At 49.6% G+C, this 141,929-nt stretch overlaps 4 protein-coding genes and 1 non-coding gene across 10 annotated transcripts; 3 read left to right on the top strand and 2 right to left on the bottom strand.

Annotated features, from left to right (window-relative positions):
- Positions 1 to 46,720: 46,720 nt before the first annotated feature.
- On the top strand, positions 46,721 to 46,792 carry TRNAS-GGA. Its single transcript has one exon. It is a non-coding gene; the product is annotated as a tRNA-Ser (tRNA).
- Positions 46,793 to 53,751: 6,959 nt separating this feature from the next.
- Positions 53,752 to 58,946, top strand: FICD (FIC domain protein adenylyltransferase). 2 transcript variants are annotated; one of them, XM_040250957.1, is made up of 3 exons: positions 53,752 to 53,839; positions 55,193 to 55,551; positions 56,364 to 58,946. In XM_040250957.1, the coding sequence occupies exons 2-3, from the start codon at positions 55,251 to 55,253 to the stop codon at positions 57,434 to 57,436; spliced, it is 1,374 nt and encodes a 457-aa protein (XP_040106891.1). In that variant the 5' UTR covers positions 53,752 to 53,839; positions 55,193 to 55,250; the 3' UTR covers positions 57,437 to 58,946. The 2 variants fall into 2 exon arrangements, with proteins under 2 accessions (XP_040106891.1, XP_040106890.1); XM_040250956.1 differs by having other exon boundaries at positions 56,361 to 58,946.
- Positions 58,947 to 60,146: 1,200 nt separating this feature from the next.
- On the bottom strand, positions 60,147 to 101,342 carry SART3 (spliceosome associated factor 3, U4/U6 recycling protein). Of its 3 annotated transcripts, none has more exons than XM_040250953.1 (19): positions 100,789 to 101,342; positions 90,269 to 90,395; positions 89,056 to 89,160; positions 86,777 to 86,961; positions 85,440 to 85,545; positions 84,077 to 84,201; positions 77,143 to 77,298; positions 76,313 to 76,451; positions 75,732 to 75,839; positions 74,962 to 75,039; positions 74,556 to 74,614; positions 73,541 to 73,650; positions 67,354 to 67,466; positions 66,366 to 66,442; positions 65,578 to 65,746; positions 63,342 to 63,796; positions 62,687 to 62,839; positions 61,828 to 62,018; positions 60,147 to 61,200 (listed from the first exon to the last, which is right to left on the bottom strand). In XM_040250953.1, exons 1-19 carry the CDS (start codon positions 101,098 to 101,100, stop codon positions 61,023 to 61,025), a joined length of 2,946 nt encoding a protein of 981 aa, XP_040106887.1. In that variant the 5' UTR covers positions 101,101 to 101,342; the 3' UTR covers positions 60,147 to 61,022. The 3 variants fall into 3 exon arrangements, with proteins under 3 accessions (XP_040106887.1, XP_040106888.1, XP_040106889.1); XM_040250954.1 differs by having other exon boundaries at positions 85,440 to 85,491; XM_040250955.1 differs by lacking the exon at positions 100,789 to 101,342 and adding an exon at positions 91,715 to 92,357.
- A 1,043-nt stretch (positions 101,343 to 102,385) lies between these two features.
- ISCU (iron-sulfur cluster assembly enzyme) lies at positions 102,386 to 108,614 on the top strand. The gene is made up of 5 exons (XM_040250958.1): positions 102,386 to 102,608; positions 104,086 to 104,199; positions 104,998 to 105,108; positions 106,568 to 106,646; positions 108,084 to 108,614. Exons 1-5 carry the CDS (start codon positions 102,495 to 102,497, stop codon positions 108,167 to 108,169), a joined length of 504 nt encoding a protein of 167 aa, XP_040106892.1. The 5' UTR covers positions 102,386 to 102,494; the 3' UTR covers positions 108,170 to 108,614.
- Positions 108,615 to 129,608: 20,994 nt separating this feature from the next.
- TMEM119 (transmembrane protein 119) lies at positions 129,609 to 140,697 on the bottom strand. 3 transcript variants are annotated; one of them, XM_040250951.1, is made up of 2 exons: positions 140,625 to 140,697; positions 129,609 to 131,753 (listed from the first exon to the last, which is right to left on the bottom strand). In XM_040250951.1, exon 2 carries the CDS (start codon positions 131,739 to 131,741, stop codon positions 130,875 to 130,877), a length of 867 nt encoding a protein of 288 aa, XP_040106885.1. In that variant the 5' UTR covers positions 131,742 to 131,753; positions 140,625 to 140,697; the 3' UTR covers positions 129,609 to 130,874. The 3 variants fall into 3 exon arrangements, with proteins under 3 accessions (XP_040106885.1, XP_040106886.1, XP_040106884.1); XM_040250952.1 differs by lacking the exon at positions 140,625 to 140,697 and adding an exon at positions 140,450 to 140,572; XM_040250950.1 differs by lacking the exon at positions 140,625 to 140,697 and adding an exon at positions 135,942 to 136,040.
- Positions 140,698 to 141,929: the final 1,232 nt, after the last annotated feature.

Raw genomic sequence — 141,929 nt, 5'->3', positions numbered from 1 at the left:
GCTCAGAAGTTGTGGCGCATGGGCTTAGCTGCCCCAAGGTATGTGGGATCTTCCCAGACTAGGGATCGAACCAGTGTCCCCTGCGTTGCAGGGTGGATTCTTAACCTCTGGACCACAAGGGAAGCCCAAACCCATGGACTTTTAATTAGAATCACTCACCGGGTGTCTGGACTTGAGACTCGGGTTCTTTATGTCTCAGCACAGAAGGAATTCAGCAGGAAGCAAAGTGATAAACGAGAAATGTATTAATATAGGACACTTGTGAGAGATGCAGGCAGGCGAGGGGTCTCTGCCCCAAGGATTAAGTGGGCTACAATTTTATAATCAAAGGAAAGTGGGGGATGGAGGGAAGACCACCTTCTTCCCTCAAGTAGACGTCAGGCTTACATCACCAACTCCTCCTTCATATAGGGCAGGAGAGTGTCTGACCCTATGAGGTAAAACCAGGATTATCTTAGTGCTTATTCAAATCAGTAGAGGGGTGGTGACGTTTTTCTTTCACCTGATGGCCTGGATCATATCTCATGCTTTTGTTTATGGCTTTATAGTTAAGCAAACCTGCTTCAATGAACGATGTTCCAGTAGCTTTCTTGAGCAATCATTAACCTACATGGTCTCTAAAAGTTTCCAAGGTTTCCCTTTCTATCCATAACCCCCTACTGCAACAACTACAACTTCTACAACAACCTGTATGACTATCCCATTTTATCCCTGTCAGAGAGAGGGGAGCAACTACTTGTACTTTGCATCCTATACAAACAAAGTGGGGGGGCGGACCTAAGCAGAAAAAAAATACAGAAATAAGGAAGGAAAATGGTTTATTATCAGTTAAAAAATTTCCCCTTACAATGCAATCTCCCATAATAATAAGGTAGATTTGGGGCCTAGTTTTAAATATTTGGAAGGCTTTCAGACGTACGCCTTGCTTTGTCTTCTCTGCCCAGTCCTAAAGCCTGTATCTCCCTGGCCTGCGATCCATTACAGTTTCCCTTTGGGGCTGTGCTTTTCACCACAAGGAGCCCTAAACACAGAGAAGGTCTAGGCAGGATTTACAGTTACAGTGTGGCACTATTTCCCCCTTGTGTCTTGTAAATCTTTCTTTGTTTTGTTTCCCTTTAAGGGCACATTCTCTCCATTTCCAGACATGTTTTGCATTAGCTACTGTACCCTTTAAGACTTTCTCAGTTGCAGGTGAAGGAAGCTAAGCAAAAGGTGGAATTTATTTTAAACCTTCAGTAAATGTTGCTTGTTGCTGCTGCCCCTGCTGTTGTTATTAAAGGCAAGACTTGATTTGGTTTCAGGAATGGCTAGATCCAGGAACTGGTAGCTGGATAAATGTCTTTATCTCTGTCCTTTGCTCATTTCTCCTTCTGTTTCAGTGGGGTCTCTTTCACTTGTAAGTAAAACCCAAGTCACCAACTTTAGCCAAAAAAAAGTGGTGTGTGTAGCGGGGGGAGCTACTTATTGTCTCATATAACTGTGCCTTCAGATACTCCTTCAGTTCAGTTCAGTCACTCAGTCGTGTCCGACTCTTTGCAACCCCATGAATCGCAGCACGCCAGGCCTCCCTGTCCATCACCAACTCCCGGAGTTCACTCAGACTCACGTCCATCGAGTCGGTGATGCCATCCAGCCATCTCATCCTCTGTCATCCTCTTCTCCTGCCCCCAATCCCTCCCAGCATCAGAGTCTTTTCCAATGAGTCAACTCTTCACATGAGGTGGCCAAAGTACTGGAGTTTCAGCTTTAGCATCATTCCTTCCAAAGAAATCCCAGGGCTGATCTCCTTCAGAATGGACTGGTTGGATCTCCTTGCAGTCCAAGGGATTCTCAAGAGTCTTCTCCAACACCACAGTTCAAAAGCATCAATTCTTCAACACTCAGCCTTCTTCACAGTCCAACTCTCACATCCATACATGACCTCAGGAAAAACCATAGCCTTGACTAGACGGACCTTAGTCGGCAAAGTAATGTCTCTGCTTTTGAATATGCTGTCTAGGTTGGTCATAACTTTCCTTCCAAGGAGTAAGCATCTCTTAATTTCATGACTGCAGTCACCATCTGCAGTGATTTTGGAGCCCCCAAAAATAAAGTCTGACACTGTTTCCACTGTTTCCCCATCTATTCCCCATGAAGTGATGGGACCAGATGCCATGATCTTTGTTTTCTGAATGTTGAGTTTTAAGCCAACTTTTTCACTCTCCTCTTCCACTTTCATCAAGTTCCTCTTCACTTTCTGCCATAAGGGTGGTGTCATCTGCATATCTGAGGTTATCGATATTTTCTCCCGGCAGTCTTGATTCCAGCTTGTGTTTCTTCCAGTCCAGCATTTCTCATGATGTACTCTGCATAGAAGTTAAATAAGAAGGGTGACAATATACAGCCTTGACGGACTCCTTCATGTAGGCACAAAAACTATGTAAGTTACACACTCACCCTGGAAGCAGAGTGTAGAATCAGTTCTACCCAACCCACATGAATGAAGAGTGGGGAACAGGTGGTTCTTGCCAAAGCAAACCAGGGTGTTGTCACTGAAAGAGGCAGAGGGATGCTAGGTAAGAAGAAATAGCACTCTATTGACCACAGAGCGTCTCTGTCCTCAGTCTCCTTTTCTCACTCTTTTGCTCTGAAAATTGGCTTCTTCAAGCACACTGACCTTTATGGTGGTACATATGGCTGCCAACAGATTGCAAATCCACTTGGCCTGACTCTCAAGCCCAAGCCTAAAAGTCTCAGGGAAGGGTCTTGTATCAGCTATCTACTGCTACGTAAAAAATTACCCCAAAACCGAGTGGCTTAATACAACAAAGACATTTATTACTTTGCATAGTTTCTGTGGGTTATGGATCCAGGGGCAGCTTAACTGAGTGATGGTTGCTCAGGGTTTCTAATATGCTGGAAATCATTTGTAGGTTCGACTGGGGCTAGAGAATCCATTTCCAAAATAGTTCACTCTAATGGTTGACAAGTCTGCGCTGGTTTTGTTGCAGTTCCTCACCATGCAGGCCTCTCTATGGGCTGCTTGGGCGTTGGGTTCCCCTGAAGAAGGTGATCCAAGACAGGGAACACCAGGCAGAAACTACTCTTTTTATGACCAACTTCCAAAGTCACATACCATCATGCTACTAACTAAGGCACTAAGTCCAGCCCACATTCAAGAGAAGGGGAATTCTTTAACTCTTGGAAGAATATCAGAGGACTTGTGGATATACATGTAAACAACCACAGAACTGATGAGTCCTTCTTGGGTCCATTTTTCCATCCAGTTTCATCAACTGTAATCAGAGACAGTCATGTCATAAAATGGCTGCTCCCTCCATAATCTCGTGGAAATGCTGGGAAAGAAGTTTCTAGAAAGGAGAGCTGCAGAACTGGAGAAGAAAGGGCTGTTTTCCTCCAATTCTAGAGAGAAAAATTCCCAGGGAAGGATTCTGATTGCCTCAGCTTGCATTACATGCCCCTCTCAAGAGCCATCAATCACAGTTGTCAAGGGGTAGGGGCAGGTGTCAAGAAGGGGTCCCAGATGATCATGCATGATGGTGTCTATACTGCATGACTCTGAACAAGCCACTTCATCTATTTATGTTGTAGTTTCAACATCTGCTAAATAGGGTTTGAACACCTTCTGCATTGAGTTGTTGAACACCTTCTGCATTGAGTTGTTATGACTATTAAATTAGGCAATATCTGTAAAGCACGTTTAGCTACATGAAAACCTTTTAAGATCCTTACTGCTACAAATACATAAAACTCACCTCAAACTGGCATTTTAAAAAGAGTAATATATAATTGGAAAGTCTCAAGGCCCACTCTTCATTTCTAATTCTCTTGGTCCTTGGATAATGTCATCCACAAAAAGGCTTTCCTCGTAATAGCAAAATAGTTGCAGCTGTTCCAGCTCTCATGTTCAAAACTCACACAGTCCACAGAGAAAGAATGTCTTCCTCCCAACTTTACAAGCAAAAGTCTTGGCATTCACTTTGATTGGATTGTTGTCACATGCCTGAACCAACCAGTGTTCAGGAAAATGAAATGAGCTAATGAGCTTCAGCCAGTCAAAATCCACCTTCAGTGTCTGGGGCTGGAGTCAGTCTCCCAGGAACACAAGAGAGGTAGAATGAAAATCAGGTCCTGTAGAAAAGAGGAAAGTACTGCTATAGGCCAAGGTCAACTGATCTGCCAGATCCAGTCCCCTGCCTGCTTTTGTAAACAAAGATTTATGAAGCAGACTGACAATCATTGACCTACATGTTGTCTGACTGCTTTTGTGTTACAGCAGCAAGATTAAGCAACTGCCACAGAGCCTAAAGTATTTGCAATCACCTGCAAAGCCTAAAATACTTAACTATCAGACCCCTTATAGAAAAAAATTTGCAGACCCCTGCATACAAGCAAACAAACAATTACCATTGCAATAATACTTAAAAAATATATTCCTTTAACTTCCCCCACAACCCCCCACCCCACCTCTTCTGTTTTGAGCAACATCATGGCAAGCCAGCAGAGTAGGCATCTGTAGGCAGGAGAATCCTCCCAGGGTCCATCAACTCACACCCCATTGCCAGTGACTAAATGCAGAAGCCTGTGAATTCAAATCAGGTGGAGGACTGGGTTGAGAAGAGCCTTCAGAGCTGTTGGAGCGTGAGGGCTCTGACTCCATTTATTACCCATCTCGGAACTTCACCATTCGAAGATCAACAGTGTGCAGCCTGGATGGTGCTGGCAGCCCAGGAGCTGCGGGTTCTGATTTTTCCCCTGTGATAAATGGGGAGCAATCTCCAGGAGCTCTAGCCCAGAAGATAGCCCTAGTTAAATTACTTTATCGCCCAGCTGAGAGATGGCCAGCCTGCAGGAGATGTACTCGGGCAGCATGCTAACTAGAGTCAGTATCAGCACCCAGGCGCTTCCTCGGAGCAGCAGAACTCTCCCTCCTCCTGCCCTGCAAAGAGCAGAAGAACACCCTGGGATGGGCCTGGAGGAGCTACACTTCCAAGCCGCTTGGATGGCAAAGAAGATGGGGGTCTGCATAGTCAGTGCTCGCCTTACATGGACACGTCCTGCAAGATCACTGCCTTCAAGCTTGTCAAGTGGCAAAGAACTTGAACTTCATGGCACCCTTGCAGACACCCAAAGTGCAGGCCCATAGAGCTTAGAAGAAAGCTCTAGTGCTGTGGCTAAGTGCACAGGCAGCAGAGAGAAGCAGGACAGGGTTTCAAAACCCAGCTCCTCCATTTGCTACCTATCGTGGGCAAGTGTCTTTGGCTGGGATCCCACAGAAACTTATTCCGAGAAAAGGGGGTCAAGTGCAAGTAGCTGATTTGGAAGGTGACCTCTCGAAGCACCAGCCAGGGGCTAGGGAAGAGAAGGAACCAATGCAGGGCGAGTATCAAGGAAGCCATCAAGGGATCTTGTCCAGGGAGCAAATGGTAGTTCATCTAAGGAGCAAGAGGGCCAGGGGACTTATCCTATGGGTCTTTATTTGAGAGCTGCCCCCTGGGGGCATTCATTCCCTGGCACTGCCAGCCTGTTGGGCCTGTGGTCGCTGGAGTCCTGCGAGAGCCTTCAGGCAACTAGGTGCCCATGCTGGGGGTTGGAAGACCAGTCCAGGAACCCTGAAATGGTAAGACCCAAGGGGTAGGTGCAAAGGGGCACCAGCAACGTTTGCTACAGCAAGCAATGTAACCTCTCAGAGACTCAGATTCCTCATCTATAAAATGCAATAATATCTAATTGCTTTGAGGGATAAAGACAATACCATAAGTTAAAATATTCAACACAGTGCCCAGCACTAGGAACCATTCAGTAAGTGATAGCTGTCTACAAGACCCAACCTGCAAAATCAAATATACAATGAATGCTGTGCCTGTATTTTTAATCAACTCTGAGACCTTTCCTGTAGAGTCAACAAGAAATTCAATCTGTATTTTGGGATGGTCCTTCCCTGTCTAAAGTTATGCTGGAATCTCAGAGGCTTAATATGGGGCTCAGGAAACAAAGGCCAGGCCTCTGGTCTCCAGTCCCCCACTGACCCTGACGGTCTGTCATCCAACCCTTACAGAGCTGTTTAAGCTTGACTGTAGGAACCAAGAGCCCTTGTATCCAGGGTCCATTTTTCTTCAAGGAACCCCAGCCATTCCACACCTCCCCATCCTGGCCCCACTGGGGCTCCAGCCATCGCTCCAGGATTCTGTGCAGGATCATGGCCTCTACAGAGCTCTAACCAGCCCCCTTCTGGTGTTAGGGAGTCTCTCTCTTACTCTCTTCTGCCTTTTCCTCAGACCTCAAAGTCACTCCTCTCCTCCCCTTTTTGAGACATCAGCCAAGAGTGGCCAACTGGAGGATGAACAGAATGGACCAAGTTCCTCTCTGAGACAACAAGTGCCTTCTTGGGATGAGCTGCCAGCATCATCTGAGCTGCCCATCCTTGATTTATAAATGGTGATGGGATGTAATAGGAAGAGCATCAAAGCCCAGCATTCTCCTACAGCATCCCTGAAATCTCTCGTCAGCCCAGTCTTCTGCCTGAGGTGGGTTCACAGACTTTTAAATATGTATTTATTTATTTGACTGTACCAAGGTCTTTAGTTGCAGCATGCAAGGCCTTTACTTGCAGCATGTGGGATCTAGCTCCCTGACCAGGGATTGAACCCAGGTCCCCTGCATTGGAGTGCAGAGTCTTAGCCACTGGACTACCAAGGAAGTCTCATCACAGACTTTGTATGTAGGTCACTGGCTACAAAGTAGGTTTGACTCTCTCTAGGACAGTTCTGCCTGCACAAGGCTGCTCTTGCGGTTTGTCACAGTGTCTAACAAGACACAGAAGAGAGAAATGGAAACAAACCACTTCTGAGCACCAGTAGCAGCAGTCAGCACTTATAGGTTGTGAGAGCTGGACCATAAAGAAGGCCGAGCACCAAAGAACTGATGCTTTCAAATTGTGCTGGAGAAGACTCTTGAGAGTCCCTTAGACAGCAAGGAGATCAAACCAGTAAACCGTAAAGGAAGTCAATCCTGAATACTCACTGGAAGGACTGATGCTGAAGCTGAAGCTCCAATACTTTGGCCACCTGATGCTGGAAAGATTGAGGGCAAGAGAAGGGGGTGGCAGAGGATGAGATGATTAGATAGCATCACTGACTCAATGGACATGAATTTGAGCAAACTCCAGGAGATAGTGAGGGACAGAGGAGCTTGGCGTGCTGTAGTCCATGGAGCTGCAAAGAGTCAGACATGATTTAGCGACTGAATAACAACAAACAGTAGCAGACGTTGTCTGTCTGCCTGCTCATTCGCTTTCCCCCTTTCCTCATAGTATCCAACACAGAGAAGAATTTACAGATAACTTTCATAATTATTTTCCTGTGCAAAACAAAACGCAAATGAGTATCTCCATGAATTATACTGCCTCATAAAACTTTGTGCTAAATCCACTATCATCTTATACCAAACTCTACTACAAGTCAGTACCAAAAGCCAGTGATCTAGCAGGAAAATGATGGAAGGAAAAGCCAAAACTATAAATTCTATATTCATTCAGGATTTGGTTGTTTTTTTCCCCTAAGAATTGGAAACAAGTTGATTTTTGTAGAGGGAAATGTCTCATATTCAGTAAAAGCAGTCACATGTGCCATTCTAAAGACACCACCCTGCTTTGAAACAGAGCTGTGTTATATCTCTGAGAGTGGCCAGATGCCTGGCTTCTCAAAACAAAGAAAATAATTTGTTTTCCCAAGAGAATGGGGGAGTGATCCAGGAAAATATCATCTTGCTTCATCTCCATCAAAAGTATCAAATGCATGAAAATTTAGTATGGATAATTTGCATCTATTGGGGGCTTTCAGCATTTCAAAATGGTTTCATCTCAGTTGCTATATTATGCAAGACTGCTAGTGTCAGAAACCCAACTCAAAGTGATTAAGCTTTAAGGAGAATTTACTGTCTGGTATAACTTGGAAATTCAAGCATGACTTGATCCAGGTACTCACAAGATAGCATAAAGACGTGGTTCTTTTCTATTTGTTCCCTTAGGGAGGTATTTACCAGGGAAGAGGAGTTTCCCTGGTAGCTCAGTCAGTAAAGAATCTGCCTGCAGTGCAGGAGACCACGGTTCAATCCCTGGATCAGGAAGATCCCTTGGAGACGGGAATGGCAACCTACCTACTCCAATATTCTTGCCTGGAAAGTCCTAGGGACAGAGGAGCCTGGTGGACTACAGTCCATGCAGTCACAAGAGTCAGACACTACTTAGTGACAAAACCACAACCACCTACCCCAGGATAAATGACAGCAGGAGCTCCTTGCTGTTTACAGTCCCACCAGCTAGGGGCCCAAGAAGAACAAGAATGCCTCTGTATTAGTAACTCTCTTAGAAGTCCTGGAACTCACTCTGATTGGACCAGCTCTGTGGTCACATGCCTTACCTGAACCAATCATTGTCCTGGGGGATGCAATATGTGCTCTGATTGGCCAGGCCTACTATTGTCTATCCAGGAACCTGGAATGGGCTTAATCCAAACCCCATTGATTAAGAGCAGAGATGGCACCCCATGAGAAATCAGAGTGATGTTTCCAGAAGAGAGGAAAGTTATGCCAGACAGGCAGTCATGACTGATCCCCAACAGGCTCCCCAGCTATCATCTGATTCTCAAAGGAATTAATGATTCCAAAAAATGATCATTTGAACTTTCTCAAACTCAAAGTCATGTACACTTATTGTAATAGTTAATTTTATAGAAAGAGAAACTGAGGTTCAGAAGGACCAAATAACACCTAAATTCTCAGCCTGTCTGACACCAGAGTGGGGCTCCTTAAACCACAGAGCAGATCTGCTTACTGCCTTTCCTTACAAAGACCATTTACAGGCCCAGGGGTCATTTTCAGGATTGTCCAAACTCTTCTACTGCGTGTATAAGCCAATGGAACTAGTTTTCTTCACCCTTCTCTCCCACAACCCAGGGAAAGCAAATTTCCGGAGGCTGTTTACAGCCACCCACTGAGCCAGCAATTCTGTGTTGGGGCCAAAGCAGGAGAATCACCTGAGCACTTTGTAAAAAGGTGGACCCCTGAGCTCAGCCCACACACTCCTGTGAAATCAGGCTGTGACATCCAGCCTCCAAGATGGTCCCCTATGATCCCTGCCCGCCATGGGTCCCTGCTATTCACATCCTTGTGAGTCATCCCCTTCTGCCTTGAATAGGCCTGACCTGTTATCTTAGTCTCCAACAGCTGCTATAACAAGAACACCATAGTAGATGTTCAGTCACCAAGTCGTGTCTGACTCTGCAGTGTCATGGACCGCAGCACACCAGACTCCTCTGTCCTCCACTGTCTCCCTGAGTTTGCTCAAATTCATGTCCATTGAGTCAGTGACGCTATCTAACCATCTCATCCTCTGCCATTCCCTTCTCCTCCTCAATCTTTCCCAGCATCAGGGTCTTTTCCAATGAGTCGGCTCTTTGCATAGGGTGGCCAAAGTATTGGAGCTTCAGCTTCAGCATCAGTCCTTCTGATGAATATTCAGCATTGATTTCCTTTAGGGTTGACTGGTTTGATCTCCTTGCAATCCAAGGAACTCTCAAGGGTCTTCTCCAGCACCACAGTTCAAAAGCATCAGTTCTTTGTATGTACGCAACAAACAATTTCTCACAATTCCAGAGGTTGGGAAGTCTAAGATCAAGGTGTCAGGGCTCTCTTCCTGAGTCATAGATGACCATCTTTTTGCTATTTTGTCATCTGGCAGAAAAAAGCAAGACACTGATTCCAACCATGAGGGCTCCACTCTCGTGCCCTAATCATTTTCTGAAGGCCCCTCTTCTATTACCATCACATTGGGGATTAATGTTTCAACATATGAATTTGGGGTGGGATACAAACATTCAGCCCATAACATCTGTGTAACCAGTAGGCTATTGTGGAATTAATGGAGTGACTTCTGAGGCCAGGTCAGAAGAGACATTGCAGCTTCTTCTGCTTTGCTCTCTCTTGGGTCACTTGTTCTATGGGAAGTCAACCGCCATGTCTCAAGGATGCTCAAGCAGCCTTGTGGAGGTTTCCATGTGCTGAGACACTGAGTTCTGCCGAGATCCAGCACAGACGTGACAGCCGTGGGAGAGCCACCTTGGAAACAGGTCCTCCAGCCCTAGCCAAACTCTGACCCACACCTTGACTACAGCCTCATGTGAGACCTGGAGCCAGGACCAGCCGGCTCAGACACGCCCCAGTTCCTGACCCTCAAACACTATGTGAGGCAAAGATTCATTGTTGCTATTTCAGTGGTTAAGTTTGGGTGTAACTTGTTACGCAGCAGCTGCCGGCCGCTGCCCAAGGTAAACCTGGGGGTCTACATTTATAAAGCCTCCTGGGTGCGTGAGATGCACACTCCAGGCGTCTGGTCCTCAGTCCCCAGGTTCTGGGGAGCAAATGCCTGGAGAAGAAAACACACCCTGTCTCTCAGGGCAAATAAGCACGCTGAGACCTGGAGCCACCCAGCTCTCAAGTTTGGGCCTTTTTCTCCCAGCCTGCAAGGCTACATTCTGTTAACACAGTTGCCTTTCAGTCCTCTTTAGGATATGTAAGAACTCTAGCTGCAACTTCAGCATTCGGGCTTTTAGCACCTCCCTGAGAACCGAGAACTGCGGTTTTCTCTTCTGCTCACCACCTGCTCACATCCAGAATTAAGAGACGGTCTTTCTCAAAGGTAAACTCCAGGCTCGTTCCCAGAAAGCAGAAAATGAATGTAATGTCTTGCACGAAGGCTTTCCCAGCTTTGATTTGTAAAAACGTGTGAGTTGACTCTACTCCAGGAACACTATTAAATATGCATTTATGTTTCATTAATTCAGCAATATTTACTGAGCACCTACCACATGCCAGACATTCCTGTAGGTGCTAAGGACGTGGGGCTGGAAAAACAGAAGCCAAGCCTATCAGAATCATACTCTGGTGCACACATGCATAGAAAAAAAGCCTTAAAAAGACTTTTTAAACTGATAATGGTTACCCAGAGGATTGAGATAATAGCATATTTTTTTTTTTTTTTTTTTTTTTTTTACATTTTGTGTTGTTTATAATATTTGCATTTGGGAAAAAATAGATAGTTTGAAAGAAGGTAGTTGCGGGTGTATGCCCATGTGAAAAGAATCCATTACAGAAGAATGTGCAGAGTCTGCTATTTGGGGTAAACATATACATTGCGTGTGAGTGTGTGTGTGTGTGCATGTGTGTGTATGTGATGCTAATGTAATTTTGGACTGGAGAAATTATAGAGGAATGTTATATTTAATTTTCTTTTTGCCCTTCTGTGTTTTCCAAGAGTTATGTGTTGGGCACACACAGTTCGTTATAAATAGTGAAGGGGGGTGTTATTTAACAACCTGTGCTTGCTGCCTAGCCCTAAGATCTCCTATCCCTTGGTTGACCAGAATCCCTGAAGTCTCTCCGAGTCCCTCGTATGACTCAGCATTGTGTTCACGGAGGCTCCTGTTAGAACGCTTAGGAGAAACAGCATCCCGAGCTCTTGTCACCTGTGAAAACAGAACGTGAACAAGGGAATCCAATACTGAGCTGCTGTTTTGGGGGAGGGAGGAGCTCTCCCCAGCTCGGGGAGACACAGGCAGGTAGGGCAGGCGATGGGCAAAGTCTGGACCAGTGTGGAATCCCAGTGGCGAGTCGGGGCTCTCTGTTCTGACAGTAGGAAGGAGGCAGCCAGATGAGAGATGGGAAGAGAGAAGTCCCCCACCCATCCACACCCCTCCACCTACCCCACCAGCACGACAGCTAACAGATATCCCGGGGACGATGTCACAGCTAATGAACAGACTAAGGAACAACCCCTTTTGTTTACCTGTCAGAGGGTTTGTCTGTAATGAACAGCTCTTCCCAAGAAGCAGCAGCTGCATCATCACTGTCCCCCATCACAGCCTCCAGAGCTGGACATCACAGCATCACCATAACACTCATTCACCCATCACTCATTCTAGCAGCAGAATTGTCAACCCAGAGGATGGAGAGGGGTCACAGGAGGAAACTCTGGCCCCTCATCTCCAGGCTGTCAGCTAGCCTTGGCCTGGACCAGCTGGAGCAGCGGCATGCTAACGTCTTGGGTGGTGAGACTATTTCATGTTCTATACAAACCCTCCACGAGGAGGTATTCATTAGTTACTGAGTCCATCATCTGGGCTCCTGTTTTATTGGACTTTTAAAGACCACTGGAGAAAGGAGATATACAGCTCTAGAAATTTCACTCATCCTCCTTCAGTCACGCATCTAGTATCTTTTCCTAATACCAGGGACTGGGGCTCAGGTGCAAAGTTCCTTGTAGATTTAACAAGTTTGAGAACATCTTGAACTTTCAAGAACATGCAGTCAGTTTTTGAATTGTGAAAATAAACACATACCTGTTGTAATGTGCTGGAAGTTTAAAGAAAAGTCAACAATCTCTCCCACTCCATTCGCCAAACCCACTCCCATGAAGTTACGAATGTTTACAGATTATTGTAGAATTCCTTTCTCTGTGCCTGTTTTCCTTACAGAAAAGGGGATAATACTACACACATGATTCTCCAACCTGCCTTTTTTCACTCCATTTTGTATTAAGGATGTTCCATCCGGATGACACAGAGATTAACCTTGTCCTTTTCAATGGCTGCATAGTATTCCATGGTGCAGTTGTGATATTGTTTGTTGGACAAGTCCCAGACTGATGGGCAGTTAGGATGTCTCCAGGTGAGGAGAAGATCCATTAAACATCCTTGGACATAATCATGATTTCATGGATGTTTAAAAAGAGGTTCCCCAGTTGGGACTGCTAAATCCCAAGTGGATACAACCCACAGTTGCAGAGAGTTCCTTGATGCCCCAGCTCATGGGAACTTTCCCAGGGGCTCTGGTCAGTCGCCCCTAGATAGAGACCCAGGTTTCATCCCTGAATCGGGAAGATCCCTTGGAAAAGGGAACGGCTTCCCACTCCATTATTGTTGCTTGGAGAATCCCATGGACAGAGGAGCCTGGTGGCTACCGTCCATGTGGTCACAAAGAGTTGGACATGCCTGAGCAGCTAACACACACTGGTCAGTCACCCCTAGTTAGGGAACAAGATTGCCCTTCTTCCCCTCTCCCAACGAGGTTCCTAAGCCCCTTGCCTTCTCTCTATGGTGCTGAAGAGTTGCCAGAATAATTGTGTGGCAAATTCCCAAAAGGTGGGTCAGAAAGTCAGTCTCCTCCCACCCCGACCCCAGCAAGGGCTGTTCAGCACTCAGCCGTGGCCCTCTCCTCCCTGGTAGTCATGCTGGAGGCCGCTCCCTCCCAGGCCCTTCTGCCCAGGCCCTTCTGCCCAGGACAGCCCTCAGAGCCATCTCCCCTCCCTCTGCCCCGTGTCCTCATCCATCCCACACGTCAGTCCACTTTGGTGACATCAGACAGGGAAGGAGAGGGCCTTCAGAACCACAGCGGGAGCAGGGAGGGAGGGGTGGGACCGGCCAGCAAAGGGACACGGGCTTGCTGCCATCATCCTGCCCCACTGCTTCCCAAGCTCCCGAAGTTCACATCACCTGAACTCAAGTTATCCTTGAGGCCTCCCTCCGCCAGACATGATGGTCATGCATATTTCACAAGGGAGACCCAGGGACCAAGGCGAGGCGGGCTTGTGATTCAGCCAGCAGCCCTTAACAAGTCAGCAGTGGAGACAGGGCGACCTCCCAGACCTCTGACATCACAGTCTCCATCGCAGTCCGCTCCTCCCGCCCTCCCGGGAGTCTGAGGCACAGCAGTATTAACCATGATAGAAAGGCTGATATTAAAACAGAACTGGGCCTAAATGAAGACAGACAGGTTCAAATCTATCACCCTTATGCCCCATCCAGTCAACCTGTCAGCAAGTCCTGTTGGCTGTTCCTTCAAAATGTACGGGGAATCCAGCTCTCCGTTTCCACGGAGGCTACCTAGGGCCCAGGCATCGTGATTTCTGCAGCCGCCTCCTCCCTCTCTCCCAGCTTCCAGCCTGGCGTCTCCCCCAGTCAGCCGCTCCTTTTTGCATGGCAGCCAGAGTCCTCTGTTTAAAATATAAATGGGATCACGTGTCCCTCCCCAGCTTGGAGCCTCCAGTGAATGACTTCTGCTCACACTTAAAATGAAACCCTCATTTTTCACCCTGGTCTGCAGGGCAGGACTCGATCTGCCTGCCCTCCAGAACTCTCCCCTGCAGTACTTGCCTCACTCACCCTGTGCTGTTCCTGCTGTTGGAAACCTCCAGCTCTCCCCACCCCACCCCAGGGCCTCTGCTCGCTCTCCTCTCTCCCTGGAATTCCCAGCCCTCTCCTCTGCACCACCACCCCCTCCCCAGGTGTCTGCCCAGCGCGCTCTTTCTCCCCTTCAGGTCGCAACTCAGATATCACCTCCTCCAAGAGGTCCTCCTGGATTCACATAAAATCCCTCCCATCTTATCAGCTGGGGGTGACTCTCTCAAAAAAACTCTTTACCACTTAAAATTACCTTGTTTACCAGTCTATTCGTTGACAGTCTGTCTTCCCAGGGCACCATTCAGATACTGCAGGGTTAAGGAGCAGGCCTATTTTGTCCAAGCACCCAGTACTTAGTAGGTGCTCCGTAAAGACCTGAGAAGGAAGAACGGAAAGACTGGGCCCTGGAGAGAGGGAGAGAAAGGCAGCCCCTGTGGGGTCCACATGGCAACATGCATTGTTGTTGCTGCTGTGTTCAGTCGCTCAGTCATGTCCGACTCTGTGACCCCATGGAGTGCAGCACGCCAGGCTTTTCTGTCCTTCACTGCCTCCTGGAGTTTGCTCAGACTCATGTCCATTGAGTCGGTGATGCCATCCAACCATCTCATCCTCTGTCGCCCCCTTCTCCTCCTGCCTTCAGTCTTTCCCAGCATCAGGGTCTTTTCCAGTGAGTCAGCTCCTTGTCAGGTAGCCTAAGTATTGGAGCTTCAGCTTCAGCATCAATTCTTCCAGTGGCTATTCAGGGGTGATTTCCTTTAGGATGGACATGCCTGTCACCAAACACCCAAGTAACAGTCAGTTAACCAAATGGGCCAGTAGGCCCTGAAGCTAGTCCCACCCCTCCATCGACTGCGCCCTAGTGGGGGTCATTTGTCACTTGGCTTGGCCCCCTGGTGAGTCTGGTCCTAGCATATTTGGGACAATCAAGACTTCTCCTAATGAGATGGATGGAGACTCAACAGCCATTGTCTCTTGGAAGCTTCTGGCATCACTGTGAATGCCTCTCCCTGAGTTGGGTTTTTGGCTCTTCCTTGATTCACATTACATGGCATTAAGGAGAAGAACAGCCAGCGCTTATAGACTTCTGTCTCCCAGGGTCTGATCCTGTATTGAAATGCTTTAAACATGTTGCAGCTCCATGACTGCACTGTAAGAGACGGACCATTTCATCCCCATTTTACAGATGGGGAAATTGAGGCTTCAGGTACTTCCTAACTAGTCCCAGGTCACAGAGCTGCTCAGTGGGTGAGTTGAGATTCAGACCCAGGCAGGCTGAGTACAGAATCGGTACTTTCACCCACTACACGGGGTACGTCCTGGCACTGGGGAGGCCACGGGCTTAGTGACATCTCTAAGACTCCTAGCTGGTTTCTGCCTTAATTACCTTGACCCCAGAGCCTTGGGTCTTGGGTTCCACAGGTGGCCATGTCACAGTGAGATGGGGTCCTGCTTTCCTGTGTCAGGAACCTCTTCCCTTTCCTCCACAAGGAGCAGGGGCCCAGGTCCATCCAAGCGTGGTTCATTCCTGCAAACCCCACTCCATCCCTCCAGCAAGGAGAAGGCAGTATTGATTCTGCGGGCTCCAGGGATGGTAAATTCACCCCTGTCAGGCAGGCTCTGCCAGGCAGGGGCGCAAACAAAGCACTCCAGGACCTCAATCTAGTAAACCTGGGAGACTTGGCAGTGAGGATTGTTGCCGGGAGGGCGGGACAGGGGCCGGGAGAGATTTATGGGACGCCCGCAAGAGAGAGATGGAGGTGGCTTAGCTCATTCTTCTGCCAACCCCAGATTTACATGCTCCAGACCTAGTTCACTGCCCTCCACGGGACCTCCGGGACCTTTCAGCCTCTCCTCCTGGCCTTGGGACGATTCATCACACAGAGAGGAAGCTGAGTGTCATGTATCATTGTGGGTGTGAGTGTGCCTGTGTGCTTGAATATGTGTGTGATCTGTGTGTCTTTCTGTGTTGGCCTCAGTGTGTTTGTGTATCTCTGCGTATGCATGCATTCGAGTTTCTGTCTGTGCTCCATCTTTCAAATATATATCAATATTCCTTAATTTTTTTAAAAAATTTTCTGGCCGTGCCATGAGGACATGTGGAATCTTAGTTTCCTCAACCAGAGATTGAACCTGTGCCCCCTGCATTGAAAGTGCAAAGTCTTAACCAATGGACAGCCAGGGAAGTCCTTTCAAATAGTAGCCTACTGGGAATTTGCTACAAGGCCCACATTCCCCTCCTCTAAGGAACATCGTGAAGCCTCATCTTTCCTTCCTTCTCCTCTGCTAACTTTAGCACAAATCTTGAAAGTGGTCTCTGGTTATATTTGGGGATAAATGAGAACCTGTGTTGTGACATGCCAAGAAAAGAAGCTGGGTGGTCCCAAGCCCCTAGCTGGTGAATACCCTTCTCCTTCCTTCCTGCTAGTTGGTTCTTGTTTAGAGCAAAGATGTTTAGATCCTGTGTCTGTTGTCATTTTTTACAGCCTTACAGCCCCTTGATTCTCTTTTCCCTGCTTGAATGACCTGGAAGCTACACAGTGAAATGGCAGCATTACAAAAATCAAAGCAGCCCAAGTCTTTGAACCATTGCATGGAAGACCACCACCCTGGAGGGCCAACAGACCCTCGTCAGAATTTGGGGAGAAAAGATAAAACTTTGTTTCATTAAGCCCCAGCCCTTTCTGGGTTTGTTTGTTACTGAAACCTTAGTGAGCTTATCCTGACTAATACAACACCTAAATCATCTTATATATCCCTGCTGATAGACACAAACACTTTGGGATATACTGGGCTTGACTATTCCTGAGGTCCTATTCATCTCTGAAACTTGAAGATCCTGACCTCTTCTGATGGCATGATCCTAATTATTCCCCCAGATCACAACCTTGGAGTCTCCGCAAACATAAACTCTCATCGTGACATTGCCACCCAACCTCTGGAGTCTAAGGAGATAAGTCTAAAGATGCTGTCAGGCCCTCCAAGAATGGCAAAGCATGACTCCAGAGGGTTCATTTTGTTTTCGCTTTTGCTGTAACTGCGAGGCTTCTATATTTACTGCCTCTGGACTGAGCCAACTTCATGTCAGCCTGTGCTGGGTCACTGTTCCAAAAGGACCCCAACCCAAACCCCTTCCTCCCAGACACTTTTCTGTGATCCCAAATCCTCCTGACTGTGGAAACCACTTTGAAATTAATCACAGCAGAGCCCTAGAAGGACCTTTGGCTTCAAGCAAGCTGAGTTTCTTGAAGGGTTTATCCTGGCTTCTTGTCCAGTTGACCTGGACACACACATGGAGTGTGTGTGCTAACACAACTGGAGTGTCAGTGCATGCGTGTGTGCTCATTGCTAAGTCGTGTGTGGCAGACATGGGTTCAAATCCCAGCTCTGGCATTTCCTAGCAGTGTGAGCTTTGACAGCCTCTCTGGACCTTGCATTCCTCATCTGCAAAATGTGGATAATAATAGTACCTCATAGGCTTGTCCTGAGGATATATAGAACAGTTCTCTAAGGGAATGTGAATAAGAGCAACCCTTCGTGTAAACAGAGTGGGGAAACGCACCTGTATGCAAAAATTCTTTTCCTCCATCATCTGGCAAAGGGTCAGTCCTGCCATTGGCGTTGTTACTTTAAATTAGGATACTGCCTCCAGGAATAAACTTGACCTGAGGCAACAGCTTTTCGATTAATTATTGTTCTCAGGCTAAGACTGGCTTCTTAGACGTGTCATTGCCAGTGATGGGAGTGAGTTAGACAGGGGACTGGTAAATCTGGATGAGGGAGAGGAGAGTCAGTGCTTGGACACCGCTGGAGAAGTCCAGTCAAGTGATGAGAAATCCCACGCACCGCAGAGAGATAGCATGAAGGTCGTATATGAGTCACTTCTCCACATGAGATCCCCATTTCCTCCTGAGTAAAACCCATGGGTTGTACATATTGAGGGTCTAAAGTAGCTGCCACAAGTTTTAAACCATGATGGACATGTGAAATGTTATCAGTCCTATTGCCTTTTTTTTTTTTTTTTTTTTTGGGCTTCACCGTGCAGCATACTGGATTTTAGTTCCCCAGCCAGGGATCAAACCTGTGCCCCCTGCAGTGGGAGCACAGAGTCCCAATCACTGGGCCACCAGGGAGGTCCCTGTGATTGCCATTCACATTATTATGTAGCCTCCTTGTGAAAGTCCCTAGAAAACCTCCCCTCCTTCCAAGCTCTCCATGCCATCTCCTCCCTGGAGACCCACACTATGTGGGTGAAAGAATGAAAAACCTACTCTCTCCAGTTTCCAGCATCCTCCTGGAATCATCATTTGTTCTCCAAGAGGGTGGCTTTTAATTCCTCTGTAGGTGAGAGCCAGGCTTTCAGTTCCCCCCTCTGCTGTCATGGAAACCAGCGCCCTGGCAACTTGGCGTGGAAACAGGAACACTGTTTTCTTCTCTCGCCAACGCAGAGGAAGGACTGGAACAACTTCAGGGCAGGCGGAGGAGACCTTAACGTTGATTCAATCTCCTTTCATAAAGGAACAGCTACCCAGAGGATGCCAACTGGGGAAATTTCTGCAAGAAAGCAAGAAAGTTAGTGCAGGACTGACTTCAGGACCATGGAAAGCTCCCTGGGGAGCTAAAGGTTGAGTTAAGAGGGAGGAGGAAAAATCAGGCCAGTGCCTACACCTTATCCTCAAGGGGGACAGTATGCTGTGTTTAAGAATGCCAAACCACAGGGAGGAAACTTTATTGTTGCTTTCACAGGTCCTCAGAGTGTGTCCCGAGGGCTGCATCAGGCTGTACCTGGAGCCTCAGTCCTTCCAATATCTGAATCACTTTCTGCAGAGCAGAGCCCTGTATTGGGTATTTTAACATCCCCCCAAAAAACAATTCTGATGCACGTCAGGCTTGAAGCCAACTGACCTAGTGCCACACCCACATTTTTGGGGTGAGAAAATGGATTAGGCAAGGTGATGCACATTTTCCAAGTTTAAGAAAAACATAGTTTGTTTGTTTTTTTCTTTTGGCTGCATGAGGCAGCGCATGGCCTCCCCTAACCAGGGATCGAACGCTGTGCCCCCTGCATTGGGAGCATCCGCATGAAGTCTTAACCACTGGACCACCAGGGAAGTCCCCATGTGCCAAGTTTAAACAGCAAGTTGCACCAGAACTGGACCCATGTCTCCCCACTCCAAGATTTCTCTAAATCCCCCAGCATCCCTTTGGGTCCTACCTCCGAGACCTGTGTTGGAGGCCCCAGAGTCATGGAGACGGCCGTGCCTTCGATCATCTCTGAGTTCTCTCCTATGATGCTTATTCTCCTTGGGAGAGGCAAACCATCTTGCTCCCTCATTTACATCCTTGGATCCGAACACACACAAACACTCGAAACGTGTTGATGAATTAACTGATCAGTTCATGGACTGAGGAACAAATGAGTCAGTGCTGTTCACCAATGCAGGGTGATATGTCTTAGCAGAGCTATAATAATAACTCACATTTGTTGAGCAAGTACCATATGCCAGTTACAGGACTAAGAAACTGACATGCATTGGCTCATTGAGTTTGCATAATAACCTGATGAGTTAGAAACTATTATCATTCCCCATTCAAAGATGAAGAAATGCAACTTAGAGAGGTTTAGTAGCTTACCCCCTGGGCACACAACTAGTGTGACAGAGCTTGGGATTCAGACCTAGGTGTGCTGGATCAAAAGGCTAAGTTCCCAGCCACATTCTCTGCCTGAACCCAGGAAAAGTAGCTTGTCCTTATGAGTGGCTCTTGCGTACCAGGAAGAAGGCTAAACAAAACAAAAATTCATTCATCAGTGGTATGTTTGGTCGATAGCCAGGGCCTCTCCTTGGGGCTTACCAAAGAGAGGTAAAATTCACCCATTCATTTGTTCATTCATTCATTTCTTCATCCTGCAAATGTTGTCATTGTTGTTCAGTCACTAAGTCGTATCCAGTTCTTTGCAACCCCATGAATTGCAGCACACCAGGCTTCCCTATCTCCCTGAGTTTGCTCACACTCATGTCCATTGAGTCAGTGATGCCATCCAACCGTCTCATCCTCTGTCGTCCCCTTCTCCTCTTGCCCTAAATCTTTCCCAGCATCAGGGGCTTTTCCAATGAGTCGGCTCTTTGCATCAGGTGACCAAAGTATTCGAGCTTCAGCTTTGGCACCAGTCCTTCCAATGAATATTCAGAGTTGATTGCCTTGAGGATTGACTGGTTTGATCTCCTTGCTCTCCAAGGGACTTTCAAGAGTCTTCTCCAGCACCACGGTTCAAAATGTTTGTTAGTTACCTGGTATGTGCCAGACCCTATTCTAGACACTGGGGTACAGAACTGAGCAAGATAGACAAGGTCCCTGCTCTAGTCGAGGGAGATGATCAGCACATATTGAACTAACAAATAGGTATTAGAGTACCAGGCAGGGCTGAGAGCTCAGAAGAATACAGCAGGGTCAGGAGCTAGAGAATGACAGGACACACAGGAAAACGGCAGAGTGCCATTGACACAGAGCAGCTGTGTCTACAAGAACCCCAAACAACCGGCTGAAACATAACATGTCAGGCAACCCACTGTTTGGCATCAAAACCACCAAACCTGCCGAGTGATATTCTCCATTGGCCGGATCTATGTTGTCTTATCTTTTCTCCTCTCTTTTAACACAATTATCCATGGGTAGATAGGAACAGAACCTGAGGGCTGGAGGCTATGACTGACGCTCTGTTCCCTGGCCCGGCCTGGGGCTTTCTTCTGGTGGAGAACGCTGTGGCTCTTTGAACAGTGAGGATTGCAGGAATGCCCGCTCAAGTCTCAGAAGGAAGAACAGACGCCTGGCTGTTGACAGCTGTGTTAGCTTTGGGGCTCTCTGGATGCAGGTAACAGAAGCCTTTTACATCTAACGCTAGGAATGAAAGGGGGCTTGGGTATAAGGATACAGAAGTGTTTCAGGGAATGCAAGGCGGGACATGCCAGGATCCAGGGGAGGCAGGAAGCCCTCTGGATGTCCAGATCTCAGGCCGTTCCTCTCTTGGCCCCTGGGCCACCCAGTTTGTGTGATGGAAGAGCAGATAGCTGCCTACAGCTCCTGAGTTTTATAGTTTTGCTCAAAGTCATCCTTCGGACACTGGACCTTCTTAGTCCTGATCCCAAAATCCCTGGGAAGCTTCATGCTCTAATTGGCCCATCTGGAGCAAGGGGTGCCCCGCCCCCTTTGGCCTGCCGGCTCTGCCCAGAGAAGGTAGAACTTCACTGAATAAATATGGCTACTTCGCTCAGTCGTGTCTGACTCTTTGTGATCCCAGGGACTGTAGTCTGCCAGGCTTCTCTTTTTATGGAATTCTCCAGTCAGGAATACTGGAGTAGGTAGCCATTCCCTTCTTTAGGGGATCTCCCTGACCCAGGGATTGAACCCAGGTCTCCTGTACTACAGTCAGATTCTTTACCATCCGAGTCACTAGGGCACCAGGGAAGGATACATATTCCAGGGACCCTGTGCATCAGAGGAGCAGCGGCAGTGGTTTTCAGGGAAAACGGTTTCAGAATCAGAAGCTATGCAGAATCGCATGCCCTTACCATGACAGTGATACATCCTGGTGCCTAGAAACAGAGAAAATGTGTATAGTGAGGGTTGAGTGACTTGGTCAGGGAAGAGTATGTTGTGGAAGCCAACGATGGGGGTGAGAGAGTTCAGCTAAACCCATGAACTCTGAAAAGTACCCAAACTCCACTCAGGAGTCATTGAAATGGCCTCCATAAAGCTGTGAGGCAGAATTATAGATCATCATTTTAATTGAGTAAAATTGGCTATACATTAATATTCATGATTATTAGCGCAGCTAATTTTCCTCTTTATAGAAAGTGAGTGGGGGATCATATCAGCTGCTACTTGCTTTCCCTCCCCTAGATTTCTGCGGGGGAGGTGAAACAGAATAAAAAGCAAGGCTCTTGGAACCAGCCATCAGTTTCTGAACACTGGGTAATTGTGAAAGATTTTTAATTACTTTGACCTCTTAGTGGGGGCTATAGAGAAGCATCTTATGAATATAAAAGACAGGCTCCCATGAGCCTCTTGGATGGGCTCCTTTGGCCAGATCAAAGCAGGTTGTCTCAATGGGAGCAGCCCCCATCTATTCCTCTGTCCCGTCGACCTACTAAGGGTGATCATAACAACAACAATAATAATAATTGCTGTCAGATCCTAAGCAGGATGAGGAGGGCATTGGCATGAGGTTGGGGTGACCAGGACATCCATGCAAAGTAGGTGTGGTGGCTGTAATGGGAGAATTGTTTTGCTGATCAAAGAATACATTGAGGATAAGAGCAGTCAGATTTTTCACCATAAGAGAAGAAAGTTACAAATTCAGAGAGAGAAAATCAGCATGCACTCCACAGTGATGGGTTAGAATCAGAGGTATTAATGTGACTTTATGGTTTTCAATACATAGAAAAAAATCTAGAACACAGGTGTACGCAGACATGTACGTGCATATATGCATGTGTCTAGAATTTGGGTTTGATTTCAAGTCAACGCAAAAATCATGGACATGGTCTAATTCCTTTTTTAAATTTTATTTCTTTTTGGCTGCACTGGGTCTTCATTGTCGCGTGTGGGCTTGCTCTAGTCACGGCAAGTGGGGGCTGCTCTCTAGTTGCAAAGTGTGGGCTTCTTATTGCAGTGGCTGCTCTTGTTTTAGACATGGGCTCTAGGGTGAACAGCCTCTGTACTCTCTTACATCTCTTGAATTGGCAGGAAGGTTCCTTAACACTAATGAAACAGCTCAGTTTGCTATTTCTTGAGCGAGGGAGATGGAGTATGTGTCCCCTTACCACTGACCAGTCATCCACCGAGGGATGCTCCCCTGGTGTCACTCTGAGGCACATGGAATTTCCCGGACCAGGGACCAAACCCATGTCCCCTGCACCGGCAGATTGGTTCCCAACCACTTGACCACCAGGGAAGTCCCAATTCCCATTTTAAAGGGAACTCCTAACTGTAGAGAGAGATTAGATGGGGCAAAAAGAGCAAAGATAGGGGCCAAACAGCAAGTAAGGAGCAGAGTCAGTGGCCCCCTCGCCTCCAAGATCTGTCTGACCTATCTTGTCGCTTGAAGCTGGCACTCCAAAGTGCCCTCCCATCTCTCCACACTTGCCATGTTTGGCCCAACTTCCCACCAGCTCCTGCATCCCTGCCTTGAGCTTTCTCTGGCTGCCCTCAGCAAGTCAGCAGTGTCTGGAATTAATGCTGCCATGACACCAGGAGAGCATCCCTCAGTGGGTGACTTGTCAGCGGTAGGGGACACATACCCCAGCTCCCTCACTCAAGAAAGAGTTAGCAAACTGAGCTGTTTCATTGGCAGTAAAGAACCCTCCTGCCAATTCAGGAGATGTAAGAGACTCAGGTTCGATCCCTGGGTCAGGAAGATCCCCTGGAGGAGGGCATGGCAACTCCAGTACTCTTGCCTGGAGAATCCCATGGACAGAGGAACCTGGTGGGCTATAGTCCATGGGGTCACAAAGAGTTGGACATGACGAGCACTTGAGCATGCACGCACACTACCTCATAGCCGCCTCTTGCAGCCCAGGTTACACTGAGGTTAAAGATGGCATGGGAGGAGGGTGGTGCTGGAATTAAATCAGATCTGGGTTCTAAGCCCAGTTCTGCCACTTCGTGGGAGACAGAAGCAAGAGGTGTCTAGGCTCCTCAAGCTGGAGCCAGGAAAGGTCCTACCTTTTCAAAAATTACTGATTACTTTTGGCTGTACCGGGTCTTCGTTGCCGCATGAGGGTTTTCTCTAGCTGTGGCGAGAGGGGGCTACTCTCTAGACGAGGTGCCCAGTGCTTTTGCAGTGGCCTCTCTCGTTGCAGAGCACAGGCTCTAGGGTGCGTGGGCTTCAGTGGCTGCAACACACAGGCTCAGGCATTGTGGTCCGTGCATACTGTTGCCCCATAGCATGTGGAATCTCCCCAGACCAGGGATCAAACCCAGGTCCCCTGCATTGGCAGGTGGATTCTTAACCACCGGACCTCCAGGGAAGTTCAACCTTCCCTTTTTCTGTTATTTGAGTGTCTTCCATCCCTGACAGTTGACACCACAGTTACCCAACAGAACCTTCTGCAGTGGTGGAGAGGCAGTGGATCTTGTGCTGCCCAGCATGGGAGCCACTAACCACACGCGGCTACTGGATGCTTCAGATGTGGCCAGAGCAGCCGGCTGACTCAAGTTTTCATTTTATTCCCTTTTACCACTCAGGTATGACCTAAATCAAATCCCTTATGACTATACAGTGGAAGTGAGAAATAGATTTAAGGGACTAGATCTGATAGACAGAGTGCCTGATGGACTATGGATGGAGGCTCATGACATTGTACAGGAGACTGAGATTAAGACCATCCCCAAGAAAAAGAAATGCAAAAAAGCAAAATGGCTGTCTGGGGAGGCCTTACAAATAGCTGTGAAAAGAAGAGAGGCGAAAAGCAAAGGAGAAAAGGAAAGATATACCCATTTGAATGCAGAGTTCCAAAGAATAGCAAGGAGAGAAAAGAAAGCCTTCCCCAGCGATCAATGCAAAGAAATAGAGGAAAACAATAGAATGGGAAAGACTAGAGATCTCTTCAAGAAAATTAGAGATACCAAGGGAACATTTCATGCAAAGATGGGCTCAATAAAGGACAGAAATGATATGGACCTAATAGAAGATATTAAGAAGAGGTGGCAAGAATACACAGAAAAAAAAAAGAGAGGAAAAAAAAAAAGAATACACGGAAGAACTGTACAAAACAGATCTTCACGACCCAGATAATCACGAAGATGTGATCACTCCTGGAACATCCTGGAATGTGAAGTCAGGTGGGCCTTAGGAAGCATCACTACGAACAAAGCTAGTGGAGGTGATGGAATTCCAGTGGAGCTGTTTCAAATCCTGAAGGATGATGCTGTGAAAGAGCTGCACTCAATCTCAGCAAATTTGGAAAACTCAGCAGTGGCCACAGGACTGGAAAAGGTCAGTTTTCATTCCAATCTCAAAGAAAGGTATTGCCAAAGAATGTTCAAACTATCACACAATTGCACTTATCTCACACACTAGTAAAGTAATGCTCAAAGTTTTCCAAGCCAGGCTTTAGCAATAGGTGAACTGTGAACTTCCAGATGTTCAAGCTGGTTTTAGAAAAGGCAGAGGAAACAGAAATCAAATTGCCAGCATCCGCTGGATCGTGGAAAAAGCAAGAGAGTTCCAGAAAAACATATACTTCTGCTTTATTGACTATGCCAAAGCCTTTGACTGTGTGGATCACAATAAACTGTGGAAAATTCTGAAAGAGATGGGAATACCAGACCAACTGACCTGCCTCTTGAGAAACCTGTATACAGGTCAGGAAGCAACAGTTAGAATTGGACATGGAACAACAGACTGGTTTCAAACAGGAAAAGGAATACGTCAAGGCTGTATATTGTCACCCTGCTTATTTAACTTATATGTAAAGTACATCATGAGAAACGCTGGGCTGGAGGAAGCACAAGCTGGAATCAAGATTGCCAGGAGAAATATCAATAACCTCAGATATGCAGATGACACCACCCTTATGGCAGAAAGTGAAGAGGAACTAAAAAGCCTCTTGATGAAAGTGAAAGAGGAGAGTGAAAAAGTTGGCTTAAAGCTCAACATTCAGAAAACGAAGATCATGGCATCTGTCCCCATCACTTCATGGCAAATAGATGGGGAAACAGTGGAAACAGTGGCTGACTTTATTCTGGGGGGCTCCAAAATCACTATGGATGGTGACTGCAGCCATGAAATTAAAAGATGCTTGCTCCTTGAAAGAAAAGTTATGACCAAACTAGACAGCATATTAAAAAGCAGAGACATTATTTTGCCAACAAAGGTCCATCTAGTCAAAGCTATGGTTTTTCCAGTGGTCATGTATGGATGTGAGAGTTGGACTATAAAGAAAGCTGAGGGCCAAAGAACTGATGCTTTTGAACTGTGGTGTTGGAGAAAACTCTTGAGAGGCCCTTGGAGTGCAAGGAGATCCAACCAGTCCATTCTGAAGATCAGCCCTGGGATTTCTTTGGAAGGAATGATGCTAAAGCTGAAACTCCAGTACTTTGGCCACCTGATTTGAAGTGCTGACTCATTTGAAAAGACGCTGATGCTGGGAAAGATTGAGGGCAGGAGGAGAAGGGGACTAGAGGATGACATGGTTGAGTGGCATCACTGACATAATGGACATGGGTTTCGGAAAACTCCGGGAGTTGGTGAAGGACAGGGAGGCCTGGCATGCTGCAGTCTATGGGATCGCAAAGAGTCAGACATGACTGAGCGACTGAACTGAACTAACAAATTTGAGTGCAACTAGCCACATGGGGCTAGTCACTGCCACATTGCACAGCTCAGCTCTAGAAGCTGGAACAAACGCAAGGGCACATTCCTCTGGAATGGACACTCTCAGCCAGCTGTCCTTTGCCACATGACCCGAGCCCCACCCCCACCGCTGGTCCCCGGGGTCACCCATGGGGCTTGTCTCTCTTTGGTCCTGTTAAAGCAGTCCTTCACAAAGATGCACAGTCATTTTAATGAGAACATACAGGGCTAAATTGCATCTCTCTCTTTCTCGTCTCCTGACACAGTTATCACTCTAATAAGATTGTCCCCGGCTAACCCATTTTCTCGGCAGCTGTTCTAAAAAGCCATTTTCTGATGGAGCTCTGTCTTACACAAGGCGGTGGTGTGGGATGGGAGAGCGCGAGGCACAAAGCCAGAGGGATTTAGGCCCATTTTCTCACCTCTTTGGGATCAGCCAGGTAATATCATCAAGCCAAAGTCCATTTCCCTAACGCCCACAGCGCGGCCAACTGACCAGCACCTGTCGTGTTCCGTTCTAATCGGTGATGCTGCCAGCCAACAGCACTGTGACTGTCAGAGGCAGGCCTAGGCCCCTGGCCCCTCCAGAGTGAGCTTTCCCTTGCCTTTTATGAAAAGTGAAAACAGAGAGCCACTTCTTAAAAGGTGAGCAGAATTCATTCTCTAATATGAGACTGTGGGAGGAATCTCCAGCCCAATCCATGGTCTGGAAAGCCCTTCAAGTAGAGACACAAGTAATCCTAGCAGAAGTAATTCTTTCTTTTATCCCTAATATCCATTCACATGCTATGCCTCTTAGCTTCAACCTGCAACTGACCATTCCTTTCTCCTCACCCGGACACCGCTATTCCATCCTCTCTCACCCCCAGGAATGAAATAACCTTCTCAAAAGTCTCTCTGCTTGCGTTGTGCTCCCTGGCAACTCCCTTCCAGACCACCAGGAGTAACTGTAGCAGGTAGGACAGGCCACGTTACGCTGCAGTAACAATCGATCCCCCAAATGAGTTACTCCTAACAGTCGGTTTATTTCACGGTTGTGCCTCATTCAACCTGGCTCCACGTCCCCACGTGCAAGATGCAGTCTCCACCTCGAGGCAGAGGGGAACTGCACCTGGAGCACAGTTTACCAGCAATCAGATGGTCCAGCCCAGAAACTATCATTTCTGTCCTCAACTCATTGGGCAGAATTGGTCACGTGACCCTGCCCAATGACAAGGGATTGGTCACATGACCCTGCCCAATGCAGAGGGACTAGGAAGTGAAGCCCTATGCTGTACCCTGAGTGTAGAGAGAATCTTAGCGCCGGATGGCGTCGGAGATGATCGAATTCAGCCTGCTTGTTCCACGAGCAGGGAAACTAAAGCTAGAGAGAAGTGGATTATTGATGGCCACAGAGCTTCTGCTTCAAATCCAGGGCTTCTTTCACCCATCGTTAAACATTTATGAACAACCTACTAGGTGCTGGGCACTGCTGGACAGATGGAAATTGAGGAAGACTGGCCGAATATCTGCTCTCGCCAAGCTCCCAGCCTAACCAGGGAAGCAATAAGTAAATGGTCAGTTTCAGCCCTGTGGGACAAAGCCGGGCATACACAGCACATAACCCTGTTTATTATAACAATGTCATCATTTTGCCGAGGATCACATGGCCAGTTTATGGACATTCCCTAAAAGACGCACTGTTCAAAGCAAGGAGAAACTACACAGTGGCCTCCGTAGGACACCCGTGGGCAATCTGATCTCTTCTTTAGTTATTTTTGGCTGTGCTGGGCCTTCAGTGCAGTGCTTAAGCTTTTTCTAGGTGTGGCGAGCGAGGTCTGCTCTCTAGTTGCCGTGTGGGCTTCTCACGGCAGCGGCTTCCCTTTGTTGCCAAGCTCGGGCTCTAGGGTGCTCGGGCTTCAGTAGTAGTGCCGCACAGGCTCAGTTGCTCCATGGCACGTGAGATCTTCCCGGCCCATGAATTGAACCCATGTCCCCTGCACTGGCAGGTGGATTCTTAACCGCTGGACCACCAGGGGAGTCTCTCTCTGATCTCTTAATACCTAGAGTAGGGAGGGGTCCCTACGAACATCTCACCAGCCAGGCAGGGCAGGGCTAATCCAGCCTTCCCTTGATCTGAGAAAATAAAGAAACCAGGCATTCTGTGTCACAGGGCTGATCTACACTCATTTCCAAAGTTTGGATGACTCACTTTCCCTTCTGGGGTTAAACAAGGTTCTGGGGTGCAAGGAAGAGGATCACCCCACATTCATCAGCACCCTTTGGTTGCTGGCAGTGGCTTGCCAGGGAACATAGTATATGCTCAGTAAATCCTGGTGAATGAATGAAAATAGAAGGAAAGCTGAAACTCCAGGCTCCAGAGGGCAGCTCAGGGAGGCAGAGGGGACATGTCATAAGTGCAGAAACTAATGGGACACATTTGGGTTGTCTCCCCGAAGATGAACTCCGGTCGGTGGTGTGTTTTTTGGTTTTTTGGTTTTTTTTTTTGTCTTTGTGTTCAAAATCTAAATCCCAGGGAGTCGGCCCCTGTTGCCCCATCTCCAAACGAATATCCCCTCTTGTCCTTAATTGATGGTGATAGAGGACGCTCTCGGTGGCCACCACAGGTGGCCTGCCCCCTGCACGTGTGCGAGGCTCCGCGGCCGTCTCCCGTCATCTGCGTGCACTTCTTTGCCTCGGGGGCCTCTGGGTACACACTCAGCGGACAGAAGTCCTGAGACGTTAGCCCTCTGCCAGGTTCCTCCCACAAGAGGCAGTTAATTTGCCCTCCCCCGCCACCGATAGTGAGCTTGGTCATGTGACTCTGGTGCCAACAGGATGCTAGTGAACACGCCACAGGCAAAGACTTAAAATGAGCTTCAGCCATCGGCAGAAGAGAATGCCCCCGATACCCTGCTGGTGCCTAGCGGCCAAAGGTGTGGAGCAGCGCAGGCCAGCCGGGCTGCAGCTGGCTGCACCATGGATAATCGGCTTCAGTGAGACGTGGACGGCCAGGCGGTAACCACTGCTCTTCAGCGCGGTTGCCATGGATATGGGACTGATGCTTCAGGACACCTGCAGTGGCACATCCAGGCTTCCTGGAAGATGGGGGCCTTCCGTCTGGATGTCCAAGCTCTGCCCACAACAGCTGGAACCGCTGGAGTGGTCTCCGAGCTTCAGTCCCACCAACCCCTCACACCCAGCAGCCCAGCCAGGGCGGTGAGGGCAGGTTTCTGGGGCAGTAGTGACCCTCTGTGCCTACTGGCAACATTGCACAGGGTCTCCTCCCACCACCTGCCAGGATGGAGGAGACAGGAGGCTGAGAAGGGCCACATGCTTCCCTTGAGGACTGTGGGACAGGCGGGAATCCGAGTGCACGACCAGTGCTCCCGAGGACCCATCACTGTCCTCTGGTGAATCTGACAGCGAATGGGTGGGGACCCTGCAGTCAGGACGGGTCAAGGCTCTCGAAGTCCAGAAGGCAGGAGGCAGCTGCCAAGGGTTTGCTGAACATAAGCCCGGGCCACACTGAGCTCTGGGGCACATTAGTAAGCAAGAAGCGTCCGGAACCAACCTCCTGGAGTCTACAGTCTAGTGGGGAAGACTGACCACAAACAAGAAACAGCCAGGTCCAGATTTTGATGCGTATGACATCGTTTCCAAGAATACAAGCTCTACAACCAGACTGCTTGGGTTCAAATCCCAGTTCCAACTCTTATTATCATGTCACCTAAACTCTCTATGCCTCAGTTTTGCAATCAGTAGAATGGGAATTTAACAACCATGAAAAAGTAGTATTTGTCCCCTAGCAGAACTGGAAAAATTAAATGAGATAATACATGTAAAGCAGTTAGCAGAGTGCATCAGACATAGTGAGGGCTATTTCAGCCTTAGCTATTCTCGTCACTGCTATTTTAAATGCTGTAATGGAGACAAATTGATGAAGGGGTAAAAATGAAGAAGGAAATGCGTTTAGTTAGGGTGATCATGAAAAGCTTTGCCAAAAATTTCCTTTCAGCTGACCTCTGAAGGATGAAGCAGATGGGTCAAAAACCTGGAAGAAAGAGGGAACAGCAAGTACAAAGGTCCTGAGGTCGGACAGAGTCGGATACTTCTGAAAAACTGACAGAATGGACAGGAGGGGCTATGCATGGAACACAGTCAGTTCCTCCACCTCAGGGGCCTTTTCACATGCTGTTTCATCCCAAAACACTTCCCTCCCTGTCAAAACCCTCTCCTCCAGTTCAAACCCTTTCACCAAGTGAACTCCTACTTAAACTACATTTGCCAGCTCAGAAGTCACTTCCTCACAGAAGCCTTCCTTGATTTCCCAAAGCAGGTCATAATTATGTTATATCTATATTAGTTTGCATGGGCCATAACAAAGCACCCCAAATTTGGTGGCCTCAAACAGTAGAAATTCAATCACTCACAGTCCTGGAGGGCAGAAGTCTGAGATCAAGGTGTCAGCAGGGCCCTGACCTTTCTGAGTCTAGGCAAGAATTCTCACCTGCCTCTCCCAGCTTCTGGTGGCTCCCAGTGTCCTTTGGACACTGCATCCCTCCACCCTCTGTCCCTACCCTCACGTGTCCTCTTCCCCTTCTCTAGTGCTCTCTCTGAAATAGTTATTTATGTATTTATTTATTTGGCTGCCCCGGGTCCTAGCTGCGGCACTCGGAACCTTTAGTTGTGGCATGTACATAACTAGTTTCTAGTTGTGTACTTTCCTAGGCAGGGAACTAGATGTCTAGGAATCAAACCTGGGTCGCCTTGGGAGCTGAGAGTCTTAGCCACTGGACCACCAGGGTGGTCCCTCCACTTCTCTCTTATAAGGTCACTTGTCATTGGATCTTAAGACCCACCTGGAAAATCCAGGAAATCTCATCTCAAGATCTTTAACCTGATTCCATCTGCTAAGACCCCTGTATTTTTTTCCCAAATAAGTCCTTCTTCATAGTTTCCTGGGGTTAGGACGTGGACATATCTTTGTGGGGTCCCCTATTCAACCCGCTCTTCCTTTCCAGATCATCTGGAACGTCCCCTCAGTCCCTTAACCACAGTTTGCACTTGTGTGTTTATTTGCGGAATCATTTGGCTGTGCCAATGAGGAAGCTGCAGGCGACAAGAGAGCAGGTCTCCCAATCTGTGCTGCTCACCCCCAGCACCTGCCTGCCAGGGGGTGGCTGAACCCACGGGATGCTGAGCCCCCCAGCTCCTGGCAGATGCCTTTATCAAGGACCCAGGCCAGAAGCCATCAGCAAGGCCTCCAGCCTGCACCAGGCTTAAAACTTTACAGCCTCATAAATCCCATGGCTGGTGGCATGATTAGGATTGAGTCAAAAATGCAAGAAATTTAATTTCCCGATGCTCAGCCTACAGTGCCTTGTAAACGCACCCCCCAAACCAATAGCCATAAATGTTTGATAAAACACCGTCTGAGTTCCCATTTCCCAGAAATGGTTCCTGGGCCCAGGGAAATAGCCACGCTCAGCCCCAGCTCAATGGTACTTGGGCACTGTGATTCGTGTTTGGTAGAGTGCTTCTTAATGGCCTGGGCTCTTTGTGGCCGTATCAATACCGAAGACGTTCACCCAGCTGGTGCAGCCAGCAGCAGCGGGTTCAAACAACACGAGGTGAAGGAAGGTGATGGTGAGTTTTGTGGCACTTCAGGCTCTCCTCCGACACCCGTGTCCTGGATCCCACTTGACCATGGCGCTGGGTCAGTGAGAAGAACGAAGCAAGAGCTGCTAGCTCCGTCTAACGGAAAGTGAAGCCGGAAGGGGAACCTTGCCAACTCGGGGAGCTCATCAAAGCCCTAGGACCCCACCCCACAGAGCACATCTGAGGAGCAGAAGCAGCATTCCCCAAGCACACGCCAGATCAGAATGGCCTCCCACTTCCCGTCACGCTGCCTGAAATGCCAGCAGAGAGAGACCCATTGCTCTCTGTCTCTCTGTCTCCAAGATGCATCTCTGACAAACACATAAAGCCGGGGAGGAATTACAGCTGGGCTTGTTTGTAGAGGGGCACAGCTAGAGAGGTGGTGAACTATCACTGAGTAGCTGTACAGATAGGGAAACTGAGTCCAGGAATGGAACCGTGACCGACTTTTCTACTTTTACAGGGGGATTTGCCACTCGCAGCCTGATCACACAGATGACTTGTTTTGGGAATGACATCCAAAGGGAAACAGGAGCCCGGGGTCAGAGGGTGCCAACTTCCCCAGTTTGCCTGAACTCGGATAAGCCAGCAGGAACCATGAGGACCACAATGTGACCCATACTCTAGACCAGACCCCACTTCCAGTAAGCATCTAAAGGTTTCAGCAGGCCTTAGTCACTCACTGGTAAGAAGGGAAGAGAACCTCGTATTTCGCCCTTAAGAAATGGGTGCTGACATCTCTTTACGTTATTAGAAAAAAATGCCCAGCCAAAAAATAAACCACCACTTTTATTTACAGTGTATTTCCCAGAACTCAGAGAAACACCATGCTTTTCTGCATAGACCTCAGACCAAAGCATCATTTATCACAATACATCATACTTTATAGTGCATAAAACTCTCCCTACCTTATAAAAAAAAAACATACAAGGAATTGCTCACTCTTTACATAAATTACTTAAGAGCACTCTGGTTGAACACATCATTTTGAAAGGATTTCCATTACTGGGAAGAGCTGTGTCTACCAGTGGTGGTCTTTGCAGAGGCTTGGGGACCAATTAAAATGGGTACAAGAGAAGGAACAAACCACGCTGTGAGAAACAACTCATCCCAGATCAGCCCAGAACAGAATGTGTTGTTCTAAGTACAAAATAAGTCACCTTCTTAGTGAATTCAGTCTTTCAAGGTGAGTGACAAATAGGAGCAGTGTTGTCAACTACCTAAGGGCAAGGACTGTATCTAGTTTCGTTCATCACTGTATTCCTGCCACTTTACAGATGCTCAATAAATATGAGCTGAAGAAGGAGGGAGGGAGTCTGCACAGAGTGCAAATATAGCTGTTATCTGCTGCTGTAGTAATGCTGTGTAACAAACATCCCCAAACCCCAGTGATGATTGAAAACAACTACACTTCCTGTTACTGCTCACAAGTCTGCAGGTTGGCTAGCAGGTTTGACCTCAGCCGACCTCACCCATATGTCTGGTGGTCAACTGGTTGTTGGCCTCAGTTGGTACAACCTGGCTCTCTCCCACGTGCCTCTCACATGCACGTCCCTTTCACATTCTGGCCTGGGCACATTTTCCAGCTAGCCCAGACATGTTCTCATGGTGACTACAGGAGCCCCTCAGAGCCATGGAGATAGGCAAGCACTTTTTCCAGTCTGTTTTTGCATTCTGCTTGCTAAGATGCCTGCCAGTACAGGAGACACAGATTCGATCCCTGGGTAGGGAAGATTCCTCTGGAGAAAGAAATGGCAACCCGCTCCAGTATCCTTGCCTGGAAAATCCCATGGACAAAGGAACCTGGTGGGCTACAGGCCACGCGGGGTCGCAAAGTGGGGGACACAACTTAGCAACTACACAGCAACAAATGCTAGCACGCTGCTGGCCAAAGAAAGTCATACGGTCCAGATCCAGAGCGGGAGGGGACCGAGCTTCATAAACGAACCTCATAAACACAGGGAGAACGTTAACTGGGACCATCCGTGCAACCAGCCTACCGCAGTAACGCTGCCTGATCCCCACAGCCCCCACCTCACCCACAGGCAGTGATCTGACGCTCATTAAGAAAGAGAAAAAAAGAAAAGACTGTACTGATCCTAAGCCCCGCATCCTGCCTCGCGTGCACAGAGGAAGGGAGAACAGAACTAGAGGACACCGTCCACAAACCCAGGAGAGGGCCGCCACCAGAAGCCAGCCCCGTCAGCACCCGGAGCTAGGATTTCCAGCCTCCAGAACCGTGAGTAAGACGCGATTCTGTTGTTTAAGCTCCCCTCCCCTCCCCCACCCCCACCAGTCTCTGTCTTTTGTCATGGCAGCCCTGGCAAACTAACATAATACACAGTTCCATTGGATTTAAAATACCGAACAGAGGCATGAAACAGAAATCCTTAACCCAGAGAAAGGCACGCAACCTGCATGCGTGTCGTATTTTACAATTGGCCAAGCCCTGGGCAGCTGGGGAGAGGGACAGATGATGGCTCCGTTTCTCAGATGAGAAGATTGGGGCTGAGAGAGGCTCAGAGACTTGCCCAAGGTCACACAGTGACGAGAGAACACCAGGTCAGTCTGGGATTTTGAGAGCAGCCTTTCCAGTATGTCCCAGCATCTCCCACCTTCAGCCGGGTCTGTACCAGAGGAGGTGGGGCCCTGCTTCCATCCAGTGAGATCCACCAGCCAGCCCAGGCCTCTTCTTTGCAGCCCCATCCTCGGCTGCCGGAGGCTGTCCCCTGGTGCTTGCAGGGGCCAGCACTGCCTGAGCACTTCTCCCCGGAAACCCTTAGCTGATGACTGTCAGGGCCGTTGTATGGAAGCCCAGCTCTCTTCCTGGGATGTCACTCACCCGCCCGGGCTCCCCCACAGATCGGGCTGAGGATTCCCTCCCTGAGGCTTTGCTGAGGTTGTACCTTGTCTGGCATCCTTCCTGTCCCCGCCCTGCCTCGCTCACTCCCCTGGGACACACAGATCCTTGTCTCTGGGCCTTCTGGAAAGCCCAGCCCAAGACCAAGTCCCCTTGGCTTGATTGCCACTTGGGTGAAAGAGCTGGACTTGGGCCCCAGTCATTGTTTTATATATAGATTCATGTGTATTATTTTTTTTAGACTCCACACATAGGTGATATCACAGAGTATCTGTCTCTGTCTGACTTGTTTCACTCAGCCTATAATAACCTTTAGGGCCATCCACGTTGCTGCAAATGGCAACATTCCATTCTTTTCTGTGGCTGAGTAATATTCCATTGAATATACACGCATCACATCTTCTTAAGCCAGTCGTCTGCTGATGAGCACTTGGGTTGCTTTCCCGTATCTTTTCAAATTCGTTTTCATTTTTTTCCTGGATGCATATCCGGGAGTGGAATTGCTGCTTCATATTGGTAATTCTGCTTTTAGTTTTTTTTTAAGGAAGCTCCACACTGTTTTCCATGGTGGCTCCTCCAGTTTACATTCCCAAAAACAGTGTACAAGGGTTCCCTTTCCTCCACATCCTCTCTCTCCAACACATATTATTTCCTTGAAAGAAATATCTGTATAGGTCTTTTGCTCATTTCTTGATTGAGTTGTTTGGGATTTTTGATACTGAACTGTTTGTATTAGTGTATTTTGGAAATTAATACCCTCTTAGTTGCGTTGTTTGTAAATATTTTCTCCCATTCTGGAGGTTTTTTTTTTCATTTTGTTGATTGTTTCTTCTTTAATTTTTATTTGGCTGTGCCAGGTCTTAGTTGTGGCATGCAGGATCTGGTTCCCTGACCAGTCCGACTAGATTGCATCTGTTCATTTTTGTTTTTATTTCTTTTGTCTTGGGAGACTGATCTGAGGAAATATTGCTACGATTTACGTCAAAAGAATGTCTTGCCTCTGTTCTCTCCTAGTTTTGTGGTGTCGTCTAACATTAAGGTCTTTAAACCAGTCTGAGTTTGCTTTCGTGTACAGTGCAAGGGAATATTCACATTTCACTGTGTTCCAGTAGCTTTCCCAGCACCACTTGTTGAAGAGGTTGTCTCTTCTCCATTGCATATTCTTGCCGCCTTTGTTAACTGCCTGTAGCTGCATGGATTTATCTCTGGGCACAGTCACACAGAGGGTAGCCTGCACTCAATCCCCCAGGGAGGTCTGGGGACACTGCAGCTGCCCCATCTTAGAGCTGACCAGGTCAGAAGCGAGGGAGCTGAAGTCTTTACGCTCCACCCCCGGACACCACACCCCTGCATCATTGACTAAGGGCTGCCCAGGGGTAGGGAAACCTAAATCCCCGGCAGAACGGATTCTGGCAGCATGAAGCTAGTATGCCAGTAAAGAGCACAGGTGCTGGTCGTTGGAGACTTTTGGAAGGCAGTGCATGTGAAAACAGGAAACCGACCCCAGAGGTGCACAGGGCCCTGACTGTGATGGCTGCAGAGGCATCAGGAAATGTGCACAGGCGTTCTGGGGTTGGCAGTGTTGGGGGTGGGGGGGGGGGGAACTGTTGGCATATGACACCCAAGGACCCAGGATGCTGAACACTATACAATGTCCGTCCTAGTCCCACACGGCGAAATGTCATTTCACTCCAAAGGTCAGCCTCGCAGATGAACACATATTTACTTCCAACCCCTCATTTGACAGATAGAGAAACTGAGGCCCAGAGAGGGAAAGTGACTTGCCCAAGGCCACACAGCCATGAAAGATGCAAAGCTGGGGAACCAGAACTCTAACTCGCTTCCCAGTAGCCCTTGAGTCTTAATTCCTCCTGAAACGTAAAAGAGAACGTTCTAAGCCCCAAGTGCAGAAATCCCTTCTGGAATTCTCGCAGGGGCAGCCAACCCCTTGTCCTGCCTGGGCACAGTGAAGAGAAACTAAACTTGAAGACCTCAGAAGTGCCCAAAGCAGATATGCAAACACAGATAAGGGAGACAGAGTTTCCACCGACAAATTCACACCCTGCTCAGTTTAGACATTAAAATGAACTAACTTAATTTCATGCCATATGCAAATCCTTACCAGCTGTCGGCTCTGTAATCACAGGAGACTTAATGTAATAACTAAACAAGAACAAAAATGCAGCGAATGCAGGCTCTGGGCAAGTCCATTGACAGCGGGTTTTATGTTCCTGGAAACTAAGCAAGCACACAGCATTCATGGGGGACAGCTGGAAGCAGCGACGTGCCCGAACTCCTGCCGTCTCTTTCAGAAAAGTGCCTGCAACGCTAAAATAGTGGCCGAGGACTGGTCTGGCCGCTGTGTACCCTGAGCCCTTGCAGACCGTGAACATCCCCATCAAGATCTCACGGATGCTCTCCCGTTGTCAAGGTTCAGCTCAGTCCAGCCATCCAGACCGAGGGCCCAGAGGAAACAAAAGTTGCCTCAGATTCAGTGGATTTGAGTCCCACCTCCTTCCCCCCTTCACCAAAGGGACAGGAAGATGGCTGCTGGGGGCTGGGGGCAGGGCAGCTGGGCTTCCTGCCCAAGGACCCCGGTTCCTCTGGCTGTCCCAGCTCATAATCATTATAGCCAACATTTATCAAATGCTCACCGTGGGCCAAAAGCCAAGCACACTTCCTGTGCATGGCCTCCATGTTCCCCAAAGCATGGAGGATGATTTAAGGTCATTCGTTCATTTTATTCATTCAACAAACCTTTACTACGCATCTGCAGTATACCAGGCACTGGGCTGGAGCTCTGTCAGAAAGCAAAATACACAAAAATTCCTGGTCTTGTTTAAGAAGTTTAATTTCTGGGACAATCACTTTTTAAGTACCATTATAGTGTATGTTAGGGAAAACCCCTTTGAACCCCGTGATGTCACCAATATCATTGCCTTAGGATGAAACTCTGTGTTTAAAGGATGATTTAAAGAGATATCTTGGAAGAGGTCCAGTAGTTAAGACTCTGCCTTCCACTGCATGGGGTGTGGGTTCAATCCCTGGTCGGGGAACTAAGATCCCACATTTCATGGGGTACAGTCAAAAACTGGAGGGGAAAAAAAGTAAATCATAGAACAGATGATTCAAGATGGAAGGCAGGAGGAGAAGGGGGCGGCAGAGGATGAGATGGTTGGATAGCATCACTGACTCAATGGACATGAATTTGAGCAAACTCCAGGAGATAGTGGAGGACAGGGGAGCCTGGCCTGCTGCAGTCCGTGGGTTCACAAAGAGCTGGACACGACTTAGTGACTAAACAACAACTACAAAATCATAAAACAGATGATTCACAGATGGGCTAAAAGCATGATGGGGTTTCTTTTCCGGTGTGTGTGTGTGTGTATGTGTGTGTGCACGCCTAGTTGCTCAGTCGTGTCTGACTTTTGCAACCCCTTGGACTGTAGCCCACCAGGCTCCTTGTCCATGGGATTCTCCAGGCAAGAATACTGGAGTGCATTGCAGTTCCACCTCCAGGGGATCTTCCCAACCCGGGGATCAAACCCAAGTTTCCGGCATCTCCTGCACGGGCACACAAATTCTCTACCACTCAGCCACCTGGGAAGCCGATTCTTTTCACATGCAATCCTGATATGGATGTTATTCTTAGCCCCACTTTACAGCTAAAGAAACTGAGGCTCAGGCAGGTGGAGTCAGTCACCGGAGCTGCATAGCTGGGACACGGTGGAGTTCAGATTTGAACCCAGGTCAGTGTTCAGAGTCAGTGTTTTACCCACCAGGCTGGGCCAAGACCATCCATCTGTGGCCTGTGTCATTCTGACACTCAGCTCCCTGCTGCCAGCGACCAAAAGTCCCTTCACACGTGGCTTGTATCTCTCGAAGGGAAACCTCATGGACGAACATGAGGGCCAGGGTTGGCGGCCTCAGAAGAACCTGCCTCCTTCCATCCATCTCCAACCCCGGTGGCTAATTTGGCAGCTGTACCTCCAGACATAGTGAATTGTTCTTAAAGAAAATGGAGACGCTTTTGTCAGAGAAACCATGGAGAAGCTTAAGGAAGCAAAGAAGAATAAAAACGCTGAAAGGAGCCAGTCACAAAAGACCACATATTGTATGATTCCATTTCTAGGAATTGTCCAGAATAGAGAAATTTACACAGACAGAAAATAGATCACCGGGGGCTGAGGAAGGACAGTGCGGGAGAATTGAGAGTGACTGCTGAAAGGGATGGGGGTTTCTTTTCAGGGGGAGTGATAAAAAGTCCTAAAATTGACTGTGGGGATGGCTTTACAATTCTGTGCTCAGCCACCTCTGACTCTTTGCAACCCGATGAACTATAACCCGCCAGGCTCCTCTGTCTAGGGGATTCTCCAGGCAAGAATATGGAGTGGGTTGCCGTGCCCTACCTCCAGGGGATCTTCCCGACCCAGGGATTGAACCCAGGTCTCTGCATTGTGGGGATGGCTTTACAATTCTGTGTGTTAAAAAACCATGGAATCGCATACCTTTAAATGGGTGGACTGTGCTGTGCAAATTATATCTCAGAAAGCTTTTTTTTTTTTTAAGTTGCCTTGGCTCTAAACTGATGCCTCTAATTCCTCTAAGAGTTCCAAACCCTCCACCATCTCCCTGATTAGGGCTGCTCTCATTTCACAGTAATTTTTAACGAGCATTTCCTCAACACCTGAAAAAGATGCTTTGATGTCCCTCCAAAGGCCTCCTAGGAATTATCTAAAAGCTTGGCTTTCTTGGCTAGCAAGGGACCCATGCTAATTTCCATGTCAACACGTTACTATGGCAACAGGAAGCTTTCCCGAGAGCTTTTAGGATGCGCCCAAAAGGCCTGCTCTCTGAACCCAGGTGGTCTGCAGCCTTCTACCCAGCATCTCCCAGGCACCAGATTCCTAGCCGATGGACGTGGCAGGGAGGGCAACCTGGAATCAGGTGAGGCGGGGAAATCTGAGGATGCAGGCGGTGGCACCTCAGGGTCCACACTCCATGCTGGTTAGCGGTCACCCTGAGTCGTCAGCACCGTATGGGAAGAGGATAGGGTGTCAGCCACACCTTTTAGAAGCTGTGGTCTAAAGCAGGGTCTCGAGTATCAGAGCCGGTCTCCACATCAACATGACCATATTTTCAGGCAGGGGTAGGCAAGGCAGCTCCTGGGGCCAGTGAGAGTGACATGGTTAGAAAGCTTTCATTAAGCAGCTGGAGGAATGGCAGTTGGTAACTGGGCACCCACTGTTCTCACAGGTGGAGAAACTCACACCTGCAAAGACTCCCTGCCCGGGGAACCTACAGTCCAAGCTGTCGTGCTGTTGGGCAGACCTCTTGGGACCGAGGAGGGGCAGGGGCCGTGGGTGTAGGGTCAGCAGCTTCCTAGATGGTCCCCAGTGATTTCCACTTCTCCATTAACCTTAGGTAGTCCCCTCCCATACTTTTTACCAAGTTTGGTCTGTGTTGTGGCCGATAGAGCTTGGCAGAAGTGACAGTGTGTGACTTTCCTTAAGCTGCTAAGTGTGGGGGCTATTTGTTACGGAGCAATGGATAACTGAGGTAGAACAGATCCAGATGCCCCTCGGATAGCCAGAAATTGTCTTGAGAATAAAAGATGGCTTTTGAAGAGTTTTCCCTCCTTGCTCCTCACTCCTTTTCCCAAAATACTTTTACCTGAGAAACTGTTGTGTTGGTGGATAAGGAATCTAGAGACTTGGATTTGCGTCAGCGCTCCGTCTTTCCTATCAGCCTCAGCTTCCACCATAAAATTGAGGAGTTCAAGTGTAACCTGTTGGCTCTGAAATTGTAGGGTCTCCTAGTGGTTAAAGGGCTTCCCTGGTGGTTCAGATGGTAAAGAGTCCGCCTGCAATGGGAGATACCTGGGTTCATTACAAAACTCCATTAAAATAATACATATAAACTACTTAGCACACAGTACGTGCTTAACGAATGGTAGTAACCACTACTAATGATGAGATAAAGTGAGAGCTACAATTATTTCCTCTTCTAGTTAAGATGAGATGATTGATGAGATGGTTGGATGGCATCACCGACTCGATGGACATGAGTCTGAGCAAGCTCTGAGAGTGGATGATGGACAGGGAAGCCTGGCATGCTACAGTCCATGGGGTCACAAAGAGTCGGACATGGCTGAGTGACTGAACTGAACCAGTTAAGATACAGAGGGTTTGAGTGGTTGCTTCTGGTGGGGGATAGGGGTAGGTACAGGGATTGGCAGCTTGAGAGGGAGTTCTAGTAATCTTCCCTATCTCTAAAGGAGCTTGCGTTACACTAGAAAATGCACTAGTCGAAATCATCAATGGTAGGCCTAAAGATTTGTAATTTTATTGTATTTTTTAAGTAAGCAAATATTGAATCCTAGATAATAATAAAAATCTGTTAAGAATTAAGGGGAGTTTTGGAGGACTTTATTGGTCTGCATATGAGAAAGCAGAGACATTACTTTGCCAACAAAGGTCCATCTAGTCAAGGCTCTGGTTTTTCCAGTAGTCATGTACAGATGTGAGAGTTGGACTAAAAAGAAAGCTGAGCACCAAAGAATTGATGCTTTTGAACTGCGGTGTTGGAGAAGACTCTTCAGAGTCCCTTGGACTGCCAGGAGATCCAACCAGTCCATCCTAAAGGAAATCAGTCCTGAATATTCATTGGAAGGACTGATGCTGAAGCTGAAACTCCAATACTTTGGCCATCTGATGCGAAGAGCTGACTCATTTGAAAAGACCCTGATGCTGGGAAAGATTGAAGGCCGGAGTAGAAGGGGTCAACAGAGGATGAGGTGATTGGATGGCATCACCAACTCAATGGACATGAGTTTGAGTAAAGTCCAGGAGCTGGTGATGGACAGGGAGGCCTGGCATGCTGTAACACGTGGGGTCGCAGAGTCAGACACGACTGAGCAGCTGAACTGAACTGATTGATCTGGAGCAGGCCAAGGTAGGGGTGCTATTTATTTATTTATCTGGCTGTGCCAGGTCTTAGTTGCAGCATGTGGAATCTAGTGCCCTGACTAGGGATAGAACCCAGGCCCCCTCCACTGGGAGTGCAGAGTCTTAGCCACTGGACCACAAAGGGGTCCAGTCCTAGTAGGGGTACCTCTTTAAAAGTTCCCCGGGTGATTCTTTGAGAAACTGCCAGAGAGAAACTTCAACACATGTGCCCTGAAAGTTGTACAAGAATTCCACTATGGTGCCACTTGTAATGGGGAAAGATTACTTGTAACAGCGAAAGATTAGAAGCAATCCAAGTACCCACGGAGAGGTAAGTGGAAAATTGCTGAATATTATTTAGAAACACATATGTATGAATGAAGGCAAGAAGCCATGCATGAGTACAATAAGCTTTGAATTCAAGATAGTAGTTACCCCTGGGGGGGGAAGGGTGTGTGTGGGAGGGGGGTCTTCCTTGGGGCTTTGCACGGTGCATTTGTAATATGACATGGTATTTCTTAAACTGGGTGGCAGGTATGCAGGTGCTTATTGCATTATCCACGCATTCTGGGTGCCTGAAATCTTTCTTAAACACAGATGTGCACAGAAAAATATCAAGGGCAATTGTGCATGGGTGATTTTCTTCTTATTGCTTTTAACTTTACCAATTTTCTTACCTACCATCTTCCTCCCTTTCTTTATTTTTTAAAAGTTTATTTATTTATTTTGGCTGCACCAGGTCTTAACTGCAGAATGTGGGGTCTTTTAATTATGACATGTGGGATCTAGCTCCATAACGAGGGGTCAAACCCGAGCCCCCTGCATTGGAAGCATGGAGTCTTAGCCACTGGACCACCAGGGAAGTGTCTCCTCATTGCTGTTTATTTGTGCCTTCTGTTACAGCTATAATAACCCCATCTTGCTTTTAAGAAATAATGTCATTGATTTGTTAACAAGAAAAAATAGGTTTAATTTTTTGAAAGTAGGACCTATGGCTTCCCCAAGTGACTTGCTCTGAGAATACTTCCTTGCATGTCTGAGATCCATTCAGTGGTGAAAATCAATCCGACACCCCATGACATGAGATGGGTCCTAAATCCAGGGCATGAGCCATCAGCCCAGGGACACCTACACAGGGTCTTCAAACTCCTGTCTCGGGGGTAGGAGGGGAATGCTTCAGAAACTGGGCCTGACCACACTGAGCTTAATAAGAAGGACTGATCAGTAATCAGAGAGAAGGCCTGCTGGGGCCTCTTCAGCCTTAGGTTGTGTTAATCACCCAGTCGTGTCCGACTCTACGATCCCATGGACTGTAGCTCGCCAGGCTCCTCTGTCCACGGGATTCTCCAGGCAAGGATACTGGAGTGGGTTGCCATTTCCTTTTCCAGGGGATCTTCCCGACCCAGGGATTGAACCCAGGTCCCCTGCATTACAGAGTCTTTACGACCTGAGCCACAGGGAGATGAAAAAATCCGGGCAAAGGAGTAAGAATGAGGAAAGAGTCCCAGCGCAAGAGAATTTTCTTTTAAATGAAGTCGAGTCATCCGGATTTCACCTCTGCCAGGAGGAAGCATTTGACTGCTGTTTCTTAAAGATGCATAAGGGCTTTCTGGTTTGTTTTGCTTTGCATAATGGACACATCTCCCAGGCAGCCACTTCCCAGGTTCTTTGTCAAGAGTCAAGGTAAGCGTTTAGAAAACCACTCCGTGGACCACGGGGAGGCAATTTCCACCAAATACAGAGTGCTTAAGATGGAGATAGCCCGCTTTTCAATACCGCTTCAGGGACCATATTTTGTGCACAGCTGAATGTAGACAGAAAATTGAGTGGGATCTCCTGACCGGGGATTGAATGGGAAAAGCGATGACAAGTGAGTTACTGCCCCCTGGTGTCCATAGACAGTAGTGCCTCCATTTGCTAAAAAGGTCTCGTGTGTTAACCAGTAATTCTGTGTTCTCTACCACTATCTCCGCATACGTTTTAAAAGCCTACAACAGGGATTACAATCTGGCAGCCCTCTGTAGCCAGTGGGCAGACAGGCCAATTGTTTAAAACAAATAAGGACATTTTGCTTTAAAATCTAGGCCTGATGTTTCTTTGGAGAAACTGGAAAAATCTGTCAACTTTTGGGCTGCAGCCAGCACAATCAACATAGGCGAGATGGGATTTCCCTAGTGGCTAAGGCCCCAATGCAGGGGGCCTGGGGTTCAATCCCTGGTCAGGGAAGCAGAAGGCTAGAGCTGAGAACCGCTCCCCACTTTGGACTCCTGTTCTTTCTCCACACTCTCTGCCTCTCCCTAGCGCCTCACTCCCAGGCAGTATTTCTCATTATTGGTTCTTGTATGGCTTCCAGATTTGCTACCACGGTCCTAGCTCATTAAAGAGTTTATACTTGGTGTTCCAAGGAAGGGAGAGAGGACGATGTCTTTAAAAGCAGGTGATTACATTCCTTTATGCCAGGCAGGGGATGGGGTTCACAAGCTCCATGATACCAGCTCAGCGACAGGGTCAGTGTCCTGCTCAAGGTCGTCCAGCCAGGACGTGGAGGACCCTGCACTTGAATACACACATCTGTCCAGCCCAGAGCCTCACCGCTTTCCACTCCATCCGCTGTCCTCCATAATTAGCTGGCCGAGAAGGCCCTCCTCCGGGGAGGGTTTCTTACAAGAACGTCACTGCTTGCACCATCCAAAGTGAGATTCAGGGGGAGGTAATAATGTTCATGGCCTTTGTTCAAAAGAGAGAAACAAGAAATAACCACCATCCTGATTGTGTTTCCTAAACACTCCATGGTTTGTCCTGCTTCTGATATTTCTTGTTCAAGTCCACAAGATCTCTCAGCCTCTGCCAAGTGCTCTGCCCCATGCCAAGGGCGGGGAGTTGGTGGAAACAGGGCCAGTTAGCAGATATAAACAGGGATGCAACGGGCCAGGGTCAGAGCTCTTGGGTCCCTCACCTTGCTGTGCCCCCCTTTGTGACAGTGACCTGGACGCTTCCCTCTGTGCTCTGGGTCAATGGCTTCCCTAAACTAGAAACAGACTGACGCCCACAAAAGGCCAGTGGGCTCTGTCCCCACTGACCGGAGCAGCCAAAAGGGAAGTCCGTGAGGCCAAGTCAGTTGCTTAACGCAACTCAGTTCCCAAGCAGTAGAGCTGGGATTTGAACCCAGGGCTGTTGACTCCATTGGTGACACAACCACTGCTGGGAACTGGTTCCCGGGTGGGGTGGGGGATGTGAGTCACAGAGGAAGGAGGTCGGATCTTAAAGTGTCCAGCCTACTACAAATCCCAAACTTGACGGTAAAAGTAAAGAAGGTTGTCTCCATTTTGCAGATGGAGACACTGAGGCTTGGAGTCACTTGCCTCAGCTCACATGGAGTGGAGAGAACACAGGCTGAATTTGAGCCCAGGTCTCCCTGACTCCAGAATCTGTACTGCTAACAACAACTTAATGCCTGGCACTTTGGGGCATGTCTTGGAGGTTTGATTTTAATATTTGTGAGTTAAGATGGAGATTTCTGCTCTCTGTTTGCTGTCAGATAGGAAGGTTTAGATGCAGTAGTTAAACAACGCTACTCCAGGACACTGCTTCCTGAGGGGGTTAAAAATTCCCCCCATGAAGTTTGGAGAAATTCTGGCAAAAGATTTGAGGGGCCTTCCGCCAAAGGAGGAAGCCCTGCTCCAGTGCTGTGGACGGTCCTCTGATGTCCAATAAAACAAACGCCTCAGACCAGAATAGAGTATCGATTTTGAACTTTTTTGATTGAAAGAGGCTGTGGGGGGGGGGGGGGGGGGGGATCCAAGAGAAAGGCAGAGTTCTCAGCCCTCTATGAAATACTCGGTTCTAAACTCTCACAGGGATAGAGAGACTTGCTCCCCGACAGAAAGGAAGCTCTAGACCCACGGGGATTCCTGGGTTGGGGGGGGCGGGTTCTGCCACATTCAGATCCCCAACTTTGGACTTATGGTGAAACTCATTTAGGAAGCTCTTAGAGGAGACAATGAGCCTCTAGACGGAAAGCTTAAAGAAGAAACATCCCGAAAACCAGCTCCATCCTCTGGATCCGACCTTATGCGGAACATTGTGGGAAACACAAACCGTGCTCGCCACAGAAGAAAAACCGGGACCAAGATCATCCAAACCTTGGCTGGTTCCGGAAGTTCCACTGACTTCTGCAACGGGGCAGTGAGCCCCTTATGGAATCTCAAGTTTCTTTTCAGAAAGAAGCTGTGAGAAAGAAGTTGAGGTGAGCACAATTGCTACAGAGGTGGCAATTGCCTTCTGGTAATCCTCAGAGGGCAATTTGCTTTTTTCTTTAATATCTGTTTGTTTATTTGGCTGCACCGGGTCTCGGTTATATCATTCAGGATCTTTCATTGTGACCCGGGGGCACAGTAGCTGTGGGACGCAGGCTTAGTTGCTCTTAAGCATGTGAAATCTTAGTCCCCCAACCAGGAATTGAACCCATGTCCCCTGCATTACAAGGCAGATTCTTTTTTTCTTTTTCTAGATTTTATTTATCATTACTTTAAAATTGTATTTATTCATTTATTGGCTGCACTCTCTTTGTTGATGAGCACCAGCGTTCGTTAGTTGCTGCAAACAAGGGCTTCTCTCTAATTACTGTGCATGGGCTTCTCATTGCAGTGGCTTCTCTCTTTTTATTTTTTAATTAATGTTAATCGCTTCCCTGGTGGCTCAGAGGTTAAAGCGTCTGCCTGGAATGCGGGAGACCCGGGTTCAATCCCTGGGTTGGGAAGATCCCCTGGAGAAGGAAATGGTAACCCACTCCAGTATTCTTGCCTGGAGAACCCCATGGACGGAGAAGCCTGGTAGGCTACATACAGTCCATGGGGTCACAAAGAGTCGGACATGACTGTGTGACTTCACTTTTCACTTTCAATCACTTTATAGACTTGTGTTGGTTTCTACCAAACATTAAAATCTCCTGTTGCTGAGCACAGGCTCTTGAGCACACAGGCTCAGTAGTAGGCACATGGGCATTTTTGCCCCGAGGCATGTGGGATCTTCCCCAAGCAGTAATCAAACCCATGTACCCTGCATTAGCAGGTGGATTCTTAACCCCTGGACCGCCAGGGAAGTCCCAGAACACAATTTAATTAACTTGTTAGTGATAGCTTACGGTGAATGATGTTGGATTCGTGATCTCCGAAGATTTAACTTCGGGACGAGGGACAAGCCTTGACCACTCAAGAGGTTTTGTGTAGCAGAGTTTTATTAAATTATGAAAAGGGACAGAGAAATCTTCTGACACAGACATCAGAAGGGGGAAGGACAGTGCCCTGCTCACTAGTCTTATCAAGGCCTGATATACTTTTACCAGACCCAGTCCCACAACAGACATCTTAAGATAACAGTATTAGTCAGAAGTTTCTTGTTAAGAAGGAGATATGTGTCCTTGAGCAAGATATATTGTTGTTATATAATCATTAGTCCAGAGCTTAGGGAAAAACAAACCCTTGAGCAAGATGAGTTGTTTTGTTGTGTAATCATGAGCTCTGGGCTTAAAGCAGTTCAGTTCAGTTCAGTACAGTCGCTCAGTTGTGTCCGACTCTTTGTGACCCCATGAATTGCAGCACACCAGGCCTCCCTGTTCATCACCATCTCCCGGAGTTCACTCAGACTCACTCACGTCCATCGAGTCCATGATGCCATCCAGCCATCTCATCCTCGGTCGTCCCCTTCTCCTCCTGCCCTCAACCCCTCCCAGCATCAGAGTTTTTTCCAATGAGTCAACTCTTTGCATGAGGTGGCCAAAGTACTGGAGTTTCAGCTTTAGCATCATTCCTTCCAAAGAAATCCCAGGGTTGATCTCCTTCAGAATGGACTGGTTGGATCTCCTTGCAGTCCAAGGGACTCTCAAGAGTCTTCTCCAACACCACAGTTCAAAAGCATCAATTCTTCGGCGCTCAGCCTTCTTCACAGTCCAACTCTCACATCCATACATGACCACAGGAAAAACCATAGCCTTGACTAGACGGACCTTAGTCGGCAAAGTAATGTCTCTGCTTTTGAATATGCTATCTAGGTTGGTCAGAACTTTTCTTCCAAGGAGTAAGCGTCTTTTAATTTCATGGCTTAAAGCAAGTTAGTCTTAAAGACTGTTGTCATAACAACTCAGAGTTTAAGAAAAAATGCTTTATGTGACTAATACAAAAGTGAAGTGAAAGTGAAAGTCGCTCAGTTGGGTCTAGCTCTTTGCAACCCCATGGACTATACAGTCCACAGAATTCTCCAGGCCAGCATACTGGAGTGGGTGGTCTTTCCCTTCTCCAGGGGATCTTCCCAACCCAGTGATTGAACCCAGGTCTCCCACATCGCAGGCAGATTCTTCACCAGCTGAGCCACCAAAGAAGTCCAAGCAATGTTGGAAAAAAATGTCCTTTTCTCCTCTTTGAGAACCCAGACCCCTTTCTCCTCCTCAAGAGCCCTGGACTCCTTATCAACCTACCTTAAGAATTAACTCTCTCATTTGGTTACCAGGATGATTCTTCTCTTGTTATGCCTTCTCTTGGCTTCGACCCTCCCAGGCCTGGAAGGACAATTCAGCCACTACCTACTTGTGCCAAAGTTTGAAAAGTGCTAATCTCTCTAGCTGTTGGACATGTTATCCAAAATCTTTTTTCTGTAATGGATCATGCTGATTCCTTTGTTGTGCCTCTCATTAATTTTCTGACTCTCCCTAACTTTACTTTGTCTTCACAAGCAAGGTTGTGCTAAGTCGCTTCAGTCATGTTGGACTCCTTGTGACCCCCATGGACTATAGCCCTCCAGGCTCCTCTGTCCATGGGATTCTCCAGGCCAGAATCCTGGAGTGGGTTGCCATTTCCTTCTCCCTTCACAAGTAATAAATTGGGCTAATAAGAAAATTTCCTGTCCCCTGTTTTTTTCTTGACTAAGCTGAAATTTGGTCCTCTCCTTGTGTTCTTAGATTCTAAAGTCATGTTTTGTTTTTTAATGTGGACCTTTTTTTTTTTTAAGTCTGTATTTAATTTATTACAATATTGTTTCTGTTTTGGTGTTTTGGCTTCAAGGCATATAGGATCTTAGCTCCCTGACCAGGGATCACACCCACACCTCGTGCAGTAGAAGGTGAAGTCTTAACAAATGGGCCACCAGGGAAGGCCCTCTGCTTGGATTTGTTTTTTAAGACCCTGGTGTCTGCCCCTGGCAAGGTTCTACTCAGTCAAGATATGTAGAAAGTGTACTCAGTTTTCCCAGGCTATGTTCCTTCCATAAGAACTTCAGTTCAGTTCAGTTGCTCAGTCGTGTCCGACTCTGCGACCCCATGGACGGCAACACGCCAGGCTTCCCTGTCCATCAGCAACTTCCAGAGTTTACTCAAACTCCTGTCCATTGAGTCGGTGATGCCATCCAACCATCTCATCCTCTGATGTCCCCTTCTCCTCCCACCTTCGATCTTTCCCAGCATCAGGGTCCTTTCCAGTGAGTCAGCTCTTTGCATCAGGTGGCCAAAGTATTGGAGCTTCAAATGTCTGGCATTCTGTGCTCCCCCTCAGGCTACATCTTTGTGGTTTCGGTTACCAATCTTGGGCCTATAAATGCCGACAGCTGGTACGTAGGTGGTGATTGTTTATTGGGATCAAAATTTTAACTTGAATCTGGGAACAAGAGAATATTTTCAAATGAATGGTGCTAAATGGTTTGATCCATCAAGCTACACCCCTTCTCAGCAAGAAAGAGTCAGAACGGTTGTTGCCTTTATTCCTTAAGATTAAGGAATGATCCAAAAATAGGGGCAACCGTGGGTTGAATCTATTTCATCTGCCTCCACTAAGGTCATTTTAAGAGTTGTGTGTTCCCCAAGCGTAACTAAAAGTGGAGCATGGACTGTTCGCTGCTCAAAAGCTGACAAAGAAGGAACAGTAATGGAACAAAAGTTTGCTTTATTTTTGTTGCCCGCAGCCAGGGTGGTGGAGGAAGGATTTCAGTCCAGAGGCTGACTTCTCACCGCTACCCACCACAAACAGTGGGAAAGAGCTTCTATAGGTGGGGGAAGGGGGCTGCACGTAGAAACAGCACCATCAGCTCTGACAGTCATCTTGAAACTGGTTGTATGGCAGTCTGACCCGCATTGTTTTGATGGTTTTAAGTACAATTAATCTTCAGGTCCAGGGTAGGTTTGTTCCCATTTTCTTGAGGCCAGTTCTTAGGAATTGTGGCAGCTTATTCATGGCTGTTCTGACCATCATGTGGTTAACTTCTTCCAATGGTGGAGGTTTCAGTATCTATCAGACAGCTCACAAGATATGACTTAGAATAGTATCTATAGCCCTCGAAAGGTCCTTGACTGCGCATAATGACAAAGCTATTATTTAATTTTGTTGGACTCTCTTCCTCTGTGTCTGCATTTTCTCACTTCTCCAATTAAACTCATTCTTGGTGAAAGTTTCTCCCACAGACAAAAGGCAGGCAGGGGGCATGGGGAGAACTATAGGACCCTGCTACATGCCACAAGTGCCCGTAGCTAAACAATAAGATGTTTACCAGAGTCGGAGTCATGTGTCTAGATTGACCTGAGCTGGTTGAGATGGGTTAGGATCACCCACCCTTCACCTGGGCATGGTGAGGGTCCCTCCGTGATCTTTCGAATGTGTGGAGGCCTGTAGCTTAGTTATGCCTGCACAGAACCATCATTTTCACGCCTTCTTCCAGTTACCTGCCCCATGGTCCCCATGCCTCCAATCACGCAACAGCTTTATTCATCTCGTAAATACCCTGAAAGTGAAAGTGAAATCGTTTACCACAGACTGGGACTTAAACCCATGTGCTGGGACTCGAACCCAGCCTAAACCCAGTTTGGGACTCAAACCCATGTGGCTGGGACTTGAACTCAGCCAAAACCCTGCTTGGAACTTGAACCCATGTGACTGGGACTCAGTTCAGTTCAGTTGCTCAGTCGTGTCTGACTCTTTGCGACCCCATAGACTGCAACACACCAGGCCTCCCTGCCCATCACCAACTACCACAGTTTACTCAAATTCATGTCCATTGAATCCATGATGCCATCCAACCATCTCATTCTCTGTCCTCCCCTTCTCCTCCTGCCCTCAGTCTTTCCCAACATCAGGATCTTTTCAGATAAGTCAGCTCTTCACATCAGGTGGCCAAAGTATTGGAGTTTCAGCTTCAGTAACAGTCCTTCCAGTGAATATTCAGGACTGATTTTCTTTAGGATGGACTGGTTGGATCTCCTTGCAGTCCAAGGGACTCTCAAAAGTCTTCTCCAACACCACAGTTCAAAAGCAACAACTCTTGGGTGCTCAGCTTTCTTTATAGTCCAACTCTCACATCCATACATGACTACTGGAAAAACCATAGCTTTGACTAGACGGACATGTCTCTGCTTTTTAATATGCCATCTAGGTTGGTCATAACTTTTCTTCCAAGGAGTAAGCGTCTTTTAATTTCATGGCTGCAATCACCATCTGCAGTGATTTTGGAGCCCAAGGAAACAATATTTGGGACTCAAATCCAGCAAAAACCCTGCTTGGAACTTGAACCCACATGGCTGGGACTCAAACCCAGCCAAAACCCATGGTACCTGGTTTCAGGACCTAATGAAGCTTGGGTTCTTGATGTCTCATCACAGAAAGAATTCAGTGAGAGACAAAAATGATAGGTGAGTAGTGGATTTATTCAGATATAGAGATAAGCACACTCCACAGATAGAGCATGGGCCATTGCAAAGGGCAAGTGCAGCGCAAAATGTGGCATGGTTAGTTTTTATAGGCTGGGTAATTTCATATGCTAATGAGTGGGAGGATTATTCCAACTATTTTTGAGAAGGGGTGGAGATTTCCAGGATTTGGGCTACCGCCCACTTCTTGGTCTTTTGACAGCACCTTGGAACTGTCGTGGCACCTCTGGGTGTGTCATTTCACTTTCGGATTGAGGATCAAGGTCTAGTTTTGTCTGCCATCTTGGTCCCACTTGATTCTAATTGGTTTATTTCGTGTCCTTGGGCTACATCATTCTTTCAAAAGTTGTGCCCTACCCCTTTCCCTCCTGTTAAAAAAGTCGCTCAGTGTTTGCAACCCATCGACTATACAGTCCATGGAATTCTCCAGGCCAGAACACTGGAGTGGGTAGCCTTTCCCTTTTCCAGGGGATCTTCCCAACCCAGGAACTGAACCCAGGTCTCCCACATTCAAGCAGTTTCTTTACCAGCTGAGCCACAAGGGAAACCCAAGAGAAACTCAAGTAGATACCCTGAGCCCCTGGCTTTCCGAGAGAAGGGTGAGATTTGTTCTGCTGTCTCCTCACTTGGCTGCCTTTTAAAGAAGTCCTCTTTGCTGTGAACCCCAGCCTCTCAGCATCTTGGTGTGCTGCGCATGGGGTAAGAGGAGCTTGATTTGGTGTCAGGGTTTCTGCAAACCCCAAACTTCAGGGCAAAAGTGAGGCAGGATGTTAGCCCCCATTTTACAAATGGGGGAGCTGAGACTTGCCCAAGGACACACAGAGTGGAGGTGACAAAGTCTGAATTTAAGCCCAGGTCTCTCTGACTTCAGAATCTGCAGCGGTAACAATTTTTTTTAAACCTCAGGTACTTAGAGCTTAGCTTTTCCGGATGCATCCTGCGTGTTTAATGTCAATATTTGTGAATTAAGATGGAGGTTTCAGCTCTCTGCTTCAAGGAAAACTTCTGTCAACTGAAGGGAAAAAAAAAAAAAAACAAAAACCATACAACCTCAAAGTTGTTTTATTCGGGCACATTACTGAGGACTATATGGCCCAATACAGTCTCTCAGCTCTGAAGATCTGTTCCAAACAGGTAAGGAAGGAGCTAGGATGAGTTTTTGCTGGGGCCGTGTGGAGGGTGGGGTGGGGGAGAGATGCAATTGAACATCCAAACATGACCGTTAATCACAAAAACAGACATCTCAAGTTAACTTTAGTGCTCTCCTATATATGAGAAGATGGAAGAATCTAGGCTCATTGAAATTATTCTTTTGATTGCATCTGAACTGTCTAGGCCTCCTATCCTATTTTTCTCCATCCTGAATTCCCCTCAGGACACACCCTCTGGACAGCTGGTTGATGGCTTCTGGGATGGCCATAGTCTGTTGTTTACCGAAATGGCAGCCACATTCTTTGTTTACTGAAATGGCAGGCAACATTCTTTGTCCACACGGGAAGGCAGGAGAACCAGGCTGGCTCTTCTCAAGAGTATGTGAATTTAAAACTTAGGAGGAAAAGAAGGTGATAGAGAAGCCGGCAGCCCTGGCAGCAGAGACCAGGCTGTGAATGAGGGCTGGGAAGTCAGACACAGGTTTAAACCATCAGCCTCCTCACTTTACACCTAACGAAACTGAGGTTCCCTCCTTTCCAGGGCCCCTTTTCATCCTCCCCTGGGCCTAAGAGAAAGGCAGTCGGAACTTCGCTTCCCAGTCGCTACCCAGAAGGCCCCAAAACCCCCTAGGCGCAGGTTTTCCCCGTGCCCAGGGCGCCCGCCGGTCGCCCTGGCCCCGCCCTCCCCATTGCTTATTGGCCCTTTCGAGCACGAGACCGATACAGGAGTCAGCCAATGGGAGTGGCCCACGGCGCGTCTTTCCCGGGAAAGCGGAGGCCGACGCGGAACCCCGGAAGTGCGAGACGCCGACAAGTTGAGGAAGCCAATCCGCTGCGAAGAGGCTGATGGGCCGACCAATGGCGGGTCGCCGAGGGCGGGGCCACGGGCCGGCGGCGGAGGTCCAGGGAGCCGGCCGCCAGCCGAGACTGCGAGCGCTGAGAAGGTGGCGACAGGGCCCCGCAGCGGCGCGAGGTGAGGAGGGGGTGGGCGGGGAAGGGTGCAGCGGGGCAGTGAACCCTGGGTGGGGTTCGGAAAGGGGCGGGCCCCCAGGATGACCTTAGTTCAGTGTCCTCTGGGGTCCTCAGATTCCCGCTTCCTAGCTAGTCAGCATTGAGATTCGTGCCTCCCAGGAACGCACTTCCTCCCTGGCAAGCTGCAGCCGGCCGGAGAGCCCCGACCACCCGGACGGAGCAGTGACCCGCACCGTCTTCTGTACCTCGCCACTAGAGTTTGTACCAAGCCTTTTCAGATGTTCTGTATCGACCAGCCAGGCTCCCCCTGAAACGTCATCAGTTCAGGGTCTTGGTCTAGTACCAGGAGTAGCTGCTTGGGCCCTGGTTGTGAGTTAAGACCTAGGTACTCTAGACACAGACGCACTGGGGATTCGTTCCTCATGCCTGTTTACTTCTTGTGGGTCGTCTGGGTATTGACTTATTCAGTGTGTTAGTTTTCCTCAGCTGAAAAGTTAATGCCAGGGGCAGCTTACCTCGGTGGGATGAGTGGGGAGATAAGGCGCAGCTGGTACTCAGCTCAGTGCCCAGCACACCATAGTTGCCTAATAAATGCTTACTGTTAGTACAATGGTGCTTGCAGACTGGCCTCCTCCACGCCCACTGCCAGCCCCAAGCACCTGCTCATTGTCACAGAGGGCAATCACGGCCTCAGACCCACAACCAGAGTTCCTCTTAAGATACTCAGACTGCGCAAACTCTAGGCCAGATGCCTGCTGGACAGGCCAGAAAAAGAAGGCCAGAGCAGGAAACAGTATCGTGGGTAATGTCAGGGCCAGGGCAGGGGGAGGTGGTTGCCCAGGCTGCAATAAGTCAGGCCCCTCAACAGTTGTACTTCTCAAACAAGCCTCAGAACTGCCTTAGTTGTTCTGGACATGTGTCTTGTGTATCCAGAACACCCAGTGTTGGGTCTGAGGTCACAGAGATTTGTGCCTAAGTGGGGAGACTAGAGCCATGGGTTCCGCACTCAGGTCCCAAGGCCATCACTTGCTGTCCAAGTGCCTCTGGGCAAGGGCCTTCACTTCCCTGAACCTGTCTCAGCTGCAGAGCCAGGCTTCCACTTGAGTATCACAGGAGAGGTTGTAAGAGGCCGCCACCAGGGTTCAGCACGGGGTCTGGCACACAGCAAGTGTTTAGTGTTGAGCGGCAGCAGCGTTCCTTTTCAGTCGCACCACCCTGGACGTGGCACCCATCTTTGCCTTGCCCCCACCCCCGGTCATCAGTTAAGAGGCGTGGGGGCGAGGGGGTAGGTCTCTGAGACTCTGCTGAAGCCAAACCTGTTATGAAGGTGTCGTTCCCGCTTCACCTCCTGCAGGTCCAGCTCTCTCCCAGGCCCCTGTGGATGTGTGTAAGGGGCCTGCCCCTGGGCCCAGATGACACTCATGTCGATGGCTTCGGTGATGGCAGTGACTGAACCAAAGTGGGTCTCGGTCTGGGGCCGCTTCCTGTGGGCAATGCTGCTTAGCATGGTGCTGGGCTCCCTGCTGGCCCTGCTGCTGCCGCTGGGGACCGTGGAAGAACACTGTCTGACTGTGCTCAAGGGCTTCTACCTGCTCAGGAGCAAGCTGGAGCGGGCACAGCCCACGGTCACCAAGTGCACCAGGCCGTCCACGGAGCTCAGTCTCACCTCCAGGGGTGCGGCGCTGCTGGCGGTCAAGACCAAGGCCTCCCCAGGTAAGACTGGCCATCTCTCAACAATCATTGATCCCACAGGTGTTCAGAGGGCCTGCTATGTCCTGTGTGCAGGGCACGTGGTCGCCCTGAGCTCCCAGGTAGACAAGGTGATAGGTGGCCAAGATAGGGGTGGTGTATGGAGCAGAGGGAGCCAAGGGAGCACGCCAGGAAGGCTCCCTGAAGGAGGGGACGCCTGCGGAGACCTGAGGAAGAAGGCGTGAGAGGAGAGTGATCCAGGTGCAAAGGGTAGGAGGGCGCTGCACCCTTGGACTAAAAGCCACCCAGTAAGTGTGGCTGGCACTGAAGGTGGAAGGGCGGCAGAAAAGGGCCAGGTGTAATGGAGGGTCTGGTTGAAAACCATTAGGTCAAAAGGTCCAGGAATGAGGAGGCCCCCCAGGGCCTAGCAGCAGTGGGGAGCCTTTCACAGTCAGGGTCTAAAGGGCATATGGATGCAGGGAGAAGGGACCCACACCTCCAGAAGTCACTAGAGTGGCCGCGAGCCAGAGCAGCTGTAGGGGATGGGCGCTGTGGCCGTCCAGGAGCATGACCACTCAGGGGGGGCCAGGGCACCCAGCTGATGCCCGCACGGTAGAGAGTGGCTCAGGGACTGAATGGACAATGACCAGCCCAGGGCCCCATGGAGCTGCAGGGAACAAACCTGTCTGCACAGACGGGCACACGGAAGGGCAGGTGTAGCCTGGCTGGAGGGGGCCCTGAGGCCGTGGGGGAGACAGCCCAAGTGACAGCCCCTCTGAACATTCTCTGCCTGCCCCCATCTTCCCTGACCTGTGTCTCTGGCTCTTTTCTAGCAGGCAAGTTGGAGGCCAAAGCAGCTCTGAACCAGGCCCTGGAGATGAAACGGCAGGGCAAGCGGCAGAAGGCCCACAAGCTCTTCCTGCACGCCCTCAAGATGGACCCGGGCTTTGTGGACGCGCTCAACGAGTTCGGCATCTTCTCGGAGGAGGACAAGGACATCATCCAGGCGGACTACCTGTACACCCGCGCGCTGACCATCGCGCCCCACCATGAGAAGGCGCTGGTCAACCGCGACCGCACGCTGCCGCTGGTGGAGGAGATCGACCAGCGCTTCTTCAGCATCATCGACAGCAAAGTGAAGAAGGTCATGTCCATCCCCAAGGGCAACTCCGCGCTGCGCCGGGTGATGGAGGAGACGTACTACCACCACATCTACCACACGGTGGCCATCGAGGGCAACACCCTCACGCTCTCGGAGATCAGGCACATCCTGGAGACGCGCTACGCGGTGCCGGGGAAGAGCCTGGAGGAGCAGAACGAGGTCATCGGCATGCACGCGGCCATGACATACGTGAACACAACGCTGCTGTCCCGCGTGGGCTCCGTCAGCATCGGCGACGTGCTGGAGATCCACCGGCGGGTGCTAGGCTACGTGGACCCCGTGGAGGCCGGCCGCTTCCGCGCCACGCAGGTCCTGGTGGGCCACCACATCCCGCCCCACCCGCAGGAGGTGGAGAAGCAGATGCAGGAGTTCGTGCAGTGGCTCAACTCGGAGGACGCCATGAACCTGCACCCCGTGGAGTTCGCGGCCCTGGCCCACTACAAGCTCGTCTACATCCACCCCTTCATCGATGGCAACGGCAGGACCTCACGCCTGCTCATGAACCTCATCCTCATGCAGGCGGGCTACCCGCCCATCACCATCCGCAAGGAGCAGCGGTCCGAGTACTACCATGTGCTGGAGGTCGCCAACGAAGGCGACGTGAGGCCCTTCATCCGCTTCATCGCCAAGTGCACGGAGACCACCCTGGACACCCTGCTCTTCGCCACCACGGAGTACCCGGTGGCACTGCCAGAGGCCAGACCCAACCACTCTGGGTTCAAGGAGACGCTGCCGGTGAAGCCCTAACGCTGTAAATCCCTCCTTGGTGGCAAGGGATGTCCCAGCGTAGGAAAAAAAAACTCCACGTTTCTAGAAACCTAGTCATCTCCCAGAGCAGAAGGAGATGGGTAAGAAACTGAAAACATTCTTTACCTCCAAATGTCTCTTTAAAGAAGAAAACTAAATTATTAAGCCTTGTCCCCAAGATAACTTATAACTGAGCCAAGTTATTTATTTTCCTTTGAGCTGGCACACGTGTGGTGTCTGCTGGCGGCCCTGACCCCCTGGGGTGGTCCCAGTGGCTTCGGGGGCATCCATGCTCGTGTGACCAGAACCCAGGTTCTGGAGCGAAATTTGCACTAAGGTGAGGAGTGTGGGCTGAGGCCTGGAGGAGTAACTCCTCCCAGCACTTTCTGGAACCGGCTGAGAGGGTCTGTGCCTCCCTGGGACGGTCGCAGTTGAGAAAGGACTGAAAGCTTGCTTACAGGCGTTGGCTCCCCTACAGAGAGCTTAGTGTGGTGACTGATCTTACTGGTAGAGCAGACTTCTGAGACAGGAAGCGAGTGTTCACCATGTCTCTAGTTAGACACCTTGCTTAGTCCAAGGAACATGCTTTGAGCCACAGTTGCCAAACTCTGGTACCAGAGGTGGCTGTTTTTCTAATTAAGAACAGGGGTGTGGCTAGCCTAGTTTCTATTGATGTTTCTCGTATTTGCAGCAATTCAGACCAGATGTTTTAGTCCAAAGGTTCTCTGGGTTTGTCACCCGACAGTTAAATCCTGCTGCAAATCAAGTGTTAGGACCCATTGAAGACAGATGACAAGTCAGTACCAGACAAGTGTTTGTGATGAGTTAGGATGCCGCTCTGTAGGAACCAAGAAACACCCTCGACTGCAGCCAGGAAGCGTCCCTCTTGTCCACTTACCTGCCCCACAGCTCCTGTCCCCTCGGGGGAAGCAGCATAGATTGCCTTGGCATGGCCTTATTTTTCTAGCAACTTGTAAAAAGATGAAATGTTACATGTAACACACCCACACTGTCGTTATGGAGGCAGATCTTTTCAATCATTACCTGGCACAGATGCCAACATGACTGCTGCCGTTGAGCCCTGAGGTTGGACACCATTGAGCCCGTTTTCCGGGGACCGAGCTGGAGATGTCCAACCCTGGACTGTCTGTCTGAACGAGGGTGAATGCCCACCGAGTGTTGTGTGAGGAGACAGTTCAGATCCTGACGGTAATGAGGACCCTCTTCTGATAAGAAGCAGAGCAGTTTTCTAAAAGATAAGTGAAAAGATGTATGAAATGGCCCCAAATGAGTTATTCAAACCTTGATAAAAGATATTTTTCTATTTGTATGCCGTAAGATATTTCCTAAACCTTAACTCTTCTACCGTTTTGCTTTTTGTAAGCACACCAAGGAAGCGTGACTGAAGGGCTTGCTTTGCACTAGAGGGAGAAATCTGCACTTTAGCTATATTTGAATGGTATTATTTTAAGAAATTACTAATAAAGTATTTTGTTACATAAATGCCTAAGACTTTGCTACCTTCCTCAAGAGATGTTCCTCTCTGTCCTAGGGATGAAGGAGGGACTCTTTCAGAACTTTAGCCCTGTATTGTTGAGAGAGGAAAAAAAAGAAAGACCCAAGATGGTGATGTCACAAGAAAGAGACACAGAACTGGTTGGTTATGCTAACGGGGCTGAACCACTGACCTTGCACTAAGACTGAAATAGCCGAAATGGTCTTCCATCTGTCTGTTCATCACCCGTTCCCCCTCCACTCCCAAGCCAGGGACAACACAAACCCACTCCTATGGTCCTGAAAATCTCTTTCTGGAACAGTCGACACCCTGCACCCATCAGGGTCCTGCTCAAGTCTGAAAGGCCCACCTCTAACGAGCTCTGTGTACGCCTGAGAGGACGGAGTGAGGTCAGAGGACTGGAACAGCAGGAGAACACCACCGTTCCCTAGCGCCCTGTGACCTGGATTGAGAGCAGAGGTTCACGGCCCCTGACCCGCAGCCTCTCACCCACAGAACAGGCCTCTGCAGGGGAGCGGACGGCCAGCCACCCCCAGAGAACACAGGCTCTTCTGACAGCTTTAAAGCTGCTGCCTGAATTCAAAAACACCTAACAAGCGTTCTGTGCAAAGGATGAGGTACAGAGAACCTACAGATTAAAAGGGTTATTACGAAACAATAGGAAATTGGCAATTTGTCTGGATGGCTGACATTAACACTACTCATGTTTCTAGAAATAACAATAAAACATTGTCTTCAAGTCCGTAGAGACAGGTGCTCCAGTAGTAGGGGTGCTGTGATGTCTGGGGTCTCCCTGTGGGACCCAGGGGGTACAGGAGAGAGGTGGAGACGAAGATGGACTGAGCAAGGCTGGAGCTCGACGGCAGGCATGTGGGGTTTAGTTTAGTATTCCGTCTACTTACCTGTTTCAAATGGCCTATTAAAAATGTTACACCAGAAAGTACAGTAAAGCCTGACTGATGCATAAAACCCTTAAAAACAGATAAATGAGCCGATTTTTCATCACAAAGGAAAGAATTCCGATATTTTCCCCCAGAGTGCCTTTATAAAGTCAGTTTTCCTATTGAACTGGCAACATCACTTTCAAAGGAATAAATGCTGGATAAAAGATGAGGGGTAGAAAAGCTGTAAGCGCCCAACTGCTGTAAACTGGAGGTCTCACAGCTGAAATGGTTAAAGCAAAACAGCCAGATCTGACTTACAAAAGGTCTATTTACACATCTATCAGGTAAAGCCAGCTACACCCATTTCAAAATACATATTTGAACACACATCTGAGTACCTTTCTGCAAGAAGTTTTTAAGAGAACTTCAGTTTAATAAACAAAGCTAAATGGAGAGAATTTAAGTTTGCACTTGACATGGTATTTAAACAAAACCAAAGGGCTGAAACTCAGTATTTAGACAAAGAACACAGTTCACTAGTCACTAGGCAAAGAAAATGGTCCATAGCAGATGGCACGCAAAGTTCCTACACAAAACAAATGTCACAAATATTTTGCTTTGAGGAAACAAAACAATGGGTTGACAAGTCATTTACAAATACATAATATAAAAACGCACAGCCCCCATGAACAAAACTCCATCAGATGTTTTTTAAGTGACGTCCCTCCCCACCCCTTTACTAAAATAGGCCATTCTGGTGAATTACTAGCATCTGCCATTTTGTCTTTTAAAAATTAAAAGAGTGACGGGCACATGTGCTGTGCAGGGTGTACAGAAGTGTCTTATAAAAAGGGACCAGAGTTGGCCAAAAATACTTGGACAAGTGGGTCTCAGAACAGTGTTCGAGTTTCACTTCTGTTTCTCAGCTCTTTCAAGACACATAAGTATCTCAGAAAACTACACCCTGCACCCAGCCTGTGGAGTGGTGGTTTTCGTCCTCTTGCCCTCAATATGAGGGAGCACTCACAACATCTTTCCCTGGACACCCTTTTCCAGTCCTGCCTAAACCAGAGGAAGCGTGTGGCCGTGCCCTGCACCTGGCCCTGCATGGCCAGGGCCCTGCTGGGCACCAGGCGTCTTCCCGGCCAGCGTGAAGTAAGGCATCTCCCTTCTCGCACCGTCCCACTCACTTTCTCAGGAGCAACTTGGCGAAGTCGGCATTGGACATCTTGGGAGCCTCAGTGGTGGCCGGGGTGGCACCTGCCGGCGGGACGGCAGGACCATTCTCAGCCTGGGCGGTGGCGGCGCTGGGGCGCTGCAGGGCGCGAGGCAGCAGAGAGAGCTGGGTCCTCCCCTTCCCCCGCCTGGAAAAGCAAACACTGCATGGACCTCCCAAAGCGACAACTGGTGGCGTGAGCCAGGCCGGTCCTGGACCACCCCAACACAAAAGGTGAAAAGCAACACACAAGAAGGCTGAGACGGGCCCTGAGCTCCCCAACTGGCTATCGGGACAGTGACTTTAACAAACTCCGCCTTTTCCACAACTTGTTGGCCAGGGCCACGGCTGTGCAACAGAGTCACACGCGTAGGGTGGATGGAACGGCTGTGACCGTACAGACCTCACCAGACAACCCTGCAACCTCGCTGCCTCATGCCCATGGGCTGAGGACACAGCTCTGCTGGGGTCATAGTTGGTGAACACCCGGCTGTCAGGTTTGGGACCCACACACGTGGATCCACCTGCCAAAGGGGACTTCAGAGTGACCACCGTCTTTTTAAAAAATCTTTTTAAAACTTAAATAAACCACTGGTGTAAACCAGCATAGACGAGAGAGGGCCCACTTCTGGGCTGGCCTTCGGCATGGACTTGTTGGGGAACCCCTACCCAGGGAAGGAGCAGGCAGGCCTGACCCTCCGCCTAACTCACTGCCCTAGAGGGAAACGGGGTCACCGTGGTGCCACAAGGCCGCACCAGCGCGCGTGACACTTACGCTCCGTAGACCTGCCGCGGCAGCAGGGCACTGCCCGGGGGCCTCCTCGCCTCCGGCTTCTCCGGAACCTTCCTCTGCGGAGGGTTGCTGATGGCCACTTTGATGACGTTCTCCCTGATGGTCATGCCATCCATCTTCAGGACGGCCTGCGACGCCTGTGATTCGTTCTCGTACTCCACGTAGGCCAGGCCCTGAGGGTGTGTGAGGCCCGGCCAGGTCAGCGCTGCAAGCCAGGATGCGGCTCCCCACTCAGGGCCCCTCCCTTGGCCTATAGGTTCCTTCCCTGCCCTAGTCTCCCCTATTTCTGCAACTGACCATAACTTCAGACAACTCGTCAAGTTCTATGCACCAAGTGCCAGAGATGGGCCAGCATAAACCCAGTAATGCTGATATATCCGTCAGCTCTCAATTAACGTGGACAAATGTGAAGGGGCCTCTCTCCAACCAAACTCTTCTTAACTACTCAAAACGTGGTCAAGGATTTCACACGAAGTTGAGGAACCAGAGGGGAGAACACGGTAAGGAGGACACCAGGGCAGGGATTCGGGGAGATGCCGGAGGCCTCGTGAAGAGGGGTCCGGGCGGGAGGGAGCAGACGGCAAAGGGGACACCGCACCCCAAGGCCCCACAGCCCGGGGCCGCACTGGAGCCCCTGCTAATTTGTGGTAGCTTTTCTTGCAATGCCTTTTTCTTTTCAGTGTAGTCATCTACATACAAGTAACCTGACTCCAAATGGAAAGAGCCTAGTGCACCCATCCTTCTGCTATCTTGTCTGTTTCTTAGCAGACAAACCAGAAATCACTCTAGAACCAAGTAATCTGAACAGAGGCTCCCCCAGGCTCCAGGCTCAGACACCGACCTTGGGTTTCCCGGCCCGGTTGGTGACCAGCCGGATGTCCTTCACGGTGCCGTGGGCCTTGCAGATCTCCTCGAGTTCCTCTTTGGTGCAGGAGAAGGGCAGGCCCGACACGAACAGCTTGTGTTTCTCCAGGGCAGTGCTGTACCTGAACACCTGCGGAGGAGGGAGAGGACTCACACCCCGGGCCCAGCCCAGCTCCCCACACCACAGGGTCAGGCCTCATCCACAGGCTGGGCCAGAGCTGGCTCTGGGTGCGAAGAACTGCTCACTCGCCCTGGGCCCTGGGCAAGTCCCTCACTTCTTGAAGCCTTCACTTCCTCCTCTCGAAAACAGCCAGAATAAAGGCCGCCATTCTCCGAGTCTGGGTGAGGGTCGAAAGGTACACCAGACGCTGGGCGCAGCCCCGTCACTCCTAACCACCCCACAGCGAGGAGCTGTTCCACAGTGCCTCCTGCTACCATCACCTGTCAACATCAGCAGCTCAGTGACCAGCCCCACGTAGAGACCTAAGCGAACCAGCTCTGAATGGACCCAGTTAATTCAGGCATTTCACTCCGAACAAACATTCCACTTAGATTCTAAAGACAGGAGGCAAAGAGCATTTAGTCTGTCCCACTGCAACCTATGGAAAGGCGGGCTCACCCCCCACACCAACCTTAAAGTCGGGGTTCTTGCTCTTGTCCACACAGGGGGAGACGAACATGGGCCGGCCCTCAACACTCTGCCGGTCCAGCTGCAGCGCCCGCAGAGCCGCCGCCTCCTCTCTGAACTCCACATAGCAGTAGCCGCGGAAGTCACCGCGGTTACTGAAGATGGGGCGCACCTCGACCACATCCCCGCAGGCCTCAAAGAGCGGCCGGAGAGTGGCGGCTGGCTCCCCAAGCCCATAGGGCAGGTTGCTGACAAAGACAGTGACGCCATCCTTGCTGCTGTCGTGCAGCACCTTGGGCACGTCCTTCCGCCGGGTGCCCACCCGCACCTCCTTCGGCTCCGAGGCGGGCTCTGTGGCCGTGGGGGCGCTGCTCCCGGAAAGGTTGGCTTCAGAGCCCGGCTCCGCTTCCCCAGCAGGAGGAACGCTATTCTCCACCCTCCTGCGCTTGGAGGGCTGCTCTGTGGGTCGTCAGGGAAAGGATGGTTAGGTAACAGTCTCCCGGCACTGAGCTGAGCCAGGGTGCACCAAGCAGGGAGACAGCTCTCCCCACCAGACACCGAGACCCAAGCAGATGCCAGGGTGCACGCCCCCCACCCTCTGCCAGGTCTCTCCCAACCCTCCCAGCACATCCCACTCCTTGCCTGGCCCCAATGACATCTGGGGGAGGGGACAACTCAGGTGCAAGTGACATCCTAAATGCTCATCGTCCATGCTCAACCATACAAGAGGTCAAGGTTGGAGGTCTCCACACTGTCCCGGCAAATCCCTAGGACCCCTCCCGGAAAGCCCAGGGCAGAGATGGGGATGGAGCCTAGGGGCCACATGTAAACAAGCACCTCAGTGACCCGGAAGTGGTACAGAGCACTAACTCCTCCCCACATTCATGACTGTCCCATGTCCTTCCACAGAGCTTAACAATACTCTACTCCAACCAACACTCCCCAGTGCCGCCAGGGGGACAGGACTGAAACCAACCAGCGTGGGCCGCCTGCTGCCAGACCTTTCTGTCAGTTCCCCACTGCCCTCCAGATGGGGCCTACCCACTGCACTCCGCATTCTAGAGCACTGATGGGCGGGCTGCCTGCCTCACCGACCCCAGCCCCCAGCCCCCAGTAAGATCAAGCCCAAGGCTGCAGGGAACAGCGGGCCACGCTGTGCTCTGCGGGCCCCGGCCCCCTCTCTGGACACTCATCGCCCTCCCCTGATGCCCGGGTGCAGCGCCACTGCCCATGGGGGAGGCGCCTCACTGTCTCCGGCAGCCCGCGGGCCCCCGTGCTCTCCCCAGCCTCCACCGTGACTCTTACCCCCAGCTCCCCGAGCCCCCATGACACGTCACTGTGCTCACAGGTCCCTGTGCCTCCCTGCTACACCAGGACCCCGAGAGAGCAGTGAGCCACCCACGGTCATTTCTGAAGGCCCCAAGAAATGAACGGTGACTCCATCACTTTTGACTCCAGCTGATAGCTCTGCACTAGGAAAATGCTGAGCCTCCTTTCGTGTCTAGAGACCACTCTTTACCTTGATCGAGTTTGCTGAAATAAATCTAACCCACAACTGCCCACATGTGAAATGGCAGGGGTGACAGAAACACAGTCCGGAAAATTCAACAACTCAAGCCACCAAGTGGGAGTCAAGTGTCAGTGGCGGGATGGGGGGAGGGTGGGGGGGGGTACAGTATAGGCACAGGGCAGAGCTGCAGCCAGGTGCCAGGGCCTGAGGGCACAGAAACGTCCACACCTGGTGAGGAGAGGAGGGAAAGTCCGCAGCGGGGGAGAAGGCAGGTGCCGCTCAAGAAGGGGACGGCAGTGCCCGGTGTGCCGGCAGGGGTGGCACCTGGTGCAGGCCTGGGAGCCGAGCAGGGGAGGGGGGCACCACCAGGTGGAGGGGAGGCAGTGGCAGGGAAGGCGGCGGGCACTTCGCGTGTTACTCACTCTACTATGTCCTGCTCTGTGCCACCCCATGTAGCCCGCCAGGCTCCCTGTCCATGGGGTCCTCCAGGCAAGATCCTGGAGTAGGTTGCTCCTTCCCCAGGGGATCTTCCTGACCCAGGGGATCTTCCCGACCCAGGGACCAAACCCACGCCTCCCGCACTGACGGGAATTCTGTATGATCTGAGCCACCAGGGAAGCCCTCCGGGACCTTATCCTCAAACGGTTCCAGAATGAAGTTCTCTGTGCTGTTCGCCACCCTGTTTGGAGGTCTAGGATGTTCCAGGTATCAAAGTCCTGCCAGGCGTTACCTTCCTCATCATCGCCCCACTCCTTTTCATCATCCTCATCAGCTCTGTGCTTGTCCGCCCCTCTGGTCTTTTTCTTCTTCTTCAATGCTTTCTTCTCGGCCCGGGCCCTCTTCCGTTGCTCAACCTTTTCTTCCTCTTGCTGGGCAAGGGCTGCTTCCTTCTCTGCAGCCTGGAATGTCGGGACACGACATGTCACTGGATGTGGCTGTTACACCAAGTCCACCGACTTGTGACAGGAGAGGTGAGCACACCAGGAGGTCGGCCACCCCCAGGAGACCAGGAAGGGCGCGGGGCGGGGAGGGGCGCGGGGCAGGGGCTAGGTTTCACCTTTTCAGGCCCTTAAGGAGCTGCATCTCAAGTCTATAGTATGTCTCCCAAGATCCCCAGGAATGACTCACCAGTAAAAAGAAAAACATCTATAAAACGGGCCCTGACTCATCTGGGGGCACTCACGCTCCAACCACTAGGCTACACCAGTCAGGCTCTTTTTTTATCTTCTTCATCTATTTCAGTAACCTTTAAGTACCCCACTACCTAAAGGATTTACTATTGGGGTTAACATTTTAAGCCAATCTAAAAAAAAAGAGTCTTAAACACTGATCTCATAGTTAACACACTGAATAAAATACACTTCTTACAGGATGACCCCAAAGGTTTTAACAAGGAACATTCATACCAAACACAGTCAAAATCACTATGAGAATTTTAAATCCACTATACTCCAATAAGAAATTTAAAAAAAAAAAGCTTTCAGAGGTTCAAAGACTTGAAACAAAGAGCATCGTCACCTTAATTCTCTGCTCGTTAACTCGAGCTAGTCGCGTTTCGGTTTTCTGAACAGCTATATCCCAGTCTTCTAAAGTACCTTGAGGGGAAGGAGAAGCAAAGTTTCACTTCTCTGGATTTTGAAAGATATAAAAATATAGAATTGTCTCAATTTCCCCACACCTCCAGGAGAGATCTCTTCCATCAAAGAGTAACAACTGGAGAATTGGTTTTCCATTTTAAGATTTCATTTGTGTAGGTTTCAAGTTTCAGAACTCAAATAGCTCTTCCAGGTGTGTTTAGATCACTCCTCTTTTAGAAAAGAGACTTGAAAACCAGACTAGATTCTATTACAAGCTCTCAGTGGCAAAGATTATTGAAAACGTTCTAATGCAAAAGGTACAAAACATTTGTACTAAGATCAAAAGATTATTTTAAGAGCTCCTCAGATGATAAATGCTGAGGTGTTTTTCTTACTGATGCTGCTGTTTAGGTGTCTATTTCCAGTTCTAAGGGACTCATAGTACCCAAAATCCAGACTAATGCCCGTGAAAACTGTATACGGAAGCTCTGAAATTCACCAGGGAGGCACACGTGATCAGAAAGCAGTCTCGCCATGGGCCTCACCGCACTATGCTGGAACACAGGCTCTGCTGATCCAAGGGAGCCCTTGGCAACATCCAGAGACAGTTCTGCTTGTCAGGACTGGGGGCAGAAAGAGCATTCCTGGTACCTAGCGGGGAAGAGCGGGTCCAGGGAAGCTGCGCGTGACAGCAGCGCCCCGTCCTCCAAGAGGCCTGTGCTAGAGCCCCGTCACAGGTCCCTTTGCACATGGAGAGTGAGAAGGGCAGCGGGACTCCCCTCTCACTGGCAAGCACCGAATGATGGTCTCATCGCAGAGGCCCCTAGAGGGGGGAGCCGTAAACACACGTGTCCTTAGGCCCTACAGCCCTGCGACCACACTGGCCTCAGGAACAAGTCCCAAGCCCAAGGCAGCGCCGAGGTCCCCACCTTCTGTCCTCTCCATGGTGAGCAACACCTCACAGACATGCTCCGGGTAGTCGCTGGTGCACTGGACGGCCCGGTGCAGAGCCTTCCTGCAGTGCTGCGTGTCACCGTGGGCCCTGGGGCAGAAAACACAGAGTTGGGGCCACAGGGACCCAGAGGAAGACATAGGCAGGGGGCACCCTCGCACAGCTAACGCCACGGCAGCAAGGCCTAGCGTCACCTTCAGCTCCGAGGAGACACCACGCTCTTCGTGCCAATGGTTTTAATGCTTCCTCCTTGTCCCAGAAAGCTCCCTAGTCAAAACTGAAGGCTTTCTTCTAAACCACTCTTCCCCTCAGAAGCCAGTGCTGGTGGAAGAGGCACCTGCGAACAGCGGTCCACAGCTAGGCCTTCTGCTTTTGCGTGTACAAGGTGTTTGGAAGGACCCAAGAGCTGGGGTGACAGGGCAAAGTCCCCAGAGAGACTCTAGGATGTCATCCCCCTTGAGGGGAAAGCCACCAACACAGCGACTATCAGGTTTTGTGCCCAGGGTCACAAAAATCTTCCCACACTGACATGAAATGATACTGCTCAACACAATAGTTACAGAAATACTCTGTTCACCCCAACCGTTATAAGACACTATATTCTCCTATTTAAAAAATAAACATACATAAACATTGTAAACACACATTAGGACACTAAGAAAAAACTCACGGCAACGGTTCTCAAAGTATGATCCAGGGACGCCTAAGGGTCTCCAAGACCCTTTCAGGAGGTCTACAAAGTCAAAACTACTTTCATTTATATACCGACATACTTATCGGACTTTTTCGCTGTGCTGACATTTGGACTGAGGATGCCAAAGCTACAGTGGTCCTTGGCACAAATCAAGACAGTGCACACTGATGATATTCTGGGTGACAAACGGAAAGCATATATTAAGCACCTCTTCATACCCAAGTACAGTGGTTGGAGCAAAGAAATATCAGGTTACTGTCTGAGCTGCAAGCTGGACTACTTCCTTTTTTTTCACAGAACATCATTTTTACTTGAGAGAACAGTTAAGTGACAAAAACTACAGTGACTCAGACGTGTGTATTTGGCAGACATTTTCAAAAATTAATGAAGTGAGGCTGTCACTTCCATAAAAACCACTTAAGAGTTTTTGTTGACTGATAAAACTGGGGCTTTCAAGTGAAAATCAGAACTTGGAAAACCTGTATCTGCCACTGTGAGTTTGACAGCCTCCTACTTTAAAGATCTTTCTGTGAAGATGAGTGCAGATATGAACAAATGGGATAATGAGATGCGTCAATATTTAGAAGAGCTGCAGAACTTGACGGGTCAGCATTTTCCATACACATAACACATGTCATGGAACCCTGCGTGGGTAAAAAGGCCTGCTTAGTGCAAGACAGGCCACTGGATGTTAACAGAACAGTCTCCAATGAAAACGTCACCACGGAGAGGGTGCAGAACCAGACAGGAGAATCCAGCTGTCTGCTACTGAGCCAGATTAGAGAAATTTGTGAAAAGTATAAAACCAGGGCACTTTCTCACTATGTTACTTTGGAGTCTGGAAAGCAGTCATTTCTTATAAAAATACGTTATTTTTGTTAAATGTCTTTACAGTGAACTTTAAATGAATAAAAGGTTTTTTTTTAATTTTTCAGTTTCATTTATGTTAATAAATATACCTCACATAAACAAAAGCTCTTGAGGTGGTCCTGAGACCAAAACATTTGAGACCCACTGATCTAGTGGAATACGCAACAAGCTTTAATTATGGTCATCTCTGGGGAAGGATTTTAAGAAACTTTCTATCTCACATTCTGTAAATGTTCTATTTTAACTTGAGCACATAGTATTTTTTTAAATCGGGGAGGCAAAATATTCAAAACAGAAAAAAAATGTTTAGTGACATGCAATACCCAAGAGGTGGACACGACTAAGTGCTGGGGGCCAGCGTGAGGAACTCCGCTCATGACAAAGGTCATGAGGAAGGAGGCTTAGCATACGCAAAGGCGTGATCAAGCCTCAGGAAACCCCCTGTTCCCGAGCATCTACCCCAAAACCAGAGTCTGTTTTATGCTCTCACCTACACCTCTGACTTTACGGGGAACCGTTTCTCTCGGGAAAGGAGTAAACGTGCAACTCCAAGGCAATAAAAATTCCTGGGCGTGACAAGAGTGTTTCAGCTTACAGACTCCTCTGAAGGTTATCTAGCCCACCTGTATAGGTTCGTCCGGCCACATGTGATTGTTTACAGCCTCCCAATCTGAGAGGCACGAGATGTTTTAGACTTACTAAAGGCAAATTCTTTCGGGGAGTTGGAAATTATTAGTATAGTGGGTTGGTTAGGAATTATATTGGTGAAGGGTTTTTCATTTGTTGTGCCAATAATTGCTGCTAATTCCCTGCCCTGGGTGTGACAAGGGTGTCTTAGGTCAAACCTCTGCTGACAGACTAGCTTGTGTGACAGGACTATCCATACTCCTGCCACTATGCACATGATTGTTTACTACCTCTCAACCATAAACAGCACAGAGAGTTTTGGAGTATTCTGAAAGTCTTAATTAGCATAGGGCTTTTCTCATTGTTGAGTCAATGATTGCCGCCAGGCCTCCATATCCTTAGGCACCTGGGAATATATTAATCAATGTATTTGGAATATAGAAAAGGAAATATAGTAGTTTTTAAGGTTAGCAATACTAGACTTTTTGAGTTAATGAATTTTCTCTTTTGTAATAGATCACTGTACTTTGTTATAAATCACTGTGTCCTTGCTATGTAAAAATGTAACTTTATCACTATCTTAAGACTAAATAGATCTTAAGGGGAACATTGGTGAAAGGATTTTCATTTGTTGGGCTGATGTTTGCTGCTAAATCTCCAAGTTCCCTGCTCTTATAATGAATATAACTAGCATTCAGGAGAAATAAGTATTAACCTTTAAGCATATAGGAGAAATAAGCATTAACCTTTAAGATTAATCATGTTAACCTTGGGTTAAATAAATTCCTTTCTTGACTGTAACTCACTACACCCTCACCCTATAGGAATGCAACTTTATTTGGAGGGTGGTGCCTGGTTTAAGAAAAAACACCCTTGGAAGAAATGTTTTTTGGGTATCAGAAAGAAAGGATCATAAAATGTCAGCAGGTCTCACTCATGGCCAGAAGATGATGTAAAATCCCTAAGACCTTTTTATGTGAAGCACCTGATTTTGATAAAGGTCAGGACTGCTGACCCCCACGTGACTCTGTATTCATCCCTATGTGTAACTAAAGGTATATAAGCAAACCCCAAAATAAAGAAATCGGATCAGTTTCCAGAAAGACTGATTCCCCCATGTCGCTTCTTTCTTGCTCCCCGTTTCTCTGGCTGAATGCCCATCTGGAGCATGGATGCTATTCCACGTAAACCAAATTATTCAGCCTCTTTTTCTCCACTAATTTTCCTACTACACTATCCGTTTCTAATCTCTCTATATATCGTAATTAAATATGTATTATTCCAAGGACACTGACGCCGTCCCCACCTTTGAATTCCCTGGATCCACCAGGGCAAGACCCTGGCAACTAAGCAACTAAATAATAAAACACAAATGAACATACAGTGGAGGTAAATAGATTCAAGGAATCAGATCTAGTAAACAGACTGCCTGAAGAACTATGGACAGAGGTCCACAATATTGTACAGAGGCAGCGAATAAAACCATCCCAAAGAAAAAGAAATGCAAGAAGGCAAAGTGGTTGTCTGAGGAGGCTTCACAAGTAGCCGAGGAAAGAAGAGAAGTGAAAAGCAAGGGAGAAAGGGAAATGTACACCCAACTAAATGCAGAGCTTCAGGGAATAGCAAGGAGAGACAAGGCGGCCTTCTTGAAAGAACAATGCAAAGAAAAAGAGGAAAACAGAAAGGGTAAGACGAGAGATCTCTTCAAGAAAATTGGAAATATCCAAAGACCGTTTCATCCAAAGATGGGCACAATAAAGGACAGAAATGGTAAAGACCTAATAAGAGTAGAAGTGATGAAGAAGAGATGGCAAGAATACACAGAAGAACTGTACAAAACAGATCTTAATGACCCAGATAACCACAATGGTGCACTCTCTCACTCAGAGCCAGACATTCTGGAGTGTGAAGCAAAGTGGGCCTTGGGAAGTACTGCTGTCAATAAAGCTAGAGGAGGTGATGGAATTTCAGAAGAGCTATTTAGAATCCTAAGAGAGGACTCTATTGGCTGCACTCAATATGTCAGCAAATTTGGAAGACCCAGCAGTGGCCTCAGCACTGGAAAAGGTCAACCCTCACCCCAATTCCCAACAGAGCAGTACTAAAGAATGTTCAAACCACAGGACAACTGTACTCACTTCCCATGCTAGAAAGGTTACACTCAAAATCCTCCAAGCTAGGCTTCAGCACTATGTGAACTGAGAACTTGCAGATGTTCAAGCTGGGTTTAGAAAAGGCAGAGGAACCAGAGATCAAATTGTCAACATTGACTAGATCATAGAGAAAGCAAGGGAATTCCAGAAAAACATCTACCTCTTGTTTCACTGATTATGCTAAAGCCTTTGACTTGTGGATTATAACAAACTATGGAAAACTCTTAAAAAGAGATGGGAATACCAAACCATCTTACCTGTCTCTTAAGAAACCTGTCAAGAAGAAACAGTTAGAATTTAGAACCCTGTATGAACAATTGACTGGCTCAGGATCGAGAAAGGAGTACAGGACAGTTGACCGTCACCCTGTTTATCTAGCTTTTCACAGAGCACATCATGAGAAACGCCAGGCCGCACTGAGTTACAAGCTGGAACCAAGATTGCAGGGAGAAGTATCAACAACCTCAGATGCAGATGATACCACTCAAATGGCAGAAAGCCAAGAGGAAGAACTAAAGATCCTTTTGATAAGGGTGAAGAGGGAGAGTGAAAAGGCCAGCTTGAAACTCAATTAAAAAAACTAAGGTCATGGCATCTGGTCCCAACACTTCATAGCAAACAGAGGTGGGGAAAAGGGAAGCAGTGACAGATTTCCTCTTCTTGGGCTCTAAAATAAAAAATCACTGCAGATGGTGACTACAGCCATGAAATCAGAAGCAACAGCTTCTTGGCAGGAAAGGTATGACAAACCTAGACAGTGTGTTACAAAGCAAACATATCACTTTGCCAGCAAAATTAAAAATAGTCAAGACCACGGTCTTTTCATAGTCACGTATGGATGTAAGAGCTGGACAATAAAGAAGACAGAGCACTGAAAAATTGATGCTTTTGAACTGTGGTGCTGGAGAAGACTCTTGAGAGACCCTTGGAAAGCAAAGAGATCAAACAAGTCAATCTTAAAGGATATCAACACTGAATTCTTTTTGGAAGGACTGATGCTGAAGCTGAAGCTCCAATACTCTTAGAGTACCTGATGCAAACAGCTGACTCATTGGAAAAGCCCCTGATACTGGAAAAGACTGAATGCAGAAGGAGAAGGGGGCAACAGAGAATGAGATGGTTAGATGGCATCACCGATTCAATGGACGTGAACTTGGACAGACTGCAGGAGGTGGTGATGGACAGGGAAGCCTGGCCTGCTACAGTCCATGGGGTCTCAAAGAGTGGGACGACTGACCACCTGGCAACTGACCACCACCACCGTCCAAGATGTACTGAATTTGAAAGCTGATCATATTCTTTATATCTTCCCTCATGCTATAAACATCATTTAAAATAATTTTAGAGATTGAGAATGTGTATACTGTAATTGCATCACCATTTCTTAAAAATTTAAGCACAGGAAAGTCTCAAAGAACATATTCAAACTATTAGCAAACTGGTTTTATGTGGGTCTGTCACTGAAAAAATTTTAGGGGTTTTTTCCCTCTTTGCTTTTCAGTATTTTTAACTATAGACAAAGCAAACATAAAAAAAAAAAATACAGCTCCCCAAGAAGTCAAATAAAATATTCATGTCCCCAGATCAAAACAAACCAATATAAGTGGCAAGTAACACATGGCCGTAAGAAGAGCCCAGGCACGGAATATCACGTGTGGTTCTCCAGAGCCCCACCCAAGAAGCCCAGGCACTAGAGACACAGGACCATAAGGGAGCAGCGCCCCGTGAGCAGCAGTCTGAGCTGTATGGGTGGGGCAGGGGCACGAGCGCCGAGGACGGTCACACCTGACAAGCGCCTCCCCTCACCCCGGGCCCGTTACCTCTCCAGGTTGTAATACTCGAGCCACATGTTGGCGAACTTGGCGTTCCCTCTGGTCATGATGCTGTCCCAGAGCTCTCGTGCTTTCTGCATGTTGTTGCAGAGTCGAGCCTGAACACATGAACAGACCAAGTTAGGAAAGGACTCCGGCCTGACGACGTCAACACCCATTACAAAACATACTTCAGACACTGTGCTGAAAACCTCCCACCCCAAAACTATCCGTGCTACTCAGCTCCTCAGACACTGGCCAGGCGTCGCGCCCACCCCCCATGGCAACAGCCCGGCCCAAGCACCCGGCCTTTCTGCAGTGTCAAGCCTCAGGCTGTCTGCCCACGTTCACCTCGAGAACCACACGAGCGAGCACAAAGGCACTGAGGACAGGGCTGGCCAGGCATTTGATTTTATTTTTATCAAACCTTAACTCTACGTGTTTCATCCGAAGGCCAAGGCAGGGACAGAAAGAGCACAGGAGCTGACGCTGCCTTAACTTCTGCGCCTCGGCTGCTGCACCCTTAACACGGTTCAGCACAGCCATCCCATCCACCACCAACTCAGCACCGGACCCCTCAGAGAAGAGGACACAGGGGCCAAGTCCACGTCTGACTCACCGTGGGGTCCATGATCCAGCAATAATATTCAGCTCATCATATCCACTAACTACCATCTGTCTTCCACATTAGTTTCAAGTCTTTCCAGCACAGGGACAGGGTCTATCTCATCCCCAGCCCACAGTGAAAGGCCTGGCAAACTGCTCATGCCTAGAACACGCTCATCACTGGGGCCCAGAGCGGGAGAGAAGTAACACATGAGTGAGCACCTGGCGTGCAGACAACTGCTGTGCAACTTGGCTGGGAGCCTGGATGCCCCCAGATATCAACAAACACGCATCAAGCGAGGTAAACAACGCAGAGCCCTGCAGGGCCTAGGTGGGACCCCGACTCAGCTTCAGCCACGCTATCGGACAAAGGTCCCGCAAAGCTGGATGAAACTGACAGGTCTGTTAAAACATTTACCTCAATCCGAGCCCAGTTCTGCATGATGAGGCAGCTTGGATCTCCACTTTCATTGAAACCTTGAAGAAGAGTAGTAGACAAAATTAGGAAGTAACCGAGGGACTTCTCCCTGCTGGTCCAGTGGTTATGAATCCATCTTGCAATGCAGGGGACATGGGTTCAATCCCTGGTTGGGGAACTAAGATCCCACATGCTTCAGGGCATCTAAGCCCAAGGTCCACCACTAGAGTCTGTTATGGACTCAACACATCGCGCAACACAACGTGTTGCAACTAAGATCCGACACAGGCAAATGAATAAACATTAAAAGCAAAGAGAACAGCAGAGAGGCAAACCGCCTTGGCCTGAAAAGACCCCAGGACCAAAAGAGGAAGCACAGATGGGCGGGGCAGGAGGACGCACTTACGCTCCTCCACCTCCTGCTTCAGGTACTCCAGGGCGCGGGCGAACGCAGACCGCAGCTCCTCCAGCTCTTTACTCGAGTCTGTGAGAAAGCGCAGGGCAGGTTCAACTCTCAGACACCACATACCATGTCTTCTAAGTGCTGTCCAATCCCACACTGATACCCCCTGAGCTCACACTGGGGACACCGAATATAACACTGCCCGTTCCTGCCCTGATCATACACGGGACGGGGGGGGGGCAGACCCATGACAGAGCACGTCATGGTGCAAGGACAAAGGGGGCTAGGGGGCCAGGTGGGGCCACAGCAGAGGGGTCTTCCCCGAGCCAGCAGAAGAGCCAAAATCCACCTGCATGCGTTAAGCAAGCACCAGTGGGGTGGAGGGTGGGAGCACAGCAGGGGTGGGAGCACGGCGGGGCTCTGGTTGCTCTTATTTTTTTTTCGGGAGGGAGGAAGGCAAGGGATCCCATGGAGGCAGAGGTTCAACGACTTAAAGGGAACACAGCCGTCCCGCGTAAAGAACTATTCAGGACACACAGACGGGAGAAACGAGACTGAAGAGGTTGGCAGGGGCCAGCGTAAAAGGCAAGGACATTACTCTCTCCCTTTAGCATATGGCATGATTCACCACAGACTGAAACAGCTACAGTGTCTACCAGTGGCTGGTCTACATCGCTTGCCCCATCGTGAGGTATTCGGGCCACTGCCTCCTCCCACCAAAAGACATGTGAAGAAACAGTTCAGTTCTCATAGAGACACAGGAACTTTAATACCTTGTTTGAAGTCTACCCTTCTCCTCAGGTAATCAAGGTATGCCTGCCAGATCTCCACATAGTCGGTGGCCTGAATGAAGCCAGCACTGAGAGCTTTCTCAAAGGTCACTAGAGTTGAAGAAAAAGCCAGGATTTGTGGTCACTTCAAAAAGAAGCTAATATAAAATTATCAAGATTATAAAAACCTCTTATAAAACACTATATGGCTAACAGTAATGGGATGCAACCAAGTGAAATGAGCTAGAGAAATATTCAGAAGAAAGGCTACCACAGCGGTGCACAAACTGTGTTTTTTGTAGAAAAGGCAAGTCCCACAGGGGGCCCTGCAGTAAAGTGCTCCAGGTCAACTGAGCTGGAGAAAAGACGACTCCCAGGAAAATCGTGACTAGTAAAACATTAAAAGGTTTTAAGAAGTAAAAAATACATCTAGTTTCTCTCTCACTTAAAGCCCTTTTTGTCATAACACCAAATATTCCGAAAGAAACCCCCAGGGAAGGCTGATTGAATGAGTCTGTCACAGCCCAACATTCCTGACTTGGGACAAAAAGCTTAGACGTCTTTCCCACAGAAACAATCCGCACCCGAAATCACGCGGTGTTCAACTCCGTGTCTCTCCAGGGCCAGGAGGTACCGACTCCACAGGGCAACCGTCCACGGGCAGTTTCGAACAGCGCGACTGTGCGCAGACAAGACTAAGTCCTTGACTTTCAGCTGCCGGTCCTATGATAAAGAATGCCAGGGTCAGCAGACAAAGTTTCATTCAGATGCCACCATTCAAGAGACACTCTCAGCCAAACCAACCAACAGAAGAAATTTCCTTAACATGACTGGTGTCTTCAACAAATAATTCACCAGGGGTTTGAGGGGAGAAGAGAGAGGTAGAGAAAAACCTACAGATCAAAGAGCTTTAAGAGACATCAACCAATCCTAACGTATGGACTTAATTGAGATCCCGAGTCAAACCTCTTAATACACGTGTTCTGAAACAGTTACCATCTAAATGGGATCTCTAGATTTGCTTCAGAATAACATGGAAGGGGGGAATAGGTAAGGAAACAGATAAAACTGGTTAAGATTATAGATCAAATTAGACTATGCCATTAGTTAAGTGTTGAAGATGGGTGGTGGGTACTTGTCATTTCATTTTACTAATCTGTCTACATTTATGTATTTAATTTTTCCATAATAACACGGTAAAAGAAAAATTAATCTGTTATAAAGTCCTTGATAGTAAGACTATGTCAACTTTTTTTCACAGTTAGTGATCAGCTTAAAATGCAACACGAGAAGACTTCCTTAGTGAATCAAGCAGAGGGGCAGCACATCGCCAACTCCTGGCACTCTTTCTGATTTTAAGTAGAACCCAAATTGGTAAAAATAAAGTGAGATTAGAACAGGTAGGTTATCTTACTAGGTACTGACTGTAACGGATCCATAAGTCTGGAACAAGGCAGTTCTCAACCAGGGCGCGCTCAAAGATCAACTGAATGCGGGCGGGATCACCAATTTTCATCTCAAAATCGATGTATGCTTGATACTCGGCCAGCCTGGGCGCTTCAGCTTGCAGCTGGGGCAAAGGAGAATGGCAGTGAAGTTGCAATGGGCTACGTGTCACTGTTGGAGAGCACACACATGTCCACAGTAAACCATGGCGAGAATGGCCACAGCAAGATAAGGACCCCACCAATCCCCACTCTCAGAACCTCTGCACATCAGACCTGCAAGTCTGACGGACAGAATGTGAGTCCAAAGTGCCACCTCATGGCAAGAGTTACAAAGGCTCCATAATTCCTTTTCTAAGTCTACTCCTAGATCACAGAGAACTGAAACCACCCATCAACCAGGAATTGCATGAAAGAGAAATACTTGGCCAATGACCACTGCTAGCCATCTTCCGAAACAGATACCGCTTTCTTGGCCTACTGAGTGGGGTGAACCCAACCACACCAGAGTGGCTTGGTGCCCTGTGTCACTTCACGCCTGTCATTCCAAGTATCGGCTCCTGCCAGAGCACAGGCACATGCAGGAGACGGAAGAGGCTATGTATGGCCAATCTGCACTGGCCCAGAGACAGACAGCCAGAAGCCTCGTTAGACAAAATCCTCTTGTTCAGTTCATCTCTCCTCAGCCACTCCCTGCTGATGGTCAAAACAAAACTCAACTGGCCCAGGATTTCATGAATGAGGCTTTGTGAAGTATAGCAGTATTGTGTTAGTCACTTGCTTATGGCCAACTCTGCAAACTCCATGGACTGCAGCCTACCAGGCTCCTCTGTCCATGGAATTCTCCAGGCAAGAATCCTAAAGTCGGTTGCCATTCCCTTCTCCTGGGGATCTTTCTGACCCAGGGATCAAACCCAGGTCTCCTGCATTGCAGGAAGATTCTTTACCATCTAAGCCACCAGAGAAGCCCTCTGTGAAATACAACTAAATGCCAATTATTCACATGTGAAAAAGAGAGTGCTCATGTGGGCCAGCAAGAGTGCAAACATGCTCTGATCCTAAAAAGATGATACTGGAGAGGCTCAGTTTCTACTAAATAATGCCAAAAATCAGTTACCCAGACACACTGTGCCACTGAAAATGGCAGAAAATACTAGATTGAATATTGAAAAAAAAAAAAATTCTTGCAAATCAACCAACTGGGAAAGAAACAAGAAATATCACAAACAAAATCTAAATGAAGGTGGTTAAGCTAACGGAAGGCTAAGCTTTTGCCAGTTTAAGAGATAATATTAAGAATTTGATCTTTACAACAATCCCAGGAGGCAGTTATCATTTCAATCCCATCGGACATTTGAGGAAACCAAGTCACAGGAGTAAAGTCCTAGCCCAGAGCTAAAAGCTGTGTTCTCACTCACCAGCCCATTAAAGATACCAAAAGTAGAGCCAAGATGTCCAACAAACCTTAAGCAGGATAAATACAAAGAAACCCACACACCTGGCCCTACTGTAACCAAACTGCCGGACATCAAACCAAACCAAAGACGTCTTGGGACTTCACTGGTGGTTCAGTGGTTAGGACACTGCTCTTCAAACGTGGGGAAAGAGGGTTTGATCCCTGCTCAGGGAACTAGAATCCTATATGTGAAGCCAAAAAATAGAGAAATAAAACAAAAACAAACAAAAGACAATGACATCTTAAAACTGGCCAGAGTACAAACAAGAATTTCCTTTCAAGAAGCAAAAGTTCTTTAAGACAGTTGACTTCTCAGCAGCACAACAGAAGCCAGAAAGACATATTTAACTGCTCAGAGAACAGAACAGTCAGCCTAGAATTCTATATCCTGAGAAATTAACTCTCAAGGAGAACAAAGACCTCTTAAATAAAAACAGAAAATCTGTTACAAATAAATATCCAAGCACATGACACTAAAGGGTGGACGTGAAGCAAAGGAAAAGTGACTCCAAGTGAAAGATCTAGGATGTGATAAGAGGAAGCAAAGAAAGCCGGAAATGTATGCAGTAAATGTAACCACACAGGTACTGCAAAATGCAGCATTAACAGTGACTTGTGGGTCAACTAAAAGATAAGAAACACGAGAAAACAAAAGCATAAGTCTGAGGAGTGGTAAACGAAATAAAAAATATTCTAAGGCCAAGAAAAGGGAATAAAGGCCATTTATAACTAATACTGTGTGTGTATTACTGTCAACACAGAAAATTCCCCCAAATCTATACATTACCAGTATTAATAAGGACTGAACAAGTTTGATTAAAATATCACTAAAAATTCCATTTTATATACCAGGAACAAACAACTAGAACAGAAAATCTTTAAAAAGATATTGCTTACAACAGTATCAAAAACACTTAGAAATACATCTAAAAATGTATTCAAGGCACTGGATAAATTTATAAGACCTCACAGAAAGATAAGACCTAAACAGCAGAGGCCTATACCATGTTCATGAACTAACACCAAGAAACGATGTCCTTTTCATCACAGGGGACTGGGATGCAAAAGTAAGATGTCAAGAGACACCTGGAGTAACAGGCAAGTTTGGCCTTGAAGTACAAAATGAAGCAGGGCAAAGGTTAACACAGTTTTGAAAAGAAAATGCACCGGTCATAGAAAACACACTCTTCCAACAACACAAGAGATGATTCTGAACATGAAATTCACCAGATGGTCAATACCCAAATCAGGTTGATTACATTTGCAGCTGAAGATGGAGAAGCCCCATACAGTCAGCAAAAACAAGACCTGGAGCTGACTGTGGCTCAGACCATGAGCTCCTTATTGCCAAATTCAGACTCAAATTTAAGAAAGTAGGAAAACCCACTAGGCCATTTAGGTATAACCTAAATCAAACCTCTATACACAAGAAGTGACAAATAGGTTCAAGGGATCAGATTTGATAGAGTGCCTGAAGAACTATGGACAGAGGTTTGTAAAATTGTACAGGAGGCAGCGATCAAAACCATCCCCAAGAAAAAGAAAGGCAAAATGATTCTCTGAAGAGGTCTTACAAATAGCAGAAAAAAGAAGAGAGCAAAAGGCAAAGGAGAAAAGAAAAGATAAATCCATCTGAATGCAGCGTTCCAAAGAACAGCAAGGAGAGAAGAAAGCCTTCCTAAGTGAACACTGCAAAGCAAGAGAGAAAACAAAAGGGAAAGACTAGAGATCTCTTCAAGAAAATCAGATACCAAAGGAACATTTCATGCAAAGATGGGCACAATAAAAAATGGTATGGACCGGACAGAAGCAGAAGATACTAAGAGACTGCAAGAACTGTACAAAAAGGTCTTAATGACCCAGATAACCACAATGCTATGATCACTCACCTAGAGCCAGATATCCTGGAGTGTGAAATCAAGTAGGCCTTAGGAAGTATTACTACAAACAAAGCTAGTGGAAGTGATGGAATTCCAGCTGAGCTACTTAAACTCCTAAAAGATGATGCTGTTAAAGTGCCACACTCAATATGCCCAACAAATTTAGAAAACTCAGCAGTGGCCACGGGACTGGAAAAGGTCAGTTTTCATTTCAATGCCGAAGAATGTTCAAACTACCACATAACTGCACTCATTTCACATGCTAGCAAGGTAATGCTAAAAATCTTTCAAGCTAGGTTTCAACAGAATGTGAACTGAGAACTTTCAGATGTTCAAGCCGGATTTAGAAAAGGCAGAGGAGCCAGAGATCAAATTGCCAACATCCACTGGATCATAGAAAAAACTAGAGAATTCCAGAAAAACATCTATTTTTGTTTCGATGACTATGCTAAAGCCTTTGACTGTGTGAACCACAACAAACTGAGGAAAATTCTTCAAGAGATGGGGATACTAGACTACCTTACCTCCCTCCTGAGAAACCTGGATGCAGGTCAAGAAGCAACAGTCAGAATCAGACATAGAACAACAAACTGGTTCAAAATTGGGAAAGGAGTACGTCGAGGTTATATATTGTCACCTTGTTTATTTAATGTATATGCAGAGTACATCATGCAGAATGCTGGCCTGGAGAAATCACAAGCTGGAATCAAGACTGCCGGGAGAAATATCAGTAATCTCAGATATACAGATAACACCACCCTAATGGCAGAAAGTTAAGAGGGACTAAAGAGCCTTAATGGAGGTGAAAAGGAGAGTGAAAAAGCTGGCTTAAAACTCAACATTCAAAAAACAAAGATGATGGCATCCAGCCCCATTACTTCATGGCAAATAGATGGAGAAACAATGGAAACAGTTGACAGACTTTATTTTCTTGGGCTCCAAAATCACTGAAGATGGTGACTACAGCCATGAAATTAAGACACTTCCTCCTTGAAAGAAAAGCTATGACAAACCTAGACAGCATATTAAAAAGGAGAGATATCACTTTGCTGACAAAGGTCCTTATAGTCAAAGCTATAGTTTTTCCAATAGCTATACACAGATGTGCTAGTTGGACCAGAAAGAAGGCTAAGCACCAAAGAACTGACGCTTTCAAACTGTGGTGCTGGAGAACACTCTTGAGAGTCCCTTGGACAGCAAGGAGATCAAAGCGGTCTATCCTAAAAAAAAAATCAACCTTGAATATCCAATGGAAGGACTGATGCTGAAGCTCCAATATTTTGGCCACCTGATGCGGACAGCCAACTCACTGGAAATAATCCTGATGCTGGGAAAGACTGAAGGCGGGAGAAGCAGGCGACGGAGGATGAGATGGTTGGATGGCACCATCAACTCAATGGACATTAAGTCTACACAAACCCCAGGGGATAGTGAAGGACAGGGAGGCCTGGCGTGCTACAGTCCACGGGGTCACAAAGAGCCAGACACGACCGAGTGACTGAACAGCAACAACAGACCATGTTCACAGACTGGAAGGTTTGATGTTTAAAAAATGCAAATTATTCCCCAAATTCACCTACAGATTCAATGCAATTCCCATCAAAATTCAAAGGAATCCCCTGGCAGTCCAATGGTTAGGACTCTATGCTCTCACTGCCAAGGGTCCGAGTTCCATCCCTGGTCAGGGAACTAAGATCCTACATGCCGCATAGTGTGGCCAAATAAAAAAAATAGTAACAATAATATTATTAAGTAGAACTTGAAAAATTGATTCTCATTCTTAACGGAAGCATTAACAGCTAAAGAAAGCCAAGGCCCTCTAGGAGAGGAACAGCGTGAATGGGACTCATGCTATCGAAGATCAAAACTTAATTATAAAACCATCACATCATTACAACAGTGTAACATAAACCAGTGGGGAGGAACAAAGAGCTCAGAAATAGACCCACACAGAAATGGACAGCTAATCCCTGACAGGCATGGGGCAACACATGAGTGAGGGCTGGGGAGAATTATCAAAGTCAGCAATGAACAACTGTTTCTCTACATAAAAAACGAAGTTAGCCCCCACCTCAGACCATGCCCAAAGATCCATTCCAGATGAAAGCTGAAAAAGAAACAACAAAACTATAAATTCTCAGAAGAAAAACAAGAGCTAAGTCGATTAGTGACCCCAGAGTATGGAGAGAATTCTTATTCACAAATTCTAAGAGAAAGAATGATAAATCCAATTATATTAAAATTAAGAACTGTTCATTGGGCTTCCCTGGTGGTTCCATGGTAAAGAATCTGCCTGCCAATGCCGGAGGTGTGGCCTGGATCCCTGGTCCGGAAAGATCCCACACGCCCAGGAGCAACTAAACCTGCGAGACGCAACCACTGAGCCTGCGCTCCCGAGCCCGGGGGGCCACGTGCCCTAGAGCCCGTGCTCCGCAAGTAGAGAAGCCACCGCAATGAGGAGCCCACGCACTGCAACACGAGAGAAGCCCCTGCAGCGACACAGACTCGGTGCAGCCAAACTAAGTAACATTACTTAAAAAAAACAACTAGTCATCAAAACATGCCACGGCGGTGGGGCGGGGGCAGGGGGGGCAACAACAGGCCACCAACTTGGGAGGAAGAAATCGCAATACATGCAACCAAAAGTATGCATGAAGACCCAGGACGCCCAGATGTCAACTAGAAAAAATCTGACAAAGCAAAAGAAAACTGAGTCAAAGATTTTAACAGCTACTTCAAAGATTTTTTTAAAAAAGGAAATCTGAGGTGTGAAAAGACGCTCAACTTCATTAGTAATGAAAGGGAAATGCAAATTAAAACTGTGCTTTCAAATCATGAGACTGGCTAAAATGTCAGCATCCCAGCTGGCAGGGCAATGAGAACGCTAAGATACTGCCGGCAGAAGCAGCGACCACAGCCTGGGAACAGTTCAACTCTGCCTCAGGACCCAGCACTTCCATTGTGACACAGGTACCTCAACAATTGCTACATACGTGCCTAAAGACACTCTTTTTCGCATGTACCAAGAGATACACCTGAGAGTCGTCAGAACAAGTCTCCTCCTAGCAAAACACTGGATACGACCCAACTACCTATGAACGGGATAGTTTATACACAGACAGCCTTACAGTAAACAAATGGACTGTAACTATACTTATCAATGTCAAACTCAAAGACATCCTGAATGAAAGAAAATATACAGCCTGATTCCATTATACAAAAGCTCAAAAACAAGCAAAATTAAACTAAACATTAAGGATATGTTCATAGGGTATAAAACTATAAAGAAAAGCAAGGGGATGATGATCACAAGTCAGGAAAGTGGTTGCCTCTCGGGAGAGGGAGGAGGAAGCAGCTGGAGAGGGCACAGAGGAGACTCCTGAGGGACTGGCTACTTCTTAACCTGGGTGGTGGGCACATGGACGCTCCCTCTTATCAGGATGGAAACTGAATGTACACATTTATCCACTCTACACATTTCATGACAAAGATACTCTTTTACTCGCAATTGTTGATTTAGGGAGAAGCTGGGAGAGAGACATTTAATGCGAAAGGGGCCGTACTCACCAGGGCTTCCTCATAGGGTTTGTATTTCTCCAGCTGCTGTAGCGCTTTGTTGTAGCTCTGAATTACTGACTCTGGAATGGGGTCTTCAGACCATTCCTCATACTCTGCAAACGTTGCTTCCATATCTATTGAGAGATGGAGTCAGCCCTATGGGTCTGGCCGTTGGGTTTTATCATCTCAAACACAGAGTAAACTCTGAGACAGGTGCCTCAGGCCCCTCCCGCATCTCTGGCCATGGGCTCTTACTGATTGAACCCTGAGCTCTTCTGCTGAGCCCTGTATTGGCCCCAGACTCTGTCCTGAAGCACCATCCTGGGCAGCCCTACCAGCTAATCCAACGATCAGTAAATGAAACTAACAGCAAGGCTATAACCACACTTACGTACTGCTTCCTATGTTCTAACACTTCACATCCATTACCTCATTCAAGCCTCACAATTCTGCAAGGGAGGTTCTACAGTGATTCCCAAGTTGCGGTTGAGGAAACACAAGCAGAGGGTCACATCACCCAGCTACAGTCAGTGGCAGAGCAAGGCTCTGAACCCAGGCAGTCTTCTGCCTCAAGTTCACACTCACTCACCATGCTGCACTATCTCACACTGGTATGTGAGGTGAAATGTACAAGCCAGCTCCGCTCTGGCCTTTTCTGCTTGTCACCCAAGGATTCAACTGAAGAGCCACTTTATAATTTGTCAAATCAAACCCAAATAAACCAGGAAGTAAAAAGAGAAGTAACACCTGGGTTTAAGTAAAGTCGCCCAGAGGTTCCGAAGGTTTACGGTGCATAACCGCATCCAGGGAACACACAAGACGGTGGCCTCAAACCCTTCCGACGCTTGGGAAAGTCCTCCCAGTGCTTCTTGCATTCAAAAAAAGGAGGTCTGGCTTGCCAAATTATGTTCACACGAAAAAGAATCCTTCCCAACCCCAAAAAAATTCAGACAAAGCTACTCCAATCAACTGTGCTCATGAACCAAATCACCTCCAAAGAAGATGTAACGTAAGCCCACGTAAAATATCCACCCTGTAATGGAGGTTTCTTCTGAAGGGAAAATGCTTATGACAGAACTCTTATTCCCCCAGAAAACACAGGGGGTCAGCTTCCCTAGTCCTTTCAGAGACCCTGTCTCTGCCCACCCCCGCACCATGTCTTAACATAGGAAACTGGGAGTCCCGTCTCTAACCCTCACAACTCTCCTGAGCGTTAACAATCCAAGATTCATTTTTACCCAGGGCCTTGTCAACAGTGACATTGTCCAAAAAGAAAACAAACGCCAGCCACATCTGCCTCACGAGATGCTGGGAAAGGCCTAATCATGACACGCCCCAAAGCGCCAACTGCTGACGGGGCAGTTTCTCTTACCGTAGAGTGGGATCGCCAGCTGTCGCCGGAAGAGACTGTGGACTTTCTCCAGCTGTGAATCAAAGGTTTGTTCCCAGTCAGAAGGGGAAAGGAAGCCAGCCATGGGCTAAAGAAGCAAACCCGTAGTAAATAACAAACTTTGGCTCTGCCTGCTTCAAAAACTATTTCAGCACATTTACAGCTCACACTAAAAAAATTCATAGGCCCCCTTACACATGAAGTGTTACGCCAAAGTATTAGGCTCAAATGTCAATGTTATCTCTGCCAAGTGACGCTGATGGGGAGAGCAAGACGGAATCTAAGAAATGGACCCAAATGACTATCATGAGATAGGACAGAGGCATCTCAAGTATCAAAGGCTCGTGGCTTGCTTCAGGCTGGTTTTAGGGCTGTTTGCAGCTATCAAGGGAAGAAGTCAGGAAGGACTCCTGGAGGAGCTGGCACTGGGGACACGTCTGCAGGCGCTCCAGAACTAACGAGACAGAAATAGGCTCCCCAGTGAATGAACAGCATGAGTCAAAGCACAGAGGCAAAAACTGCAGGAGCGCTGAGGGGAGCGCGGGACCCGAGTCCACATGGGGTCACGACTGACACGTGTCAGCCAGAGGCTCTGCCCGGCGCCGCAGTGAGGGTGGGGGGCAGGCACCACCGCACATTCTTCAGCAGGGACTCCGTCCAGAAGGGCCTGGGCTCTCGTAATCATGATGATCTAAGTAATACAGGGCTCCACTGCATACCAACAACAGTGTGGTCACACACGTAGTGGGCGAGACACCGGGGAGTGGACTCCAAAATCCTATATATCACAGTCTCGTCTAAAAAAACGCAATCATGACGAGGTCAAACCTGACAGTTACTACGGGACACGCTCTATATGTACGGTGTACAAGGACAACCAAGTCACCCCTTCAAAATTATATATATTAACATACAATTTAAGTTAACATATTTATATTTTAATACAAATTATATTTTTATATTACATTAGTAGATAACACATGTATATATTAATATAGTCTATATTTATATATTATACTAATATAACTTGTATATCATATTAATACATAATTTGGGGGGGGTGACTTGGTTATCCTTGTACACTCACCTAGAACCATAACTATAACAGCAGTATTTTTAAACACTACAAAAAGTTTGTAGGGAATTGGCTTTTTAGTCAAGGAAGACATTCCTACTATTCCACAAAGATACTTGATTTTATTTACTTTACTGCCCACCCACTAAGGGATGGGCAAAGACCGTTTTGTTAACTGTGTTCTTCCAAGACCACTAACGAAGACTGGTAAGCGGCTGATAGAAGGCAAGCACTGGGCACTCACCCGGGCAGCTTCCACGATGGCGCTTTCAAACTCCCGGTATGCCTCCCAGATGGCAAGTCCCTTGGTCATGTGTAACCCGACGGACGAGAGGGCCCTTTCAAACACAGAGCGGACTTTCTCGAGGCCACCTTTCTGACCAATCCCGCCGACTGAGTACTGGCCGTACTCTAGCCAAATGTTAGGACCTAAAAACGAGAAGTATATTCAGGATAGGAAATGGCCGAATGTCAAAACTTTTGTTCTGAAGCAAACAGAAGAAATGAGCCCAGTGAAGAAGTGCTCATTCCTAGAGAAAGAGCATAGCATCCCTGACAGGGATCCCAGGTTACCCGTATCAACACTGCAGCCTGAGAAGAACGTCTACCCGACGCCCCTACGAAGCATCATCAGTGAGACCTGACTATGTAAGCAGTGCACGCCAGGTGGTAATACGTAATCTTACGACTGGTTATAAAGCGGATGTATTCAAAGTGAATGAACCCTTAACAGATTTCAATGAAAATAGTTAGAAATCTGAGTGAATTTTCAGAAAGACTGCAAAGCCTAGACTGTTCCAACTTTTAAATCTTGATTCATCTTTAAGCCTTCTGATTGAAATGGAAAAAAAAAAAAAGTACCAATCCTGTTACCAAAGATTTTAAATCTCTAAAATACAACAAAGAGACCTGGCTGCCTTGTTTCTTTCCCTCTTTAATAAACTTTCTATATGCTCACTCCTACAGCTTTAAAACTAATGAATTAAACTCTTGATAAATGCATTGTTTTTTACCAAACACATTTTGCCTATTAAGCCATTTTTCAGAGATCTGAAAATAATTTGATGCTTATACACTAATCTTCGAAAATAAAAATTCTAAAAAGATAAAGCTAACATGAGAATTTCTGCATGTTTTCCTGAGGCTTGTTTTTTCAACGAAATAAATCTATTTCAAAGAACTTAGCTAAAGTTTGTTAGCTGCTCTGTTTTCACTCACCAGTACAGAGCTGCCACATGGGCTGTGAAATATAAAATGAACTAGCTCTCTGAGGCAGAATCCTCCTTTAGTGAGGGTTAGTCAGGTTTACAGGGAGCTCTACACGTCTCACAAGGGGAAATGCCCACATGGGGAGTGAGGACAATTAGACAGGGAAAAGGGATATTTAATTAACAATGGGGACTTTTTAAAAATACTTTTTAAAAAACATTTTGTCCACAACATTGTCTGATACAGTCCTCAGTGTCTGCAGAGAAAATATTTTAGAGACTTATGTACCATCAAACTGGATTTAAAGAGAGAGAAAGTGTTCACACTTCACTTTCACTGAAGTGAAAGACCAGCAGACAAGGCAGATCTCCGTGGTGATGGAAGATTCTGTAGCTCGAGACAGTGGTGAAATAAAATATCACAAAACTATATGCAGACATTGTATGTACCAAGGTCCATTTCCTTGAATTTGTACTACAGTCAGGGGGCTTCCCTGGTGGTTCAGTGGGAAAGAACCTGCCTGCAGCGCAGGAGACGCAGGTTCGATCCCTGGGTTGGGAAGACCCCCCGGAGGCGGGCCTAACAGCCCACTCTGGTACTCTTGCCTGGAGAATCCCATGGACAGAGGAGCCTGGTGGGCTGCAGTTCACAGGGCCGCAAAGGGTGGGACAAGGCTGAAGTGGCTAAGCACGCGCACACTACGGTCACAAGATGCTGGCGGAGACTGGGTCAAGAAGTTACTCAAGACCTCTCTGCGCCATCTTCGCAAACTCCTATAAGTCCATAATAATTTCAAATGTTTTTAAGTTTTTTAGTGTGAGATGGCTGGATGGCATCACTGACTCGATAGACTTGAATCTGAGTGAACTCTGGGAGTTGCTGATGGACAGGGAGGCCTGGCGTGCTGCGATTCATGGGGTCACAAAGAGTCGGACACGACTGAGCGACTGAACTGAACTGGACTGAGTATAGGGGGAAAACAAGCATCCTGTCCAAAGCTTCCAAAATTCCATTCAATATGTAAAAGGTAACCTTTAGTAACCTGGAAATAGCAGCTAAGTTCTCCCTGGATATAAATGCTGGGGGCGAGTCTATTCACCTCCTCCCTTCAACTGTTTCTTCCACGCACATTGTGAAACCAAAAGCCTCAACTGAAAACCACAGACAGTGATGATAATAACCGCACTCCAGTCTTTCCCACTGCTCGTCGAAGGACTTTCCTGGGGGCAGCACCTCATGGTGTGGCCCTGGCAGCCGAGAGGGACGCGAGGGGAGCCTGCCAGACACGCCTGGGCCGGCCCGCAGGAGACTCACAGATATAATCCTTCACCGCTCTCTCGAAGAGATCGTACACGTGCTCCCGGTCCAGGCCGTCCATGGCCATGCTGATCTCGTCGTGGAGCCACTCGAGCCAGAGCTCTGCAAGACACCCGCGACCTGCGTCACTGCCCGGCCCCCGGCCCCCGCTCTGAAGGCGGCCTAGAGCAGGGGCCGCACCCCGAGGCGTCAGCACACGCAGGGTTCGTCTGCCTCGTACACCCTGGCCCAGGTCACAGAAACTCAGTTCTTACAGCCTGCACTGAGCACACCCGAGGCTGAGGCTTCCGAGAAAGACCAGCTCACTGAAGTCACAATAGCCCTCCAGCTACGGGGCACTTCATTTTCTGCAAAGTACCTACACACTTTCTCTTTCAGTATCTATCAAAATCCTGTGGGGCAAGCAACAGTAACATTAGTAACAATGGCATCTATCCAAGCATTTATGACACGCCAAGCACGTGTTAAGCGAGGCACACAGAATGCCTTGTAAGCAGAAACTACTGTTATCCCCATGGTACTGCTGGGAAAACTGAGTCATAGAATGTTTATATAATGTACTTAATGTCACACAGCTAGAAAGACATCTGAAAGGCAATCAGATTTCAGCTTCTGCACTCCACAGTCATGCTTTGTGGGAGGGAAAGGGGAACAGAGCTGGATCTAGAATCTGTGTTAACTCACTTGTCCCTAAAAGATCAATTACGTATACTCGTGGAGATTTAACTACAGAGATGCTTGGTGTAATCACATTTCAAATAAGCAACTTAAGTAGAAATAACTTCAATGCCCAATTACTGTGGACCAAATAAGGTATGAAACATTTAAATTAAAAAGTGCTTATGAAAGTTTAACTATACTACAGTTACAATGATCTGTTTCTGAGAGAATAGATTAAATACATAAATACCAGAATGGGAAACAGAAAGGGAACGGGAAATTTTAATTACATAGAAATATTTTATCGTAACATTACGAGAAAGAAATCAAGATTTGAAATGTGACTCAGTATTGCATGACCACAACTATGTGTAGCAAAACCCAAGAAGATGATAAACTAAAAGTCGCTGACTTTTGATGGATTTTCCTCTTTCCACTACACTTATCTATTCCGAATTTTTTATAAGGAGCATGCCACACTTTCAGCATGGGAAAAAAGACCCTTCAACTCTCTGTGTTTGTGAGAGCAGCTCGGCTGCGGAAGCACCACCTTCGGTCAGAGGGAAGATCTCGCTCATCTTCTGGCGCGCCATCCTCACTTTGGTCAGCTCCCCTTCCAGCCGGAGCAACCGGATCAGGTCCACGTGGCAGTTGTAGTCATAGACGTTGATAGACAGCTGGAAGGAAAAGGAACAGAGGTAGAAACTTAGAATGCGACCATCAAACAACTCAGCTTCTGTCATCACAGGCGAAAGCGCACGCCTGCTACAACAAGCACAAGATATGTGTTTTCTGGAAGAGTCACAGACGCAGCGAGGCAACATTTCCCTCAGGAAGATGGAGAAAAATACACAAGAGACTTTTTGTTTCTTCTGAGCACACCACTCGGCGAGTATGACCTCACTTCCCTGACCAGGGGTTGAACCTGGGCCCCTGGCAGAGTCCTAACCACTGGACCGCCAGGGAATTCTGAGAGACTTTTTAAAATAAATGGAACACTCCTTCAAATCTGTTACAGGTCCTGTCAGAACACACTTGGTTCTCCCAGAAACACAGGAAACAGTCTAATGAAACAAACACAGAGTGACCTGAGGCAAATCTAAGCTTCCCTTCTCTCATCTGTAAAGTGGGATACACCACCAGAGGGTGAGAATTCTGAAAGGTAACTCAGTATCATACTGTAGCACATGCCAGCGACATGTATGAAGAGCTCTTTTCTTTTACTGAACAAACAAATGAAAACCCCACCAGGAGAAACAAGAATGGGGACAGACTGGTTCCAGATGAAGGTGAGTGAGAGGCACAAAAAGATTTATTTTATAGGTACAAAAAGATTTATTTCAAACTTTCCAAACTAAAAGTTTAATAAACTAAGATCACTGTTTCCAGAGATACTGGACATCTGAAACAAAGGGAAACTAAAAGCACCTGTCACTAGCAGGCTTTTACTCTTAAACAGCTAGAGGAACCTCTTCAAAGAGAAGGAGGATGGTAAGAGAAACCCTGGAGCATCAGGAAGGAAGAAAGAGCGAAACTGCAGGTAAGCACAGCAAACGACCCTTCTCCTCCTGACTCTTCCAAACTGTGTGCGACAACGGAGATACTTTAAGACTATCTGATACCCAAAACAATGACACTAAAAAGGAAAAATGGTAGAGATCTAAATGGGAGGAATATGTCAACACTTTACTCAGGGATAAAACACAGATACCATGTAAATCAAATACACTGAAATACTCAAAGCAACTGCTAAGAAACTATATAGAGCAAGACTCTAAAAATTGGTATGAGTAACCAAGCTGGAATCCAAAGAATGTCCAGGTAACCCATACAAAGGCGAGAGGAGAGAACGCTGAGAACAAGAAACACAGGAAACAGAAGAGAATAAAATGTCAGGCTTCAGACCTAATATATCCGCAATTGCCTTTAAAGGACCTGGTCTAAACATGCTAATTAAAAGGCAGAGAATAGCAGAGTGAATAAAAACACAACCTACCTGAATGCTGATTACCAGAAACTCACTTCAGATTCAAGTGAAAGGATGGGGGGCTTCCTTGGTGGCTCAGTGGTGAAGTCCGCCTGCCAGTGCCGGAGACGCGAGGTTGAGCCCTGATCCAGGGAGATCCCACCAGCTGCACAGCAAGCCTGCTGCTGAGCCTCTGCTCTAGAGCCCGGGCAGCCACACGACCAAGTGCTCCTGCCGCAATTACTGAAACCCACGCGCCCTAGGGCCTGTGTCCACAACAAGAGAACCCGCCGCAATGACAGGCCGACACGCCACAAGTTCAGAGCAGCCTCCACTCACCACCACGAGAGAAAAGCTTGCAGAGCAACAAAGACCCAGTGCAGCCAAACATAAATAAGCAAATAAAATTATACAAGGCAGAAGCATGGGGAAAGATCTAGCACGCAACCAACAAAAAGCAGCAGAGGTGGCTATACTAATATCACATAAAACAGACATCAGCACAAAGAAAATGATCAGAGATAAAATAGGACATTACGTAATGATAAAAGGATCAACCCACCAGGAAGACAAAACAATCCCAAACGTGCAGGCACCAAACAACAGAATCTCAAAATAGAGGAAGCAGAAACTGATACAGCTTAAAGAAGAAACAGACACACTCACAATTACACTGGGAATTTCAAAGCCCCCACTCAGAAACTAAAAGGACTGTCAGATTATCAGCAAGGATATAAAAGAACTCAACACCACCATTAATCAACATGATCTAATTGCTACATAAAGAACACCCTCCCAGCAGTAAGAGTAACACAGTCTTCTCCAGGGCCCAAGGAACATTCACTGGGACCATATCCTGGGCCATAAAACAAACCTCAACAAATTTTAAAAACACTGAATCACAGAGACTATGTTTTCTAGTAAGAAGAGAAGCAAACTGGAAATCAATTACTGTAGGAATCAATCTCTCTAAACACGTGGAAATTAAGCAATTCAGTTCATTCAGTTCAGTTCAGTCGCTCAGTCGTGTCCGACTCTTTGCAACCCCATGAATCGCAGCACGCCAGGCCTCCCTGTCCATCACAATCTCCTGGAGTTCACTCAGACTCACATCCATCAAGTCCATGATGCCATCCAGCCATCTCATCCTCGGTCGTCCCCTTCTCCTCCTGCCCCCAATCCCTCCCAGCATCAGAGTCTTTTCCAATGAGTCAACTCTTCGCATGAGGTGGCCAAAGTCCTGGAGTTTCAGCTTTAGCATCACTCCTTCCAAAGAAATCCCAGGGCTGATCTCCTTCAGAATGGACTGGTTGGATCTCCTTGCAGTCCAAGGGATTCTCAAGAGTCTTCTCCAACACCACAGTTCAAAAGCATCAATTCTTCGGCGCTCAGCCTTCTTCACAGTCCAACTCTCACATCCATACATGACCACAGGAAAAACCATAGCCTTGACTAGACGGACCTTAGTCGGCAAAGTAATGTCTCTGCTTTTGAATATGCTATCTAGGTTGGTCAGAACTTTTCTTCCAAGGAGTAAGCGTCTTTTAATTTCATGGCTGCAGTCACCATCTGCAGTGATTCTGGAGCCCCAAAAAATAAAGTCTGACACTGTTTCCACTGTTTCCCCATCTATTTCCCATGAAGTGATGGGACCGGATGCCATGATCTTCATTTTCTGAATGTTGAGCTTTAGGCCAACTTTTTCGCTCTCCTCTTTCACTTTCAGCAGGAGGCTTTTTAGCTCCTCTTCACTTTCTGCCATAAAGGTGGTGTCATCTGCATATCTAAGATTATTGATATTTCTCCCGGCAATCTTGATTCCAGCTTGTGTTTCTTCCAGTCCAGTGTTTCTCATGATGTACTCTGAATATAAATTAAATAAGCAGGGTGACAATATACAGCCTTGACGTATTCCTTTTCCTATTTGGAACCAGTCTGTTATTCCACGTCCAGTCCAGTTCTAACTGTTGCTTCCTGACCTGCATACAGATTTCTCAAGAGGCAGGTCAGGTGGTCTGGTATTCCCATCTCTTTCAGAATTTTCCACAGTTTATTGTGATCCACACAGTCAAAGGCTTTGGCATAGTCAATAAAGCAGAAATAGATGTTTTTCTGGAACTCTCTTGCTTTTTCCATGATCCAGCGGACGTTGGCAATTTGATCTCTGGTTTCTCTGCCTTTTCTAAAACCAGCTTGAACATCAGGGAGTTCACGGTTCACGTACTGCTGAAGCCTGGCTTGGAGAATTTTGAGCATTACTTTACTAGCATGTGAGATGAGTGCAATTGTGCGGTAGTTAGAGCATTCTTTGGCATTGCCTTTCTTTGGAATTGGAATGAAAACTGACCTTTTCCAGTCCTGTGGCCACTGCTGAGTTTTCCAAATTTGCTGGCATATTGAGTGCAGCACTTTCACAGCATCATCTTTCAGGATCTGAAACAGCTCAATTGGAATTCCATGACCTCCACTAGCTTTGTTCGTAGTGATGCTTTCTAAGGCCCACTTGACTTCACATTCCAAGATGTCTGGTTCCAGATTAGTGATCACTTCATTATGACTATCTGGGTTGTGAAGATCTTTTTTGTACAGTTCTTCCGTGTATTCTTGTCACCTCTTCTTAATATCTTCTGCTTCTGTTAGGTCCATACCATTTCTGTCCCTTATCGAGCCCATCTTTGCATGAAATGTTCCCTTGGTATCTCTAATTTTCTTGAAGAGATCTCCAGTCTTTCCCAATCTGTTGTTTTCCTCTATTTCTTTGCACTGATTGCTGAAGAAGGCTTTCTGATCTCTTCTTGCTATTCTTTTTTTTTTGGCCACATCCTGCAGCACGTGGGATCCTAGTTCCCAACCAGGGATTGAACTCGCAAACCCGGCACTGGAAGGCAGAATCTCGACCACTGGACCACTGGGAAGCCCCAAGCAATACACTTCTAACTAATCTATCGATCAAGGAGGAAATCTCAAAGAAACTTAAAATACATAGAACGGAATGAAAACGAAAACACAGCACATCAAAATAAGTAGACTGCAGCAAGCCCCATGTGGAGAGGAAAACTTACAGAACTAAAATCAATGTACAGAAAGAATTACACACCGTGACTGAGTGGGAGTCATTCCAGATATACAAGGCAAGTTCAATCTGTAAAAACTAAATCACTGTATTCCACTGTATCACAAAGTAAGAAACAAAATTCATGATATTGATTAACACAGAAAACAAGCATTCACAATAAACACTCTCAACTGTCTGCTCTGTAAAAGACTGCTCATGTGTGCTCAGCTCCTAGTCATGTCCGACTCTTTCAGCCCTACGGACTGTACAGCCCGCCAGGCTCCTCTGTCCCTCGGGTTTGCTACCCAAGAATTGTGTCTCCCGCTCTGGCAGACAGACTCTTTACCACTGCACCACCTAGAAAGCCCCGCAAAAGACAGTTAGGAGGCTGCAAAGACAAGCTATAGGCCGGGGGAAAGAAAATGTATAAACCAAGTATCTGACGAAGTTAACATCTAAAAGACATAACTCCAAACTAGAGTAAAAAACAAAGAATCCAAATAAAAACTGGCAAAAGACATGAACCAGACATGTACATCCGAAGAGGACACAGATGGCCAGCGAGTGCAGTGAACAGTGGTCTTCATCACAAGCTGTAAGGAGCACAAACTGCCACTGCAATGAGCTATCGCTGCACACCTGTCAGAAGGCCGAAAGGGGACTTCCCTGGGGGTCCAGAGATCAAAACCCACCTGCCAACGCAGGGGACACAGGTGGGAGCCCCGGTCCAGGAAGATCCCATGTGCCGTGGGGCAACTGGGCCCGCCTGCCACCCCACTGAAGCCTGCATGCCTAGAGCCCGAGCTACCTGTATAGGACTGTGCATTAACGGCTGTACTCCTAACAACCACATCCGGAAAGAAGTCAGAGGTCCTTCAATGGGTGAGTGGGCAAACGAACCATGGACACCCACGCTATGGAAAACTACTCAGCCATAGAAAGGAACAAACTAATATTCACACACAACTCAGATGAATCTTGAGGGAACTGTGCTGAGTGAAAAAAGCTCCTCCCCAAAGGTTACATACTATATATTCCACTTATGTAATATTCTTGAAATAATAAAACGATAGGAGTAGGGATCAGCTTAGTGGGCGTCAGAGGTCAGGCTGCGGCTCCATCTGGGTTGCAGGAGGGGCCTGAGGTGGCAGAGCCCATCCGTGTAATAACTCTGGCAATGTTAATATGAGGGCTGGGAAACTGCACTCCAGTGTACCACTGGGGGAATCTGGATAAAGGGCACACAGGATCTGTCTATATTATTTCTTGGAACTGCAAGGAAACCTACAATTACCTCAAAACGAAGTTTCACTTTTTAAAAAAGCTTTCAAATGAGTTAGGGTATGAGGTTACATTAGGTCTATACACCAAAGGACTTCTTGATGGTTCAGCAGTAAAGACTCTGTGCTCCCAATACAGGGGGCTCAGGTGTGATCCCTGGTCGGGGAACTAGATCCCACATGCCTCAATTAAGACCCAGAGCAGCCAGATAAATAATTTAAAAAAAAATAAAAAGTCTAGGGACTTCCCTGGCGGTTCAGTGGTTAAGAATCTGCCTGCCAATGCAGGGGACACAGGTTTGATCCCTGGTCCAGGAAGGTCCCACACACGGAGGGGCAGCTACACCCATGTACCACAACTGCTGAGCCCACGATCTGCAAAAAGCCACCGTGGTAAGGCCACGCACCGCAACCAGAGAGGAGTTTCCGCAACTAGAGAGAACCCGCTCGCAGCAATGAAGACCCAGCACAGCCAAGTAAGTCATTTTTCTTTTAGTCTACACACTGAGACTGGTTAGTATCTACTCTTCCAACATCTGCCACAACACTTCAGCAATAAATATTTCCCTCTCCAGAGATGACAGATGAATGATAATTCATTCAACTAACACTGCCATTTGACAATACACTCTTAGTAATCTACACACTAGCTTCTGCATTAAACTGCACATAAGAGGATCTGTCTCCGCAGATAATGATTAGACCGTGGAACAGACACAGAACAAATTGACCAACAGAACACTAGAGTGCCCAGAAACAGACCCCCGCACACAGAAAGGGACATCACAGAGGGACACTGGGGTAGCCACCGAAACGAATTCATGACCCATGACCACGACCCCAGTTTGAACAATACTGACTCTTACACAGCTTCAAGAGTGGCAGTTTATCAGTAACAATGTTCCTTGTAGCTAGTCTGTATTAGGGGAAAAACTGCAGGCAACTCAAACGCCAGAACAACCGAAAAGCTGTGTGCTACTCACACCCTGGTGTACTGAATACATGGCAGTCAAAACAGATAACTAGAAGGAACATGGCGGAACCTCAGAAACACTTCTGAGTGGAAAGCACTCCCAGATTACATACTGCATGATACGCTCTCTTCAAAGCTCAAAAACAAAAGTATCTGCTCAGGGCTGCATACTTAGTGGATAAAATTATACATTTTAAAAGAGAAGGAAGCAGAAGTCCATGAGGTTCAAGAAAGCAGTCACCTGGGTTTGGGGGTGTGGGGCAGCGGTGAGCATCGAAGCAGGGCAGTGGGAACGGGAGAAGCCATCTGGACAGGCAGCACCAGTGACGAAGCCCCCACTCTGAGAGTGAGCGGCAGCACAAGGGTGTGCATCTCTTTACCACCCTTCACAATTTACAGACGTGACTGCTCTGTATACATCAAATTACACGTAAATAGGGACTTGGTGGCCCAGTGGCTAAGACTCCCAGCTCCCAGTGCAGGGGACCCAGGTTCAATCCCTGGTCAGGGAACTGGACCTCTCATGCAGGAACTAAAACAAAAGATGCCACGGATCCCACATGCTGCAACTAAGACCCGGCACAACCAAATAGATAAACCACATGCAAACAGATAATAAAGAACCAACACCACAGAAGCCCACGACCCAGAATTTTCTTAAAATCTTTAAGCAACCGCCTCCTGCTCATGACTGATAAAACCTGACAGGCTGAACCCGCCCCATGATTACGTGATGGGCTGAAAAAGGTCAGAATGCGGTCAGGACACAAGTGTTCTAACGCCCACCAGTTCTGTTTCCCTACCTGTCCTGGAAGGCACTAGAGGGCACCTCTGGATCTCCAGTGGGCTCCCGTGACACAGCGATGTCTCAAAATCAACATTCAAGTGCGTCAACAAGTAACAACAGTGAAAGAAGAGAAGACGGTGGGAGGCGCGCTGTCCTCATGAAGGCGCAGGCATGGCTCCCCAGGCCACCCCATCACTGCCACTCCCCTGGGTCTCACTGTGTTCTCTGAGCACAAAGCAGTGGGGAGTCCTGGGAGTAACATCTACGCAAGCCCCCCTGTGACCACCACAGGGAGGTAAGGATTGAAATGTACAAAACCCACTGAAGAAACGTCTCTAGGATGGTTTTCGGTCTAAATTTCTGATTTTTAGGCCCAAATGATGAAAATACTATATATAGAGAGGCACTCTGGGAGTATGTACTTTAATACACAAGGACATGCATTGTAGAGGCCTTCCAGAGAGTTCAACCAGAGCTGACCAATGCGCACACATGCCAATCTAGTCCGGTCTCAGAACATCGCCAAGGACAAAGGACACTTCAAAGAAAGAGGTGGCCTAGCCATCGTGCAAGTGCTCTGCAACAGGTTTCCTCACGCCCTGACAGCACGACCTGGACGGAGAGGTGACAGTGGCGCCTGATGGGGACCACACTCGGCCCAATCACGGGAAGGGACCACGAGGCGCCGCTCCTCGTTTCAGCCACGACCACACACACAGTGGGACATCTCCGCTTCTGTTATCTGGACAGATTTCACAGCTGACTGTGAGCTTTCATAAAAACACTTGGGGTGAGAAGCGGCATTCAAACACGACAGGGCCAAGCACTTCGTGGGCCTCTCTGGAAGTTACTGACCACCACGCTCCACCAGGAGAGTCGTTACAGCAAGAACTAGAGGCTGGGATTAAGAGGACATGGGAGGGAGTTTTGGAAAAACTGGAAAAGTCTATTTCTGGACCCCAGGAAGAGGATAAAGCCAAAGACTCTTCAGTTCACCATCACCTGCCGGATCCCATCCTGTGCGGTGGCCTGAGGTAGGGTTCGCCAGTACACACCACCAGTGGCCAGGAGACCTCTGCCCAGACCCATCCTCCACTCTAGTAAGCAAAATACCCTCATTGAGGGTTTAATCCCTCCGCTTCCGAGCCTCCCCTTCCCCTCAACAAGTAATTCTATTTCCCCAACTAAGCAAGATAAGGGCTCACTGAAAGGCCAAAGGCCAGAGCGACAGACTGCCACCAGGACAGAGTCACAGGCGGCCTGCGACCTGACATCACACTGCAACTGCCAAATGAGCAAGAGAAGGAACGGACTGCGGCATGCTTGCTTACGGAAGCAGGAGCAGTAACCACCAGCCCACCCCTGGCTGGCTCAGACGGGACGGCCAATGAGACAGACGTACCGAAAGAAGACACAGCTATTTCACAGCTTGGCAGGAATGTCACCACCAGAGAGGACATTATAAGGAATCTCATACTCAGCCAAGTTAACTGAGAAATCCAGGCTACCAACCCCACATCACTAACTGATTTCACACCCACTGTGGCATTCCGTCTACAGACAACCTTGAAAAGTTCAAATGCCCTTAGGCCTGACTCTGACCAAAACACTTCATCAGTCCTTTTGAGTCTCTGTGTCCTCGTCTGTAAAATGAGACAGAGCTCCATCTCTTCCCCTCCAAGACTACTCCACTCTCTCGCCTCCCTGTCCTGGGACCCACTGTGTGGACCACATCCATAAGGTCTCCAGGTCTCGGGGTTCCAGCAGGATTTGCCCAATAGGCCATGTGGAAACGAGGCACAGAGGTAGGTCAGGGTACTTCTTGCCCACCCTACTTCCTGATGGGAAACGGGGGCTACCTTCCTGGAACAAACATCTCAACTCCTCTCAGGGATCCTCTCCACAAACTATCTAGAAACCCAGTCACTCCATCACCTCTACAGGACTAAAGGTGGACACTAAAGGTCCTGCTACTACTAGCCCTGGGAAACCAAACCTTTGCTCCTGACTTCCCTGCCCTAGTCTCAACAGTCTCTCCATTGCTGTGCTGTGCCGTCTTGTCCGACTCTTTGTGACCCCACGGACAGTAGCCTGTCCATGGGATTTCTCAGCCAAGAATACTGGAGTGGGTTGCCATTTCCTTCTCCAGGATCTTCCTGACCCAAGGATCGAATCCACCTCTCCTGCATTGGCAGGTGGATTCCTCACCACTGAGCCACCTGGGAGGCCCAGTCTCTTTATGGACCTTTACTCCAAACTCTCCTAACTTGAATGTGCCACCTACTTCTTGCTGGGATCCTAGATTACATAGGAGACACCAACACCTGTACGTTCTAAAGTTACAGATTAGAAATCACATAGCTACTACTGCCAAGCCCTGAGCCCTGATTACCGTTACGACAATTCTCTGGTGGGGAACCGTTTGTCCCAGTTTAGAGTGGAGGATGAGAGACGTTAAAATATTGGCCTCAGCACACGCGGTTGTGGAAGAGCTAGAACTGGGGCCTTAGCCTCCAGACGCTATTCCGTTTCTATTATCACCGTCACGGTCACTATTTTCCCTACCACGCCAGAGCTCCTTATCTTCGTCATTCCTACAAGCAAACAACTCTTCTTGGAGGAAAAGAATCTTATTTCTAGGCCTGGACACAGTTGACCGGTATGGCTAAGAGCGGGAGTTGCGGAGTCGATTCAAAGTTCAAAGCCTGACTCGCCACCTGCAGAAAGTGTAATGGTGAGCAAGAGAATTCCCTCCACCGGGAGCCTCAGGGTCCTCCCACAAAACGGGAAACACAGCAATTCCCTCGCCGGGTTCTGGCGAGGGTTGAACAGGATAACGCTTGCGAAGCACCTGGCGAGCAGTAAGCGCTCCGAGAACCGGAGACGCGCTGGGAACCTGCGATTTGGAGGCCCTGGCGCTTTTTATTACCTCCGAGGACCAGGGAGGTGGGCCGGGGCCTGGGAACCCGAGGGAGAGCGCGCGCCGCCGCCGCCCACGCCCGCGCCCACCTGCTCCTCCAGCCGCTCTATCTCCAGCTGGTTCTTCTCCTCTTCGTCGCACCCCCACTCGTACTCCCCAGGGGAGCTCTCGGCCGAGGAAGCCATGGCGTACTCCTCATCTCCGTCGCTCTCACTCACGCCTTCCTCCTGCTGGGCCCACTCTGGCCCCATGGTCTGGTACGTCGCGGCGGCCACGGCCCGCGATAACACCTTCCTCCTCGCCCGAGCCGCCTTAGCCTCATCCTCCTCTCCCTCGGCCTCCGGCCCGGCCTTGGGATCAGCCTCCGCTTCAGAAGCCGATGCTGCGGCCGCCGTCGCCATCTTGGACTTCCAGAGACTCCCGGGTCCTCACTCGGCCGCCAAAGACCCGCAGTAGTTGGAGCTGCCCGCGGCGCGCGCCTGGTCAAAATCCCGCTCGTCTGCCACCTGAAGAGAAACTATTCGCCTCGGAGGACATGGAAATCTCGAAATACATGAGAGTCATGTTATTTTATATACTTTCAGTAGCTCTTGTTCGAAAAAAAAAGCTCACCAACAGGGCATGCGTTTCGGCACAACGTCGGACAGCAGTTGGGTCCTTAGGCAGGAAGTGGAAGCCATAGAGGCAGCCACGGAGTGAGCGTGATTGTTGTGGTTAAGGGTTTGGCGCCATCTTGAGAAGGTCAAAAATGATTCTTGGAATAAATACCTTACCACCCAGTCTGACCTGGCGCGTGAGTCAGTGTCCCCAGCAACTGAGCCTCAAACGTGCAGAAAAGTCTTAAGTCCTCAGGGAAGGATCGATTGCACCATTCATAGAATAACTCATTTCCCAGAGATTCCTTCTCTTTATCTAATGCCTGGCGCCTAGCACTTAAATACACGTGTGAGTTTTGATTTTATAGGATCATATTCTGCAAACCAGTATTATTAAATTACATTAATAAACATTTACTTAGAATTTCTTCATTGCTATATCTTGTGATTTAATCTGTGCCAGTTTGCTTTTTAATAGAGACATAAACATATACAATTTTTAAAATCAGAGCAAAGTATTCTTTCCTTTAGTTAAACTTCTCACTTTAGTGGTAGAAAAGCCTTGGTGGGTCTATTTATTGCCTTGCTCCCTCAGTAGCAAGCTTAATTGTGTCGTCTTGGGTTGTTTTCCCAAAGCACTCTGACAAAAAGTAGATACTCAACACAAGATTTGCTCAGTGGATGAAGAACTGTCCTTGAATTAGTACAAAAAAGATCGAGGTTTACAGACACTATGTTTCACCTAGGAGCACACAGCCAGTTAGGAGCAGAAATGAGATTCTAACTCAGGACTGTTCAAGTCAGAATCCCAACTGGGCCCCTCTGGGCAACCTAGGGCAAGTTACTAAACCTTTCTGATCCTCAAATTCCTAAGCTGCAAAATAGAGCCAAGAAGGGTGGACTGGTTGATCCTCTGCGCCGAATTAGGCGGTGGGGCTTTGTGAACGCAAAGCTGGGTCCTAATTTCCAGCTCAAAGATCCTCAAGATTCAGAACCCAGCTCGGTGGACCAGCCCTCGATTTCAAACCTTTAGGCTCCGCGCCCCGGGAACAAAACGGGGACACGTGAACGCAGCGAGAGGGCGCAGGCGCAAGGTCGCCGGTACGTTAGAGGGGGCGCGCTCCCAGCTGGGAGCCGACTCGCGCACGCGCCCCTCTCCTCGGCCGCGCGCTCCGCCTGCGCAGGCGCAGGCCCTTAAGATGGCGGCGGCTGGAGCGGGCCGTCTGAGGCGGGCGGCGTCGGCCCTGTTGCTCCGGGCCCCGCGCCTGCCCGCCCGGGAGCGCTCAGCTCCCGCTCGGCTCTATCACAAGAAGGTAAGAGCGGCCCGGGGGTCCGCACCGGGCGGGGGGGCGGGCGGGAGTGCGAGGACCCCCCGGAGGACTTAGGGGTCCTAGCGGAGGCCCAGCCTAGTAGCCCTCCCCGCTCTGCGCGGCCCTGGAACCCCGACTGCAGCCCAGGGCCCTGGCCGCCCCCAACCCTGGATGGAGGGGCCTTCCTCTCAAGAGGCCGCCTCCAATGGCTTTCCCTCGCTGCGCTGGGGCAACTAACCGCGCCTGAAACAAGAACGACAGCTCCCGCTAGCCTAGCGGCAGCTGCCCTCGGTCTGAAACATCCATCCAGCCTTTAAACCTCTCGACTGCCCAGGAAGCAGGGTCCTGCTCTGTCCGGGCTAGCCGGACACACAGCGGCCGAGTGACCGTGGGCAAGTCACTGCCCCGCGCTCGTCAGATGGGGTCTGGGCAGCGCCCCCGGACGCGAGTCCCTTGCCTGCGGAGTCCTGGGCAGGGCGCTTGGCACAGGGAGGCCACTGAGGGTCGGTGTTACTGTTGCAGGAGCTCAGAGCCTCCGAGTGGACATGGACGTGTAACCGACAGTCGTCACGTTTTTGTGTTTGGTTTGGTTTGGTTTGGGGGTGGTGGGATGCTGTGAGTTAAGACAGGTTGGGTAGATGGCAGCCACGTGAGACGTGTCTCACTCGGGAACCGGTTAAGTAAAAAAAGAATGCGGTAAATCAACCCCGGGGCAGAAAGTCCAGATTGGATATTATCTTACAGATCCTTGGACTTGGAAGTCAAAATTCGTGGTCGGATAGGTCGGGGGAAGGGTACTGGAAGTTCGGAATACTTAACGACTAACTGGGAAACAAACCGCAAGGTTTTTAAAGCCTCGCGTGTGCCAGTTTGAATAGATGTCTACTCTGTTCTGGCTTCCACGCGTTTGCGCACAGACCTCACTCCCCGCGGACCCAGGGCTGTATATTGTTGACAGTACACGCGGAATGACCTGGCACGCGCAGCCTTTCCGCCCCTAGGGCGCGCTGTGGCACCGCAGATTTCAGGGCCCCGAAATACATTCATGGTTGTTATTTATCACCACACACAAATGGCCGTATTCCATAGCCTTGTTCCTCCCGTAACAATCTCCTTGAAGCTTCTGGGAAGTCCTTCCCTTTCTGGACCATACAGACGTATAGGTTTTTGAATAGTAATCATTCTTTTGAGAATGGATTTTCTTCCGAAATTACAAAAGTGCTGTTTGAGCCCAACTCTGTGACTTGGATGGTTAGAGATCAAGTAATTATTTGTGGTTCAAAACCCCACAGAATTAAGACACGATTTTGCTGATTTTTCTCCAGGATCCCCATATCTCTTAAATCCTGCCCAAGTGAAATTTGGTACTTAGTGATGGCCTGCCAGGTCCAGCTTGCTGACTTGAAGGAACTTGCCATCAAAGTCGGGGAGATGAACAGCAAAAAAGAATGACTGTGATTTCTCTTCACTCTCATTTCAGGTTGTTGATCATTATGAAAATCCCCGAAACGTGGGGTCCCTTGACAAGACATCTAAAAATGTTGGGACTGGATTGGTGGGGGCTCCAGCGTGTGGTGATGTCATGAAATTACAGGTACCCCTGGTTTCCATCTTTACTGGTGGTAACAGTGACCTCTTTGCTTGTACAGTGCTCTGTAGTTGACAGACCATTTACATGTCCAGCATTGCCTCTGGTCCCCATCTTGATTCCTGTGAGGTGGGAGAAGTCAGTGTTACAAAAGATTCCAGCAGGGGCTGAATCCTAGTCCTCCTGGTAAACTGTGCTGACCCCTTCTGACAGAATAAACAGATCTCACGTTCATACTCACTGTATCAGTTAGCTATCCCCAGAGGGACAGGAAATGCAATAAATCAAACTCTGCCTGCTCCCACGTTGGAAGCGCCCGGCACTCTGGTTAACCATAGCTTTCTCCACATCTCCTTCGTCACTGTGGTGGGAAGCTGGCCAGGCGGTTTCATGCCTATCTTGGAAAACAGAAGCAAGGCAGGGGGAACACACTGCATGCAGTTTGACGTCAAAGGGGAAAGCACCAGCCGGTGACCTTCACTGCCAGCTCTGGCAGTGCTTAAAGGTGCACACTGACCCAGCAGCTGGGAAGCCAAAAGTCAGGCTTGGGAGTGGGAGGAGACTGGGCAGGAGGCACACTTTTTCGCTGATCTTTGCCAGCGAGGCCCGTATAATTCTGTATAGTTCTTCCTGCTTGCAACTTTTCATTGCTGAACTCTTTGAAACAGAGGGGCCTCAATAACGCCCAAACTCTTAAGTATGGAAGGCAGGAGCAAAACTCTTAGGAAGTGCCCTGCGGGCCTCCTTGAGTGCCGGGCTCTGCAGGCAGTGCCAGAACCCTGCTAACTCCCACCTCTTTTCTAGATTCAAGTGGATGAAAAGGGGAAGATCGTGGACGCCAGGTTTAAAACATTTGGCTGTGGCTCTGCCATTGCCTCCAGCTCATTAGCCACCGAATGGGTCAAGGGAAAGACGGTAAGGCTCTTGAAAACTAGAATTAAGTCGTATCCCCACACACCTGCCTCTTGGTTAAGGGAAGGTTTTAAACAAACACACACTATAATTTTTTTCTAAATATTCCAAGGATTTTCTTTTTAATTTTGCTTACCCAGACTTTTATCAAATTCTTCTCCACATTGGGAATTATGGATAATCTTAAGTGTTTTTTTAGTTTGGGGTTTTCTGTTGTTGTGGACCATTTTTATTTGTTTGGGGGTTTTGGTGATGTTTTAACTAAATCAAAAAAAGGTCCCCACCTACTCCTAGAACACAACAGAAGTGGAGAGAAATCTTTGGCGTTCTCCAAGGACACGGATGTTATCATTTCTTAGAAGTCTGAGTCTGCTCGGGGGTGGGTGTACCATGGTTGGTTTTGTTTATTTCTTCCCATCTGGTTTCAGGAAGGATCGCAGGTGGCTTACAAGGATTCATGAGATAACTGACTAGCCTTTCAAAAGTCCTGTCCTCATTAAAACCTCTGAGAAAGGCCAGACTGTAGGTGCTCGTCCTTGCAGCCCCAGCAGCCAGAGTTCAGCAGGCTGAGTCACAGAGGCCTGTGCCGGGCAGCTCTGCAGCCAGGCCGCCTGCCAGGCCGTGTGCCACCAGTCGCCCGTGACTCAGGGCCTCCTGGCCGGCAGGCTCCTCGGGGCCAGAAAGCAAAGACCCAGCTTGTGCTGGCCGATCTGTCCAGAACGATCCTCGGGGAGAGGGCAGGAGGAGACAGGGCACCTCAGAGAGTGGGGAGAGGGCGTTCCTCTGACCTTGAGAGCCTCCCATCTGAGTTTGCAGGAACAGAACTTGAAGCTTAATTCAGTACAGTTAGCGGACTTGGCAGACTGGGAGACAGGCTGGGAAAATGCTTTCTTTAAGGCAGCAGGCCCTGCTCCACAGAGGCCTGCCTCCGGCTCTGCCCTTGACTTGAGACAAAGTCCAGGCGTTCTTTCAGTCCACCTGGAGGTGAAAAGTCCTCCTACAGGCCGGGGATGAGCCCCAAGGTCTCCTCCCAGGAGCTGTCTATGTTGCTGGCCCTGGCCCTGCCCACCTCCCTGACAGCATCCGGCTCACAGAATCGATGGACATCAGAGAAGCTCATAGTCACCCAACCAACGCAGGAAATCACTGCCTTTCAGCAAACAGGCTTGAGGGGACTTCCTGGTGGTCAAGTGGTTAAGACTCAGTGCTTCCACTGTAGGGAACGCAGGTTCAATCCCTGGTTGGGAACTACACTCCCTCATGCCATTTGGCTGAGAAAAAAACAAAAAAACGGCTGGAGCTGCTGGCCTCGAGGAGATCCCTCCGAGCCTCCCCGGGCTCTGCTCCTGGCTGTGACAGTGTCTCTGCAGGCCGGGCTCACCCTAGCCCAGTAATGTTTGCTCTTCGGCCCCACCAGACAGAGCATCACTGAAGCTGCCCCTCTGTCCTGTCTGCCTCTCAGGTGGAGGAAGCCTTGACCATCAAAAACACAGACATCGCCAAGGAGCTGTGCCTGCCGCCTGTGAAGCTGCACTGCTCCAGTACGTGTCACCTGCAGCACAGGCTTGGGCTGGGGGCAGGGGTGGTACTGGGGGGTATCCGTAATGGTGTCCATGTGCATTTGGACAGGTGAATGATGAGTCCTTTGGGGTCGTGGAATCCACCTTTATAACCTCAGAGGATCAGAGCTCGGGTTGTCTTCACAGCCTCCAGAAGATCAGGGCCCCAGGGTCTCCCGGCGGGTGCTGTGGGTTGGGCATCATGCCGAGCTGGTCGCAGCCTCACTTCTGACCCTTCGGAATGTCCTCCAGTCGTGTCCTCACCTCCCCCTCACAGAGCAGGAAATGAGGGCTCAGGTTCAAGCTGCCCAGCCTCACAGCTCCTCAGGGAAGGGCCAGAGTCTAAAGCCCAGACTTTGATTCCGAATCTGTGCTGTTCCCACCCCACTGTGGTGAAGCTGGCACCAGTGAAGGAGAAAATGCGGCTTCCACCATAATCCCATCTGCTGTGCATTTTATTACTTCCTTTCCAGAGGCCTTTACTCTCAGGGTCTGCATCTGTGTATATGGGATGACTCAGCCCAGCTGTGCAGTACCCTTCTCTTCACTGTCCTGAGAGAAAGCCCAGATGCCAAAGGCTTTTACTTGCTTTCCCGTTCAGTCTAAAGCCTTAAAAATCTCACCCTTCTAGGGGAAGGAGGGAATGAGACACAGTAGCCTTAACTAAGTGATGGAGGTTTACTGACCAAATTAGTTAAAAATCAGCAGAGAGCCAGGCCTCCTGCCAGGGCAGGACTCACAGGGCAAGACGTGAGTGCCAGGGCCCGGACGGAGGTCTGCTGAAACCCTAGTTCTTTCCACTTGACCTGGAGTCTCAAATACCCGAGAATAAAGGCCATAGCTTATAAACATTTTCACATGGTTTCAGAGAAACCCCTGCCTTTTCATCAGGCCTTCATGGGCACTGGAACTTAGCCAGTGCTCTCCACTGTCACTCTGGGTTTCTCAATGCTTGTTTCCCCCAAAGCGTCCCCTTTAATACCGACTCCAAAATAAAAGCTGCCAAACTTGAGATCACTAGAGTGAGCTGGCAAATGCCATCCCACCCCCAGACTGACGCGACCCGAGTTATGCCAGCCAGCATCACCGACATCCACCGTGTTATCCCGACTTCCTTGTGAGCAGCTGAGAACTAACATCTGTTGTGTCGTTCCCCGCCCACCCCTCCCGCAGTGTCCCAGACACATTATGTATACAGCCCTCACCCTATCCCAGCGAGAGGCTGAGCTAACATAGAATCCCAGGTGTGTGCCCCCTGGTCTGTCCCAGAGCCGCCCCAAGGGAGTGGCTCAGGAAACGGCCAGCTTGCTCCTGACCCTGCACCCTGGCGAGGGGACTGTCAAGCCCGTCGCAGCACCACTGTCTCAGCTTTTAAAGATGTAGAAACCTACAGGCTGTGTTTTGTTCCATTACCTGCAGTGCTGGCTGAAGACGCCATCAAGGCTGCCCTGGCTGATTACAAGCTGAAACAAGAGCCCAAAGCAGGAGAGGCTGAGAAGAAGTGAGCCCCGGTGACGGGGGACTCAGACGCCCCGCAGGCCGCCAGCACCCCCGCCACGCAGCCACAGAGGCGTCCCAGAGCCCTCGCACTAAATAAAAGCGCTCTGAGGTCCGCACAACCTGTGCTATTCACCTTGCGAGTCTAACTCAAGCAAAATACACAACCTAGTTGTCCTGAACCCTGGGGTTTCCTGCAGCTCACTCGCATCGCCTTAACCTCGCGCTTGTCTATTTCAATCTGTGTGTATGACCCCAAAACAAATCAGTAGCGAAGTCTCAGGTTTGGGGAGTTGTGAAGTGCACAGTATCTAATTCTGCCTGAATCTTTTGGGGGAAGATTACCAGTAGAATGCCTTGGTAAGATTATTTGGTAGGACCAAATAACATACAAGTATTGTACATAAAACAGATTTTGCATCTATATAATAAATAAAGGAATGTTGTAAGACAGTGTCTCTCTGGTAAGCCTTGTCACTGGGGCCCCTCCCTCCCTTGACAGGACTGCCTTCAGCCCCACGGGGTTCATTCGCAGATGCTGGATGGGGTGATGACCGAGGCTCCTCTCCAAGCAAGCCGGGCGGCAAAGACCACGCGTGGAGGTCTTCACAAAGCCAATGTCAGTGATGTCCCCTGAAACAAGCGGGGGAAGGATATGGCCATTACTCTTCACTGGTCTTTACAGCATAGCAGGCTGGCAACTCAAAGTGACTCCAAGAGATTCTTTCTGTAACTCCCCTGGTTTCTGAAATCTGAGGAACTCTGGCTTGGACTCTACCCTAAAGCTGTGGACCGAAAACAGAGGCCTGAGGAATGAGCTTTAAATAGCAGTTTCTAGGCCCAGGGTCTGCTCCAGGTCTGGTCAGACAGTTCCAATATCTGATTTTTTTTTTAACTTTTTATTTAATGGAGTATAGCCAATTAACAATGTTGTAATAGCTTCAGGTGGACAGCAGAGGCCCTCAGCCATACAAATATATGTATCCATTCTCCGCCACGGCCCTCTCCCGTCCAGACTGCCACACAACTTTGAGAAGAGTTCCCTGCGCTGTACAGCAGGCCCTCGTTGGTTATCCAGTTTAAATACAGCAGTGTGTACATGTCCATCCCAAACTCCTTACCTGTCCCTTTCCCCATCCTTCCCCCCCAACCAGCAGCCATAAGTTTGTTCCAATACCCGACTCTTGAGAACCTCTTGAGTGGTTTCGTGTGGAGGCGATGAACCAAGCCATCAGGAAGAAAACCTCTTTGGTCCACACCTGCACAGCTGTGATACTTAAGTAGTTTGTTCTGAACAGTCTGTATGTGTACGGTGATCTAAAGTTTTAAAACATCCACCTCTGATTCAGGGACAAGTAACAGGCACCTCATCTCTGTCCGCCTATCCCATCCTCCCCCAGGGTAGACAGGCGATGGGTGGGGGGTCATGCAAGATGCCCTCGGTCACACAGCGGCTCAAAGCCCCACTACAGGAGGTCCAATGGTCTAGTGAAAACATGACCTCAAAATGCCAGCTAAGACTCAGATCTCCAACTTCAAAAGTAAGATGTCCTGATGTTCAGGCATAGGCTGGCTGTGTCTTCTCTTAAATATACCTCCTTTGTTTAAAAAAAAAAAACCATGAAACGAAACTCCTCTGGGTTCTGTGGAAGGGCATGGAACTTCAAAGGCCCTTCCCCACACCCAGTGGGGAAGGCCACAGAGCAAGGCCTTCATCAGAACCTCAAATTAGAGCAGCCGGGTGGAACCATGTCACATTGTCCCGTGTGGCGTCTCTGCTGTTTAATTCATGGTCCCTCTAGGCTGCGCTTGTCTCTTCATTATATGTGGCCGCCCTGCAATTCCCCACCACTGTTCTTTGCGACTTTTTTAAAATGAGACATTTTTGTCCCAGGTACACCCTTTGAGAGCCAAGCCTAAATTCTACCATCAGAAGCTGTTCATAAACAGCCATGGCAATAGCCCAAACCTCAAAATATGCGGTCATGTAGCTGAAAGATAAGAACATTTTGGTTGAACTTCCATGAGAGACTGTCCTTGGCCCAGACACAGCTAGTCTGAACCACAGGGGGGCACCATGTCCCCGTGGGTGAACTCAAGTCTACAGATCTTGACATCCCAGCAATCTTCGCATCTCCATGTAAACTCTTCCACGGGAGATCCCAACGTGTAAGTGACAGAAGCTCCATGTACTCCTGCGTCGGGCCAGGCCCTCACATTTGTAATCTTCTCCATCCTCAGCACAGCCCTCTGGGGTGGGCATTGTTTCAAACAAGCAAATTGGCTCGGGAGGTCAGCTACTCCCAGGCCACAAGGTTGGGTGTGGGCTGGGCAACCTCAGAGGCCGTGATTCTCCTGCCCTGTTTGCTTCCTGCAGAACTCGACACCACCGGAGGCTCCCCTGTGCCTTGAGCATCAGCGGGAGGTGACCCCCAACACAGAGCGAGCCCTAATCCATTCATTTGGCCAACTTGCTGCCAAGCACTGTGCCTGGCCCCAGCTGTGCCTCAGTCATCCAGAAGCCCAATTTAATTCCAACATCTGATTAAATCTGATGCTTTGTGGGTAGGGCCTGGGCACAGACATTTTCCCAAAGCTCCCGGGAGTTTCACAGAATGCAGCCCTGAGAGAGAACTACCATGGAGTGCTCTGCACTTTGCCAAGCAGTTTGCTGAAATTATTTCCTTGGAGGCTGATGCTCCTATGAGAAGGCGTCCCTTTCCACCTCCATCTCCCTCTCTGCCCCTCCCACCTCATGCATCTGCCTTGGTCTGGGCCTCTATCTCCTCTCTCCTGGCCTCTCCATGGGCCTCCCTGCCTCCAGCCTCACTGCTGGAATCCAGTCCCCACTCTGACCCCGTCCCTCCTCTTGAAACCTGTCCCTGGCTCCCTATCGCCTTTCAAACAAATCCAAACTTCCTACTACATCGATCCATCTCTTTGCTCGAGGCCCATCAAACCTTCCTTTCAGCCCTGTGCTACTCCCCCCACCAGGAAGGGCCCAGCCAGGTACCTTCCCTTAACTTCCACTCAGCCTGGGAGCCTCATCTCAGACACTGCCTCCGCAGGGAAGCCGATCCCGATTCCCCCAGGCTGAGCTAGGCGCCAACGCTGCTCCCAGAGCACCTGCCCTTCCCTGATCCCATACATATTACGGATGGTTTTTGTACTCTGCTCTTGCTTTGTCTTTCTGTATCATTACTCAGAAACTTGAGTCTTTTTTAAACATTTTTTTTTCATATTTAAATAGGTAATATACTTTTTTTTTTTAAATTCAGGACTTCCCTGGGAATCCAGTGGTTAAGAATCCGCCCACTAAAGCAGGGGACATCTGTTCAGTCCCTCGTCTGGGAAGATCCTACATGCCGTGGGGCAACCAAGCCCGAGCTCTAGAGCCCAAGAGCCACACAACTACTGAGCCTGAGCACTCCAGAGCCTGTGCTCCACACCAAGGAGAGCCGCTGCAATAAGAAACCCCTGCACCATGGCTACAGAGCAGCCCCAGCTCGCTGCGGCTGGAGAAAGCCCACGCGCGGCAGAGAAGGCCCAGCACGGCCAAGAATAAACAAATAAAAATGTAAAAAATAATAATAATAAATATAATTGACTCAATTCAAACAGCCTGAAAAGGAACAGAATGATATATAAGCTTCCTTACCACCCCTACTAATTCCCCAGTCTCCCTCCTCATAGGCAGTCTCTGATATCTGTTCCTGAGCTGTCTTTCCAGAAATTTCCAAAGCATATCCACATAAACATGTGGATATGCTTTGGAAATGCCTGTTCATTTTTTTCATTTTTTACACAAATGGTAGCATACTACACATACTTCTGTATCTTTTTATTTTCTTCTTAACCATATTTCTCCATTTCAATTCCTGTAGACCAACCTCATTAACAGCTACCCAGGATTCCATGTAGGATGGTTCATAATTTGGCCTTCTACTGATGACAGTAATATCAATTATGGCTTCCCTGAAAGTGAAAGAGGAGAGTGAAAAGGTTGGCTTAAAGCTCAGCATTCAGAAAACTAAGATCATGGCATCTGGTCCCATCACTTCATGGCAAATAGATAGGGAAACAGTGGCTGACTTAATTTTGGGGGGCTCCAAAATCACTACAGATGGTGATTGCAGCCATGAAATTAAAAGACACTTACTCCTTGGAAAGAAAGTTATGACCAATCTAGACAGCATATTAAAAAGCAGAGACATTACTTTGCCAACAAAGGTCCATCTAGTCAAGGCTATGGTTTTTCCAGTGGTCATGAATGGATGTGAGAGTTGGACTGTAAAGAAAGCTGAGGACTGAAGAATTGATGCTTTTGAACTGTGGTGTTGGAGAAGACTCTTGAGAGTCCCTTGGACTGCAAGGAGACCCAACCAGTCCATTCTAAAGGAGATCAGTCCTGGGTGTTCACTGGAAGGACTGATGCTGAGGCTGAAACTCCAATACTTTGGCCACCTGATGCGAAAAGCTGACTCATTGGAAAAGACCCTGATGCTGGGAAAGATTGGGGGCAGAAGGAGAAGGGGACGACAAAGGGTGAGATGGTTGGATGGCATCACCAACTGGATGGACATGAGTTTGGGTAGACTCCGGGAGCTGGTGATGGGCCGGGAGGCCTGGCGTGCTGCAGTTCATGGGGTCGCAAAGAGTCAGACACAACTGAGCGACTGAACTGGTGGCTTAGTGGTAAGGAATCCCCCTGCCAGTGCGCGAGATGCAGGAGGAGCAAGTTCAATCCTTGGGTCGGGAAGATCCCCCGGAGAAGAAAATGGCAACACACTCCAGTAGAAACCCCATGGACAGAGGAGCCTGGTGGGCTACAGGCCATGGGGTTGAAAAGAGTCTGACACAACTTAGCAACTAAACAACAAATGTCAGTTATGGGACCCAGCCTCTGGTTCAGCTCTTGTCTTACTAGGGGCCTCATGAACACGTATTTAGTGAATGGATGGAGGGAGGAAGGATGTGTGAGTGGATGGATGGGTAGATGGAGGGGGTGGATGGAGGGTGTGTGAGTGGATGGATGAAGGACAGATGGAGAAACAGAGGCTCAGAAAGGTGAAATGACTTTCCTCAGACAGCACAGTGAGGAATTGGCAGGTTAGAGCTCCAGCTGTGGTCCTCTGCCCACCTCCCACCCCCAAAGCACCACACCGTGGCGATGACCACATCTGCAGTCTAACCTTTCCTAGATGTTATTCCTGGATTCCAGCCACTTGGGACCACATCAAAATGCTCTTTTACAACTTCCCATTAAGCATTGTCCTGCCAAAACCGGCTATCTGTATCCTGCAGTCTTCTTAAAAAGCCAAGCAAATGAGAGGTGATCAAGGCCCCTTGAACTGAGACAAGAAGAGAGCAGACTCTGTGTCCATCTTCGTGATGGGACAGAAGATTTCCGGGTCCCACTGAATCTTGGCAGAGTTAAGGGGACCCTGCGGATGAGCTCCAGCCCCAGCCAGAAGATGGATGTGAGTACCTCTCTCATTGGTGGCTTTGTGGCCTGTCTGCTTACTTCCTCCATCCCTCAAGATGACATCAGCTAAGCCCTCAAGGAGGGCTCCCCAGAGAAGACCTTCTCCACCCAGGGAGCAGCAGCAGGACAGAGCAGGGTGAGCTCAGAGCCTTGGAGTCAGAAACAGTGGCTTCAAATGCTGCCTAGCCCTGTGTGACCCTGAGCAAGAGACCTCAACCATCCCAAGTCTCCATTCATTCATCTGCACAACGGGATGACAGTAGGACCTACCTGGTCTGGCTGACGTGACCATTAAATGAGATGAAGCATGTGAAGGACGGGGCACACGTTCATTGGTGTTAGGGTCGCATGGCTCTTTAGCCCCAGAGACACACCCGGCACAGTTGCTGGGTGCTTTAGATAGATGAGCTCATTTACTCTGCACAGAAATCCTAAAATTCTATGATCATCCCGTGTTACAGATGAAGAAACTAAAAGGTAAAGGCATGTGTCCAAGGTCACAGAGCCAGGACGTGGCCGCAGCGAGGCTCCAGCCCGAGATCTCAGACCGTGACTGGCCTATTCTCTCTTTCAGCCGTTTTTATTTCTGTTAACATCGGTCTCATTACCATGACTCGTAGCAACGGTTACTATTACAACCACTGAGGCTACTATTACAACCACTTACCATCACTGCTGCTATTACTATTTTTAAAATACTATAAGGAATTCCCTGCGATTCAGTGGTTAGGACTCGGCATGTTCACTGCCGGGGCCCAGGTTTGATTCCTGGTCAGGGTATTATGATCCTGCAAGCCGTGGCAAAAAACTAGAGTGACATGAAATAAAAATTAATAAAGTAAAATAAAATGCTATAACTTCAGGCTTCCAGCCTATGGTGTCTTTGCCTTGGGATGAGCCCTCAGAGCACAGCCTCCAAAGTTACACAAGTTGTAGTCTGCCTGCCCCTGTGCAGGGGACACACAGACGTGACTTCTGTCACACATGGCCCGACAGGCAAGCTCATGCCACTGTACTTGGTCAGCCACAGAGCACAGCTACTCCCCAGGCCCGGCCTCAAATACCACCGGCACCCTCCCTGCCCAGCTATCTTTGGAAATGTCCTGTTGGGCACTCCAGCCTGTGGCCTCACCTCAGAGAAGCTCACATCCCAGAATAACTCCTGGAGGCCCCCCGGGTAAGGACAACGCTTGATGCCCTGGAGCTGCTGCTGCAAAAGAGGTCCTGGGGGCCTTCATCCCACCCCACCCCGCCCCCGCCCCACCGCTGGGGCCTCAGGCTGCTGGAGCAGAGGAGCCCAGTGGGGAAGTCAGGCTGGACCCCTCCCCACCAAACACTTCTCCACCACACACAACCCCTTTGAGCAGGACCACAGGATGTGAGGGAATAACCTTGGATGGGGATCTAGGGACTTGGGTTCTAATCCCAGCTCTGTCATGATCTCTCTATGTGACCTTAAGCAGGTACTTAACCTCTCTGAACTTTGATTTCCCTTCCTGAAAAATCAGCAGAATACTAGTTCCCAATGGCACCCCACTCCAGTGTTCTTGCCTGGAGAATCCCAGGGACGGGGGAGCCTGGTGGGCTGCCGTCTATGGGGTCGCACAGAGTCAGATACGACTGAAGTGACTTAGCAATAGCAAGTGATAGATTTGTTGTAAGGATTAAAAGAATGATCACAAGTGGAAAAAAAAAAAGCACATTACCAGGCATGCAATAAACACTCAATGAATGTTAGCCATCACCATCGCCATCATCACCCCTATCACTATTATCATCACCCCCATCATCACCCCTATCATCAACACCATCATCACCATCATCACCCCCATCACCACCATCCCCAACATCACCATCACCATCATCCCCATCACCACCGTCATCCCCATCACCACCATCCCCAACATCACCATCACTATCATCCCCATCACCACCATCCCCATCATTAATCCATCATCCCCATCACCACCATCATCATCATCCCCATCATCATGAAAGGTTGTTGCTGAATCACGCAAAAACGCCGGGATTCTTGACCTCTGGAGAAGAATTCAATCTGGGGCCAGAGACGAGGCTTAATCACTCAGAGCTTTTGTGTAATAAAGTTTTATTAAAGTATAAAGGAGATAGAGAAAGCTTCTGACATAGACATCAGAAGGGGGCAGAAAGAGTACCCCCTTGCTAATGTTAGCAATGGAGTTATATACTCTCCAATGAGTTGGAGAAGACTCTTGAGAGTCCCTTGGACTGCAAGGAGATCCAACCAGTCCATTCTGAAGGAGATCAACCCTGGGATTTCTTTGGAAGGAATGATGCTAAAGCTGAAGCTCCAGTACTTTGGCCACCTCATGCAAAGAGTTGACTCATTGGAAAAGACTCTGATGCTGGGAGGGATTGGGGGCAGGAGGAGAAGGGGATGACCCAGGATGAGATGGCTGGATGGCATCACGGACTCGATGGACGAGACTCTGAGTGAACTCCGGGAGATGGTGATGGACAGGGAGGCCTGGCGTGCTGCGATTCATGGGGTCGCAAAGAGTCGGACACGACTGAGCGACTGAACTGAACTGAACTGAATGAATCCAGAGAATGTCTGGAGGTTGTAAAGATCTCACCAGACCTACTCCCATAACTTACATTTTAAGATAACAGGATTAGCCAGAAGGTTTAATCCAGAGACTGTCCTCAGGCAGGATACATAATCCTAAGGAATGTAGAAGGAAAAAAAAAGTTTGTTTTTCCTCCTTGAGAATTCCAGACCCTTCTCTCCTTGGGGACCCCTAGACTTCTTATCAACCTACCTAGGAAATGACTCTGTCCATCACCATTCCCATCATCCCCGTCATGCCCATCATCATCACCATAATCATCCTCAATACTATCACAGTTATCCTTGTCATTACCACCACCGTCATCACCGCCGTTAGCAGTAGTGACAGATGTCACCATCACGGTCACCGCCATCGTTATTGTCACCATGATCGTTGCTATGGACTACACTGTGTCCCCTCTCCCAAAACGCATATACTGAAGCCCTAACCTCACTGTGACTATATTTGAAGATAGGATCTTTTGGAGGTAATTAAGGTTAAAAAAGGTCATAAGGGTACAGAGGTACACTCATGCTCAGAGGATAGGCCAGGACAAAGGAGCCATCTAATAGCCAGAAAGCTCCCACAGAAATTGAGCCCTATTGGAAACCTGATCTTGGACCTTCCAGCCTCTAGAACTGTGAGAAAAGAAATTTCCATTGTTCAAGCCACGACATCTGTGGTATCTTGTTACGGCAGCCTGAGCAGACTGGCACATCAACCGTCATCATCACTGCCAGCATCAGTATCAACGTTTCCACCATCATCGACATCACTCCATCATTATCACTGTTATCAGCAGCAGTATCAACATCACCACCATCTTCAATACCTTCATCATCACTGTCATCATCAGTACCAACACTATCATCATCACTGTCATTATCCGTATCAACATTATCACCATCACCAACATTATACCATCATCACCAGTATCAACATTACCACCACCATCAACAGCCTCATTATAACTGTCATCACCAGTATCAACATCACACCACCTGCATCAGTGTCATCTTCAGTATCAACGTTACCACCATCATCAAAACCATCATTATAACAGTCATCAGCAGCAGTAGCAACATTACCACCTTCATCATCAACATCACCGTCATCATCAACTTTATAACCATCATCATTACCACCTTCAGTATTCTAGGTCAGATTCCCCAGAGAGCCGACTCTCAGGTGGAGTTAACAAGCCGGGTGTTGATCCAAGAGGGTTCCTGGGATTGACACCTGTGGAAGGCTGGTTAAGAAAGCAGGACTGAGCAGAGGGAGAAGATGGGTGGCAGGGTAGCCCTAACAAAGTCTCCAGTGACCCCATGGAGAAAAACAAAACAAAACAAAACTCTGAAGGCCCCTCAGAGTTGTTCAGCATCTGGGCCCCTATCACTTACAATCTCTAAATTTTATCACAATATTGGCTTTGCGATATCATCTTCTCACTTTTCTCCAAAGGAGATTTGCATCTTACAAGAAGAGAAGCCAAAAGGAAGGCTTGATAATACCACCAAGTAAATCACTGATGGAATTCCAGGCATCTGCTGGGCTTACTATCCTGGGGCAAAGAGCCCTTTGGGAGTTTCTCACACTGTCCCATTTGCCCTCCAGCTCGAGATCCTCACTTTCCCATCACAGCAGAGCCCCTGGGGACCCCCGCCCTTCCAGTGGGTGCTCATCCATTCCAACCCCAAAGGCTCGGGCCAGCATGGCCCTGCTTCCTGGCAAGTCTTCCTGGGCGGCCGCCGGGATTGGAGTCTCCTCTCAACCTTTCCCACTCTTTTTCTTCAAGAGCTGAACCAAAGGAGAAGCTGCTCAGGCAGGCTGGTCCTTTCCCGGCTGAGCTAACCAAGCAGAGGGTCTCAGTGAGGGGCAGAGCCTGGGCCAAGGATGCCTGCGTGGGCCTCTCCCATCTGTCCTCCTCCAACCATCAGCCTGGGAGAGACTGCCGCATGATGAAATGAGACCACGTGGACGAAGGGCCCAGGACAGCTCAGCACACAGTAATGGGGCTTACTAAATGCTCATTCATGCACAGGACAGGCCCTTAGCAGGCAACACGGGGCAGGAGAAGGGGTCACGACGGGATCACGCCGCTGATGCAGGGCAGGCAACAGCTTCCCACTGAACCTCTCTCTGGTCTCCAAGGCTCTGCCTGTCCTCCTTATGCCTCCCTCGGCCCCCTAGTCTCCCCGCTGTGTCTCAGACTCACCAGACTCATCCCCACCACAGGACCTTTGCACAGACTGGCCCCACTGCCTGCAACCCTCTTCCCAGAGCTTCTCCTCCAGCATCGGCAGCTCACGTCAAATGCCATCTCCCTAGACAGGCCTCCCCCGTCCAGCCCAACATCACACTGTCCATATATTTGTCTCACAGCGTAACACTCTGAATTCCTCTTGCTCGGGGAAAGCGAGCCGAAGGATTCACCATGAAATCTCGGTTACCTAGAACAGTAACTGCGTACAATACAGGAGGTGGTGCCAAAGGCTTATTTTGGCCACCATCCCTGGAAAAAGCTACGAGGCAAGAGATCCGTTCCTTACTTTCTGGGCAAACCTTTCTCCCTCTCTGTATTTGCAGTTCCTCTGTCTGCAAAATGAGGGGACTGGACCCGATGAATCCATACTCCCTTCCAGCTCAAACAACAAGATTCCATATCCTTGGATAACTTCTCATTTTAGCCCATAACCAGCTCCCGCCAGGACATGATTCATCTCTGCCGATTCTGCCTAGCAACCAGCCCTTCTCCCCACATCCCGAGCCAACCCGCCCCCCCTTTCAAGACAAATTCCTCCCCCACCACACACCCGCCTGGCCTCCCCCCTCCTCCAGCATCCTGGGGAGGAATGCCAGGCTTCAAGATCCTCCCCTGTCTGTCTGCCACCAGCATTTTAACGCAACCTCAGAATGTCTCGGGCTATGTCTGGAACCAGATGGGGGGGAGCTGGTCCCCCCGGGATTAGTACAGGAAACGGCAGCAGAAGTCAGGCAGGCGGAAAGCGCTGACCCAGCACGGGAGATCATTTCTATTCTGATGCCTCGCCCTCCTCTACTGTCCAGCTCCCTGGGCCTGAAAAAGTGTCTGTGTTTAGGTAAAGAGAAAGAAGGGACAGAGAAAGTGGATGAGAGAGAGACAGTGAGTTTCCATGCTTGAGACAAAATCATTTCATTTGGACTTTCCCAGGGAGGTCTTCATACAGTGCCCCACGGTGAGAAGAAAGAACCATCTCACCTGCTGGCTCAGTGGTAAAGAACCTCCCCTGCCAATGCGGGAGATACAGGTTCGATCCCTGGGTCAGGAGGATTCCCCGGAGAAGGAAATGGCAACCCACTCCAGTATTCTTGCCTGGGAAATCCCATGGACAGAGGAGCCTGGCGGGCTACAGTCCATGGGGGTTGCAAAAAGAGTCAGACACAACGACTCAACAACTATATCATCTTCATAGATACTGGAAAGCATTTGATAAACTTCACTGTCCATCGGCAACTCAAAAATCTTGGCAATCTAAGAATAGAAAGGAATTTCCTTAACTTGAAGAAAAGACATTTACCAGAAAACTACAGCAAACATCACAGGAAAACTTTGGAAGCACTCCCATGAGGATCAGGAACAAAGCAAAGATGTTTACCACCATAGCCACCTCCACACTGACGTCACCACCTCCAGCACCATCCATCACCCACCCACCGCCCACCATCACACAAAAAACAAATGACGTGCAGGGCACAGACCGAACGTGACGAGCCCATCACTGATGGATGGACCATCTCCCTAGAGATCCTTCTTGAATGACCATTGACAGTCAGCCTACCTGGGGACCTGTCTCGATCTTTTCTGGGCAACTTTGGGTCTCAGTTTCCCCACTTAGACCTGGAGTGGTGGGACTATACCAACTGTTTGCAAACTATAAGCCCTAGGGGCTGCTGAAGAGGGGGAAGAGGGGCAAACAGGTACCTCTGGGAATCCCACCCCCTCCTCCAGGAGGCAGCTTTGCTTTCATTCAACTTATATTAGGATTCCTAGGAAGAGTTGACTCGAACAAAGGATTTTATGGCTCAAAAAATGTTGAAAACCAGTACGTACCTAATCAATCAATACGTGGAAACTAAGGCCAGAAACAGGTCATTCGTAGGAGAGGAACTCCATGGGGTTAAAAGCCCCCTCTCTCTCACAGATAATCAGAGAACCAAAATGAAAACAATGAAACACCACTCCTCATCTCTCTGATTGGAAACTCACACTGCTGGCAAGGGTGTGGGGACCCTGAACCACTCTTAGACCTAGATGGTGATGGAAACTGGTGATGCATTTTGGAAAAGTCGTCTGGCAGCACTGCTGAAAACGTGATGCCTCTATCCCTGGCCTTAGCAAGGCCCCTCCAGTAGGACCTGGTATCTGCAAAGACACCCACATGCAGGATGGCCTGGTGACACAGAGCCCTCCAGCTCTGCCGCCTGTGGTCTCCCTTTGTGAGCTCACCCAGGACCTGCTCTGCCCCCATGCCTGACCTGGAGGCACCCTGAAATGGTTCCACTGTTGGGGTGCCCGAAGCCCAGGTGGCAGACGTCTGGGCTCACACTTCCAACAAGTGACTCCCAGGCGTGAATCCACCACGCCAGGGCTGCCCTTTCCCTCACGTAAGACAGACCACAGGAGCGATGAGCTGCCAGACCAGACCCAGGAGCTGAGCCCTCTCCCCAGCTCACCCACGGTGTGACAAGTCCCCTCGCCCCTGGGGTTACCACATCCGTCAACAATTCTCTGAGCATGGGTGCTTTCCTCATTAGCTCAATGAAGCTGATGGAATCGACTTCGCAGTGATCTTTCAACATGAAATCATTCACATGAAGAACAAATTAGGACATGCTGACGACAGTCCTTACGTCCAGACCCTCCTCCCAGAAGCGAATTCTCTCTGAATATCCTCTTGAACTCGACAGGGCCGCCATCTCCCTAACCCTCCCCCAGCGATGGGCACTTAAGTCATTTCCCCTTTTCTCATTTATTCGCATCAGCGCTAGCGTCAACCATCTTTGTAGGCCCATCTCAGGGCCCATGCAGAGGTATTTCCATAGCACCTTCTGGAAAAGAATCCCAGGGGTAAACTCATGGACAAGCTTGGTCGATGTGGTCCCACCACCTTCCAAAAGCCTCCTATCTCTTTCTGAAGTCTACTCAAAACCAGACAGTGCGGGGATCAGATCCAGACAAAGTCGAGATGTTCTCATCTCATGAGAGGCCAGGGGAAAAATTCAGAAGGGTTTCTAACTGGCTTGCCCATGGCTGGCCCTGTCCACCCCGCCAGAGCTTGTGCTAGGGGCTCTGCTGGGGGATACTGGCCCTTGGGCCAAGCCGGTTCAACTTCCCTTAGGTGGAAAGGGGCTTCTGAGAGAGTTTGTTCAGATGCTGGAGAGACCGTCCAAGAAGCTGGGACACCTCTTCCAGGGGTCTCTTAAGGTGGTGGTGGGGGGGGGGGGTGGTTGCTCTCCCACAATGGATTCAAGGGGGTAAGAAAACGTCAGGTTCTCCCGAGATCTTCTCATCCAAGAATCAAGCGACTCTTTTTACTTCAGGGAAAGTGGCTTCCTGCAGCCCTTGTCTCAGCTGCTGACAACCGCTGCCTGACACGGGAACAGTTCGAGGCCCACCAGCTGCCTGAAATGTAGACGTTGCCTCCTTCTTTCCTTTGTGGGAGAAGCAGCTGAGGGTCAGAAGGAGTGAGTGACTTCCCTCAGGAAGCACAACCAGGAAAGGGGCAAAGCCAGACCTTCACCCCGGGGCCCCAGACCCAGGGTGAGTGACTGCCTTTGACCCCCCACCTCCAAGTTCACGCCTCCCTTCCAGAGAGCTCAGGGCCTGTGGGCTAGGCGCCAGAGACCTGCTGGACTCTCGGCGTCGACCGCATGCAGCATCCTGGGCAGGGTCAAAGCATTGCTTGGAGCCCAGCAGACTAGCTTGGTCATTCCCAGGCCACGTGGACTGGAAGGCCACTTCAGTTACACTTGGTAACACCCGGAGGCAGGCCCCAGGTGGTGGTGGGAGGCGGAGAGGCCAAGCTCCGCCCCCTACCCAGACCCCGCCCCCAGGCAAGATATACGCAGGCGCAGTTGTTGCATTGGCGACCTCATGGACTGCAGCACGCCAGGCTTCCCTGTCCATCACCAACTCCCGGAGCTTCCTCAAACTCATGTTCATTGAATCGGTGATGCCACCCAACCATCTCATCCTCTGTTGGTGCATAGGCGGGGCCTGACCCCGTGGCCAGTTACGGTCAAAGCACTCTTTGCTGCCTTTCTACCTCGTAGAACCACAAGGATGCTGTACCAACAACTGCGATGACGCCCCTGCCACCAGCTGAGCTGTGGGGGTCACATGGAAGTCTGGACACTTTGGCCTCGGGCCCCATCAACCCCGTTATCCTGCATTCATTCACTCATTCATTCACGAGTAGGCTTGCAGGCAGCGTGGAGCTGTGGTTAGAGCCCTACTTACGGGATCCTGGTGTCTTCCCAGGTGGAGCTAGTGGTTAAGAGCCTGCCTGCCGTTGCAAGAGATATAAGAGACACGGGATCGATCCCTGGGTCGAGAAAGGCACGGCAACCCACATCAGTGTTCTTGCCTGGAGAATCCATGGACAGAGGAGCCTGACAGGCTACAGTCCATGGAGTCTCAAAGAGTTGGGCACGACTGAACCAACTTAGCACGCACGCATGGGATCCCTACAAGCCCAGGAGATTCAAAACCCGGCTCATGCTCTTTCTGGCTGTGTGACCTTGGGGGAGTGACTTGGCCTCTCTGAGCTTCCATGCCTCCCTCTGTAGAAGGTGGATCATACCCTGCCACCCTCAGCTTTGTGAGAACCCAGTGTGTAGAAAGTCCTCAGTGCCACTCTTGCTACACAGTGAGTGCTGAAGAAGTGATGGAAACACCCTCCTGGTGGGATTTAAATCCTGAGGAAGGCACAGGTGGGGGACTTGGGGGTCTCCCATGTGGGCCACATGCTCAAGTAGCCTTGTTCTCATCTAAGCCTCCCAACAGGGCAGGACCTGTGGTTTCACAGGTGAAGTGCTGACAGAGCAGAAACTGCCCAGGGTTGAGCAGCCTGGAGGTGGGATTCGAACGCTGGGATCTGAACCCCAGGCTTTCCAGGATGCAGACACCTTCTGCCCTTCCCTCACCGTGCCTAGAGAAATTTCTGGCCAGTCTAAGCATTTGGTTTGTTTTATACTGGATACACAGCAGAGAGGGAAGGAGAGATATTCCAGGCCACCTGGCAATTAATCCCACTGGGTCCCCTTCACCTTTCCAACCCCTCAGAAATAGCCCCAGCACCTGCCCCGCCCGAGTCCCTGGGCTCCCCAGCCCATATCGACAGCCACGTCTCCAGCTGTACCCACCAGACAGTATCCAAACCCTGGCTGGGGACACCACACCCCAGAGGGAGACGGGGAACAGCTGCCACATGACCCCTGGCCCCCACTGGGCGCCAAGCCCCTGCAGAGGGGCACATGGGGTGGGGGTGACTTTTCACCCCCAAACGGCCACAGCACCCTGTTCCTGACTCTGGCCGCGTCTGTCGCCGTCTCCCCGGGGACCAGAGGACTTTCCTGGCTGCCGGTGTTGCTCTGGGCCCACCAATCCTTCTAGCACCCTCTGCCCTGCCCCTCAAGAATAGATGTTTAAAATGTGAAGTTCCAAGCCTCTAAAATCACTGATCTTAGGATACTGAAGCTCCTAAACCTAGACCTGGAAAGAAGTGACTCCCAGAACAACCAGACATTTAGAGCCAGAAGTTTCCCTCTTTTCTCTTTCTGAGGAATGGCACTTCACAGTTAGCTCACATTCAATGAGCACTTGTGGGGGATTTGTTCTACAAGAATGAACTCAACTCCCACCTCAACCCTCTGAGGTTCTGTTTCACAAATGAGGAAACTCACTCAGGCCCAGAGAGGTTAAGTGACTTGCCCAAGGTCACACAGCTGAGAAGTGGCAGAACTGAGATTCCAACCCAGGTCATCTGAACCCCTACCCACCAGGCTACCCTACCCTGCACAGTGTAAAGTGCATTCACATCCATTAACCTCACAGCATTCTGGGGAGATAGGGCCCCAGCTTTACAAGCAAGGAACCTACAGTTCAACAAGTTGACATGCCCAACTCACACATAAGAGGACCCTAACTAGGTCTCTGTTCCTTATTTCCATGTCCACCACAACCTTCTCCCCTCATTGTCCCCAGTCTGGCCTGTGCAATCCTAGTCTTTTCCCCCTCCAGGCCCTCCAGCTGAGACCAACTCTCCAAACCCTAAGTGAGAGGCCACAGGTGACCACTCTAGACCTGGACCCTCCAGCCTTCCAGGCACCGTCGGCGTAACTGCAGGGCCCCAGTCGGGGGTGAGGGGGGAACCATGCTGAGCATTGCAGAGGCCTCTGGCATCAGGGACCCTGGCAAGAGTGGATTTACGAGCAGAGCTATTTTATACTTTGCAGCTGCCACCATAAGCCCTGCACCCGCCTGGTTAGGGGGAGCAGCTGCGGGGGAATCTCCCGGGCCCTGGAGCCAGCACCAAATCCTTCCTGCTATTTCTGAGCAGCCGGAGGAATCCCGAAATTAAAACCTCCTGAAAAAATGACAAATCCCTGTCCCACTCCAGACAGATCCTTCCCCCAAACCAGATGAAGAGCCAGGATAAAGCAGAGTGCAGCTGGATACAGTGCAAGACTGCCCAGCAGAACCCCGAATTCTCACCCAGCTCTAGACGAGACCCAGCCCGTCTGGTCCTCAAATGACCAAGTATAAAATGAGGGCCTGGTCTGAGTCTCTCTCAACTTTAGAGGTTCCCTAAAGTCACTTAGCTCAAAAATTCTCACTCTTTTAAGATTCTATGCTCCAACTACTGGCTGTGTGACCTTGGACAGGTTACTTGACCTCTCAGAGTCTCCATGTGTCTCATCTGTAAAATGGGGAGCACTAACAATCATCTCTTTAATAAGGTTGGGAGGAAGAGATAAAATAACATCCAGTAGTTCATAGCTTTTTTTGTAATAGCCAAAGCCGGAAACCACACGAACATCCATCAACAGGAAAATGGATAAGTTTTCATATGTATATACAAGGGAATACTGTGTGTGTGTGTGTGTGTGTGTATTCAGTTGTGTCCAACTTGTTGCAACCCCTTGGAGTGTAGCCTCCCTGGCTCCTCTGTCCATGAAACTTTCCAGGCAAGAATACTGGCTGCTGCTGCTGCTGCTAAGTCGCTTCAGTCATGTCCGACTCTGTGCGACCCCATAGACAGCAGCCCACCAGGCTCCGCCGTCCCTGGGATTCTCCAGGCAAGAACACTGGAGTGGCTTGCCATTTCCTTCTCCAATGCATGAAAGTGAAAAGTAAAAGTGAAGTCGCTCAGTCGCGTCCGACTCTTCACGACCCCATAGACTGCAGCCTACCAGGCTCCTCCATCCATGGGATTTTCCAGGCAAGAGTACTGGTGGATTGCTATTTCCTACTCCAGGGGATCTTCCCCACCCAGGGATCAAAGCCACGTCTCTTGCATCTCCCACATTGGCAGGAGAATTCTTTATCACTGTGCCACATGGGATGCCCACAAGGGAATACTACTCAGCAATAAAAAAAAGTGTGAAATATTGGTACATATAATAACACGAATAAATCTCAAAATATTTATGTTGAATGAAAGAACCCATGCATAAAAACAGAGTACACACTGTATGGTTCCACTTATATAAAACTCCACAAAATAAAAGTGACAGAAAGCAGATCAATAGTTGCCTGGGAACTGGGGTTGGGGTGGGGGAGCAGTAAGGAGAGATTACAAAGGGTGATGGGTATATCCGTTATATTAATTGTGGTGATGGCTTTAAACACGTGTCAAAATTATCAAATTGCACCCTTGAATATTCGCATTTTATTGTGTGTCAATTACACCTCAGTAAAGCTGTAAAAAGTAATATGGGTAAAATGCCAGACACGTGCATAACAGTCCACTTATAAATGGTGGCTATTTCCGTTATTAATCATTGTGGTTGCATCTGGATGATTCTTTGGTGAAGTTTCATTTCATCTGCTAGAATGTAGCCTCAGATATGTTTTGCTAACAGTTCCTCCCCAATACGTGGCACAGAGTAGGTGCTCATAAAGAACTGTATTTGGGAAACAAAAGATCTATGACCTTGCTACACACTTCTGGGCCACCTCGGAACTCAGAGGGTTACATCATCCCAGGCAAGGAAAAAACTGGATGATTTCAAGAATCTATGAATGAAAACAAAGACAGGCAGTGGGCAGTCACTGTCATCACCCCAGGAGGAAGGGTGGGGTCAGAACAAGGAAGGGGGACTCAAGATGAAATGCAATGGATACAAAATGCTCGTGCCCACCCCACCATCAGAGAAGGGGCTCTGCCTTTGGACCACGAAGTTCTCAAATGAGGTGGGAGGCTCAGCCCTGAAGAGTCCAGGCTGAGAAGCCAGACAGACCTGGGTTCGAAGACCAGCTATGCCCTGTTGTGTGACTTTAGGTAAGTCACTACGCCCCTCTGAGCCTCAGTTTTCTCATCTGCAAAATGGAGGGAGGGTAATGATATTGCTCCTCTTTCCGTGGAGAGTGTAGGAAGGATTAGATGTGGTTACGGATGTGCGGGCACCATCTCGCCTTTGCCTTACACGCATGCGCACACACAGAGCGCTTGCTATGTGCCAGGGGCAGTGTTGAGTGCTGGGGAGACAGCGGTGCTCAGACCCCCGGCCCCTCTCCCGGTGGACTTTGCATCTTAGCTGTGACAACTGCCTGGCTGCAGCCTCAGACACTCTGATTTCATTGGTCTGGGTGGGGGCCAGGTAGAAAGGAGTTTCAAAGCTCCCAGGTAACCGCGCTGGGCAGGTGGAGAACACTGCGGGCTGGAGCGGGTTCATCTTCTGTTTATCCACAGAGGCCCAGAGAGGCGAGGCGACTCCCTCAAGGCCACACAGCCAGGAAAGCAAGCGTGGAGCTGGCACTGGCTCAGGTGGTCTCGCCGGAGAGCCCAGACCACGGTGAGCACCCCAAGCGGTAAAGATGATGAGCCCAGCACAGAGCAGCCCGGCAGGCGTGGGGTCTGTCCCTCCTGTTCTCAACAAAACGCCAGCCAGAGTATGCCCAGCCTGGCAGATGAGCAGAGCAGGACGGGACACAGGGAAGGGGCTCTTCAGCACCCCAGCCCCACCTCGCGTCACCTGAAGCCCCATTCCCACACCAGCTGGGGTTCAGTCTCAGGGTGGTTTTGCTCGCCCTCCCCCTCCCCGTCGAAGGCGCCGTGGGCTGGCCCCGGGGCAGACTCCCCGACTCGGGGCAGCCGCGGGGCTTTACAAGGCCCGGGACAGTGGGGGCCTGTTTCTGCCCTGGCAGACGCCGGGATCCCTGGGAACGCTGGAACCCCTCACCCCAACCCGCTCCCTTAAGCCGTGCTGTTTCCCCCTCCCTTGGACTCGCCACACACACCCCCACCGTGGTCTCCCTCCGCGGCTCACTGCCCACTGATGCCGGCCAGATGTGAGCCCATCAAGGCCTCTCTTGGGTGACTCCATCGCAGATGGGGGGGCAGGGTGGAGGGCTCCAAGCCTTAGAGGCCGTGCGGCCGTTCTGTCCTCCCCAAGGGCGCCCTTCATTCAATCACTCGTTCATTTATGGAAAAAGCAGTGGAGCCCGGCGGAGAACTCAGACTCCGGCATCAGACCGCGGGGCTGGGATCCTGGCGCTGTGATCTGGGCAGCTGACTTCCTCTGTCTGGACCTCAGTTTCCCCAGCTGTGACATGGGGATGAGAACGGTGCCTGGGTTGCCATGAGTTGATGATGCCCGCGGCTTAGAGCGGTGCCTGACACATAACAGATACTCCTTAACTAAGCGATTATTGTCATCCTTGAGCCCACAGGACTGTAGAAGACAGACTGGGAAGGGGGGAGGGGGGAGGAGGGTGTCAGGGAAGACTCCCGGGAGGAGGGGATATCTAAGCCAGAAGCTAAAAGATGAGAGTTAAGGAGAATTCTCTGGTGGTCCAGTGATTAGGTCTCCAAGATTCCACTGCAGGGTTCAATCCACGGTCAGGGAACTAAGATTCCGCATGCCGAACTGCATGGCCAAACAGAAAATTAGAGTTAGCAAAGCAAGGCAGTGGGTGGAAGGGTGTCTTAGGCAGTGGGAATAGTAGTTGTAAAGGCTCAGAGGTGAGAGAGAGGTTGATTCCTGCACTGGGGCTCAGACCCCCTCCTTAAGCTCCTCCCCAGTCCCTGGGGAAACAGGCTGTGGCTAAAACCGCACGCCCCACGTCCTCTGGAGGGCCCAGTGGACAATAATAGGAGCCACTGGCCAGGCCACTGCTGATCGGAGACCCAGCCCTGCCTGCTCCCCAGGGATGTCCAATGTCTGCTGCTGTCTTACCTGGGTTTTGCCTGACTTGGGGAAGCTTCGTGCACTTCCTCGCCACACCCCTGCACCTAGGACCCCACAGGAGCTCAGGAACAAGCAGAGAGCTCGTCACACCCAGAGAGGTGGAGTGACTTGGTCCTAGCCACACAGCATCCTGGTATTCAGTATTCGTATTTCACTTCTCCCTACGTCCTTGGGCGGTCACCTGTCTGGGCTGAGATAGGGAGGGTCCTTCCCCACTGAGCCAGACAGTGGCCATTGTGTGTTTTGAAACCCAAACCCAAACCCCAGCCCCCTCCGGATGGATGTGGGGTCAGAGGAGGAGAGGGGCTGCAGGGGGTGGGGGTGGGGATAGCCTCCTGCCCCCATCACCCCAGGGATCCAGCACATGCTCCCAGCCCAGCCATATCTGGATTCCAGCTGGCAGCTGGGGTAGCAGTGGTCACAGGAATCGCCATCAAAGGCAAGGAGGAGCCTGGCAGGCGAGGAGACAAAAGGCAGGGACTGCCTTCCACCCCAGGCACCGCAGGCCAAGGGTGCGGCCAGTGTGGCGCTGTCCGTGAGACCCAGACCGGCCCTCAGCCATTCTGCAGGGAGAGGGGAAACTAAAACTTTGGCCCCAAGCCCCTCCAGGCCCCTCTCTCCTGGGGGAAACGGAGAGGTGGGTGGTTCTCCTGCAGACACCGTAAGACGCAGAGGCGCGCATGGACACTGCCTCGGTGGCCATGAGCCCAGGGCTTCTGGGGCACAGACTCTGGACCCTGTTCCCATAGGGCATCCACCCCTCTCTCCATTTCCCACACCTATCCGGCCCCCAAGGCCAGGTCGATGTGCCCCACCCCCCAGAAAGTTGCCCCACCCCCACAGAACAGCCCAGAAGAAATGCCCCCCAACCTCCCAGCAGACTCCTTCTGCCCCCCCACCCCCAGAAAACCAGGATGCTCAGGCCTGAATAAAGGTTTATTGTGCTGGTTTATTATATTCCAGCACCTGGGCAGCTGTGCAGAGGTGGGGGAGCCTGGACAGAGAGATAGAAACAAGAACCCCCTCACAGGGCCTCCCCAAATCCTGGATGAAGCTCAGGCTCCCTTGTTGAAGACTAAAGAATGCTGTGGGCTCCGGCTGCCAGGCATGTGTGTGTGTGTGTGTGTGTGTGTGTGAAGGGTGGGGGGCCATGGACCCCTGCTTCCAGCCTGGGTGTTGGAAACCCTCCCCCATACCTTCAGACCCGTCGTAGAACGGGGTCCCCTCACACACAGCACCTCCCAGCCGGCTTCTAGGTTGCTTGGAGTCCCTGGCAAGCAAGGTGAACTTCTTTTGCACAATCCCCACAGCAGTAAGTAGCAGGATGAGAGGCTGAGACCTCAAACCCCACCACCCTCACCCTGGACCATCCGGAAACTGGAGAGGGGGCACCCCATGGAACATTTAGAGCAGTAACTTCCAGAGTGTTCTCTGCAGGATTTTACTCTGTAGCTGTAAAACAAAAACAAAAGTACTCCACGGTCAAAAGCAGTTTGGGAAAGGTTAAGGGAAACCGGATTCCATGGGCGCCTTTGCTGCAGGACTTGTCAGAGCCTTGGAGGACTTTATTGGGCGGGTTGGGGGAGAGGCGGTGCGCAGAGCAGAGAAGCAATGTTTTGTCGACTCGTTCATTGGCCCTCAAAGTCCTTCTTCCAGGGAAGCCAGTTTGGGAAATGCTCGCGCTGCGTGCAGGGGCCCTCACAGAAACCTCCTGATGGATCTTCTGTGGTACCTCCAGGCCCCTGTGCGTCTCCCCATTCATTCAACCTCTTCTAAAATGTCTAGTTATTCCGTTTCTCTTTCCTGCCTTGATGGAAAGCAGCAGCGTCGGCACTGTCACAAGGGACCTGAGACTTCTGTTTCTCAGCGGACGTGTCTGTGACTGGGACACCCGCCTCCCAGCGCCAGCCCCCAGAGGAGCTCTGCCTTTCGGATGAGCTCCTTGGGGCTGCGGAGAAAGATGTTCTGGAAGTCGGTGAGATTCCTGAGGTGGGACAGAGACCAGCATCTCCGCCCATTGTGGTAGGGTCAGACACGCTGGGATCTGCAGCGGGGAGTGGCCGAGGAAGCAGGGTGGTCAGAGCGCGGTAGGGACCAAGGGCCTTTCTATGCCCAAGGAGGTGACCGCTGGGGGCCCAACAGTCGGGGCCCAACAGTCGGGGCCCGCAGTTCGAGAGGGGGCAGTCAGATGCTGGGGGGGACACTGCCGCAAGCACAGGGGTTTTCGGGGGGACCAGCTGGGCCCCCGGCTTCCTGGGCGAGTGAGGGAGCCACGTCTGGCTCTCCTTGACCTTCAGCGGCTGCCGCCGCACCTGCAGCTGCGTCCACCTCCACTGAGCAGGGCTCCTCTGGCGGAGGAGGCACCTCGGGTTTCTCCGCCGGAAGCGCACGTCCCTGGACTTCCAGGGCCGCCTCCCGGGGGCCTTTCTCCTCTTCCTCTGACCTAACCTCTAGTGCCCTGGCTAGGTCTCCACTGCTTGGGGCGGCCCTGGAGGGAGACTTGAGGTTCTGGGTGGCGGCGAGGATGTGAGCCTGGAGCTGCTGGGAGGAATCCAGGGTCTCCTCAGGCCGGCCGTCGGGAGCCCGGTCGGGGACCTCGCTGAAGGCCCGGGGGCCCCCCGCGCGGTCGCTCTGGTCTACGTACTTCTTCTTGGGGAAAGACGAGGGGTAGTAGGCAGAGGCCTTGTGCTTCTGGCGGGTGATGAGAGCCGCACAGACGATGAACATCAGCAGGAAGACCAGGGAGCCCACCACGGCGATGAGCATCACGTACTGGCGGAAGAAATCCACGATGCCGTCCAGGAAGTTGGTGGGGGGCTTAGGGCCCGCCAGGGGCGTGGGCTCGGGCCCCACCGACGTGGGGCTGAGAGCCGGGGTCTGGGGCGGCGGGAGGCTCGGGGAGGAGGCCGACGAGCCCTCGGCCTCCCCGCTGCCCCCCGTGTCCTCCAGGAAGCCGGCCTGCAGGGACACAGAGTGGGACGCCGTGGGCAGGACCCGCAGCAGCAGCAGCAGCAGAGACACGGCGAGGCTGCGCGCCGCTGCGGAAACCATGTTGCCGGGGACCTGTGGGGAAGGGAGGCAGGAGAGACGTCAGGGTGGGACCCCGGGGCCTCAGGGGACCCTGAGGCGGTGCAGGGGTCACAGAACCTCTTCTAGCAAATCGCTTCCCCTCCCTGGGCCTTAGCCTCCCCACTGTGCAATGGACCCCATCCCGGGGTTCACATCGGTTCTCCTCCGCCCCCAACGACTCACCTCAATCTGAGCTTCTAGAGGGCACAGGCTGAATCTTACTCGTCTTGGCAACTTCAGGGTTTTGCATTATATGTGGGTCCTGGACCCCACAGTAAGCACCCAATAAATGCATCTTGATGGACTTGGCTCAACGAATAAGAAGAACTTACTCTTTCATTGCTTGCCATGTGCCAGGCCCTATTTTATCTTTCTTAGATGAAATTTCTCTTGACTCCTGGGAACCGCCTCCTGGCGGTAGTACTACATTCTCCCCATTTTTCAGGTGAGGAAATTGAGGCTCAGAGGGATTCAAAACCTTGCTAAGGAAGAGCTGGAGTTTGGATGCAGGCACCCAGGGAGGGCTCAGTGAGTAACTGAGCAAGCTGACCCCCCTCCTCCAGGAAGCCCTCCCCACTGCCCCTGGCCTATCTGCTGTCCTGTCACCAAAAGATTCATAAGTTTTGAAGCATCCAGATTCTGAGCTCAGAAGGGGCCTGAGTGAGCATGTGTCCCACGGCTAACCGCCACCTCAAAGCCCCCCGGGGGAACCCTTGTGCCTGAAACAAAGCTGGAGCTGGAGTCCTGTGGCCGCCACCAAATGGGATCCAGATGAACTCCGCACCTCCCTCCCCCACGGGAAGGCTGCTCCCGACATGAACCCCCAGACCCTCCCTGGCCCAGACGGCCCGGATGACTAATAAATTCCTTATGGCCCAGCTTTACGGAGGAGCCTGGCTTCTAAAGCATTAACTCTCCCAGCTGGTGTGAGTTGGCCTGGCCTCTCAGACAACCCAGGGACCCCTTCTATGCACCCCCAGGCCGCCCCCTGAGAGTCCCTGCCTGGCCCAGCAGAGGGCCCAGGACCCTGATGCTGGATGAGGCTGCCTGTGCCAGGATGGGAAAGCCTCACACGCCCCTGACTGTGGCGCCCCCTCTCGGGGATGCAGCGGGGAGAGACAGGAGCCCAGAGAAGGCAAGGGGCAGGCCTCAGGCCACACAGCGAGTTCCTGGGCTGAAGGAGTCAGGTGCCCAGCATCTTGCAGCAGGTCCCCATGAGAGCCCAGGTCTCAGGCCCCGCTCTGCAAAGCAGGTGACGGTACCAACTCGTGGTGACTTGGGGATTCAGGAGGTGATGTAGGAATGACATGGGGCCATTGACTGGCTTGTTCCAAGTGACCTGGTGCCTCCCAATATGACATGAATGTAGACAAACTGGCTCAGATAGCAAAATACAAAAGAAATTCCCAGGATATCAGACAAGGCAACACTCACCCAGAGGCTCTTTTAAAAAAATTGTTGTGGGGGGGGGGGGAGCTCCATGGCATGTGGGATCCTATTTCCCTGATCAAGGATCAAACTCGCATTGGAAGCAAGAGTCTTAACCACTGGACCATCAGGGAAGTCAAGAGATTCATTTTAAATGAGTAGGTCACCATGTACGTTTACCACAGGTTGCTCATCTGAGCCCCTTTTGTGGGTGCAGTTCCAAAGAAACCCAGAACACTAGTATTGTCTTCATTTCTCAAATGAGGAATTGGAGGTCCAGAGACAGACAGTGACCTGCCCAAGGACACACAGATGCTAAGTGTTAGAGCGGGGATTTGAACCTTCCTTCTTTGTGATTCTGAGAATCCACCCATACACTCACTCACACACACACACTCACACTCCGATGTGCCCCCCGGCTGACCCAGGAATGGGCTCACACTCCCTGGTTGACATCACTTGTCAGCTGGGACCAGGATTTGAGCAGCTCCATGAACTTCAGGAGCCTTCCCCTGGTACTTGTTAGCCTAGGTTCCTACAGACAGCCTTGATCTTTGGCGGATTTGCCCCTCCCTCACCAGTCACCTCCCTGCCTGCTGCCTCGAGTCAAGCCCTGGAATGGTGGCAGCTGAAACTTCTGTAAACTGCCGGCCGGGTGGGGCCTGAAGACCAGGGTCTTCCCTGCAGCGGAGGCCGTCAAGGTTCCGCCCTGAAGCTCTGCAGGCACCGGACTGAGAAAGCCAGTTAGGCCGGGATTAGGATCCTGGTTCCATCTGGGTCTGGCTCTGCTGCCCGGCTCCTCTGGGCCTCACTTTCCCGATCTGTAAACTGGGGGCGGGGCAAGGAGGTGAGTACAGGGCCTACCTCTTGGAGCTGTTAGGATCAGATGAGACCACAAGTTCAGAAAACTGGTACGGAGCTGCTGCTCCGTTGGAGGGTGGGGGAGGGGGGGGCGGGGGCGGGAGGAGATGGAATTCAGAAGCAGCCGAATTTCTACCCCAGCAGAGATCCAAGACCAGCGGGCACTCTCCCACCCCGCCGTGGACAAATGATGATTATCCTTGCCTGACATGTAAATGTGCTCACTCTTTCCCCCCATCGTCCAGGAAAGACCAAATTTGTATTAATACCTCATTGAGTGAAATCTCCCCAGGCTGTAGCCAACGAGGAATCCGGGATCAGACACACACACGCACGCACTCACACATACACACACGCACAGCAATGAGTCAGAGTAAAGTGTTCCTTTCCCCAAGAGCCTTGGGGGCTGGGGCAGAGGATAAGGAAAGAGGCCACGCAAACTACTTCTGGCTCTTAAAGACTGAGACCCTGACTCTCTGAGTCCATTCATACACCCCTGTCACCGGGGCTCCCTGGGAAACATGTAGGCTGAGTGCGGGGAGCCGGCGGGGCATCACAGGAGATGGCTGTGTGACCCTGCTGGACAAGCCCCCTGACCTCTCTGGGCCTCAGTTTCCAGTCTGTAGAATGGGTGTGCTGACCTGGGCTGCTCTGACATGATTGTCCTGCCCATCAGCTGCCCTCAGCTCCTCCCTGCTCCTCATTTTTTTTTTCCCAGGACGCAGAAATTCACGGGCCATGAGGAGGTGGGGTCAGGCCAACCCCTCTCATTTCATCCAAGAGGAAACCCAGGCCCGACACTGGGAAAGGCCTGCCCAGGGTCACACAGTTGGTCAGAACGGAGCCAGACTGGAGAGGTGGCTCTGAACACCCGGGTGGAGGTCATTTCCCAGCTGTGTGTCCTGAAGTCAGGCATGGCACCTCTCTGAGCCTCAGTTTCCATATCTGTACGATGGGGATAAGGTCACCTTCCTGGACTGTTGTTAGGACAAGAAATAGCGCTGGAGATGTCAATTAGTAGTACGACATGACTATCCAGGACTCCAAGCTGGGAGCAGGGCCCCTCTCCAGAGCCCATCTCACTCACAGTTCATTGTTTTCAAATGTGATGCCCCCACTTGAGGTCAGGAACAGGCAGATACTGCAAATCCATCCCTAAGGCTAAGGTACCCCGCCAAGACCTGAGACTGAGGGGCCAGGGGCTGCCCTGCCCCCATTCAGGGACCGGTGGCCAGAGGGGGAGGGGAGCCCACAGAAACCTGGCTTCAATTAGTGGCCTTGGGGGGAGGGGTTCTGGCTGAAGCTCTGAAGCCCCTGCTCCAGGGCAGCCAAGGACAGGGCCCTGGGCCCCTTGGAGGAGAGGCCTGGGGAAGGACGGGAGTCTTTCTCTGAAGTCTTGAAACCCACGCACATACACACAGTACACAGACACACATCACAGGCACAAAAGACACAGACGCACAGCGTCCCGACACCCCACATGGCTACACAGACCCCAGCCCAGACACACAGAGAACACACACGGACACGCGCAACACTGGCACAATGTACCCCCTGACCTGCTGGGGATCCCCGCAGACGGGACCACCCCGTGCACACCACCCTCCTGCGGACCCTGGGAACACCCTCCCCGGTGCCCACTTTCCAGCACACCCCCTACAGCAAGGCCCCAGCTGCACACACACGCCACAGCACTGCACTCAGGACGCACCGTCCCAGTGCACACACAGCTGGCCACCCGACCTGTTAACACAGGTCACACACGCACACAGCATCCGACACACACTCAAGGCTCACACATACTTAGAGAAGCCCCCGAAAGCACTCACGCCGGCCCCCTAAACTCCAAGACAGCCCGGGCTCCCTGAGAGAGGCGGGGGCCCCAGCACTCACCGGTTCCTCTGCACACAGGGTGTCCCGCCAGGTGGAGCAGAGCAAATTGGAGTCCGTGGCGGTGCCCGGTGGCCGCGGCTCTGGGCTGCCCGCCCTCCCTGGCCCTCCCCGCCTCCTCCTTCCCTCCCTCCGTCCCTCACTCCCTCCCTCCGTCCAGCTTGATTTCATTAAGTGGGTTTGGGGTGGGGACAAGGGGAGGGGCGGGGCCAAGCCCGGCCACACACAGTCCCCCTCCCCGCTCACACTCGCGGACACCCCCTCCTCCACGGGTGCCCCCTCCACAGCCCAGGACACCAGATGTGGCATTTCCTCCCTGACCGCGGGTGCCCAGGGCAGACTGAGGCTGACAGACACACACAGCAGGGCCGTCCTGCCGAGCACCCCTGGGCCAGCAAGCAGGGATCCTGCCTCCCAGCCCGAGAGGACGAGGTCAGGGAGGCTCCGAGGCCCCTGGAAGTGAGGAGGAAAATTCCCCGTGCTTGGTTCCAGCTGTGACTCAGGTTTTCCAAAGCTCAGGGAGCAGAGTGGGAGCTGGGCTTAAAGGATTCGTGGAGGGTCAGGCCTGAGGCAGGGGGGAAATTCAGACACCCGGAGTCAGAGGCTTTTCCTCCGCAGGCCTCCGTTTCCCCATGTACAGGGGTGGGTGGAAAGCTCTGTGGGTTCCCTCTTAACATGCTGAGATCCACGGCCTCATGATACCCCAAAACGAAGCAGCCAGAACACAGGTTTTCATGGCCCCATTTCACAGACTGAGAAAGTGAGGCAAGGTGCATTCAAGAGGCTCCGCCAGGGAACTGAGATAAGTCAGTTGTGGGCAGTGGAACTAGGCCCTCTGGCTAATCTGAGGAATCCAGTGAGTCAGCAGTCCTTGCATTCATTTATTCCTGCACTCATTCATTCATTTGTACATCAAGTGCTTAATGAACACCTATGTGCACCAGACCTGGTGCTAAGCAGGTTTCAGAGGTGAATCAGACACAGCCCAGCCTTCAGGAAGCTCACGGACTTCCAAGCAGAAGCACAGATACATTAATCGCTTTTAAAGAAAAACAGAAATCGGTCCACAGCGGGAGAGAAGCCAAGAGCTCAGGGAACCCCAGGACAGAGAGAGGTCCACTGAAAGAGGCAGGGGAGTTGTCCTAGAGCTTGTGACTGTGAATGAGCCGAGACCCAGGAAGGTCATTCCAGGAGGAAAGCCCAGCGTCGATGAAGGCAGGTGGCTGAGAATGCCACAGACGGACAGGGGGCTGTGACGAAGCTGTGCTGGAGCACGAAGTAGATAAAAGGGAGGAGCGAATGAGGAAGGCGAGGGAAGAGCGGGGCTAAAGGCTCAGAACAGCATTCATCAGGGGCAACAGGGAGCCAGGGAAGGTTTGGAGCATGGGGAGTACAAGAATCAACAGATCATGCCTACCCTTTAGGAACCAGGGCCCTAGATTGTAGCTATTCCCTTTGATGGTCCCAGCAGCCCCAACTCGCCTCCCCAAAGAGGAGCCAGCTGTTTAGAAAATAAAACCAGGGAAATTACCAGGCCAGTGACCCTGTTAGACAGCTATCAGACCATCTCTCTCTCTCTTTCTCTCTCTCTCTCTCTCTCACACACACACACACACACACACACACACACACACACACGCCCCTTAAGCCAAATATCCCGACCCACAATCTGAGGACAGAATAACAAAAACGTCAGTCACCAATGGGAGGAAAAAAGATCCCTGAGTTCCAGCCCCAGCTCACTCATCAGCTGCGAGTGGCTGGGCAAATTTCTGTCCCTCTCTGGGCTGCAGCTCAATGTGGGGTTTTTCTCAATGCCCGCTGCAAGCCTGCCAGCTCTGAAGTTCCAACGCTGTGCCATTCTAAATTGTATTCAGTCTACAAATCTTTCTTGAGCATTGAGTTTACAGCCAGTCACTGTCAGTCCCTGGAAGACAGTAATGAGCAGACACAGGCTCAGAGAGAGGAGACTTGCAATAAGCAAGTAAACAAAGAAATGAATATCTAACTGCCAACTGTGCTAAGAGTTGGAATAGGGCATTTCCAAGGCTGTGAGAGGCTAATCTGGGGGGCATTAGTCTGGTCCTGGGGCTCACGGGGGCCTCCATGAGGAGGTGGAAGTAGAGCTACTGGTGGAGGTATTTAGGAAGGCAAGAATGCAAGAGGATAGCATGTGCAAAGGCCCTGGGGTATACAGGAAGCCAGCACCTTCAAAGCAGTTCCTGATCATCATCAAGCAGGAGTCCATGAACGAGGCCTGCGGGGGGACCAGGAACTCTACCTGTTTTGTCAGTGGCCGTAACTCCAGCATCTAGGGTGGTCCCTGGAACACAGTAGGTGCTCAATAAACGCTTGTGACCATGTCAGTGACCACTCTGCCCTCCACGCTCACGTTCCTAGGATCTAGCCACTCCTCATCCATCCTGAGGGACTCACAGTCCACATTCTCCAGCTCCAGGACCCATGGTAGGGCCTGGCCCGGGTAATCCCACGGCCCACAGCACCACGCATGGCTCCAAGGGTGGGGGGTGGGCAGGCCTGTGGCTTGGAGGGGGCCAGGCCACTCGCTTGCAACCCACAATTTCAGAAACAGAGCAAAGAGTCCTCTGCCCAGCCTTGAAGCAGTTCAGAGCCCCCACCCTGTGCCTAGCCTGCAATTAGCAGCTGTGACCCACCCCCACCCCTGCCCCACTGACCAACCAGGACTGAGGAGGCAGGGAGGAGGAGGGAAAACCTCACCCAGGCTTGAGTCCCTGCCAGAGTGCTCCCCGGTTGAGCCTGGGCAAGCTGCTTGGCCCACCGCAGCCCCCAGTTCCAGCCTCTCATGGGCTCAGAGCCACTTCTAATTACACAGCCCCCGAAGCCACTGGGGCCTGCCTTCTGGGCAAAAATATCGCAAGATTTTCATGTGGCTGGAGAGACCTGGGCTGCGGCCCCATCACAGCACGGGCCTGGCCTGTGGGTGGACACCCGTGGAGTGGCCCCTGGTGGGGGGCTCCAAGGAGGTGGAGTGGGGGGCTCCAAGGAGACGCGCTGTGAAACCTCCCCATGCCTCAGCTTCCCCATCTGTAAACTAGAGACGTTCACTCATTCCATAGCTGTTTACCGAGTGTCTCCGTGAGCCAGGAGCTGCCCGGGACCTGGAGAGAACTGTGAATAAGACAGATGCTGAAGCGACTTCCCTCCGCCTGAAGCACTGTCCTCCGTGTGCCCCCTGGCCTGTCCCGCCTACATATCTTGCATCTCTGTTATCGCCACCTCCAGGAAGCCCTCCCTGAACCCCAGCCTCTGGGGAGGGAAATGAGCAGTTCATTCTATGTTCCTGCACCCCTGGTGCCCTGTAAGGACTTGTTTCTATGTGTCTCTAGACTGTCAGCTTCTCGGGTCCAGAATAAGGGCTTTTTCAGTGCCTGGAACACAGTAGGTGCTCAGTAAATGCCCTCCACTGGCTGAATGACTCTTGTCCAACCTGCCCGTGTTACAGATGGGGAAACTGAGGCCCAGAGAGGGGATTCACTGACATAATATTGCTCTGCCTCAAGGAGCTCCTCTCAGGGGAATCGGTTGAGAAGCAAGTCAACTGGCAATTCAAGAAGACACCCTAACACTGCAAAATGCCATCAAGGAGATAAAAAGGCCGAGGAGACAGGAAGTAGCTTGGAAAGGGGCGGGGGCAGGTGTCCGGTCACCTATTCTAGTGACTGTGGTCAGGGCTGGCTTCCTGGAAGAGGTGTCAGCACTGACATGTGCAGATAAGAGGAACCAGGCACTCAAGGGGCAGGAGGAACAGCTTCCAAGGCCAAGAAAGCCAATAGCAAGTGCAAAGGCCCTGCGGTGGAAAAGGGCTTGGCACCAAGTGTCTTATAGGGAAACCAGAGGGGCTGCTGAATCGGTTCTTACCCAGGAGTCATTCAAGCTCAGAAACCGAGAGACCTGCCTTCCTCACTCCCAGCTCTGCCCCTCCCACATGCTCTGCTGTGAGCCAAGCCTCAGTTTCCCTTCCCACACCAGGAGGAGTCAGCCGAGTTTCCTCTGAGCTCTTTTTGCTGTGTGATTCTAAGTGAATTTCCCACTCCAGCAAACAACCCACCACCGCGGTAGGGAGAGAAATACCGTAGCCACTTTGGAAACAGTCTGGCGGGTTTTATCAAGTTGAAGATACACTTCTCAATGGCCCGGCAAGCTCTTCTCTGGGTATTTCCCCAAGAGAAATGACAACACATGTTCACATGCAGACAAGAATGTCGCTTTATCCGTAAGAGCCAAGACACACCAAACTGGCAACTACCCAGATAGCCACCAGTGGGACAATGGATGCACGGACTTTGGTCCGTGTGACACTCCTCCCCAGTGGGAGGATGAGATGGGAGGCAGGCAGTTTGGACGAATCTCATAGACACACCGAGCAAAAGAAATGGACTCCACAGAACACGGACTGGGTGATTCCATTTACAAGTTCTAGAACAAAGGCTAAACCAGGCTATGGAGACAGAAGTCAGAAGAGCAGTTACCCAGAACTTCCCTGGTGGTCCAGTGGCTCAGGCTTCACACTCACAATGCCGGGGGCCAGAGTTCGATCCCTGGTCAGGGAACTGGATCCCACATGCCGCAACTAAGACCTGGTGCAGCAGAATAAAGAAAGATATACATTTGTTTAAAAAAAAAAAAAAAGAAGAAGGCAGTTACCCTTGGGGGCGGTATTGACTGGAAAGAGACACGAAGAAACTTCTGGGGCTAGAGCCGGACAATGTCTGGGTGGCGGTTACGTGGGCACGTGTGTATGGGAAAATCAAGCCTCACACTTCAGATGGTTATGCTTTACGTAGGTTATGACTCAAAGTTGTCTTTTAAAATTAAGAGCCCTGCCTCCCTCTCTTTTTTTTTTTTTTTTGGTGGGGTAGGGGCACCAGAGCCAGTAGGATCTCTGGCTTCCTATGTCCCTGGTGACCTGGCCAGCTGCACACAGCCTTGTAAACATTTACATTCCCCAAGCCCGGTGCAAGCAGCAGCTCCGTGCAGCCCAGGCGGGAGCCCACGTGTCAGAGGGTAGGGTTGCAGACAAGCACCCCTGGCTGCAGACCTGGCCTGGCTCTCCCGCTCTGCCAGCTCCCCACGGGGTGCCCTCAACGAGGTGCCCTCCGGCAGGCCGTTCTGCAGGAGCCCCCCCGCTGCCCTGCCCCACCCTCCCTCAGGAAGAGGAATTGAGATGGAGCTCCTGAATGGTCTATGCAGCACTGTTGGAAATCAGGGGGCAGGGGCGGGGGAGAGGGGTGCTGCCCATCTTTGAGCAGAGGGGCAGAGTGGGGAAGGCTCAGAGCTGGACTTCAGGGCCCTGAAGTCACCCAAACATTACATCATCCTGTGTGTCTCCTGTTCTGCGACCCCTCCCTTTACACTAAGACCGTCTGTCCTGTCTTCCCTCTCTCTCCCTTCTTTCCTCTTCTTCCCTTCCTCCTTCCTTTCCTCTTCCCTATCCTTCCCTTCCATTTCTTCCTTCTTGTTCTGTCTCTCTCAGTCCTTACTGAGCACATGCAATGTGTCGGACACTTTCCACCACTGGGACTGCAGCAGAGAGCAATACAGATGAGAAGTCTCTGTCCTCGGGGAGTTTGCCTTCTGGTGGGAGCAGAAGGACTTCCTCCCTGGTGGTCCAGCAGTTGAGAATCCACCTTGCAACGCAGGGGATGCAGGTCCGATCCCTGATGGGGAGCTATGATCCCATATACCCTCAAGAGTCTCCGCGTCTCAGTGAAAGATTGCAACGAAAAACCCGAGTGCCGCAACTAAGAACAGCCAAATAAATACATGAAAAGATAACACTGGGACTTCGCTGGTGGTCCAGTGGTTAAGACACTTGCACTTCCATTTCGGGGGCGGCGGGGTAGGGGTTCCATTCCTGGTCAGGAAACTAAGATCCCACATGCTGCCCAGCACAGCCAAAAAAGAAGGTAGCTTAGTAATTAAGTAATTACATGCAGAATGACAGATGGT

Source organism: Oryx dammah, unplaced genomic scaffold, assembly GCF_014754425.2.
Source record: "Oryx dammah isolate SB20612 unplaced genomic scaffold, SCBI_Odam_1.1 HiC_scaffold_12, whole genome shotgun sequence".
NCBI classification, from domain to species: domain Eukaryota; kingdom Metazoa; phylum Chordata; class Mammalia; order Artiodactyla; family Bovidae; genus Oryx; species Oryx dammah.
This window is presented reverse-complemented; position numbering and strand designations above follow the sequence as displayed.

Coding starts and splice junctions, on each gene's coding strand:
- SART3 (XM_040250953.1), bottom strand. CDS start 101,100: ATGGCGACGGCGGCCGCAGCATCGGCTTCTGAAGCGGAGGCTGATCCC. Junction 86,962..89,055: donor AGCGGTGAAGGATTATATCT/GTGAGTCTCCTG, acceptor TCTCGTTTTTAG/GTCCTAACATTTGGCTAGAG. Junction 75,840..76,312: donor TGAACACCGCGTGATTTCGG/GTGCGGATTGTT, acceptor CTTCAACTCTAG/TGACCTTTGAGAAAGCTCTC.
- ISCU (XM_040250958.1), top strand. CDS start 102,495: ATGGCGGCGGCTGGAGCGGGCCGTCTGAGGCGGGCGGCGTCGGCCCTG. Junction 102,609..104,085: donor CTCGGCTCTATCACAAGAAG/GTAAGAGCGGCC, acceptor CTCTCATTTCAG/GTTGTTGATCATTATGAAAA. Junction 104,200..104,997: donor GTGATGTCATGAAATTACAG/GTACCCCTGGTT, acceptor CCTCTTTTCTAG/ATTCAAGTGGATGAAAAGGG.
- TMEM119 (XM_040250951.1), bottom strand. CDS start 131,741: ATGGTTTCCGCAGCGGCGCGCAGCCTCGCCGTGTCTCTGCTGCTGCTG.
- FICD (XM_040250956.1), top strand. CDS start 55,251: ATGACACTCATGTCGATGGCTTCGGTGATGGCAGTGACTGAACCAAAG. Junction 55,552..56,360: donor CAAGACCAAGGCCTCCCCAG/GTAAGACTGGCC, acceptor GCTCTTTTCTAG/CAGGCAAGTTGGAGGCCAAA.